Source organism: Bos indicus x Bos taurus, chromosome 21 (genome assembly GCF_003369695.1).
Source record: "Bos indicus x Bos taurus breed Angus x Brahman F1 hybrid chromosome 21, Bos_hybrid_MaternalHap_v2.0, whole genome shotgun sequence".
NCBI classification, from domain to species: Eukaryota; Metazoa; Chordata; class Mammalia; order Artiodactyla; family Bovidae; genus Bos; species Bos indicus x Bos taurus.
Window position 1 is genome coordinate 20917722 of NC_040096.1, and position 140513 is coordinate 21058234.

The 140513-nt window shown below is 49.5% G+C and overlaps 1 protein-coding gene and 1 long non-coding RNA gene across 4 annotated transcripts; one reads left to right on the forward strand and one right to left on the reverse strand.

Annotated features, from left to right (window-relative positions):
* The first annotated feature begins 2830 nt into the window (after window positions 1–2830).
* LOC113879545 lies at window positions 2831–71796 on the forward strand. 2 transcript variants are annotated; one of them, XR_003507376.1, is made up of 4 exons: window positions 2831–3449; window positions 64402–64586; window positions 69858–69940; window positions 71711–71796. It is a non-coding gene; the product is annotated as an uncharacterized LOC113879545 (long non-coding RNA). The 2 variants fall into 2 exon arrangements; XR_003507375.1 differs by lacking the exon at window positions 64402–64586 and having other exon boundaries at window positions 2839–3449; window positions 71711–71795.
* Window positions 65344–90444, reverse strand: RHCG (Rh family C glycoprotein). Of its 2 annotated transcripts, none has more exons than XM_027521126.1 (11): window positions 90149–90444; window positions 81629–81815; window positions 78088–78238; window positions 74608–74755; window positions 73664–73830; window positions 71987–72124; window positions 71694–71830; window positions 71258–71382; window positions 70976–71049; window positions 67096–67188; window positions 65344–65789 (listed from the first exon to the last, which is right to left on the reverse strand). In XM_027521126.1, the coding sequence occupies exons 1-10, from the start codon at window positions 90333–90335 to the stop codon at window positions 67120–67122; spliced, it is 1383 nt and encodes a 460-aa protein (XP_027376927.1). In that variant the 5' UTR covers window positions 90336–90444; the 3' UTR covers window positions 65344–65789; window positions 67096–67119. The 2 variants fall into 2 exon arrangements, with proteins under 2 accessions (XP_027376927.1, XP_027376928.1); XM_027521127.1 differs by lacking the exon at window positions 65344–65789 and adding an exon at window positions 66513–66924.
* Between the last annotated feature and the right edge of the window lie 50069 nt (window positions 90445–140513).

Below are 140513 nucleotides of genomic sequence, written 5' to 3' on the forward strand. Positions count from 1 at the left end.
GCCACTGGCCTGCCTTGTTTGCTTCACCCCAGAGAAAGCAAGGGGCCCAGCAAGTGTCTCTGAGGAGGGACACAAGGTCTCAGGAGTGGGAGGTGTGGGTCTGACTCCACACATGACAGGCCAGGACCTGGCCATGGTGACTGGAGGAGCCCTCCATTGGGCCCTCATGGGCCTGGGTGGGCCCTAGGTGGGATTGGGGGGGAAAGTGCCATAGATCTGGACCAGGGAGCCACCCAGAGCACCCTGGGAAACCCGCAGGATTGCAGAGTAGTCCCTGGGACCTGGGCGACACCTACAGTCAACCCAAATCAGCTGTGGAGCTTGCAGAGTGAGCAGGAAAGAAGACTGCAGTGACTCCTCATAACTTTATAGACTGTCAGTATTATTGTTACCCACCCATTCTATAGATGAGGACACTGAGGCCCAGAAAAATTAAGTTTTAGGTCCCAAGTCACACAGCTAGTTAGTGCCAGAACTAAGATTCAAACTCAACTCTCTTGGACTGTGAAGTCTTACTCCAGACTGCAAAGAAATCCTGTTTGGCATGGCCACTAGGAGGTCCCCAAAGCTGGAACACCCTCCTTTCCACCTCCCATTCATAGAGATATTAACCCCTCCTCTGCAACTTCACCTCCTCAAGTATTTGCTTGCCTGGGGTCCTCCCCCAATTTTACCTAATGCCATGTGGCTCCTGCAGTATCCCTGCCCCTGGACTGGGCAGTGGAGGGATGGGGAGGAGGATTATAGAGACTTTGGTTAGTATAGCCTCTCCTCCAGAGCTGTCCAGGGCCAGAAGGGTTGTCCAGATGGACTTCCTGGGGGTGGTGGCCTGGAGGTAAAGACACAACCCAGCTGGTTAAGACAAGCCTGAATGAGCACTGGAAAGTGGGGGCAAGGTACAGGGGAAGGCTCAGGGCTTCCACCTGGTGGGAAATGGGAAGTGGGAGTAGGTGGGGTCAGAGGGTCTAACTGCTGCAGCCCCCCAGTCCCCTGGCTGCGGGTCACCTACACTTCTGCAGACTCTGCTTCTCCCCTGACCTGATAGAAGCCTGATGGGCACTCCTGGGCCTGCCCCAGTGCTTCCCAGAGTCTGGCCTGATGAGGTCCTCAAGGAAAGCTGAAGCTGCAGAAGCAGCAGTCGGTGAGCAGAGATCTCACTCAGGGATCTGGAATCACTGGGTCTCTTGCAAGGCCAGGGGGATCCCCCTGGATGGTCCTGAGGGACTTGGCAAGTTCTGCAAGAAAAGCCTCTTCTCATCCTGTAAACCTCACCTCTCTCTACCCCATGGGCTTCCCTGGTGGCTCAGATGGTAAAGAGTCTGTCTGCAATGCGGGAGACTCGGGTTTGATCCCTAGGTTGGGAAGATCCCCTAGAGAAGGGAATGGCTTCCCACTCCAGTATTCTTGCCTGGAGAACTCCATGGACAGAGGAGCCTGGCGGGCTACAGTCCAATCGGACACAACTGAGTGACTAACACACACACACACACACACACACTTTTCCCAACTCACAATAAAGTTTCTCTGCAAAGCCTTCCTTGTGTCTGGTCAGTTCTGTGGGAAGGATGTGGGTGAGGAAAGTAAGATTTAGCCACTAGCAAAGACAATTCCTGCTGTGTCAGGTGTGGTGGGTCCCTGGTATGGATCCAAGAAGCCCTCCCAAGGTCTGGGGAAGTGTCTCCCTGACCTGGGCTAGGCTCATCTGGCTAAGAGGACGGAGGCCATTGGCTGCCGGGTCCCAGGCTTACCTCTAGCCTTGAGGGTGGCAATCTTAGGTGTGCTACTCTCAGAAACGGGGTTCTGTAGGTTCTGGATCTTGAGGCAGCTCCCAAACCTCCATCAGTGTCTTGTCATTTAATCCTCATAGTGACAAACACCCCCACTGCCATAAGACTTAATCCCATTTTACAGAGTAGCTAACAGAGGCTTCAGAGATGCTAAGAAACACGTGCACACTCACACAGCTGGGAAGCAATGGCACTGGGCTCCAGATCTCATTTCTGTGACCAGAATGGGATGCAAGGCTTCGTAAATCTCCTGAAAGACCCTGACAAGGTTCTCTATGAATGTGCAATATGACAGCATCCCTTTTCACAAGGCCCTGGGACCCCAGACAATTATCAAGACTTTCTTGCGCCAGGCACTAAGTGCTTGCTCATGTCCTAAATCATGGTTTAATCCTCAGACATCCCTATACAAAACGGGCACTGTATTAATTCCTGTTTAACCAACGGGGAGAGTGAGGCTGAGGTAGCTGGTGGGTGCAGGGATGGGTGCAGCCAGGATGTCGGCACAGGCACACCTGCCCAGATGCCAAGCATTCAAACCCCTGCCCACGCGGCCTCCCTAAGTGCCTGGCGCCCTACCAGCCTCCCCTGCCAGGCAACCCCAGTGAAACGTCTCTCATCCCCGCTCCACCGCGCCCAGGGGGCTGCGGTCAGGGCCGCCGGCGGCGCGGCGGGGTGGGCCTGGCCGTCCGGCAGGCGGCGCTGCCCCTGGGCGCCCAGGTCCCCCCCGCGTGCCGCGCTCCGCCGGGCAGCAGGCTCGGGGCCCCAGGGCCCCGGGAGGAGCCAGGACCCCGGGCGGGAGGGAGAAGACTGAGGGGCGCGAGGCACAAAGAGCTTTTTATTTAAATTTGTTTAGAGTTTCGCGAATTTGCATGAAAAATGTGTGAGAAAAGCCAGCTCCGGTGACCTCATCCGCACCTGCCATTAACGTTCAATTAGCGGCTGAATAGCGGCCGCCGACGCGACGTGCAGGGAATCCGGCAGGCCCCGCGCGGCTCCGGCTGCGGGCCGGGCTCCGGGTGGGGTGGGGTAGGGTAGGGTGGAGGGCGGGGGCGCAGGGTCCGCGCCTACTCCTGCGGGCGGGAGACCCACGGCTTGGTTCGCACCCCGATTCTCCGAGGGGGAGGGCAGGAACCCCACGACCCTCGAGCCCAAGGCCGCTTGGGGGCGCACCGGGCCCTGAGGGCACCTGGGGAGGCAGGGGCTCCCTCCCGGCGCCGAAGAGGCCGGGTTCGCTCCCTCCCCAGGAGGAGAGGTGGACGGACTAGCCCCCCGTCCTAGCTCAGATGGGTTCCCTCGCCACCTTCCGGACAAAGTGTCAAGTACAAGTTCAAGTTCAGGGCCAGGCCCCGGGGATGGGGGTTGGGGGGCGCCAAGCCTTCCCCGGCCGCCTTTGTCCTTCCAGAGAGAATAGCTCCCAAGTCCCCTCCGGGCGGGGCCCAGCAGACGCCCCCGCCCCGCCCCGCCGAGCCCCGCAGGAGCCGCCTCCTCCCGCCCGCGCGGCGCCTGTCCCCTGGTCCCGGCGCCCCAGCTCGGGGCCACCGAAGGGTCTGGGGGCTCGGGGCGCGGTGGGGGGAGGCGCGATCCGAGTCCGTGGGAGCCTCCCCAGCCCCGCAGTCCCAGCAGCAGACCGAGCTCGGTCGGACGGATGCTCGCGCTTAGGTAAGAAGCCCTGGTGGGGTTCGCCGCACCCCTTCTGCCCCGCCCCCCAGCCCCGCACTCTGCGACCCAGAGAAACAGGGCGGAGGGCGGTGTGTTGCAAGGAGAATGGGAGGCTGGGAGGGACCCCCGCCGGGTCTGGGGGCGGGGTGGGCGCTGCCTCTCCAGGGCTCTGAAGGGTCCCGGGCCTGGGGCGGGAGGCACAGAGGGCAAGGGTGCCCCGTGTCTATCCGGTGAAGTCGCCGGCCTTTCCCAGGGGCGTCTAGTTCATCCATCTCTGGTCGGCTTAGCCTCCTTGGTCTCCGCTTCTGCGCGCTAGTTCCGGATCTTGCTCTTTCTCGCCTTCTCTCAGATTCTGCAGGAGGGGCCGCAGTTAGAATCTAGTTCCCCAGGCCCTGAGGCTCCTTCTGGAGAACTGCAGGGGCGCGAGTGTGGCTCGGCTCTAGGGAGAATCAACTATGGACATTCCCTCCCCCCACATCTCCAGCACCTAAATTAAGGTCCTGGGCTAAAGGGTGGTGGGTGGGGTGGGAGTGGGCTGTGATTTAGTGGCGGTGCAGGGGCCCGTAAGATATCCTCCCTTTTTATGGCTTAGGACTTCTGGCTGTTCCCACTGTGGCCGGTTACTGGATTCTGTGCAGGGACAGGTGTTAGCTGGTACCAGTGGCCCAAACCTTGCCTCCCTCCCATTCCTGCCTTTCATTGTCAGATATTCACTCTGAGGTTGTTTATATACTGATGTTTTACACACAATCCTAACATCCATGTTATCTGGTTTCTAAATTCACAGCCAGTTAGAAGCAGCAAGATAAAAAGGGGGAGATGGGCTTTTCCCTCAATTCACACTGTTCCCTTCTGCGTTCCTTTCCTGCTTCTCTGTATAGTTCCCAGATTTCTTACTGCTGGAATTCTAGTCATGATGAAGTTTCTCCCTCTAAGAATACACTCCTTCCATTTTTCACTTGGCCAAACTTTAGCAAGTGTCTCCTCCTCCAGGAGATCTGCCTGGATTTCCTCCACATCTCTGCTTCTCTTAACATCTTCAGTTGCACTGCCAAGGGCTTGGTACATGATAAATGAAATGGTTTCTGGATGGATTCATAAAAAAAAAAAAAAAGAATCAAGTACATATAAATTTAGGAACCATTGAGGATTGAGGGGTTTTTGCTGCTGTTGTTTTAAATAAACACTGGTTCAAACTGAGAGATCTCCCAGGGACTGCTTCCCTCTGTTCTATTACTTACAAGATCTCATTCACAAACAGGCATTAACAGGAAAATGCTGGGTCCATGTACTCTGTTAAAAAGAAAGGAAAAAACCCCTGTGCAAATTTCTTTAAGATTTTAAAAAGAAATACCAGAAGGGAGGCCTTCAGTCTCTGTTAGTCTTTCCCTCTCCATTTAACCCAGTCCTCTGAAGACTTGGAGGGGCTGAGGTTTCCTGAGCTGCATAAGATCATGGGCCCTCCTGCAAGGCTTCAGCCGGGCCACCAAGAAGTTGACTAAAAATGGAGACTGTGACCTACCTAGTGCGTGTCTTTTTGCTCCCGATGATTCATCACTGACAAGCTGATGTCAGAGGAGCCTGGGAAGATGTTTACATCTTTTTAAAAAGGGAAAAGGAAGCGTTTTTTTTCCTTCAAAACCTTCTGCAAAGTCTGCTCTAGACCCTTCCTCTTCCTCGTGAGAACTTCTGGTCTGAGTCTAATCTGATTCTCTCTGGGTTATCGTGACATCTTGGATAAACTGCTTTTTTTTTTTTTTTTTTGTCCCAATAGCCAAGATGTCCAATTCATGGAGGGGTAGAATGAGGAACTTTACGGCAGCAGTTCGAAGAAGGCAATATAAATACTACTCTGATATAGGCTGAGAAAATAATTTATAATTTATATATATGAACTCAGCCCTTCCAACTAAAGGAGACAGGGTCTTGTTATTACCCCCCTTTTACAGAAGAGAAAACTGGGATGTGAAGGGGTTAAGTAAACTGTCTGCAGTGTCACAGCAGAAAGCGGTTCAGGTGGGCTTTGAATTTGGGCAAGCTGTTTTATTTTATTTCTTTGAAATAATTTTGTTGGAGTATAGTTGACTTACAATGTTCTGTTAGTTTCAAATTCACTGTGTTTGATTACCAGCATTTGAGCTTTGTTTCTGAGCTAGTCACTGCAAATGCCTCCCAAATCACCTTTCACATGGACACTCTTGCTTTCCTTATCAGAGAAAGAAGGTAGAGAAGGTGAGGGTGAACAGCTCAACCTTTGGAATCTTGTGTTCAAACCCTGGCTCTCTCCCTTACAAACTATGAGTTTTGCCAGCTCTCCATTACCTCATCTGTAAAATGGGCTTGTAAATCAATCTCAGGGTCTTGTAAGGATAAAATAAGATGTTGTGTTTGTTCCAGTGCCTGAGACATAGTAAATGTTTCCAAGAGGGAAAGCCATTATTGTTTTAACAGCAGTCTTCTTTAATGACAATGATGTTACTGTCACTTTGCATTATCAAAAAGGAACATTCCCTCCCCTCAGAAAATAAAACACTGATACTAGTTGGTCTCCACATGCTTCACGGAGAAGGCAATGGCACCCCACTCCAGTACTCTTGCCTGGAAAAATCCCATGGATGGAGGAGCCTGAAAGGCTGCAGTCCATGGGGTCGCTGAGGGTCGGACACGACTGAGCGACTTCCCTTTCACTTTTCACTTTCATGCATTGGAGAAGGAAATGGCAACCCACTCCAGTGTTCTTGCCTGGAGAATCCGAGGGATGGGGGAGCCTGGTGGGCTGCCATCTATGGGGTCGCACAGAGTCGGACACGACTGAAGTGACTTAGCAGTAGCACATGCTTCAACCAGGCATCTAAGGAGGTGTCTGGATTCTGGTAGGACAGCTGCTCCATTCTGTACAAGATAACCCAGACCCCCAGGAGGGCACACGGATCCCTAGTGTCTTTGAAGGTGATGAATTAAACACAGACCCTTAAACTCTTGTCCCTCCTGGAGTCTAACTCCTTACAGGGATGTTTGTGTGTTGGGGGGATGTTCAAAGAAGGACTTTGTAGATAATCAAGAGAATTAGAGGCTGAGCCAGAAGATGACTAAGAAGAGAAATCTGAGATGAAGAGTTCTCTTTTTTTTCTTTCTTATTTTAAAATCTGGCCATTGCCTCTTGATGAGGAAAATAAATGAACACTGGACCCTGCTACAGAAGTTGATCTGATCAGTGGGGACACTTCTTACTTTCACTAATTAAATAGTTATTTAGTGAGTGCTTGTTCTGTGGGCAGGCATCACTTTAGGTACTGGAGCTACAACAGCAAACAGAACAGAATAACCCCTGCTCTTGGGGAGCTGACAGTCGTGTATGTGTGTATTTAGAGAGGGCTTTCCCCGTGGCTCAGGGCTGCCCTGGTGGCTCAACTGGTAAAGAACCTGCCTGCTAATGCGGGAGTTGCAAGAGATTCAGATTAGATCCCTGGGTTTTGAAGATCCTCTGGAGAAGGAAATGGCAACCCACTCCCGTATTCTTGCCTGGAAAATCCCATGGACAGAGGAGCCTGACAGGTTACAGTCCATGGGGTCACAAAGAGTTGGACACGACCGAGTACACATACATCTATTCCTGGTGGCTCGGACAGTAAAGAATCTGCCTGCAATGTGGGAGACCCAGGTTTGATCCCTGTGTTGGGAAGATCCCCTGGAGAAGGGAATGGCCACCCACCCAGTATTCTTGGAGCTTCCCTGTTGTGTTGAAAGGGGAAGAAAATGTCAATTGTTTTGTGCAGTACACCCTGACTCACCTCTGAGCAGGATCCCTTGTAGTGGAGATAGATCAACTGGGCCTCCATTACTTGCTCACCCTTCAGAGCCAAGGGCATGTGTTTTCACACAGCTATTTCTGCCTATGGGTGGAATTGAGGAGAGAGAAGGGGAGAGAGAGATGACTCAACTTCCTTCCATCTCAGAAAATAAGTAAAGGATTGAGGCAGAGATTCCTTGGCAATGTACTCATCAAATGGGCAATGTACTCATCAGATGGGCAATACACAGGAGTCCTGCCCTCCTGCATCCCATTCCCAGACTCCCCAGACCCAGGCAGAGCTGTGATCCTGGCAGTGATGCAGGGACAGAAACGGTGATCATCAGTGGGGGAGACTAAGAGGGATGGGAAGGGGTGACACTGCATCCAGGGTCTGGGAAGATCATTTTAACAGCTTGCCCATGCCAGCATGCTTCTAGGGGCATTACATGTATATATGAAGATTAGCCCAGTTACCCTTAATTATTATCAATCTCTGTTTCAGAGATGAGGCAACTGAGGCCCAGAGAATAAAGTGGCCCAAGACCACAAAGCTAGTAAATGGCAGATCTGGGTCAGATTTGAACCCAGGCAACTTGGCTCCACTAACTCCACTATCACACTGTTTATCAAAGGACCAGGTTTCAGAAAGAAATGTTCACTCCCTTGGGAGGACACCAAGCATCCTCAGAAGTCTGCAGGAGTTCCCAGTGCAGCCCTCTCTCACACTTATTTGAGCCTCAGATTAGAGATGTTAAGGCTCTTCTTTGAAAACCCTCCTCCCTTGGCAGGTGAGGAAACTGAAGATGGGGAGGGTCTTTCCCCAAGGTCACTGTCAAAGCAGACATCAGACTGTAGTCTCAGCCCACTCACTACCTCACAGGTCCTGAATGTCAAGGTGTTGGGCTGAAGGGCTGCTTCCTTTACTGCAGACTCTTCAGGGTCAGAGAAACCTGACCCTCATCTCTTTCATCACAAACCCAGAGGGAAGATGTGAGATGATCAGGAAGAGGTGGGTTTCCTCGGGTTCTCCCATAACAGGCTCCATCTTGAGTGCTACCTTGTCCGACTCCATCCATGGTGAGCCTTGGTGCTGTGAGGAGGAAGCTGGTGTGTGAGGTAGACCCCAGGAAGAGCCAACACATACCAAGACCAGCAGGTCAAGGAGTTTGAGCTCTAGTCTGAAGCCTTCTGGTCAGAACTTGGCATTCAGCAGTGTGCACTCTACATCAGTCACTGGGAGAGTGATGGGCAGGATGCTAGGTTACTGAGATATTCCCAGCTTTTCCAGGAGCAATCATCAACTGATCAATGTATGAGTCATTTTTGATGAAACAGCTGTAGTAAAAAAAAAACCCATAGGAGACTCCTGCCCTAACTTATTCCAAAACTTGATAAAGCTCTTCCTGGTAAAAGGGTTCTGGCACTGGCGGGTCTAAGGTCGGACTTAGGGGGCACCCTACTGAGGGACTCTGCCCAGGGCTCCAGCTTAGCAGGCCTCATGGCCTAATTCACTAGACTGCCTAGTGGGGCTTTGCAAGAGCGAGATGCCCCATGCCCACATGAGCACAAACTGCATTTGCCCAAAAAGCTTCCTTAGAAAAACAAACTTTCAGCTGGGGGAAGCCAACCTTAGGAGGGCCAAAGATTACATCCGGGCTTATCTACTTCTCCAGGAAGTCTATTCATTCTATTTTTCTGATATGTTCTAAATCTGTAATGCTAAGAAAGTCAATCGTGGGCGTTAGCATTGCTGGCCCTCCTCCTGGTCACACCTGCATCTTTTGGGTGCGCGTTAAAGGTCTTGGAAATAGAAATATAAAAACTGCCTTGCGATGCGTCATCTGTAGTCTCCACCACCGCCTGCACTCGTTCCAATCTTTCACTCCTGCCTAAATTTGGGGCCCCACGCCAGGGCCAGCAGTGTTTTACGGTAACAACAGAGGAGGCTGAGCCGCACTACATCTGTCTCAGGTTCGCCTCCAGGGCCCTGCAGTATCCACTCCATGTCTTTCGGGCGCGTAGGGAGTGGCAAGGCTCTGTCCCGAGCTCCTCAACTGCCCCTTCCCTCTTACTCCAGGCTGCTGGGCAGAGGCTACTTGCATGGCCTTGGAATCATTTCGACACTCCAAGGAGGGGGCCGCATCTAAATGTCTCAGGCTCTCCGAGGCTAGCGGCCCGCAATCCCCTTAGAGCAGGTGACGCAGGCTGTAACCCTGGAGAACACTGCTCCCTGGAATCCAAACTCAGTTCCTAGCAGGAGACACAAGGGGAAGCTTTGCTTCTCTGTTGTTCAGTCGCTGAGTCGTGTCTGACTCTTTACAACCCCATGGACTGCAGCATACCAGGCTTCACTATCCTTCACCATCTCCTGGAGTTTGCTCAAACTCATGTCCATCGAGTCAGTGATGCTATCCAACCATCTTTATCCATTCCTTCTCTAGTGATGCCTTTAAGCTAACCGTGGCTGCCCGTCGGGCTGGCTCTGGGTCTCACTGGGCTGCAGACTGGCTGATGGTGGCACAATCGGGTCCATGGGTGCTGGACTGGCCCCCACCTGCCTCCCCGCCTCACCTCTGGGTTACCACTTTTGGTTTGCACTCACATCCCAGATGGCGGATTTTCTGGGGAATTGGGATTCTTATATCTGCAATTTATTCTAAGCCCAAGGTTCCAAGAAATATCTATAATGAACATTAATGTCTACAATCGCCTGGTCAATTTGCATCGAGTGGCAGAGCCGCCTCATTCTTATTTATGGTAGAAAATGAAAAAAACTGCCTTGTGATGGGTCAGGTCAGGTCCCTGCCTGTTATTTACGGTCAAAAGAATTTTTCTCCCCACCAGGAATCCAACTTGCTTGAAATAGATTTCTCCTCTCTGATTCTCCGAACTGGAGAGAAATCTGTTTTCAAAACAGTTATTTAAAAAAAAAAAAAAAAAACAGGCAACCAGACAGCCTGAGGATATCAGGCCAACAGGCCAACAGTGTCCCCTCCACTGTCTGAGTGCCCCAGACCCCTGGACATGGCCAATACGAAGCACCCTAGCTGCCTGGGATGGGGGTAAGGCCCCAGGGGGGTGAGAGACACAGGTTACTCTATGGGACTCCAAGGGAGATACTCGGCCGCTCACGTCCAAGCAGGCTGGGGACCCGACTCTCAGTCCCCCAAGGCCGGCGCACCAGCTGCGCCCTCCTCGCGCTCCGAGACGCCGATCGTGGGCAAAAGCTGGAGGTTCTTAGGGATTCCAGAGCCACTCCAAGGCCGAGATCCGGTCTGTCCCACGACCTTGGCGCCAGGAAGCTGTGGAAAGAGACAGACCCCAATTTTCTCCCCTTGGAGTTGAAACAAAACCTGAAAGCCCGAGGTTACCCGCACGGCCAGAGGTGGCGCCTCGGCGGCGGGGGCGGCTCGAGCCGCGTGCCTGCGCTGTTCCCAGGCCCGGGTTCTGTGGCTTTCCTAGTTGTTGAGTTACTTGGCTGGTTAGCTAATAGCCAGCTTACAGGCAGCGTTTACACAAATGCCCAGTCTGGTCTCACGCTGAGTCCCTGCGTCCGCCAGACCGAGAGCTGCCCGGCTGGGCTACGGGAGGAGGGACGAAGGGGAATTCTTGGTAATGAGAGGGGAGGTTTTCCCGGGACGCCCCTTGGTGAAGTGGCCTTGGCTTCGGACCGGGAACAAAGGGCTTAGGTGCCTGCGCGCCGCGCGCCCTCGGGGCCCGGCGCGGCCCTCATTCACGCCCCTCCCCATGCCTTTGCGGCCGCGGGCTTTGTGCGCTCCGGGCGCGCGCAGCGTTGCACCTGCCCGGCCTTAAGTACCTTGGCGAGGCGGCGAGGGCGGCTGTTCTAATCGCCATCTCCAAAGTACCTGCTCATGAATAAACACCAGCCCCATTTATCAGGTACTTAGCGCTCATTGTGAAGGGGAAATTGGCCCTTTTCTGAAAGTGTCTATCTTCAACCCATCTGCACAGTCGTGGCTGCAGAACTTCCCCCACCCTTTAGATACACACACACACACACACACACACACACACTCGCAACACGAGACTCCTCCAGGCTAAGATAAACTCGCTTTTCTTCCGGTAAGTGCGTGATTGAGCTGCGACAATAGATGGAGAGGAGGAGGCCGCTAGGTCAATAACCCACCTCTCTCCTATTGACAGGAGTCAGCCCGCAGAACGCCCGGTCTTCGGAAAGGCTAGTCCTGTGTTCTGGCTACCGGGTCCTGTGGACGCACTTGCACAAAACCCAGGAGTTCCCAAACGTGGGGCCATATATTGGAAACGCTGGCCCGAGGTGTCCGTGGTGCCTGTCAACCTTGGCTGGGGCCCCTGCACGTCTTATCTTCTGCTCCCCTCTCTCCAGGAGGGTCCCATACCCGTGTCTGACTGTTAAGGCGTGAGCACGCAGGACACAGGATGTAAGGATCTGCACGGTACAAGGAAAGGGGACCTTTTCTGGCCCCGCTGGGCCGAATGGTAGCTTCTGGCAGAAGCGACTGAGGTTTCTGCCTAGCAAAGGGAGAAAAAGGGAGGCTGGCTAGGCCCGTACAACCATGACAGCTCCACGGAGGGTATAGAAGCAGCGTAAATAGGCAAAAAAAAAAAAAAAAAAAAAATGTAGATGCCAGCAAAGTCACACCAGTGAGTTTATAAAGGCGTTTGGTCCTGGGGGCTCACTTGTTAGCCTCTCATCCATTCCTTCTAACATTTGTACACCCGCTTGCGTTCCCAGGACTCTGTTACCTGGGTGGAATTCACCAGGAAACACAATCGATTTTCTGGACCTGTGTGCGGCAACAGACAGCTCTGAAAATGAAAGTGTTTGCTAAGTGTGGAGATTTCACCAATCGAACGTTTAAAAATGGCTTTGTCTTCATTCGGCTCTCTGGATTTTATTGTTTTACAAATAGAAGCCCAGAGCCACTGCCGAGAGCCCCGTTCTGCCGCCTAGCCCTTGCATGGCTTCTGGTGGTTGATACACGGGGTTTAGGAACCCGGGATATTTAGAAAACCGCAGTTTATTGGGGTTTCGTAGCCCGTTCCCTTTACACTGAACGCAGGCAGCCACTGCAAATCCAGGCTCCAGTCTCTTGCCAACGACTGGGTAGAACACTTAGGGTCTTGCTATACTGCTGACAGGTGTGACCATCTCGGCTTGGGGCAGACCTGCGGTGGGGACTGGGTTCTCCTCTAAAGACAGCGGATAACGCCGGGTCTGAGCACGAGAACCAGAGGCTTCGGTGGTACGAGCTGCGGTAACTCTGGCTTGCGCTTCTCCCCAGAAACGCCAGTGGCCCTGAGTCCCTAGCCCCTCCCGGTGCCCGCGCCGGGCCCACGGAGATCCTACCCGAGCTCTGGCAGCGCCATCACGCCGAAGGACGTAAGCTCGGTCCCACTGGAATTCACCCAAATACAGCCGCTCATTTTTGGAATATTCTAGGAAAAAAAAAACAAGATCCCGCATCTCTTTGTGATAAAAGGAGGTAACTGATGGGGTGAGCCTTTGGCGTCAGGGCAGACAAGGGAACGATGAGGGCGACTTCGGGAGAAATGCTCTAAACTAGGGACGGCTCGAAAGTCCCTTGTCTCCAGTTTCTGGCTATACATTGGCCTCGGGTGGCTCCTGTGTTGGGAGAACCCAGGCATTTCTGCGCCGCCGCTTTTGGGCCGCCTCCAGCCCGCTGCGGCTCCTTTTGTGGCCGCGGAGTCTGGCGGGCGCCTTCTTCGCCCTGTGAACTGGGGCAACAGGCCGCGGGCCGAGGGGGCGCCTCCAGGAGGGCGGGGTGGAAGGGGTTCCCTCTTGCCCCACAGGGCATCCAACAAATACCTTCTCCGCCGGCAAGAGGCTACCCCACCTCACGGTCTAGAGGTTGAGTGTCGCCTCTTTAAGTTTTATTTTATGTGGAGAAAATTCTGGAATTCGAATTCGTTGCTCCCATAAATTTGCTTTGAATAAACTGTATGGAGTCGCTGTGTGCGCTTCCACAGGAACCTACGGATTTCCGGGCGGCTGACTGTGCCTGGAGAGTGAGGGGCAGGTGGGGGGCGGGAGGAACGCTTCCCCAAATACCGGGACTGATCACCGAGGCGCGGCTGAAGCCTGATTTGGGGGCAATAAGGGCTCAATCCTCTCCAGTCGGCTCCCCCATTTTCAGCCTTCTCAGCCACGCCCTTGGTTCCATACCTGCTGTCCCTCGGGGCTCCGATCCAGCCTCCCCAGGAGACCTAGGAGGAGCGGAGTTGAACCGGATCAGGGCCCCGCGGGTCCCGAGCTAGTTCCCTAACCCAAAGGTGCAGCCAGGCCCGAGGCCTGGACAGTCGTTTGGGAAAAGCTACAATCCCAGGCGGGGCCCTCCGCTGGAGACTTTGGCCGCAGCAAAGGTCGTGAGCCAGGTCCGCTCCACGCAGCGTGGTTTGTCCTCCGCCTCTCCAACTCCTCCCCGCATTTCATTTGGGCTCTTCTTGAAGAGTGGCCCCAGGGGAGTTTCTCTGTCCCCAAGATAAGAGTGCACGGGGCTTCCAGGCCCGAAAGTTCGGCCTAGATAAATCCCCAAAACAGAACTCTGCGGAACCAGATTTGAGGGAGCAGTGCAAATACTCTCGCGGGAAGGGAGTGCAGAGGCCAGGCGAAACTTGTTATTTGACCTCAAAACTAGGCTTAGTAGACCCTTGCGTGTTAATTCTACCTCGGAGGTACTGGTGGCCCCTGAAAATTTCACGCTGCAGTTACCATGGACCTCTTAGAGGAGATGGGGAGGGATCTGCCATTCCTGTTCCGTGTGCTTTTCTGAAACTTCTCGGTTCAGTGAATCAATCCCGCCTCTACCTTAAACCCGAGCCTCTTTGGATCCCCAGTGATGCCCGCCCACCGCGCCGCACGCCTGGGTGTCCAAGCCCGGAAGATCTCACTTGCACTTTCTGCCCCCACTGCTTTCGGGGTGGGGGTCGTGCCCCTATTGTCAGCAACTAGTCTTAGCGCTGCCCTCCAGGGAGGAGGGGCGACAGCGGCTTCGGCTGACCCCCGAGGGTAGGGGGGTGAGGGTTCTGAGGCTTCGGCGGTCCCCGTCTTTTCTGCATGGCGTGGCTGGAAGGAAGTTTATTTCCGTTCTGGGGCTTCTTCCTGGCTTCTTCGGCTGCCGAGAGCCATCCTTCGCCCATGGCTCAGATGGAAACTCTGAGGCCGATTGGTTCAGGTTCGCCAGCAGCTGGCGGCGGGCCCCTGGCCGCCCACCCTGGCCACTGGCCCCTGACAGTAAGCCCCCTCCGCTCATTCATTCCCGGGGGCTCACTGCGCGCCGCTGAAAGAAGTGTGTGTGTGTGTGTGTGTGTGTGACCCTATGGGCTGTAGCCCTCCAGGCTCCTCTGTCTACGGAATTCTCTAGGCAAGAATGAATATAGGTTATGTTCTTAGAGATCGCGAGAGGGAAGGGGGCGGCGAGGCCTTGTGGTTCCCACGCTCCCTCTGCGGAGTTTACTTTCGCAATCTCCGTTCCAGTCTGGCCGGCTCTTCCCTAGCTTTTCTCAGCAGAGCGCAGTATGGGGACCAGTGGATTTCGCGGCGCTGACTCTTCGAGTCAGGCCCGAGGGTCAAGTGTATTCGTCCGGCCTCCTCCGGGCGAGTCTGTTCGAGATCCGCCGGCAGAGGGCGTCCCGGGCAGAGGAAGCGCGGGGTTGGATATCTCTTCTGGGTTCCGCGCGCCACACTGCGGGGCTCTGTGGCGTCCTAAACCCGCCAAGTCGCACGAATGGAGCCACAGATAGGCGCGGCTGAAGGTGGGTGGGGTGAGCGGGACGGCAGCGCCACCTGCAGCGGGACGTGCGCGGATGCAGGCCACTGGACTCCCAGGCCCGCCCTCCAGTCTGTAACCCTGCAAAAAAGAGAAAATCGTGACTGTGTGCACTGTGGAGTGTACTGTGGAGAGCATACCTGAATACAGAGACAGGGACGGCGCGGGAGGAGTAACCCCTAACCCTTGACCCCTCCTAGCCAAAGGGTGATTTTTCACAGTCACCCCTTTCCACTTATACATGCCATGCACAGACAAAAATACCCCTCCATTCCTCCAAAGACACCCCTTCGCTCCTCCAAAGACACCTCTTCGCTCCTCCAAAGACACCTCTTCGCACACACTTCTGTAGATACAAACACTACACCACACAATCTGCAGGCACATGTACCCCTGGCTGGAATTTTCTAGAACATTTAGTCCAAGCTCCGCCTTTTAATAGTAGGAAACTGATGTCCAGGTGGGAAAGAGACCAGTCCGAGGGCCTGCAGCAGTCAGGTTGACGCCAGTGGCACTGTCCCTTGGCTGTGTTCTAAGCCTCAGTTTCCTCTGCTGTAAGCATTGAAATTGTACTGAGTCAGTGGTTTGAGGGGACGTGTCTAGAGGGATATGTTGGTGTCTGGGAAGCAGCCTGTGTGTCCATGACACACATGGAGACACACACGAAGGAGGAGTGTGTGTACATGCAATGGGTGCCTGGGAAGATATGGCAGGGCCTGTATGTGTTCACCCAGGAAGGGGTACAGGTGTCTGTTGATTGTGTGGAGTTGCATTTGTGTCTACAGAAGTGTGTGTGAAGGGGTGTGTTTGGAGGAGTGGAGGGGTATTTGTGTTTGTGCATGGCATGAATAAGTGGAAAGGGGTGACTGTGAATATTGGCACCCTCGAAAGGAGGGAGGGTGAATGTGTGTGCACACTCATGTACATGCACACTGCCCACTACACGCCCCCCACCCTCCGCCAATGCTTTGGAATCTGCTTTGAGGCCCTGAACCTGCCCTATAGGAAAAATGAGTGAGGGGTGAGAAGGCTGAGGGGTCCAGGCTCCAGGGTGTGGCCTTGCCCCAGTGCCCAGCACGCTCTAAGGGGCTGCAATTAAGCAACCCTTCTCCTGGGCTTGGGAGGAGGAGGAGGAGGAGGATTATGGCAAATTCATTTCTATTTTCCAGCCCACTAAGCCTGCAGCGCGACCCTGGTGTTAGCATGAGAATGGGCCGGGCTCTGTGAACCCCTCCCGACCTACTGACCCCTCCCCCCCCCCCAAGTGAATAGCAGGACCCAAGCCTCTCCAACCAGCTCCTGCAAAGCCACGACTCCTAATCAGGGTAATTTAATATATTTTAAGCCCCCGGCGGCTTTATTTTCCCTCCTTTTCGAGTTTGTTTTAGGCATTCACAGCTCTCACCCCGTCATTAGACAGCCTTATTTGACGGATGGAAGGAGCTGCTATGAGACCACAGCCCTTTGTGTCCCCCACATAAGCTGGGCTTCCCTGTAATTAGAATGGTATTCCCAGCCATTGAGGCCTTTCATGAGACGGAACAAAAACCCGCCCGGAGATGAATATCCCTCAACTCTCAGCCTCCTGGCCAGGAAAGGGCTACGAGTTAAAGGGACTCCTTGGGGGAAGACGGTCTGGAAGGAAGGACAGCCTATGTCCTGCCAGGGTGAGGAATTTAGGGGCCATGGGGAGTGGGCATCAGACAAAGCCTCTGTGAGGTTGCCCATAAACAGCAGTCACCCACACTTACTCTCCTACATGCTCAGCCCACCTGGGGGCCTGCCTGGGCTCAGCCTCTGTAGTCAGAACATCCACATATGTCCGTGAGGCTGGGGAATATGGAACACGCAGGGGTGTGCAGGAAAAACACACACACATACAGAATCATCCAGACCCTGACTGAAATATGGTTTTGCATCTAAATACACAAACACCCCTAGTCATTCATATATAGTCTTGGGATTACATTATAAACACATATACACACATTCATACATGCATACATACACGCTCAGCTACAGAATGACAATTGTCATAAAACCAGGTTAGAAATGCTTGTAAATATACACACATACCACATGCACTGTCACCCAGACATAGCACCAATTTGTCTTTGTCTTTACGCATTCACACTATCCACCCAGATGGGTTTGTTTGTGAACACACACACACACACTCTTATACACTCATGCTGCTGTTTAGTCACTAAGTCGTATCTGACTCTTTGTGACCCCATGGACTGTAGCCCACCAGTCTCCTCTGTCCATGGGATTTCCCAGGCAAGAATACTGGAGTGGGTTGCCATTCCCTTCTGCAAGGGATCTTCCCAACCTAGGGATCAAACCCCTGTCTCTTTGACAGGCAGATTCTTTACTGCTAAGCCACCAGGGAAGCCCCTTATACACTCATACATACGTGCGTATATACCCCTAGAGTTTTCCGGACCCCATTTTTTCTCTGGCTCTAGGGCATTAACCAGCTTGTGCACACTGTGGTGATGCCACACCCCTTCCCTCCCCAGAATATAGGCTTGTTCCTGGTCATGTTCTTGGATCCTGCCTAGCCTAGATGGAAATCCAAGAATGAATCTCTGTGTTCAGATACTGAGACTGTCATGCACACACATGTGTGGACATATGCACTTCCTTTAGCTCACACTGATGTGAAAATACAGGGAAACACTCTGGATCTGAAATACCATCATGGTGTCATTTTAGCATTGCCAGGCCAGCCTCTCCCAGACACTCGTGACCAGACATGCAGGAGAGTTTCAAGAGTAAGCCCCAACAAACTACCCCTTGTGTGTGAATTCAACTTCTGCATGGGCTGGATTCTCCTCTGGGGCTCAGGTGGGTTTCCCCATGGAAAAAGAAATCTCCCTTTTCCAGTTTTCCCCTTCCAACTGGGCTTCAATACAATCAGTAGCTTTTCAAAGGTCTCGGGAAAAGCCCAGTGGGTGATACTAGATCTAGGATGCTACAAAAGGAAGAACCCAACCTACCAACTGACTCACAGGGGAAGCACTCCCATGGAGAAGTAATGAGTGCCCCATTTCTGGGAGGATTCAAATAGGGACAAGATGATCACCAGTCAGGGATGCTTTGGGGGAATTTGTTTGTTAATAGTTCAGCCCCACCTGTACTTCTGTGTCAGATCCTGTGCTCAGAGCTCAGAGTACAGTGATGAGTAACATACAAACCTGTCTTCAAAAAAACTTAAGAAGGAGTCTTGGACTTCCCTGATGGTCCAGTGGTTAAGAATCTGCCTGCCAATGCAGGGGACACCAGGTAGATCCCTGGTCCAGGAAGATCCCACGTGCTGAGGGGCAGCTAAACCGGTGCACCATGGCTACTGAGCCTGCACTCTGGAGCCCAGGAGCACAGCTACTGAAGCCCATGAGTCCTAGAGCCCATGCTCTGAAACAAGAGAAGCCACTGCAATGAGAAGTCCTCACACCGAAACTGGAGAGTAGCCCCCACTCACCACAACTAGAGAAAGCCTGTGTGCAGCCAAAACAAACAAACAAACAAACAAACAAACAACAAACATCCAGCAGAGCCAAAAACAAACAAACAAAAAAAAACCTTAGAGTCTTAAAAGGGGAGTGTATGTGTTCATGCTCAGTTGGTCAATCTTGTCTGACCATGTGACCCCACGGACTGTAGCACACCAGGCTCTCTCTGTCCATGGACTTCTCCAGACAAGAATACTGGATGGGTTGGCGTTTCCTATTCCACTTAAAAGGGGCAACCACACACAATCTTTGGGCCTGGGGCAGGGTATAGGCATGACACTGGGGCTGAGTAGAAGGCAGTGAAATGAGTTTCTAGTTTCCACATTGGAATATCGATATCAGGGACTGGAATGGCCCATTTTATGTCATGTGCCTAAGGTACAGTTGTGGCACCTTTAAGTCCCTGTGTTGGGTAAATGATAGAGGCACTGGTATCCAAGGCCTCTCTCTAACAGTCTTGGACTTCCATCTGGGTTTGTGGCTTTCTCACTGTGACACTCTCCATGGTGGGTAGTCATTCTCTAACTCAACTCTGCACAGTATAATTTTACCGGGGCCCGTTGCCAGCCCCCAGGAACAAAGGAGAGGCTCAGGAAGAGTGTGACAGGTCCACTTTGAGGCAGTGGTAGGTCAGTTTCCTTCATGGTTCTTGGCTCATCTTAGAAGTGAGGAATGGGCTACTGAATTTTATTAAGCCTCATTCTCTTCCCTTCTGGAAAGGAAGTACAATTTTGAAGGGATAAATGGGGATCTTAAAACTGCTAGTAAACTACATGTTTCGAAAAAAAAATTTTTTTTTTAAACTTTACTTCTTTGAAATGTGGGGAAACCATCTTATTCTGGTGCCACAAGGAAACGCATACCCAGGAAGTGACCAAGAAAACCCTTACATCTCTCTCTAGATGAAACATTCATCTGTTTCTCTTTCTAAGAGAAATTCCCCAGGGAAATTAGAGACCAAGATGCTTTGAAGCCAATTCCAGTGTCTTTTTTTTTTTTTTTTTAAACCACAGTGTCCCATATGTAATGTTTGCTGATGGCCTGGGCACTGGGGACAGCCTAAATTCAAAGCCATTTACCAGCTATGTATGACCTTGGACACATGTCTTGGAGCCTGAATGTCTTCAACTGTAAAGTGGAGATAATAGTGCCATCCTGCTACCACTGTTGTGAGGGTTTAATGAGCTAACACATGTAGAAGAGCCCAACAATGTCTTGCATGCAGTAAGCACTCAATTAGTGTTAGCCAAGGTGGTTAACCTCAGCTAGTAAGCAATCTGCCTTCTCTGGTAGCTCAGCAGATAGAAAATCTGCCTGCAATGCAGGAGACCCCGGTTCAATTCCTGGATTGGGAAGATCCCCTGGAGAAGGAAACAGCTACCCACTCAGCCTGGTTAATCTTAGAGTGCTCCCAGGATTCTTGGGCTTTCCTGGTGGCTCAGCTGGTAAAGAGTCCGCCCGCAATGCGAGAGACATAGTTCGATCCCTGGGTTAGGAAAACCCACTGGAGAAAGAAACAGCTACCCACTCAAGGTGGTTAATCTTAGAGTGCTCAGAACATATTTGTTGGCTAGACGAATGCATTCTTTATTTTGTTTGCATTTAGGGTAAGTTGTAGGAACATAAGATCTTCCCGGAATCTTCTCGTGTGCAACTTTGGCGGGAGGCGGGGCTGGGGTCGGGGTTGGTAGACAATGATTGGAGGAACCCCTAGCTTAAAAAAAAAAAAAAAAAGCTTTCCAGTTTTCGCCGCCAGTGCGCGCTCAGGTCTTTACCTAGGGCGCCAGCAGGGGGAGCCCGAATCGCCGCAGCATGGCGGGTTCCTGCAAGAATTACGTTCGACGGAGCACCACTGTGGGCTGGGCACCTGCCAGGGCAGCAGCTGTCGGATAGCCGGGAAATTGGGGGCTCAGGTAGAGCCGTGTGGCGCCTTACTTGGAAATAACTCTGACGTGGAGGCCAGATTTCTTGAGTGCCAGGGTCCCAGGTTTGTGTCCTACACCGGCCTAAGCCAGGGAAGCCCAGTTGGTGGTGACTCGCGCTGGTGCTTCACCGCTGCGCCCTCAGCACCCAGCTCGGTCGGAGTAGGCACCCTGTACTTCTCGCTTAAAGTCTCGGGGAGACTTTGTGGCCTGGGAGGCGTGGGTGCCAGGGCCTCCTTCCGGGCATTTTGGAAGTGAAAACCGTATCCTTCCCCCAGCCCTTCACGCCACCCCTGGGCAGATCCGGGAAGAGGTTAAAACCTGAGCGCCTTTGGCACCTGGCGGTGCCAACGTGCAATCTGGCCTTGACCGTGACACTCTGTGTTCCACTTCCTGCCGCGCTGTTTTCTCCGCCGCTACCCTGCGGTGGCGGTCCGCAGCTGAGAGAAGAGCTAATTTGGGAGTCCTGGTATGTATATATGCATGTCTATTTGCGTAATAGTTGTTTTCAAAGGTATTTTAAAATATCAGAGCTGCTGACAATCCATCATCTCGGCTAATTAAAAACCAGTTTGAGTCTGGGCTTTGAAAATGCGGGAGTCAGACACTGAGAAACGAATGACCTAAGATGGTTATCTTCTCTCCCCACCGCAGGAGGGTTCTCCAACCCCAAGATCTCCTGCCCTGAGGGTTGAGAATGAGGTCTGGCACCGGAATCTGAAGTAGGGGTGGGAGCGGGGACCCGTCTCGGATGCCTCTACTCAGCTTCCTGCCCGCCCAAGGGACCTAAGGAACTAGTCAGAGCCAGCGACTCTAGCGCAGGTATGGGCGGCCTCGCCGGCCCTAGGGGCTCCTCGTACATGCCTTTTGCCCCGCCCCTCCACCGACTCGTCTGGAGCCTGGCTCCTGCTCTTTCAGGGATTCCAAGAGAACTTGAGTTGGAGTGGTGAAGCCACACGTTTCCATTTATAAACCCTTTGGAGCCAAAACATCAGCCCCTTGGGGCGGGGGAGGGGGGCGGAAATGTGGGTTCCTTTGGGGCGTCTGTAAATCCTGGACGCATTGCTGCATTTTTATCTCATCTAAGGAGTCTTCTTCTCCTCATTTAAAGATGAAGGAGCAGTCGTTCCCAAGTTCCTTTAGAAGTTTCTGAAATGGGGTTCTGGAGCCCCTGGAAGTGAAGAGAGGCACTTAAGGTAACTCTGGCTCAGGGTGAACATTTCCCTTCATCTTGAGTCTTGGTCAGAGGAGCCAGAGTGGGATCCTAGACAGAGTAGGTCACCTCCAGGGCCTCACTTTTCCCATCTGTACAATAAGTGTGAACATGTCTGCCTAGTCCTCAATGGAGGTCACAGAGATCTAGAGAGATACCAGGAAATTAACTAGTTGGGGTGAGGGAAGTCTCCCTTAACTCTGAGATCCTCCTCAGGCACTTTGCTTTCTGGAGGGCATCCACATTTTAATGAGTCATTGGGGCTGTGGTAAAAGGCTTACTTTATCTCATTGACTCCTGATAGCAGCCCCCTGGGAGGAACCACATTCATCCCATTTCACAGTTGGGCAAACGGAGACTGAAAGCAGTAAAATGAAAAGGGACTTGCCCAAGGTCACATAGTGAGTGAGCAGAAAGAGAAGGAGATGGAGTTTGAATGAGGTCTCAGTCTGGCCACCTTTTCACACCAAGATACCTACTCCCGGCTACCTCCGCACTTCCATATCCACCTCATTTTCTCCTGGGGGCAGGGTGGTTCTGAGGTTGAGACACTTAAGCCCTGGTCCTCTTGGAGACTGGCAGGCCTAAAGACTGAGCCCTCTCAAAGTGTGGGGAGGCTCCTAGAGGACTTCTGGGCTTCACTCCGGAGGGAAGGGAAGGAGAAAGGGGAAAGTGGGTGGCCAGATGACTGTGTGGATCTGGGCAGTGGCAAACAAGACTGAAGAGCCAGACTGATGCAGGGTTAGCAGTGTGGGGGCATTCCAGATGCCCAGGTTGGCTCTCGCTGTAGTTTGCCAGTAAACCCAAGGCTAGAGTCTGACTCTCTGCTCCCTTATCCCTCAGGGAAGCTCAGAGATAGCTCCTCTGTGGGGACCCAAAACCCAGAGTTCATTTCAGAGAGGGAAATCTTTCAGTCCCTCCTGTCTTCCCTGATTCAGCAAGACTGTGTCTTCGTGATTGCCTGAGTCAGCACAGCAAGGTCCCTTTGGTCTGCTGACCCCCAAGTCGTGCACACGAAAAGGAATTCTGCCAATCTCCAAATAAGAAAACCAAACCAGTTTAAACACATTGAGAGAAACTAGATTTGATTAGAGCCCAGCAAGGGGAAGGGCAGGAGTGGGATCCCTAACTCTTGCCATTTCATCCTGGAGAAACTGCTATTGGAGGGAGAAAATCTTCACTGTGCCTGAAACAATTCAGACTGATTGTCCAACTCTCAGAGCAGCAGTTAGTTATCTGGAGCTTTGTCAGCAGCTATGTGACACAGTGGTGTAGGAGACCAGGAACTTCCCGGGGAAACACCCCAGATTAGGTTTCCAACAGCTCCTTCCCTCAAGGGAAGATTCAGCTTCATTTTAAATTCTCAAGTGTCAGGGAAATGAACTCCAATCCTGTGCAGGCACTCCAGGCAGCCCCATCCACTGGTGCCCAGAGTCCTTGAGTAGTGGACTCGTTGGCCCTTGCAGCGGCCTTGTGGTATGGAGTGACAGTGTTATCACCTCCATTTTAGAGTGCAGCAAATGGAGGTTTCCAAAGGAATGATGTTCACCTAAGCCCAGTTCAGGGCCACTTCCCCTAGCTACCTGCCTCAACATAGGGCACTGGGAGAGGGCTGAACCCCGAGGCTCCCAGTTCTGAGATGGGGCAGGAGCTGTCCACCCAGTGGTGCTGAAACACAGACCGCCTCTGCTGGGTTCACCCACAGAGTGAGCTGGTTCAGCCACACCCTGGCCGGCCTTCCAGCCTCTGAGACCGGCTCCTCCCTGGGGAATTGAGGTGGGGGATTCTTCATGTAAGGAAGGTAATGCACCCCATTATCATCCTGCCACTAAATCTCAATAGCTACCTAACGGGTCTCACTGCTTCCAGTTTTGCCCCCTCAATTCATTCCCCACTCAGTACCTAGGGAAGTTTTTTTTAAGAGGCAGATCTCATTATATTTAAAAGCTTCCAATGGTCTCCCTTATAATTTAGAGTAAAACTTAAATGTTCTTGCTACAGCCAAGAGACCTCTCCTTTCTTTCAATATTCTAGCCCCTGCCTACTTCTCCCACCTTAAACACCGAGGAGGATAGTGGAGATAGGTGAGAATTGGCTTATTGCTCATTTATTTTGAAGACAAAACTGCTATGATTTGCTGAGGGACTGGAGGTGGGATGTGAAAGAAATGGTGGAATCAAGGATGATCACAGGGATTTTATCTGATCTCCTGAAAGGATAAGGCTTCTATTTCCTGAACTGAGATGACAGAAGGAGGAGCAGAACCTGGGGGATGAGGATATCAGCTTGAGATCAAACCAGTAAATCCTAAAAGAAATCAGCCCTCAATATTCATTGGAAGGACTGATGCTGAAACTCCAATACTCTGGCCACCTGATACAAAGAGCCACTCATTGGGTAAGATCCTAATGCTAGGAAAGATTGAAGGCAAGAGGGGAAGGGGGTGGCAGAGGATGAGATGGTTAGATAACATCACCGGCTCGATGAACATGAATTTGAGAAAACTCCTGGAGATACTGGAGGACAGAGGAGCCTGGTGTGCTGCAGTCCATAGGGTCGCAAAAAGCTGGACACGACTGAGTGACTGAACAACAACATATCAGCTTGGGAATTCCCTGGTGGTCCAGTGGTTAGGATTCCATGCTTTCACTGCCAAGGGCCTGGGTTCAGTCCCTGGTCAGTGAACTAAGATTCCACAACCCACAAGCGGTGCCACTGGGGAAAAAAAAAAAAAGATAGCTTGACTCTGGACATGCTAAGTCTGAGAGGCCTATCAGATAGTTGGGTGGGGGAAAGGTCCCATAGGAACTGGACTTATAGGCATGGCATTCAGGGGAGAGGTCCAGGCTGGAATTTTAAATCTGGAAGTTGTTACCTTATAGGTCTTATTTAAAACTACAAGGCAAGATGAGAATACTAGGGAGTGAGTGTAGAAAGGAAAAAAAAAATTGTTCTAGGAGCTGAACACTGGGATACTTTTTTGAGAGGAGGAAGATGAGAATCAGTAAAAGAAACCAAAAGGGAGAGTCATTGAGTAGGAGGAGAACAAGAAAGTGGTATCCTTGAGGTCTGGGGAATAATACCTTAAGAAGGAAAGAGAGATTGAAAGTGTCTATATACTGACAGGCCAAGTACAATGACTGAGAACTGACCCTTGGATATACCCCCAAAGAGATCCTTTTTGAGAAATGGGGGTCTAAGATGGTGAGCAGAGGGAAGACCAGGAGAGTAAGAGGAAATGGTAGCTGGCACTGACATGGCCGGACAGGCTAAGGAGGAGGGAAATGGAGCTGGTAGGGAGGCCAAAGGGAAGGAACCCCAAGAGGTGGTAAAACCCTGGGCTAAATATTTTCAGCCAGGTAAGTGTCCCATTGGCAGACCATGCCCTCACCTTCTATATGCCTCTAAAATTGGCTCAGAACCTGTCTAAACCTTAGTAAGACATTCAGGGCACACATGTTTGGGGGAGTTTTCATTTACCTCTTCTTTTTTATTTGAAGTCAAGATCCTAGCTGATGAAATGGTTTGACATCCAACCTTCTGGGATCAGAGCTTCACAGCCCTTTAACCTTATAAAGACCAGATTGGGGTGGGTACTGGGAGCATCAGGGCATGTTCTTTCTTCTCTCCAACCTGTGAATCTGAGTCTGAGTGGCCTTGGACCACATACCCTTTGGCAGGCCCCATGCCCAGTCCTGAGGCTCTCTGAGCCACCTTTCTTGTTCAGCCTCCCTTCAGGAGGCAGTAGACATCTCTTTTTGTCTTATTTTTCAAGTTGGGAAAGAAATAATGCCCCCAGATGTGGTCAGGCTTTGTTTGGTCTCTTATTTAGGCAGATGGTAGCAGGTTTTTCTCTCTGGAACCCTGGGCTCAGTAAGAATCCCCAGAACTTAGGATTTCAGTGATCCCTGAGCAGCCTTGATGAGCAGTCCTGAGAAGCAGAGGGGGCCTCTCTCACTCAGAGCTCATTTTTGTAATGATGGCTGTGACTGTCTAGTGAGGGCACATGATGTCCTAAGTCTCAAGTACCAAAGATGGAGACAAGGACCAACCTCATGCTTTTGGTACCCAGGTGCAGAAGTGGAGCAGATGAATTCAAGTGGGGTCCCTTGGGTGCTCCTCGGCCTCCATAGCCTCTCTTGAGTGGCTCTGTGTCCCCTCCTGAAGTCATAGGAGAACTGCAGAGCCAGACCAAGTGCAGGTCCCAGGCCGCATGGTGTGTGTGTGTGTGTGTGTGTGTGTGTCTTTCTGGGGCTGCCAACATTGCAACTGAGAGACTGAACCTCTGGGTACCCCCTGCCCATTCAGCCCCTTTATGAACCACACCTCCTGGCATGATGCCCCCAAGACTACCCCCTTGTCCCATAAAACACCCAAATGCAGACTAAACCTAGTAATACAATACAAGTGTGGTATGGGCACCGATGGTATGCCTTTGTGTGTGACCTTGGGCAAGTTACTGCCTGTCTTCAGGTCTCAATTTTTTCTATTTTTTTTTAAATTTAGCTGCACTGAGTCTTAGTTATTGCATGTGGGATCTAGTTCCCTGATCAGAGATCAAACCCTGTCCCCCAGTCTAGGGAGCACAAAGTCTTAGCCACTGGACCACCAGGGAAGTCCTGGGTCTCAGTTTTCTCATCTGTCAAATGAGAGCAGATGAACTAATTAGAACCCATAATTTTTCCCATCTCAGACTCAAGGGTACCCCAGCTTGCCACCTGCTGCACATGTAAGGCTGCTGTACCTCCAGGTCAGGCCCCACTTTAGCCCTGGACTGCAGACTTCCTTTTCCTTCTCCAGCCTGTGTCTGAAGGCACAGCCTTTCCTATCTGTCCTGCTCACCCCTTCCTCTCTGACCCTGGAAATCTCTAGAGAGGAGGTAATCGTCTAACTAAACGAAGATGAGAGAAAATGGCATTCCAAGCCTGGGCACAGGGGTAGAGTCACGGAAGCACGGCTGATTTAGAGAAGGCCAGTGGTCCAGAGTAGCCAGGATGAAGGGTCAGTGGGAAGTAAAGAAGATGCATCCAGCAGGACTTTACAACCCATGCTCATACATTTGGAGCTCATGTTAAAAACAGCAGAGAGAAACTGTCTTTAGGATTTAGACATGGTCAGAAATTTTAGTTTAAAAATATTACTCGGGGTGGTGTGAAGAACTTGAAGGTTTGTGGCAAAGCCTGGGTTTTCTCCATTTCCCCCTGCACGCCCAAAAGGAAGACTGCATTTTCAGCCTGCCTTGGGGTTAGGTATGAGCATGTGATTGAATTTTGGCCAATTGAGTGTAAGCAGAATTATCCTGTGCACGTTCCAGGGAGTGTTCCTGGTGGGAAGGAAAGTGCCTATTAACCTCTACAGCTTCCTTCTGGCTGGAATGTGCCTCAGTGGATGGGTCTCTGGACCTGCTCGGGTTAGGCTGATGGAAGCATGTTTAGGGGCAAGGCCAGGGCAAGATGGTGGCTCTCATCTTTGGTCCACAGCTATAATGTGCTTTTCCAGTGTGTTCTCCCATTGCTGCCTGAACCTTCCACCCACCCACCCTAAAACTGGTGACTGCGGCGCCATCTCCATGGCTTCCTTTTCCCCCATGTTCCCGACTGTTAGCCCTGTCCTGGAGGAGGTCTTTCTCAGGGCCATCACCACATTTGGACAGCTGAGACCACTTAATTCACTTAGTGAAGCAGTAACAGCTAATTTTCACTGAACACTTACTATGGGCAGGCACTGGGCTCGGGCTTTGCACAGATGATCACATTTATTATTTCTTGACCTTCATGGCATCTTGCTTCTGAAATCACACCAGGGTAAAGACAACAGGAAGGTTCTGATGGAGTTGGGAGTCATTACTGAACAGAACTGATGAGGCTATTCAGGCTGCAACCCCCTGACCCACTTGAATCCGCCTTCCTCTTCTAGATGAGGAATCAAGCTCAGAGATATGAACCCAGTGGCTCAAGATCACACCTCTGCAAAGCAGTAGACAGGAAACCTCAGATATTTATTGTGCTCAAGAGAAGCAGGTGACCCTGTGAACTTCATCTCCAGTGGGGGGATTCCAAGGGTGGCTCTAAGTCTGTGTTTACATCTCAGCTCTGCCATTTACTGGCTGAGTCTCTCTGTGCCTCTGTTTCCGCATCTGGAAAAAGCTGGGTAGTCATAGTGCAATCCTCATAGGATTACTCCGAAGAGATAATGCAGGGCTTCCTTGATGGTCCAGTGGTTAAGAATCTGCCTGCCAGTGCAGAGGACACAGGTTCAATCCCTGGTCTGGGAAGATCCCACATACCATGGAGCAACTGAGCCCGTGAGCCACAACTACTGAAGCCCACACACCCAGAGCTCATGCTCCACAATGAGAGAAGCCACCACAACGAGAAGCCCACTCACCGCAAGGAAGTCCCAGAACAGCCAAAAATAAATAAGTAAATCTTTCAGAAGAGAGATAATGCAATTATCTTAGCATTGTAGCTCTTATCATTTCTATGATTATTATTATTACTAGTATTGTCATGGATCTAAGCCCCTCCCCTGACCTTGCCAGGTAGAGTCAGGAAATTTTCTGCCCCATCACCTGTGCCGGAGGCCAAAGGACAGAGGAGGGGCTGCGTGACTGCCTGGGCTGGCAGGCAATTTACTGGAGGAGTTCATTTGGTGACTCTGACTCGGAGTTAATTAAAGATGGCCGCTAGGGGTCATTGCCATGGTGACAATTAGGCCTGGAAGGAGCCTCATTAAGGTGCAGTTTTAACAAGGCCTGTTGTTTTTAACACGAGATCTCGTGAAAGAGGAGTCTTCAGGCTGCTTCCCCTTTTGCCTTTCTGTGTTTTGGATCCATTTCCGGAGAATCTCTGAGGACCAACAAGACAGAATTCTTGGGTTCAGTCCCTCAAGAAAATCAACAGGTTTCTTTCCCCTGGTTCTGCTCTGCATCTGAAAGGAGGTCTGGATGGTTGAGGTTTAAGGATGGAGGGGAGGGTAGAGACCATGAGGCCTGAGCAGGAGGTGAAGAAGGAGGATTTTATTTAAAATGGAGCTGGAAGCCTTTCCAGGAACTTCGAAAAGTGAGGGAGGTTGGTGTGGATGGAAACAATGGTGGAGGAGCTCCAAGCCTGTTTCTCCAGAGTTGAGAAAGGGAGGGAAGGAAGAAAGAAGGAAGGAAGGAAGGAAGACTTCACTTTGAAAAAATTATATTATTGTTATTTAAAAATTTTTTCTTTATTTTTGTGGCTACACTGGGTCTCAGTTGCAGCACGTGAAGTCTTTTAGTTTCAGCATGAGGAGTCTTCAGTGGGGCATGTGAAAACAAACCCTTAGTTGTGGCATGTGGGGTCTTCCATCTTCCTTGTAGCACGTGGGATCTAGTTCCCTGACTAGGCATGGACCCCGAGCCCCCTTCTTTGCGGGCTTGGAGCCTTAGCCACTGGACCACCAGCGAAGTCCCAGACAGGCCTCACTTAATTCTGAGCACTTTAAAAATGTATGTATTTTTTCTTATTTCCGTAGTAATATATATGCTTGGGGCTTCCCAGGTGGTACTAGTGGTAAAGAACTCGCCTGCCAATTCAGGAGACATAAGAGACGTGGGTTCAATCCGTGGATGGAGAACATCCCGTGGAGGAGGGCATGGTGACCCATTCTAGTATTCTTGCTTAGAAAATCCCCGTGGACAGAGGAGCCAGGCAGGCTACAGTCCACATAGAGTCAGACGTGACTGAAGCGATTTAGCAGCATATATGCTTATTGAGAAACATTGGAACTTTCAGAAAAGCACAAAAAAAGAAAATATCCCCTGCAGTCCTGCCCCCAGACTTAATAACTGTTAATGCTTTTGGTAAGATGAGCTGAGCAGAGGCAACAGGGAGCTGAACTGAGGGAAGCAGGAGGGGGAGGTATATTTTTATATTTATCCCCTTTTCTACTGTTTGAATTTTTATCAGGAGAATGTCAAATAAAACTAAGCTAAAATAGCACAGTGCAACACTTTGCTGTACATTGAGATACAATGTACATTTTTCTCTACAAAAATAGGGGTCATATTGTACCTACGATTTTGAAATCTAAATTTATCACTTCGGATAACAAGGTATCTTGGATGTTTATCTAGGATGTTATGTTTTCTTCCTGATTTTTTTTAAGCACATTGTAAAATATACCATCTGTACAAAGGGTAGACAGAAAAGGTGAGTTTCCTACCTGGTTCCCCAGCCCTTGGTTCCCCACTCCAGTGGCGACTACTGACACCAGTTTCCTTTGTATCTGTTCAGAGACATTCTAGGGCTTCCCTGGTGGCTCAGATGGTAAAGAATCCACCTGTAATGCAGGAGACCTGGGTTCAATCCCTGGATGAGGAAGATCCCCTGGAGAAGGAAAAGACAACCTACTCCAGTGTTCTTGCCTGGAGGATTCCATGGACAGAGCAGCCTGGCAGGCTACAATCCATGGGGTCACAAAGAGTCGGACACCATTGAGCGACTAACAGCTTCGTGCAGGGCATCAATACCGTCAAGGGGAGGCCATAGAGGACTGGGAGGCCGAGGAGCCGAGGTTGGTCCCAGTGCTGCAGCTAACTGCATACCCTGGAAGTATGGAACGGAGGCAGGTCCCACATGGCTCCCATTGGGCATCCCTTCCCCCAACTTATCAAACCTATTAACATGCACTCACATTGAATATAATTTATTTTATGAGTAAATTGGCTGGTTGGCACTAGTTCCATTCTACAGACACCTAAACATTTGTTCATTTGGATGTTGTGCTGCTAAGTCACCTCAGTCATGTCCGACTCTGTGTGACCCCATAGACGGCAGCCCACCAGGCTGCCCCGTCCCTGGGATTCTCCAGGCAAGAACACTGGAGTGGGTTCCCATTTCCTTCTCCAGTGCATGAAAGTGAAAAGTGAAAGTGAAGTCGCTCAGTCGTGTCCGACTCTTAGCGGCCCCATGGACGGCAGCCTACCAGGTTCCTCCGTCCATGTGATTTTCCAGGCAAGAGTACTGGAGGGGGTGCCATTGCCTTCTCTGTGGGATGTTGTAGTTTTCTTTTAAAAAGCAATACTTTGGGGGTTATCCTGCTGGTCCAGTGGTTAAGACTTCACCTTCTAATGCAGGACGTATGAGTTCGATCCCTGGTCATGGGGCTGAGATTCAATAAGACTCGTGGTCAGAAAACCAAAACATAAAAAAAAAAAAAAAAAAAGCTGTATTATAACACGTTCGATAAAGACTTAAAAAAAAAAAAGCAGTATATTCTTTTCATGTCCCCCCCTTTTTTTTGTAGCTACATAAAAGCTGATAAACTCTGTGCCTGTTGCCAAGCTGGAGACCCCCAGTGTTGCACTCACTCCCAGCCCCAGCACCCCAGCCTGGCCCAGGCCTCCTCCATGTCTCATCAGGCCCAGTGCAGAGTCTTCTGCCATTCTCTCTGCCTTCAGTCTGTCTCTAACTTGTCCTACTCAACACAGCCAAAGTGATCTTTTAAAAAATCAATTAATTAATTTTGGTTGTGCTGGGTCTCCAGTTGTTTGAGCTTTTCTCCAGTTGTGGCGAGCAGGGGGCAACTCTCTAGTTGTGGTGCTGCTGCTGCTGCTGCTGCGTCGCTTCAGTCGTGTCTGACTCTGTGCGACCCCATAGACGCCAGCCCACCAGGCTCCTCCGTCCCTGGGATTCTCCAGGCAAGAATACTGGAGTGGGTTGCCATTTCCTTCTCCAATGCATGAAAGTGAAAAGTGAAAGTGAAGTTGCTCAGTTGTCTCCGACTCTTCTCGACCCCATGGACCGCAGCCCACCAGGCTCCTCCGTCCATGGGATTTTCCAGGCATTGAGGTTGTGGTGCTAAGGCTTCTCATTGGAGTGGCTTCTCTTATTGCCGGGCATGGACTCTAGGCAGCTACTGAAGCCCAGGAGCTTCAGTAGGAGCTTCAGTATTTGCAGTTCCTGGGCTCTAGAGCATTGGCTCAATAGTTGTGGTGCACAGGCTTAGTTGCTCCAAGGCATGTGGGATCTTCCCAGACCAGGGATTAAACCTGGGTCTCCTTCACTGGCAAGTGGATTCTTCACCGCTGAGCCACCAGGGAAGCCCCATGATCTGTTTTTAATTATAAAGACTTTACAATCTTCAATTTAATAATTTTTATTTTTCAGAAAAGTGATTCATTTACATGGCTCAAAATTCAATACTAATACACACAGAGAAGATTTCCATCCCACCCCTGTGCCCAGCCCCCAGTCTTACTCCCAGAAGAAACTAATGTCTATCATTGTTGTGTATCTTTTGGATAAACTCTGTGAATACTCAGGAGTGTATGTGTGCATATTCTTTATATTTGAAGCTGCTTCTTTTCTTAAAAAAAAAAAATACAAATAACAGCAGGATACTTTTCTAAGTGCACCTCCAACTGGACCTTTTTGTGACTTCCTAGAGTCCTACCTGATAAAGCCCAAACTCTTTAGGCTGGGATTAAAAGCACTGTGGTGTTGCAGAAGACTCTTGAGTTCCTTGGACTGCAAGGAGATCCAACCAGTCCATCCTAAAGGAAATCAGTCCTAAATATTCATTGGAAAGACTGATGCTGATGCTGAAACTCCAATACTTTGGCCACCTGATGTGAAGAACTGCCTCATTTGAAAAAACCCCGATGCTGGGAAAGATTGACTGTGGGAGGAGAAGGGGACAACAGAGGATGAGATGGTTGGATGGCACCACTGACTCGATGGACATGAGTTTAGGTAAACTCTGGGAGTTGGTGATGGACAGGGAGGCTTGGCGTGCTGCAGTCCATGGGGTTTCCAAAGACTCGGACACGACTGAGCGACTGAACTGAAGTGAACTGAACTGAAAACTATTCAGTGACCAATCCTCTGCTGACCGCGCCCCTATGCCCTCGATCACCTCCAGGCCGGTGCACACCTCTGCCTCCACTCGGGGCACCCTTCCCCTGCCCCTGGCTCTTCCTGCTATTCCCCAGGCTTCAGTTTCCCTGGTTACACTGGCAAGCTCTGACTGGTGATGTCGCTCCTGCCTATGTGAGCAGACAGCGCCCGCCACTGGCACTGTCACCGCTTCCTTGTGAGTCTCCCCCGCCAGGTTGTGCGATGCTCCGGGACAAGAGGCGGTACCTTACTCATCCGGAACCCCGAGATCCGGGCACGAGGCTGGCACAGAGAGGGTGCTCCCTCCGCAAGCGTAGCCCAGTGGGTTCGGAAGGGGCGGATAGGTGGGGATCGCTTTGCTACAGCGGCACCTCGTGGTAGACCTCGGAAGTGCAGCAGGAATGGGACCTTGGGGCTAGGGGCGGGGGTTTCCCTGGCTTCAGGCGTCCTCTCCAGTCCAAGTCAGAGGCGCTCTTTCGCCCATCCACTCCAGACCCCACCTTGCCCAAAGGCAGCGCTCAACCTGGGCCAAACCGAGGAGGGGGCAAGTGACCCACCTTTCCATTATGGGGTTTGCTGTCCGCTAAGGAGATCTGTGTACTGCATGATCTTTGGGCACTTAGCAGAGAGGGAAGGAGAGAGAGAGAGAGGAGAGAGGGACAATACGTGTATGGTGTAGTTGTCTGTTTCAGGGTGTAGCTAGCATATAGGCTGAGCCGATACTTAACACCACTCCTCCTCTATAAAACAAAATTAGGAGCAGTAACGACCATGAAATGAATAACAATGAATAAATGGCAAGCAGCCAAATTTTTCTTTTGACTGAATTTTGTATATAAATTCATGTCATTTCAAAAATAAAATTAAAAATGCAATAATCATTATAGTACAAAAAGGGAAAAGTGGATACATACTTCTTATATTTTTTAAAAGGGGGGAATATATACCTATATATTGGTCTACCTCAATAATGAATACAATTACCTTAGAATTAAATCAGAATAAAAGACTAACAATTTTAAAAGAAGAAACCTTAATTCTAAACAGACTGTTCAAATTCAGTGAAATATTTCCCATAAAATAAAAAATTCACACTTTCCTAATGAAACTATTATGGTCTCACAACTCACATTTTGATTCATTGTTTTACATGCTAATAAAAAGAAGAAATTCAAATCTGTTTCTACAACTTCGCCATCACAGAGCCTAGGGCTTGGAGACAGGAACTGCACCTGAAAACAGTTGATTCCAAAAAAAAAAAAAAACAGTTGATTCCAAACACCAGAACCGAGTTCGGGGTCAACTGTGTGGTGTGGGTCTGGGACTTGTTGGGATTAGCTTCCATATAGAACACAGAATTAGTTAATAAAAATGTGCTGACTTGAAGCTTGCTGCTGCTGCTGCTGCTTAGTCACTTCAGTCATGTCTAACTCTGTGCCACCCCATGGACTGCAGCCTGCCAGGCTCCTCTGTCCATGGGATTCTCCAGGCAAGAATACCGGAGGGGGTTGCCTTGCCCTCCTCCAAGGGATCTTCCCAATCCAGGAATTGAACCCGGGTCTTCTGCATTGCAGGCAGATGCTTTACTGCTGAGCCACCAGGGAAGCCCAACTTGAAGCCTACATATTTATTATAAGAGCCAACAGGTTAAGACACGAAAGGATGCATGTTACATGATTCCACTTATATGAGAAACTGAGAATGGGCAATTCATAGGAACAGGAAGTGGAAAGAGAATATCAGGGGCTGGGGGAGGGGGAATGGAAGTTGTTTAATGGGTGCAAGGTTTCTGATGGGGATGATGAAGAACTTCTGGAAATAGTGGTGATGGTTATACAACGTTGTGAGTGTACTTAATGCCATTGAAGTGTTTGCTTAAAAATGGTTAAAATAGTCACGATAAAAAACAACAAATGGTCATTGTATGTTTTGTATATTTTCAGTTCAGTCCTCAATCGTGTCCGACTCTTTGCGACCCCATGGACTGCAGCACACCAGGCCTCCCTGTCTATCACCAACTCCCAGAGCTGGCTCAAACTCATGTCCTTCGAGTCAGTGATACCATCCAACCATCTCATCCTCCGTCGTCCCCAGCGTTCTCCTCCAGACTTCAATTTTTCCCAGCATCAGGGTCTTTTCCAAGGAGTCAGTTCTTCACATCAGGTGGCCAAAGTATTGGAGTTTCAGCTTCAGCATCAGTCCTTCCAGTGAATGTTCAGGACTGATCTCCTTCAGAATGGACGGGTTGGATCTCCTTGCAGTCCAAGGGACTCTCAAGAGTCTTCTCCAGCACTACAGTTGTTTTTTTTTACACAGTTGTTTGTATATTTTACCACAACAAAAATCACCTGAAAAAAATCCAACAGGTTAGAATTAGCAAAATAAGTTGGGGAGGGGAAAGGAATATTTTATCACTGACATGGTTAAAGAATTGCCAGTGCAAGGTGGGAAAAAGCAGACCTGAAGGTGTGTTTTTACTATTGTTTTCAAGTTCTCTGCAGACAAGGTATTTGGCTGCCCCCAGGCTGGATCCCTTGGGACACCACTGGGGTGTTTATCTTTGTGGGTCCAAGGTGTGTTTGTCCCTCTTTTGTGTCTGAGTCCGTAAGTGTTTGTCTTTAGGTTTCCAGCATGTGTCTATTTATGTCTCTTTGTGTGTATGTCTGTGTGTCTGTCCACAATGAAATGATCAGGCACCCATCACAGTGCCTCTGATGAAGATCCAACAACTGTTACACACTGCGTGCTTGTTTGTGGGTTCTCACCTTTGTGTCTCCAGGGTTCTGTCGATGGTGAGGTCTTGGTATCTCTGCACCTGTGTGTCACATGTGTGGTAGCCACACGGTGGCTGCCTCCATCTCTGCTCCTTCTCCCTGGCCTGGGGGTGCGGGCGGGGGTGCCACAGTGGATACGCTCATAGAGAAGGCTGTTGGTGGATGCGCTCATAGAGAAGGCTGTTGGTGGCCCCTAGTTTTCCAGCTCAGGGTTCCCCCAGAGTTGCACTGATGGGGGAGGGCACCCCACAGCCTGGTTTTCCTAAAAAGCCACACCAAAAAGTCTCTGACATTTTGTCTGAGACTGTCTATACCTCAGAGAAGGCAATGGCACCCCACTCCAATACTCTTGCCTGTAAAATCCCATGGACAGAGGAGCTTGGTAGGCTGCAGTCCATGGGGTCACAAAGAGTCGGATACGACTAAGCGACTTCACTTTCACTTTTCACTTTCATGCATTGGAGAAGGAAATGTTCTTGCCTGGAGAATCCCAGGGACGGCGGAGTCTGGTGGGCTGCCGTCTATGGGGTCGCACAGAGTCGGACATGACTGAAGCGACTTAGCAGCAGCAGCAGCAGTCTATACCTAGTGACTGCCAATCCTTCCACAGTTCCCGCTAGCCCTGCACTTGCTCATCCATGGATCCAAGTTGGGCTGTCAGGAGTGGACGGCAAACCCTGGCAGTGACCGAGCCCTCTGCAGGTCACCTCGGTCCACCCCTTACATGGAGCTGGGGCATGAGTCCTTAGAGAAAATAGTCTGGGAGCCACAGGGGACAGCAGTCTTGGGTCTGGAGACCCACTCCATGCCCCTCCCCGGGGCCCATGGTCACTGCCACCTGCTAGGTCTGCGCTCCACTACTTTCACAGCTTCCCAGGTGGCACTTGTCGTAAACAGCCCACCTGCCAATGCAGGAGACATAAGAGACAGGTTCGATCCCTGGGTCTGGAAGATCCCCTGGAGAAGAAAATGGCAACTCACTCCAATATTCTTGCCTGGAAAATTCCATGAACAGAGGAGTCTGGCGGGCTACAGTCCATGGGGTGGCAAAGAGTCAGACGAGACTGAAACAACTTAAGAAGCACCTTCAAAGCAGGCACAGTAGCTCCAGTTGGAATCTCTCCCTCTAAACACAGCCCTGAGCACGCTTCAATGCAAGCCCCTTTCAAGGCCAACAGGATGAGCCTTGTGAAAGGCCTTCAGAGCCCTGATGAATAGGTAGGGGTGGGTGGGGGCTAGAGGCGGTGAGCCAGGGGGGCCTGGGGATCCCGTAGCTTTAGAGTCAGGAGGGAGCACAAAGGTGGGGGCTCACTTCCCTTTGCAGCTCTGAGGTTCCCAAGGTGGGGGGATGGGAAGCCCCGGCTTTCTGAACAGAGGTCAGCCCCTTGCCGCTGATGCTGTTTTGGGAGCCTTTGCTTTGGCCAACAGGGAAGAAAGGCTCCTTCTCTCTGGGAGGTGGCAGGCCTGGCACGGGGCTGCCTGGGAAACAGAGTCCAGTGTCTGGCTGCAATGGGCATTCAGAAGCTCAGGGCCTGGCAGCTCTGCCAGCTGCCGGGAAAGGGGGGCATTGTCCCATCCTCACAGGGGCTAACAGGGCCTTCCCTCCCCTACTCTTGGGGGCCCAGTGGCCTCCCTGCTCCCAGGGTACACCGGGACCTAGGGGTGCCCACCTTAGGCCACCAACACCTAGTTCTGAGGGAGAGAGACTTGGGGGAGTGGGCTGGAACTTCTGGTTGTCATTCAAGCGCTCGACTGGGAATCCACTGTTGTGGATTCAGAACCACCCTCAGAGCCACAAGATGGCCTGACTTGGGGCTGAGGGTATGTGTGGACCCCAAACAGCCGGGCCATAGGGCCTCTCCGATGCTCCTGGTGCCCCGTTCCCATCAGCATTGTCTGGCACCACTCTGAAATTCTGCCTGCGAACTCCCAAGCTAGCGAGAAGCCACTGAAATCCTTCGTGAATCCAGAGCTCTGTGAAGGGCAGTTCTATGTGCACTCTTGATTTGGGAAACCCATTTCCAGACGGGGGAGACACTGCACCATCCACAGGATGGCTTGTGTGGATCCTGGGCCCTCGGTGGAGACAGCTTTACTGGGAGCTCTGCCTTTGGGGAGTGAGCAAAGCTGATGCAGTGTCTTCCATCAACTAAAAAACAGGTGGCTCTGAACTTCCCTGGTGGTCCAAACGGTTACGAATTCACCCTGCAAGGCAGGGGACGTGAGTTTGATCCCTGGGTGGGGAACTAAGATTTTACCTGCCATGGAGCCGCTAAACCCTTGTGCTGTAACTACTGAACCTGTGCACCACAACTAGAGAGTCCGTGCACCTCAACAAAAGACAAAGAATCTAGAAAGATGGTACTGATGAACCTATCTGCAGGGCAGCAACAGAGACACAGACACAGAGAAAGACTCGTGGACACAACGAGGGGAGGGAGAGGATGGGATGAATGGAGACGGCAGCAGGGAAATGGGAAATGGCAACCCACTCCAGTGTTCTTGCCTAGATCCCAGGGACGGGGAGCCTGGTGGGCTGCCATCTATGGGGTCGCACAGAGTCAGACACGACTGAAGTGACTTAGCAGCAGCAGCATGGAAATGTACACACTACCATATGTAAAATAGATAGCCAATAGGAGTGTGCTGGATGACTCGGGGAGCTCAAACTGTTGCTCTGTGACAGCCTAGAGGGATGGGATGGGTGGGAGGTGGGAGGGAGGCTCAAGAGGGAGCAGACATGTGTATACCCACGGCTGATTCATGTTGTTGCATAACAGAAACCAATACAACATTGTAAAGCAATTATCCTCCAATTAAAAATAAAAATTTTTTAAAGGCCAGGTGAATACTGTAGAAGGAACCCTATCACTTTCACCCAGATATACAACATTTGTTTTAAGATCATTGGAAGCCTTAGTCTGAGCACTACTTTTGCTGTTTTTTGTATTTTTTTTTTTTACTGGTCCATGTCCTTTTATTACAATCCTGTTCTGTGTTCCAGAACGAATGGCTATTTAACACACAACCCAAAGCACTCTGAAAACTTATCTCAACTTCCCATTTCTTTCTCGGTATATTGAATCAAAAGGAAAAAAAAAACTTCCAAAAAATTGGATACAACTCTTTTAGAACTCAGAACCATTCCACATTCAAACAGGGCCTAAGAAATATTAGCTGCCATTTATAGAGCATATTCTATGTGTTGGGGCCTGATACCCATCATCTCATATAATGCACATTACAGCCTACAAGCAGTATTTCTGTTTAGAGATGGGTTATGAAGCCCACTGAGATCACAAAGCCAGAGCTACAGAGCCTCGGCATGCTGCGTCTTGAATCCGCGCACTTGCGCTGTGCTTCCCATAGTCCCAGAACCCCAGCATGATATTCCTCTATGAGAACTCAGTTGGCTAAGGACATGGCCCTTACAGATGTGACTGACTAGAGGGGAGGATGGCTCAGAAGAGGGGCTATCTCTAAGTCTCCTGTTTGCAAACCAGCATCCCCTCGGGGGGTCCATCCCTCATCAGTGGCCTAAAGGCCTTTCTGAAGCGCACTCTCAACCCTCATCAGTCACCAGTTCCAGTCAGTGTCCTAGATAAGATAAGAAGGCAGCATTTCAGCTCCCCCACTCACTCCTGGTGGGGACTCTTCTGGTACTTTCCAGGCTCCCTGGCCAGAGAGTGTGGGGGGTGTTCCTCCCAGCACAGCTGCCCAGGCTTTAAGGGGCTGGGGCCCAGCTGGCCCCCGGGGTGGGGTGGTGGGATGCGGGGAGGATGCCTGGGTGGGTGGCAAGTGAGAGCTGGCTTCCTGGGGCCTCCCTGGGTGCTGAGCAGCGTGGCCACTTCCGAAGGCCCCTTTGTTTGCCCCTTTATCCAGAAGAGTGGCTGCGATTGTATAGGGTACAAAGCCCCTGTGGGCCCTGACTTCCCACCCCTGCCTGTGGCCCAGCAGGAAGAGGGTTTCCCAGGCTCTCGTGAGTCAGCCGGAGACCCAGACCTTCTATTTCTGGGTCCAAGACCTGTTCATCCATCTAGCCTGCATCAGCTCCCCGCCGCCCCCTCCCCAAGTCCCCACCATTCACACCAGCCAGGGGCTCCCTGCTCCTCCAGGGCTCATATCTGGACACACAACATAACCAGTTCCTGTGCTAAACGCTGGGGGAGGTTCCAGGAAGATGCTTCTTTCTCCGTTCCCCTGCTGCAAAGCATTTTTGGAGTTTTGCTGAGATGCAGGCAGCCAAGGACGCACTGGGTGTGGGCCGCCCGGAGGGGCATCTGGAAAGTGGGGTGGGGTAGGGAAGTGGGCAGAGTGCCTGTTTGTGGGGCCCTGCACCCACCATGAACACACTCACGGCTGCCCTGGGCCAGAGGAGGAACAGAGTGAAGAAAGGAAAAGGACTCCAGGAGATCGTGACCTCAGCCTCCACCCGCTCCTTAGCCCTTTAAGCGCTGGTAGACTGAGCCTGGCCCCACAGTATGGTGTTCAGTGCTCCCATTGGTACCCTTTCCTGCAGACAACTAAGCCTGCAAGAAGGAAGTGACTTTCTCAAGGACTCACAGCTCAAAAGTGACATTTAAGGCCATGGGTCTCTCATCCTTAAACTGTTAGTCACCCAGTGATGTCCAATTCTTTGTGACCCCTTGGACCGTAGCCCGCCAGGCTCCTCTGTCCATGGGATTCTCCAGGCAAGAATACTGGAGTGGGTAGCCTATCACTTCTCCAGGGGATCTTCCTGACCCAGGGATAGAAACGGGGTCTCCTGCATTGCAGAAAGATTCTTTACCATCTGAGTTTAATCGCAATTCAGGAAAGCGAGCAGGAATGCCAAGCAGGGTAGGAAGCACATGGCCATGGCCAAAGAGCCTGATCTGGGACTGGCTGCTTCGGGCCCCTATCTGCCTAGACTGCCCAGTCTCAGCTATCTTCTGGGAGTGGCCACCTTTGCCTAGTGGGAAGGTTCTCCTTCTAGGAAAGAGTCAGAAAAGCTCTTTACCTTTGTTTGATTTGTTGTCTCTCGGTCTGCCCCCTGGCCTCCAAAGAAAGGATCACCCTGTGCACATGTGCACGTCCTGAGCACACTCTGGAGGAAATAATAGCTTGCCTATGGGCCAGTGGCTCTTAGTTCAGTTGCTCAGTCGTGTCTGACTCTTTGCGACCCCGTGGACTGCAGCACGCCAGGCTTCCCTGTCCATCACCAACTCCCGTAGCTTGCCCAAACTCATGTCCTTCAAGTCGGTGATGCCATCCAACCATCTCATCTCACCTGCTTTCCTCTAGGCCAGGGTAGGCAGTGACTCATGGTTTATTACTGGAATCCAGAAGGGCCTCCCCAGCCCCAGGGACCAGACTCTGGGCATCAGCCTCTAGGAAGAACCCACCCTGCCCCACCTCCCACAAGCTGGAAACCTTTCAGGTACACTGGGAACTAACTCATTCTTGGTCTCCTCTGAGGAGAAGGGAGCAGCCCAGCTGAAACTTCCTTCTCATTCCCCTGTCCCCCTCCCTCCTCCTTCCTCTGCCCTCCTTCTACTCTCCCGTCTTTCTTTCCCCCTGCTTCTCATGCCTTTCTTCCTCTCCCTTTTCTTTCCCCCTTCCCACCCCTCTTCCTCATCCCCTGTCTCCCACTCTTTTCCTCTTCTCCTCCTCTCCTCCACTCTCTCCTCCCACCTCCAAATCTCCCCAGGGACCCAGGACTTGAAGCTCATGACTGATGCAGTCTGCATAGCCTCCCCCTAATGAATCCAGAATGCCCACAAACTGTAAAGCTCATACCAGAAGGAGGCCCTGGGTTTCTTCTCCGAGCCTCTCATTTTATGGACGGCCCAGAGAAGGGAAGCAATTTACGCAAGGTCACAAAGCCCAGTGCACTAAAGTAGCATGTGGCTCCACTCGTCCATGGGAATAAAAAGAGTCATCCTGGGACTTCCTTGCTGGCACAGTGGGTAAGAAATCTGCCTGCCAATGCAAGGGACACGGGTTCGATCTCTAATCTGGGAAGATTCCACGTGCCTCAGAGCAACTAAGCCCATGAGCCACAACTACTGAGCCAGAGTGCTGCAACTCCTGAAGCCCGTGCACCTAGAACCTGTGCTCAAGAGAAGCTGCCGCACTGAGAAGCCTGCACACCATAACTGGAGAGTAGCCCCCTCTCTCCGTAACTAGAGAAAGCCCGAGTGCAGCAATAAAGACCTAGCACAACCAAAAATATAAATAATTTAAAAAGAAAAAGAATCATGATGCCATTTATTGAGCACCTATGAAATATTAGTTCTATTGCATGATAGCAACCCTTTAGAATAGAGATCACTATTTCCTTTTAATATTTTGCACCAGGGAACTGAGAAGAATTACTTGTCCAAGGTCACACAGCTAGGAAGTGGAAAAGCAGAGAGTCAAGTCAGGTCTGCTCAAGCTCTGACCATCCATGAGGTCTGCTAGGATCACCTGCTCCAGCTCTCTCCTGCTCTGGGCTCTTTGGTCACCGACACTCCCAGAGATTGTTGAGGCCAAGCAGGGGCCCCTGTGTTACGCCAGACCTCCCTCTGCCAGCCCAGTCCTGTGGCCCCATCACACACCTGGCCCCTCTCTGAGGTCCTGCCATCAGTTCAGCCCAAGGACTGTCCTGCCTGCCTGGGGGCCTGCAAATGAGGGCAGAGGAGCATCCCGGGAGAACGGGGGTGGGGGCCTGGAGCACCTCCCCTTCCATCTGTCTGCCCCAGGAGCCCCTGAGATGTCACATGAATTCAGCGTTGGCAGAAGCCCAGGGCTGAGGTGGGAGTGTAGCCACAGCTGTGGGGATGAGGCGGGGAAGGAGAGAGGCAGGTGGCCAGGGACACCCCCAGCTGCTGGCTGCCCCTTGGAGGAGAAGGGGGCCTGTCAGGTGTGGGAGGACCAAGAGCTACCCCCCGATGAGTGGAGGTGCCAGCCCCAAAGAGGCCCTGACCCCAGCTGAGCCAGCTGAGGCAGAAAGAGGGGTTTAGGGGCGAGGTAGTGCAGGTTCTTGCTCTTCACATGGTGTTTCCTGCATTCATAGGCCCCCTGGGTGTGGGGAATTAAGAGATCCAGGCAGCAGGGAGCCCTGTCGCTGGACTGCTGATGGGTGTAGAGGAGGAGGAAGAACAGTGGTCCATTTGACAGATGAGGAAACTGAGGCCTAGATAAGGGAAGGGAATTTTGTGGGTTCCGACATGAGACTACAGGCACTCAGGGCTCTTGGTTCTTGGGGGGAAAGTTTCAGGGAGAGCCACCAGGGGATCCCTTCCTTGTCCCAAATGGGGTCACCAGACCCAAGAGGGCTCAGAGTCTAGAGGAGGCTATCAGGAGACTGGGGGCAGGAGTTCCCTGGTGCTGCAGTGGTTAAGAATCTGCCTTGCAATGCAGGGGATGCGGGTTCAACCCTCGATCAGGAAACTAAGATCCCACATGCCTCAGAGGAATTAAGCCCTGCAACTCCTGAGCCCATGTGCCGCAACTAGAGAGTCTATGCCCCACAATGAAAGATTCCGCCTGACAAAACGGAGATCCCACATGTCACAACTAAGACTGGATGCAGCCAAATAAATTAATTAAAAAATTAAAAAAAGGAGACTGGGCGCAACTTTTCCCTAGGACAGGGTGTCAGGTTCAAACGCTCATGAGGTTCCCTGCAGCACTAGAGCTAACCCGGTGTCTCTGTTTGAATTAAAAAAGAGGACCCCTTCCCCTAACACACCCAGACTTTCTGCACCCCAGAGTTGGGTGCTCCTGCTAACCTGGCCCCTCGCCACCCCCCTCTCTTCCCTTCTAAACACCACCTCCCTCTCCTCCCCTCCCATTCTCTGAGCTCAGCTGTGCCCACATCCCTCTCGCCCCCAGAAGTCCAGACTCCCCTGCAGTGCTCACAGGGGCGGTTCCTCTCAGGAGCTGCCTCGCCCTCCCTCCATGTGCCCCTGTTCCAGCCACCCTGAGCTGCGGGGAGCCTCGGCATCGCTGCTTCTGGCCAGAACTCCATTCTTCCTTCTTGGCCTGGACTGCTCCTGGGCACTCACTGGGCTTAGAGGTCACTTCTTTTAGGAGGACTCCGAGACCCTGGTGGCTGGATTAGCTGCCCCTCCTGCCCAAGGGGCTCCAGGACCTTCTGAAACCAGAGCTGGCTCCTAGCCTTGTCAGATGTGTGAGTCTCATCCTGTGAGCCTCTGGGCTACATCTGTAAAATGGACATTGTGCTCCTGCCCTGGTTCCCCACATCCCGGTTTGAGGGGTTCAGACAAGATCCTTGAAGCACACGTGCTTTGAAAATGGGACAACGTCTTGCAAACAGAAAACAGAGTTTGGGATTAATAAAACCTACTGGCCCAGCATCTTCCCTGGTGGTCCAGTGGCTTAGACTCTGCACTCCCAATGCAGCGGACCTGAGTTTGGTCTCTGATCAGGAAACTAGATCCCACATGCTGTAACTAACAGTTTGCCTGCTTCGATGAAGATTAAATGTCATGAATACTGCAACTAAGACCTGGCACAGCCAAATAAATAAATTAAAAAACAAAACACTTCTCTCTGGCTCCTGCTGCCTCCTCGTCCAGGGTCTGGAGCTCCCCAGACTGCTGGAGACAGGTGTGTTTGGGCTATCTTGGAGTCATCAGCTCCTTCTCTTTGCTGGGTCCCCTACATCTTTTTGAGGGTGGGTTGACAGCCTCCTGGGAGACATAGGATAATGCTTTCTAGACCCTGAGAGGCCCCTTGGAGGTCTGTGCCCTACAGCAGGGAGGATTAGTTTCCCCACCGTGTAGATAACAACCTGTTTTAGGGCTTGTCTTGAAGACAAAGGCAGAAGTGGGTTTAAAATTCAGCCTGCACCCAATCCCTGACCTGTGTGCCCTGCAATGGCCACATCTGCCCAGAGGGGGCACCTTTTCCTAATTTTCGCACAAGACTTTTCTGGGCTGGCAGCTGGGATGGGGTGCAGGTCACATCAGGGGAGAGGCAGCCAGGCATCTGAAGCCCTCCAGGACTCCCTGGGCCTAGAGCCCTTTTCAAGGCGTGAGTATTCAGCAGGTCTCCAAGGGAGTGGGGGAAGGGTCTGCATGCCCAGTGTTCCACAAGGAGCCTGGGTCAGTGATGTGTGTGGAGGTGCCGCGGGTGGGCCCTGGGCTGTGATCCAGGATCCCCACGTGGTCCGAGCATCATCCACAGGGGTGGCTTCCTGAAGCCAGGCCCTCCTCTCCATCCTCCAACTCTCCTTTCTTGGAAAGAACGAAACAGATAATGAAGTTCTTTTTTCCATCTCATTTGCCATTTCCTGGTCTAAGTAAGGAGTGTCAGGAGAGTGACAAGCTAAAAGCTGCTGATTACTGTGGCTTTAAAGGCAGTGACCAGTGAAAGGAGCCAACATCAGGAATAATGTGGTCCAGCCAGTTTTGGGTGCCCAACCCTGCAATTAATCAGCTTTGGAGTGGGGAGGGGGGAGTGGCTGGAGAAGATGGGTGAGAGTCTGTGTGTTTATCCCCAAGAGGTGGGGAACCTGGCAATTAAAGGGACAGACACTGTCCCTCTCCCGGGTGGTGATGGGGCCTGAGGATGGAGGAGGCAGGGGCCAAGTTAGAGTCATCATGAAACCAGTTTGGGTATTTTGAATTCAAACCCATATTGCAAGTCTGTGGCTTGGGTCTCCCCCAGACTCCCCGCAGAAATCCTTGGGATTATCATTCTATCCGATTTAGCAGCCTGCCCTCTGAGGGTCTAAATGTTAGACAGCTGAGGCTGATGGACACACACACACACACTCAGAGGCATTTAATCAGTCTGGCAGGAGGGTCTGTTTGCAGAAGTGATTTCATTTATTTTATTCCCACTAGCAAGCAGGCTTGACAGGGAATAAGCCTGTCCTCTGGGTGGGCTGGTAAACTCTGTGACTTGTTTGCAAGATTATTTTAAACGTATGGTGTCATAGGAATAAGGTGAGCTTGGGGCCTAGATCCCGCTCACATTTATCCTTCTGGACTCACCTGAGTTATTAACTTTGATGGTGCTGGTGCTGTCAGGCACGTGATCACCTGGATTCAGGTTTCTGGGATTCCTGTAGGTCGTCCTGCACTGGTGGAGCCCCTTTTGTTTCTTTTTTAAAGAAAAGTTATTTTTTAATTTATTTTTCCTGTTGGCCACGCTGGGTCTTTGTTGCTGCACTCGGGCTTTCTCTAGTGGTGGCGAGCCAGGGCTGCTGCCTGGTTGAGGTGCGCGGGCTCATCGCAGTGGCTTCTCTCGTTGGGGAGCACAGGCTCTAGAGCACAGGCTGCAGCCATTGTGGCTCATGGGCCTGAGTTACCCTGCGGCATGTGGCGTCTTCCCGGACCAGGGATCGCACCCATGTCCCCTGCACTGGTAGGTGGATTCTTCACCCTGGACCGCCTGGGAAGTCTGCCCCTTCGTTTCTCAGGCTGTTTTGGGGGATTTAGGAGCTGCCAGTGATGGCTCATGAGGCGGCTTAAATCTGAACCTCAGGCTGGGCAGCAGGCCCTTGCCAGCTGTGGGATTGTGCCCAGGCTTCAAGGCGGCCAGGATGAGGAAATGTCCAGATCCCTTATCCCATAGGAACCTCTGGGGCCATGATGCAGTGTGTGGGGAGTCGGGATGGAGGCTTGATCTCTTGCTCTTTTAGCCCCCTGAGGATCACTAAATTAATCCACTAAAGAGGTTGGGTTGTTTTTATCTCACTCCCAACTACTCCCCCCAACCCCCCAAACCCTGGCCTCCGGTCTCCTTTGTACACCCTGGGGGCTGAGAGACCAGACAGAACTAAAACCCACAAAGGGGTCAGAGGGGAGGGCCTGGCAATTAACCTCACGTCCTGAGCAGGGTGGGGTCAGGGGTCATTGGAGAAGGGGGGCAGGGGCTGACCGCCAGCTGCCAGGCCCAGGAGGAGGCCTCCAGAGGCACCCACAGGTGGGATTCCAGCCAGACCAGAGCTGCAGAGAGAGAGAGGACTGGAAGTTCTCTCTCCCAAACCAACCCTTGTACCCTCCCCCAGGCCCCCAGGCAAGCGTCTTTCTCACTTGGCTCCCGCTGCACACAGGGCCCATCCTGTCCCTGGCCAGACTTCTTCCAGGGCTGGGACCCTGCCCCCCACCCCATCCAGGAGCGGCAGCTGATTCTCCTCCCCCGTCCCTCCCCCCGCTCTACTTTCGGAGGAGAATAACCTGTGATAATTTTTTTCTTCTTCTTTCTGGCAACTAATGGACTCCTTAAATAGCAAAAATTGCGGCCTGTAATTAAGATCTTGCTTTTTAAATGATTAATCATTGTAACCCCTTTGAGCAGCATCCTACTTTCCTCTCTTCTCACATTGAAATGCAGATCATTGGCGGAGGGAGGGAGGTGCTCCCAAGCCACCGAGGAGCAATTAAACCTTCCCAGCTGTCACTCGTCCCGTCTGCCTCCCGGCCTGTCCAGACGCCGCCACGGAGAGAGGGCAGGGCATTGCTCAGAGCACCCGAGCCCGCCAGTGGCCTGACTGGGGCCTCCCGGAGAGCGTGCCTTCAAGCCTGACCCTGGGGTGGCAGCCCAGCTGCTGGGGTGGCTCTTGGAAATGCCCAGGAAGGCAGATAATGCTTGCTGAGCACTTCCAAATGTGCCCAGCTCTTTAGTAACGAGATCTAATTCAGTGTTCGAGCTCGCCACCTGAGAGAGAGGGGAAGGTGGCCCATTTCTACAAAGTGCCAACATGTATCGGCCCAAAAAGGGTTTTCCAAGCCTTTTGTCCCTTTGACACCCACATGGACTGACCACATGATTTGAGGAGGGTATATCATTAGAGCTAGGAGGAGACTTGGAACTCTGGTGTCCATAGCTGTCAACTTAAAAACAAACAAACAAACAAAAAAACTGGAAGGGCTCTCCTGGTGGTCCAGTAGTTAAGAGTCTGCCTGCCAATGCAGGGGACACGGGTTCGATCCTTGCTCTGGGAAGATCCCACACGCCTCGGGGCAACAAACCTCCGTGTGCCACAACTACTGAGCCAGTGCTCCAGAGCCCAAGAGCCACGACCACTGCGCCCAGCGACTACTGAAGTCGCCCCGCCTAGAGGCTGCGCTCCGCAAAAAGAGAAGCCACCGCAGTGAGAACCCTGTACACGGCAACTAGAGAGCAGCCCCTGCTCGCTGCAACTTACGAAAGCCACACAGCAATGGAGACCCAGCACAGCCGAAATGAATAAATAAATAATCTTAAATTAAAAAAACCACAGGGAATTCCCTGATAATCCAGCCGTCTGGGCTCCGTGCTTCCACTGCCAAAGGCATGGGTTTGATCCCTGGTCCGGGAACTAAGATCCCACAGGCCACATAGCAAGGCCAAAAAAAGTAAAGTAAAAACAACAAAAAGTACCATACCTGGACTTCCCTGGTGGTGGTGCAGTGGATAGACGTCCACCTGCCGTTGCAGAAGTTCGATCTATCCCTGCTCCGGGAAGATTCCACACGCCATGGAGCAACTCAGCCGTGTGCCACAGCTACTGAGCCTGCTTGGTGCAAAGAAGACCCAGCCCAGCCGTACATAAATAAATAAATAAAATTTAAAGATAGCATACCTGTCATCTTACTCAAGAGGATGCTGGGGGCCAGAGGTTAAGGGCCGTGGCCAAGATCGCGCATCACACATATAAGCACTTAGGAGGCTGCCAGGCCTACAGTGGGTACTCGTGGATCTGTTGACTGAGTAAACATGGGCAGATGTCCTTCTTCCTTTAGGGCTCTGCTGCTGCCTTTTTCAGAAGCGATTTGTGTGTGTGTGTGTGTGTGTGTGTGTGTGTGTGTGGTGGCTGGGGGAAGAGGGTGCCCTCCTTTATAACACTTACAGAGGAAGAGGCAGGGGAGCAAAAGAGAGTAGACTTGCATGTGAGCTGGGCCGCCAGGTAAGGTCGTGCATTCTCCCTGCACGAGAGCACTGGCTGAGGCTGAGGGGCCTGTGCTCTGCTGGCCAAGCCACAAAGGGTACGTGTGACCATCCTTGCTAAAATCGCATCAGCCACAGACCGTGAGTAGGGGGTGACACCGCCCCCATGAAGAAGACGGTAGAGCAAAATGGCACATGCACAGAAGCTGCGGCCCAGCGGTCCCTCTCCTGGGACTTGGTCCTACAGATACACTCACACTTGTGAGAACTGACTTACGAGCAAGGTTATTTGTTGCAGTGACATTTGCAAAAGCAAAAGGTTGAAAGCAAGGCAAAGGAGTCTCGAGAGAGGATTGATTAATGTCATACTAGGAAGCGGTGTCAAATAAGGGAAGAAAATACGAGGGCAAGTTTGGATGGGCTGGTTTATGTATAAAGAAAATTCTGGGGAAGGATACATAAAAAATGAAAAACAGCTATTACCTTTCATTAAAAAAAATTATTTATTTGGCTGCACCGGGTCTCAGTTTCGGCACACAGGGTCTTCATTCGATCTTCACTACAGCATATGGAATCCAGTTCCCTGACCAGGGATGGAACCCAGGCCCCCTGCACTGGGGGCACAGTCTTAGCCACTGGAGCACCAGGGAAGCCCCACGTTACTACTTTAATGGGAGACTTGAGAACAGGGCAAATGAGAGACAGGAAATGAAGGAGACTTCTCACAACATTTTCAGTTTTGTACTAGGTTAAAGTATGGGGCTTTCCCAGTGGCTCAGCTGGAAAAGAATCCACCTGCAATGCAGGAGACGTGAGAGACGCGGGTTCTATCCCTGGGAGATCCCCTGGAGAAGGAAATGGCAAGTCGCGTGAAAACACCTCGTCTAGGGTGCACAAGAGGCACTCAGTAGGCAGGAGGGTTGTTCTTAGGGCCTTTTTTTTGCTCTGCACTCCTGTAAGAGTTTTCACTCAGTTTTCACTCAGGACTTGATACATGGTGGCCAAAGGGTCCGTTGTCTAGTCCCGCTGGGCAAGTTTCAGGACAGGTGTCCCAAGGAGCATAGGGGTCCTCAAGAAATGCCTTTGCTGTTCAAGACCTCCAGGGATGAGGTCTTCTGGGGTGAGGGCACCTCAGGGGCCAGCACCATCTGGGGGAAGAGGCAGACCAGCTCACTGTGCCCAGAGTCAACACTCTGCCCTGGGTCCTCATACCCCACCAGGGCTGTGTCCCCTCCCCTCAAGGGAGTTCTGAGTAGCACAGCCCCTTCTACCACTCTGTAAATCCAACACCAGAAATCTGAGCCCTGGGCTACCTACTGCATCAGGTAGGATTGTGTCTGCTGCAAGTAACTGACAATCTGATGGACAGGACCAGGACTTACGCAAATGCAGGCTTAGTCATCTCACACAGTAAGAGGGTGGTGGTCCTCGGGTGAGCCCAGAGGCTCAGTGACATCAGGGGTTCATGTCTGCTCACCTTGGCACTTGAACCTCGTGTGTATGCATGCGTGTGTGCTCAGTCATGCCTGACACTCAGCGATCCCATGGACTACAGCCTGCCAGGTTTCTCTGTCCATGGGATTTTCCAGTCAAGAAAATCTGTAAAGGATTGCCATTTCCTCCTCCAGGGGATCTTCCTGACCCAGGGATCAAACTGGAGTCTCCTATATCTCTTGCATTAGCAGGCGAATTCTTTACCACTGCAGACTCCTGGGTAGCTCTTAGGCGCTTTTAATGCTATCCCTTCAACAATGCTTCACACTAACCCATCAGGAGAAAGGATCAGTGAACACTAATCCCATCCTTAGCTGCCAGAGGCACTGAGCCACCTTGACAAGGCCCAGGAAGGGAGACTGGCTGATACAAGGAGACGGTGTGGTTCCCAAATTGCATGCCCCTTGCCATCCTCGAGGTCTGGCCTGGGGGAGAAAGCAAGGGAGATAAGTCATTCCTTTCTCTTCCCACCCCCACCCAGCCCGAATTCCCGCACACCTCCCAGAGCAGGGTCACGCCAGCCCAGCCCGTTCCCATCCTCCCTGGGTTTGATGAATGCCAGGGCTGCTTATAGAGTCACAATCGCCAAATTAGGTTGCCAGAGCACCCCTGGCCTGGAAACACCTCCCCAGCTGAAAGGAGGCACGTCTGGACCGAGCAGACATCTTTATTCAGCTGTAATTGACGTTTCACAGACGTCTGTAACTCCGTCTGGAGGGACACAAAGCGCCCCCACGCTCAGCCCTGCCAGCCTCTTTATGTCGCCCCCTTTCATCTGGCAGTCAAAAGTGTATGAGCCGCCCAGGCTGTTCTACCCGGTCCGGGGGCCCCCGGGACAAAGGCAGGCGCTGCACACAGGCCGCCTGGTGGGCCTTTACCTCCAGGAGCGCGTTATGCTAATCCAGCGCCAGCCCAGACCCCTCCGGCATATGGATGGGCGGCTGCCAGCCTGGCTGGGACATGGTCACTGGGGACCTGGCTGCTGGGGACCCAGAGAGTCCCTGCTCACCCAGAGGAAGGGTGGCCCCAGTGTGTCAGGTTCTAAGAGAGTGGGTCCCCTTGGGCCCAGATTGAGGAGGCTGAGACAAAGGGGGAAGGGATGCTGGTGCTCAGCAAGAGTTCTTAGTCTGGGATCCCCGCCCATCCCAGGGGGAGCCGCATGTGAACCTCTCACAGGGTAGGCAAAGCTACACACAGGTCCTTTTCTCTAGGGATAGGGTCCCTAGCTTTCATCATTTGCTCCAAAAGGTGACTGTTACTGTGGGGCTCATCCAATCACCCATTTTACAGATGGGAAAGCAGAGGCCCAGAGCTGGCATGCCTTACCCAGTGTCACCCAGTAAGTTGGTGGCAGCACACGGGCCCCTACTTCTGCCCAGAGGACCTCTCTGCTGTCAGAGGCCACACGCCCCTGAAATTACAGAGGCAGGCAGGCAACTGAGGAGGTGTCCAGGTGCAAGGAGAAGGGGCGGGCAGGACAGGGAGCACTGCTGCTCAGTCACAGCCCTGTGTTGCTAGGTCCTCAAGAGGAAACTTTATTTAAAACAGATATATGAAGTTTGCCAGTTCAAAAATGTAGATTCGGGGGCTTCCCTGGTGGCTCAAGGGTAAAGTCCATCTACAAATGCAGGGGACATGGGTTCGATCCCTGATCTGGGAAGATCCCCCATGCTGCGTGGCAACTAAGCCCACACACCACATCTATTGAGCCAGTGCTCTAGAACCCGGGAGCCTCAACTCCTGAGCCCACTACTGAGCCCATGTGCTGCAACTACTGAAGCCCGAGGACCCTAGGGCCTGTGTTGTGCAACAAAAGAGGCCACCACAATGAGAAGCCCATGCACCACAACCGGAGAGCAGCCCCTGCTTGCCTCAACTAGAGAAAACGCCCACACAGCAACAAAGACTCAGCACGGCCAAAAATACATAAATAAATAAAGGAAATTATTTCAAAAAGTAAATTCAGGACTGACATATATACACTATACATCCTATGTATGAAACAGATAACTAAGCAGAAAACCCACTGTATAGCACAGGAAACTCTACTCAGTGCTCCATGGTGACCTAAATGGGAAGGAAATCTAAAAAAGAGAGAGGAAAAAAAAACAAATATATATATATATGTGTGTGTGTGTGTGTGTGTGTGGCTGATTCACTTTGCTGTATAGTGGAAACTAATACATTATAAAGCAACTATACATCAATAAAAATTTTTTTTAATGTAGATTCATATTTTTGACAAATTTTCAAGCCACTGAGGGGCAAGGGGCAGTGGCATACATGGCCCTCAGGCTGCTGAGTTTGAGAGCTTTGCTTTTAACCTCACAGAGATCCCCGTCCTTAGTTCCCAAGACTGCAGGCGAGGCAGGCTTGAATGTGGCCACCAGCTCAGACTCTCCCTATGCCACGGTCCCTGCTGGCTCAGAAGCCAGAAGCAGCTATGATGTGGGCTGGTGTCCAGATCCCCGCTCTGCTGTCCTCGGCGTCCCAGTGCCTGTCTGCAGCCCTCTGAGTGGGTGGCTTCTGCTTTCGGTTGTCAGCCCCAGCTGAGACGTCTCATCTCCAGTGACTGCAGTTCCTCGCCTTCCCTGAGCCCCGCTGTTTCCCCCACTGGAGGCAGAAGTGACAGGTTAATGGCAGTCTGCGCTGGTCTCTGCAGGGCGCCCTGACCTTCCCTCTGGGCTTGGCATGATCCCACAACACAGATCAACCCCCAGAGGGGGCAAGAGGGAGGAGACTGCGAGGGACAGAGACAGAGAGAGAGAGATGCAGAGAGAGACAGACCACCAAGACAGAGAAAAGCAGGAAGGCGAGGAAAAGAGAGGAAGAGAGAAGAGAAAGAAAGAGAAGGGGAATCAGACAGATACACAGAGAGAAACAGCAAGGAAGTCAGAGATGGGGAGAGACAAGAGATGGTAGAGGAGACAGAAGGAGAGATGGGGAGAGATAAACACAGGGGCCAAGACTGACAGGTGGAGAGAGAGCCAGAGAGAGACCGCAGAGAAGAGGAGGTGACTAGGGCAGGAGAGGGCAGAAGGTTGGGGACACACTCCCAAGTGGCCCCAGGCCCCCTTCCCCAGACTTCCTCTGGCAGGGCCGTCTCTGCAGTTTCCAGAGGCTCTGAAGTGTGACAATTGGAGCCCTCTGAGAGGCTCCCTCTGGGCTCTAAGACCTGGGGGTCGTGTACGCCTGCATTTGAAGCGCAGGTGAAGCCTCACTGCCTCTGCTGTGGGCTGTGAATGACTCCAGGACTGATCTATTTCAAGAGATCGGAGAGGCAGAAGGGCAGCTCTCGATGGGCTCCACAGAGCCCCATCCTTCACCTGCTACAGGAGTTGACATTTATTTGGGAAGGATGAGACCAACATGTTGAAATTCTTTTTTAAAAAATAATCCTTTTAAAAATTGTTCTTCAGCTTTGAGATGACAAAGAAAAAAAAAAACCCTACTGTGACAATATGACAATATAGGAAAGGGTCAAGTGAAGAATCAATTCTCCTCCCCTGCAACGCACCCAGGCACATTCTAGGGGATAGGATTCAAATCCAGAGCCCTCTAAGCCAAATTCACAAGGAGTTCCCTAAGCCTTCCCTTCCCTTGGCCATGGGACTGGGGCTACTGGTTGGCATTCATGCCAGCTCTGCCTGCAGGACCCCTTGGTGGCATCTCTTAGGAACATACAGAAAAGCCAGGTTCTTGATGAAGCAGCTTCTCACCAGTACCCACATACGTAAGTGCACACGAGTGCACACACACAACCCATCTTCCAGGTGTGTCCAAAGAGATAGCTCGGTGACCTTCCATTATAATCATTGGTAACAGTCAACCAGAGAAGCTAAAACATGTATCTAGCACTGTGCCTGAGTGCTAAGTCATTTCAGTTGTGTCTGACTCTTTGAGACCCTATGGACTGTAGCCCACCAGGCTCCTCTGTCCATACGATTCTCCAGGCAAGAATACTGGAGTGGTTTGCCATGCCTTCCTCCAGGGGATCTTCCTGACCCAGGGATTGAACCCGCGTCTCTTATGTCTCCTGCATTGGCAGGCGGGTTCTTTATCACCAGCACCACCAGAGAAGCCCATCCGACACTAATGTGCTGCCTGTAACTATGATCTCTGGGACACTTGACCTGTGTGCCTTGGTGCTCAGTGACTCAAGTGGGGAAATTTCAGGCACAAGAGAAAGATAAACAGTGCTGGGCCAGTGCGGGAAGAGGTTTGAGGGGATAATGGGCAGATGGGCCAGACTCATCCCTTCTGTGTCTTTATGACTGATACCTTCTTCCAGCAAACATTTACAGTGATGTTTATCTCATGTGCATTTAATTATGTGCATAGATATTCAAAATGTTTTTAATTAAAAATACTGTACAGGGACTTCCCTGGTAGTTCAGTGGTTAACAATTCATCTTCCAATGCAGGAGACATGGGTTCAATCCCTGGTTCAGTTCAGTTCCGTTCAGTTCAGTCTCTCAGTCGTGTCCGACTCTTTGTGACCCCATGAATTGAAGCACGCCAGGCCTCCCTGTCCATCACCAACTCCCGGAGTTCACCCGGACTCATGTCCATTGAGTCAGTGATGCCATCCAGCCATCTCATCCTCTGTTGTCCCCTTCTCCTCCTGCCCCCAATCCCTCCCAGCATCAGAGTCTTTTCCAATGAGTCAACTCTTCGCATGAGGTGGCCAAAGTACTGGAGTTTCAGCTTTAGCATCATTCCTTCCAAAGAAATCCCACGGCTGATCTCCTTCAGAATGGACTGGTTGGATCTCCTTGCAGTCCAAGGGACTCTCAAGAGTCTTCTCCAACACCACAGTTCAAAAGCATCCATTCTTCAGTGCTCAGCCTTCTTCACAGTCCAACTCTCACATCCATACATGACCACAGGAGAAACCATAGCCTTGACTAGACGGACGTTTGTTGGCAAAGTAATGTCTCTGCTTTTGAATATGCTATCTAGGTTGGTCATAACTTTCCTTCAATCCCTGGTAGGGGAAGTTAAATCCCACACGCCAGGGGGCAACCAAGCCACATGTCACAACTACCGAGCCCTTGAGCTCCGGAGCCCTCTCACTGTAACGAAGATCCTGTGTGTCACAACTAAGACCTGACGCAACCAAATAAATACATAAAAGCAAATATTAAAAAAATACTGTACAAATACATTTGAATACGAACTGTTTCTTGTATCCTACATACTAATACATCCATTTATACAGGTATGTTACTGTTCAAATTTATATATACAAAACCATGTATACTGACTTGCCAGGCAAATTTTAAAGGCTCATTAGGAGTAATTTTGGCTATACTGGACATTGACCTTAAGTACTGACTCTGATCCCACAAAATATGAGTCCACTGTGCCTGTTCCCTCTTCTCTGCCAAGCCCTCCATTATGCCAGAGGGAGACAGAAGCAAAAGTCTCACCTTGCGGGATATTGTGTCCTATTGGGGGTAGCCGGGTGGGCACATGATGAGAATCTACTGTGATGGGTGTTAGATGGGAGGTGTGCCCATGGGCAAATGGCACCCAGGGAGGCTTTGTAGAGCAGATAACACTGGAGGAAAGTCTCACAGGTGGGGGTAGGAGAGGTCATGGGTGGTAAGTTTCAGCCTTGCTACAGATGTCTGGGAGAGAACCTAGGTTCAAATCCTGACCCTGCCACAGACTGGCTGTGGGACTCTGGGCCAGGTCTCTCATCTCAGTGGATCTAATGTCCTCAGCAGATGCTGTTGGTCACCCACCAGCAGCCATTGCTTTGTCCTTGGCATGGCTCTAATTTTGTCCCTGGCTCAGGGAAGGGGAACCCAGCCCCCGCCCCAGCCTCAGAGGGGAGGGTTCTGGAATGTTTAAGTCCTAGTTCTGATGTCAGTGATTGGTTTAGGCATTGAAATGAGTTGCAGCGTTGGTACAACTCCCTAACAAACCATCTCAATTAAAGCAATTATCCTTCAATGAAAAATTTTTTTAAAAGCAATTATCTTCCAATTAAAAAAAAAAACAAACACCTCAGCACATCAAACAACAGTCATTTCTTTGGCTCAACACATCTGTGATTGGGGCAGGAATCAGTGGGACGGCTTCTGTAGGTCCCACGTGGTATCAGCTGGGCAGTTTGAATGGAACTAGAGGATCAATCGCCTGGCTGCAAGTTGGGGCTGGCTGTGGGCTGGTCACTCAGCCTAGCCTGTGGGCCAAGGGCCTCCATTCCTCGTTGCTTGAACTTCTGCAGACATGGCTGCTGGTTTCCTAGAACAAATATCCCAAGAGACAGAAATAAGAAGCTGCCATTTCTTAAGGTCTCTGGGCCTGGAAGCTGGCACAGTGTCATTTTGTTCTGTTCTATTGGTCAAGCATCACTGGTTGAATGGACATGAACTTGGGCAAACTCCAGGAGAAGGTGAGGGACAGGGAAGCCTGCCATGCTGCAGTCCATAGTGTGGCAAAGAGTCGGACACAACTTGGCGACTGAACAACAACAAAAATTGGTCAAGCAGTCACCAAGGTCAAATTCAAGGGGAGCGTGCTGACTGCACTTTTTGATGAGAAGAGTCTGGAAGAACTAGGGTTGGGGAGCATGCTTTAAATGGGGAGAAGTCTATTGAGAAGGATTTCTCTTTTTTTTTTTCGGCTGTGCCGCACGGTTCTCCCCCAGGAAGTGGAAGCTCAGAGTCTTAACCACTGGACCACTGGCGAAGTCCACAGGGGATATTTCTAAAAAAGTTTCCTTTGCTCCCCCAAAAGACATGGGCTTGACTGAATCACAATTGAGAGGCTGAGACTTCCCCAGTGGTCCAGTGGTTAAGAATCTGCCTGCCAATGCACGGGACACGGGCTCGATCCCTGGTCTGGGAAGATCCCATGTGCCACAGAGCAGCTAGACCCACCACTAAGAGAAGTCACTGCTGTGAGAAACCTGCCCATAGAAATCTGTCTACTTTCTCAACTAGAAAGGAGACCCCACTCGCTGCAACTAGAGAAAGCCCACACACAACAGTGAAGACCCAGCACAGCCACACACACACGGACCCAATGAAAGAAATGGAGAGGCCAACATAAGAAATGAGACTATCCCAACAAGAATAGGATGATCATACGCTTGATCCTTTATGATTATATTCTTAGTTTCATAAAATTTAGGGAAAGAAGACCATTATAGTAATATTTCCTGCAGTTGTTATATTTGGGATCATAACAAAGCATGCCTAAATTACATATAAGTATGTGAATTACACTTAAAATCCTATAGAATTTCAATAGTTGACGGGAAAACTCAATACTGCCAAGATGTCGATCCTTCCTAAGTTAAAGTGTATATACAATGCAATACCATTGAGAGTGGAATTTAGAAACAGATTCTAAAGTTCATCTGGGGGACTTCTTGACGGTCCAGTGGCTAAGACTCCACACTCCCAATGCAGGGGGCCCTGAGTTGGATCCCTGGTCGGGCAACTGGATCCTATATGCCACAACTAAGAGTCTGCATGCTACGACTAACACCCAGAGCAGTCGAATAAATAAGTAAAAATAAATATTTAAAAAATTCATCTGGAAAAGCAAATGTGAAAAATTAACCAAGAAAATTGTGAGAGAGAAGAAATGTTCTCATAGGACACAAAAACACATGTAAAGGGACGTGTTGTAACACAAGTTTTAATAATAAGAAACTGGAAAACCTTGAATGTCCAACCACAGGGGAATAGTTAAACACGTTAGACAGTAGGTCTCAAACTTGGGCATGCATCAGGATCACCTGGAGATTGTCAGGCCTGCTCTCAGAGTCTCTGTAGACTGAGGGAAGGACGGCTCAAGAATTTTGCATTTTACAGCCATGAAAACGATAGTGAGGTGGCCAAACCTACAGTCTGTTATACAGAGTGAAGTAAGTCCGAAAGAGAAAAACAAATATTGTATATTAATGCATATATATATGGAACCTAGAAAAGTAGTACTGATGAAACGATTTACAGAGAAGTAATGGAGACACAGGGGGACTCCCAGGTGGCGATAGTGGTAAAGAACTCACGTGCCAAGGCAGGAGATGTAAGAGATGAGGGTTCAGTCTCTGGCTTGGGAAGATCCCCTGGCAGAGGGCATGGCAACCCAGTGCAGTATTCTTGGCTGGAGAATCCCATGGACACAGGAAGCTTATGGGCTGCAGTCCATGGGGTCCCAAAGAGTCGGACACGGCTGAAGTGACTCAGCATGCGAGCAGTGCAGACACAGGTATAGAGAACGGGCTGGTGGACACAATGTGGGAAGGAGCTGCTGTTGTTCAGTTGCTAGGTCGTGTCCGACTTTTCGAGACCCCATGGGCTGTAGTGCACCAGACTCCTCTGTCCAGGGATTTTCCCCAGCAAGGGTATTAGAGTGGGTTGCCATTTCCTCCTCCTGGGGATCTTCTTGATCCAGGGATCAAACCTCCATCTCCTGAGTTGGCAGGTGGATTCTTTACCACTGAGTCATCTGAGAAGCCAGTACCCGGAGTATAATACCCAAACTGCCCTTTGAGTTGTCTCCCACCTTCCCCTCTGGCCACAGGCCTGGCCATTCCTGAGCCAGATGTCTTGTCACCTCCCAGAAGGCAGTTTCTCCACCTCCAAACCCTTTGCTTGAATAAATCCTATTTGTCCTTCAGGACTCCGATTAGACATCATGGCCTCTGGAAAGTCGGGCTAAATACTCTCCTGTTTGTTTCACCAAATTCATGGGTTTCATGCGGGTGTTATCAGGAGGGATGGGAGTGAGGCTGGGATGTTGTTCTGTGGTCTCCTCTCCTCCCTTCCTCAAGGGTCACTTGGAGCTGGCTATGGCCCTTGACAGGCATCACTGATCTGCTCGAGGCAGCCCTCTCCACGTAATCCCCCCCACCTAGGATCCTCCCTTCCTTTGCCTCCTCAAGTGACCTAAGAGTGGTAACAGCCTGTGCTCCGTGCTAAGTCGATTCAGAAGTCACTTCAGTAGTGTTTGACTCTTTGCGACGCTATGGACGGTAGCTTGCCACACTCCTCTGTCCATGGGATTCTCCAGGCAAGAATACTGAAGTGGGCTGCCAAGCCCTCTTACAGAGGATCTTCCTGACCCAGGGATCAAACCCAGGTTTTCTGCACCTCCTGCACCAGCAGGTGGGTCTCTTACCACTAGCGCCAGCTGGTATATAGGCACTAAGAGTGGTAACAGCCGAGCTGGGACTCAAAGCTGGGTGGGCCTCTAGGGCCATCGTTTGAATGCCAGCTTTGCTAAACGTGTAGCTGTGTGACAGAGGCAAGTTACTCAGCCTCTCTGTGCTTCAGTTTCTTCATGAGGCAAAATGGAATCAATAACCGTACTCCCTTCATAGAATTATTGTGAAGAATAAATGAAGTAATGTATGTAAAGTGCTTAAAACTGTGCCTGACACAGAATAAGTGCTCTGCATTGCTGTTATTCGCCTTTAGTCCTCTCCTGGCCTGACCCATTGCCGTATCTGTGCCCTTGACAGGGCTGTGGAATCTCCCCCGCCCCTCCCCACACCCTTGTCTTCCAGCACCTGGCCTAGTAGAGTCAAACGACAACTGCCCATCAAATTGGATTTGCGCTAAGAAGGATTTCTGGCCATCATCTCATTCAGGGATAAACATGGATTCCAGCCTTTTCTCCCAGTTGGGGAGTGAGGGGTGCTCAGCTGTGACTGCAGACCCTCCCTCAAACCTCTCTTCCTGCCCTAACCTCCAGTGCCACCCTGCACCCCAGCCCCCTGCCAGCTTCCAGCAGGGCAGATCCTAATAGCCCTGAGTGGCACAGTGAGGAGGCACCTGGTGGTTGGGGTTGGGGGTAGGTGTGGGTAGCAGCCCTGTGAGTATCTGTTGCGGGGAGGGACGGCAACAAGCCAGGAGGGTCCACCAGGGAGCGGCCAGAGTGCACAGGGCCCCCTAATCTGAGAAAAGGAGGTGTTGGGTTGCCACATCCAAGGGAGACAAGAAAGGGCCTCACATGCTAAAGGGGGACCTGAGGAAGGCAGGGGAGCCCAGAGGGCAGGGGAATGCCCTGGACAGGGAAGTCACCTGTATCTGGTCTGTTGACAACCATTCTTCCTAACGTCCACCATGGCTCCCAAGCACCGTGTCCAATGCCTGACCATCTTTGTGGCCATAGCTCTGTGCTGACTGTAGAGGGTGACTCCAGCTCACGCCAGTATGCCTATGCTGAGGACTCCCTGACCCTGACCTTCCTGGGTCCTCTTAGGTCTCTGCACCCTCCATGCCTTGTACAAAGCCAGGCGTTTCTGTCATTTCTTGTTTGCTGCTTAAAGGAAGCAATGAACTCCTATGGGTGGGTGGCTGGGGGTGGGGGCAAAGGGACAGAGGGATCAGATAGACCTGGGTTCAAAGTTTTGTTCCTCAGGACTTCCCTGGTGGTCCAGTGGTTAAGAATCCACCTGCCAATGCAGGGGACAAGGGTTTGATTCCTGGCCCGGGAAGATCCCACATGCCTCAGAGCAACAAAGCCCGAGCACCACAGCTACTGAGCCCGCACACCTAGAGCATGAGCTCTGCGACGAGAGAAGCCACCACAATGAGAAACCCTCGCACCTCAACTAGAGAAAGCCTGAGCGCAGCACGGAAGAACCAGTACGGCCATAAATAAACAAATATTTCTGCTCCTTACCCACTGGCTGTGTGGCCTTGGGCAAGTCACTTAGCCTCTCTGAGACTCAGTTTCTTTGTGAAATGGGAAGCCCAGTGCCAACCTCCCTGGATTGCTCTCAGGCTCAACGGGTTGCTGTGTACAAAGCAGTGGCGCAGTAGCTGGCCCTGCATAAAGGCTAAGTCAACCGATTAGAAGTTACTCCAAGTCTGCACATTCCTCAGTCTCACCCTTTCAGGATCCCATCTCTCTAGCATCTCCCAGGTCCCCTTTCGCAGTGGCCTTCAATCTTTCTGGCATCAAGGATCAGTTTCATGGTGGACAATTTACCCATGGACCAGGGGTGGGGGCATGATTTCAGGATGATTCAAGTGCGTATCACTTACTGTGCACTTTGTATCATTATTACATCAGCTCCACCTCAGATCATCAGGCATGAGATCCCAGAGGTTGGAGATCGCGGCCATCCAGTTCACAAACTGCTCCAGCCTCAGCCTGGTCCTCAAAGGACCAGGCATAAAGACAGCAAGCTGCCTACCTTCACCTTGAAGGAACCCGGAGGCCACCTCTTCTGTCCCCTGTGGGGTCCTCCCCTCCTTCCCCATCCTTCATCTTGACAGGCCCCAAAGGATATCCCAGAGCATAACCCAAGCTGGAAGTTTCTGGAATTCATGGGACAAAGCCCCACACTAGCTAGGGGAGAGTTCCCAAGGCCTGGGTGCCTACACCCCCGGCCCGCCTGCTCCCTCGAACGAGGTCCAGCACCTCCTATTTTCCCAGCCAGGAGGCCTGCCGGTTCCCACATTACCACATGAATGGGCCACAAGCCCCCCTGTCCACTCGAGCAAACAATTTGGCTAGCAAATTGACATAATTACGAGAGACAGAGAGGGAAGAAAGCCGTCCCCACCCGCACGGCCCCCCCGCAGGCGGCTCCTGCCGAGCTCCTCCTGGGCTTTGTGGGCTGGGGCGCTCAGGGCTGATTAGAAACCTCGTGGCCTTTTCAAGAGCCCTAAGTGATTGGCCCCCTTAATCTGATTACAATTTGCGGAGCCCCTCCAGCCACCTCTGAAGGGCTGTTCTCAAGCACCCTGCTCGATGGTGCGCGCACACACGAGGACACACACACACACACACGCGCACACACACACACACACTTAGCACCCACTCAGGCCTGCTGGTGGGGGCGCTGCCTCTTCTCTCTCTCCAGGCTCACCTCTTCAGTCAGGGACCTCTGAGTACCTCTGGGTCGGCCTGGTCTCTGCCTTCAGGGACTGTTCCCCTTACGAGAGCCCCTAAATCTCAGACACAGAAGGGGGCTGGTGCTGCCCCTAACACACTGGGTCACCTATCTTTTTTTTTTTTTTAATTTCTTGATACGATTTTAAAGGTTACTCTCCATTTACAGTTATTACAAAACACTGACTCTATTCCCTGCGTAGTGCAATACTTGTGCCTGTCTTATATCCAATAGTTTGCACCTCCTCTCCCCACCACCCCACCGGTAACCACTAGTTTGTTCTCTATGTCCTGGGTTGCCTATCTTTCGAGTGGCCCATTCAGGCACCCTGCCCAGGCCAGGGGCACAGGTGTACATGCACACCCCATGGGCATGCCTCCCCTCACCCAATCCTCCTCAGAGCGGCCACCCCGAGCATCCTGGACCAGCCTGCCCCCGCCCCGCCCCCCACTACTACCAAGGGCAGCCCTCTCTCCAGAGCAGCTGTATTTCCAGGGCTTCTCGGCCTGCAGCTCCCAGGGGATTAGGCCCAGCAGGCAGCCTGGACACGGCTCATGCACAGGCTGGTCTAGCCGCTCCCCCCTGGGAACTCAGCTCGAAGGGCTACCCTCAATGGCCTCAGCCCTCCACTTTGTAGCTGTTAATCCCCGGGCTCAGCCACAATGGCCCCTTTTCCCAGAGTTGCTCCTGCTTCTCACAGGCCCCGGCCTGGCCTCCCACCCCAGTCGGAGCCCTCCTGGGTCACAGCTCCGGATAAGGGTGAGGTGGGGGACAAAGCTGGGCCAAGGCAGAAGGGGACAGAAGAGGGGGCTTGGCCTTGTTAACGAACCACCCCACTCCAAGAGATGCAAAGTGGGCAAGTATGCAGGAGCAGGGAACATGCCTAGAGGCCTCCAGAGTGACCCCAGGTTGCTGCACACCCATCTTTCAGGCCATTCATCCTGGAGGCCTGAAGAAGAGGTTCTCAGGGCTTTTCTGGTGGCTCAGAGGGTAAAGAATCTGTCTGCAATGCAGAAGACCCGGATTTGATCCCTGGGTTTGGAAGATCACCTAGAGGAGGAAATGGCAACCCACTCCAGTATTCTTACCTGGAGAATCCCATGGACAGAGGAGCCTGGTGGGCTACAGTCCACAGGGTCGCAAACAGTTGGCCATGACTGAGTGACTTACACACACACGTAGGAACCCCACTCTTGTCTCACAGTGTCCTGAAGACCCTCATCTCCTGGCTGGACCAGGAGCCAGAGAGCAAGAAATGTGAGGTCCAGGCTCAAACATTGACATCAGAGGGACCTGGGCTCCAGTCTCACCCTAGCACCACTTTTAACAAAACTGTGACCTTGGACCGGTTACTTATCCTCTCGGAACCTTCGTTGCCCATCTGCCTCCTCCCCGCCCCCCCACAAGTTGCTGGGAGGTTACATACCAGGACCTGTAATGATAGCACAGTGCCCAGCACGCAGTCAGGGCTTCATACATGGCTGCTGGCCTCACTTGTGAGTTGAGAACAGGAGGGGACTTGCAGTAGAGCCACGAAGCAACAGAAGGGGGACAGTCTCCGGGTGCCCCTACAACCGGGATGGAAACTCTGGGCTCTGCAGGGCCCTGAGAAAACCTTCAGAGGTGGGCCTTCCAGGATAAGCCTCTCAACATTTTTAAGCCCTCACCCCCAATCACTTTGGAGTAGGAAATGGCAACCCACTCCAGAATTGTTGCCTGGAAAAGTCTATGGACAGAGGAGCCTGGCAGGCTACAGTCTATGGGGTAGCAAAGAGTCGACACAACTGAGCAGCTGAGCACAAACAAGGGCCCACCTTAATCCATGTTGATCTCCTCTCAAAATCCACAATCACCCTGGAGAAGGAAATGACAACCCACTCCAGTACTCTTGCCTGAAAAATCCCGTGGAAGAAGCCTGGTAGGCTACAGTCCATGGGGTCGCAAAAGAGTCCGACACGACTGAGCGACGTCACTTTCCCAATCACTTGACCTGAGCTAGTTTGGGCAACAGCTCAGGTCCAGATCCTGGGTCTCTCCGGTCCAGATCCGGGTCTCTCCCTACTGGGATCTGGGCTTGGGTTCCCAGGGCAGCCTCGACCATACAGAACCGACTGCAGGACCCTCGCCCCCTGGAACTCCGGTCGTGTCATCAGGGGAAGGAGCCCAGCCCAGAACCCCAAAAATCTGGTCCTCGGCTGGGCCTCATACTGGGCGAGACTGCCCGTGGGACCTCGAGGACTCCTGATCTCCTCACCCGCACCCACCCTCCCGCGCCGCCGCCCCTCCCGTGCCCTCGCGGGGCGTGCCGGGCTGGGCCCGGCCGGCTCCGCAGGGGGAGAGAGGCTGGGGCGCAGATCAGCTGAAATCAAAGCCGCCGCTCCCCGCCCCGCCACGCCGCGCCCCTGCTGAGCCGCCGCGCACCTCCTCCTTTGTCACAATGTTTTCAATCGGTGAAGCAAACTGTCCAATTAGAGCCGGGGCCTCCGGCTTCCATCTTTGCCGACGTTTAATTAACATGCTCCTCTTGGCAGCTGCTGACAAGTTCCAGAAACAGGTTGTAAAGGCTTTTTGTCTTTACCCAGCATGGAAAATGAGGGGTGTTACATCGCGGGAACATGAATAGGTTGCATTTCAGCTCCTCCTCCCCTCCGCCTCCTCCCCCTCCTCCGGCAAGGGGAGCGGAGGCCCGAGTGTGTGAGTGTGTCTGTACATGTGAACTGTGAGGGGGGCGGGGAGGGTGGACTGAGAGGCAGGAGAGACCTTCTCCACCCCCTCCCCTCACCCCTTCTTCTTGGAGTCTCTGCTCCACAAAGGATCTGGAATCTGCTTCTTATTCTCCAGCTGGCACACCGTCGCCTCACCTCCTTGTTACCCATGCCAAACCTGGCCAAGTTGATTCTCATCTCTGGTCTCTGCTCAAGCTATTGGCCAGCCTTCTGGTGAACTCCTATTCAACCTCCAAAGCCCTGCACAGGTGGTCCACTTTGGTAAGCCCCCGGAGCTCTGAAGACCTGCTGGAGTTCAAGGTAGATTCTGGATGTCAGGTGGATCCACTTCCCAGCTACACTGTGAGCCCCCAGGGGGCTAGAGTTGTGTGTTACTCTGACCCGGGTGGTGGCAGGCCTTAATGACTGATGGGAAGATCTGAATGGCTGCAAGTTTCTCTCAGTGTGGAGGGAAAGCAGGGCTAGAGTGGCAGGGAGGAAAGTGGGAAGGGTTGGGGGAGGGGGAGTTGACCACAAAAGCCCTATCTCCCTACCCCCTCACCCTGCCTGAGTGCCCTTGAAAGGGTGCCCGGTCACATGGAGGGCACATGGGCATGGTTTCATGCAATGGGTGTTTCTGGGGGGTGGTTGGATGTGAATGAAGTAAGGAGGGGTCTTGGGGAAAGAGCTCAGTCTAAAAGCTGAGCTCTGCTAGGGGGCACTCCAGGCTGAGCCGACTCCAGCACCCCAAATTCTTCCTCTTGAGCCTAGGATGGTTTTCCCTGCAGTGTGAGTGGCAGCTGGGTGTAGGGGGTCAGGACTGAGTCTGGAGGTTTCTTGGGTCTTATGCTTCCCTGGTGGCTCAGTGGTAAAGAATCCACCTGCAATGCAGGAGACCCAGGTTCGATCCCTGGGTCAGGAAGGTCAACTGGAGAAGGGAATGACAACTCACTCCAGTATTCATGCCTGGAGAATCCCATGGACAGAGGCTATAGTCCATGGGGTCGCAAAGAACCGGATATAACCAAGCGACTCACACCCCCTCAAACTGGCCCTGTTGGAGAATTCACACCCATTCTACAAAGAACACCAGGCATATTTATTCACGGAGGCCACCATCTGCATGGCACAGAGAGGTCTAGGGGATTCAGGGGGTATGGAAGACACTGGCTTACAGGCAGGCAGGGGGTGGAAGAGCTCAGCAGACACTGGCTGGCAGCTATGATGTCTCTGAGGAGGACTCGGGTCCACTCCAGCCCCCAGCCCCACTCCTGCCTGTTTTTCTCAGGATGTGACCACCAAGACCCCCAGTGGCAGGCCTCCTGCAGCTGGAACCTGGCTTGGATGCCCACTTTGCCTACAGCTCCTCCTCCATTCTCAGGCAGGCCCCCTGGGATGAAGGCGGAGGGGGAGATGGAGGCGCCCTGGACCAGGCCAGCAGGAGGGGCGCCACTCGCCTTGCTCTTGTGCTTCCAGCTTGGTCAGCACTGGCTCCTTGGGGAGCACCAGAACAATCTGTGGAGCCTGCAGGGAGAGAGGCAAGAGCAGCGGGCCACTGTCAAGTCCTGCCCAAAGCCCCTCAGGCACCTTTTCCTTTTCTGGACGAGATGGGCAGCATCAGAAGCAGCTGGTCACAGTCTCGCTTTTCCCTTTCCTTAATCCCTAGCAACCCCTCCTGCCACATCACTCAGCCTTTTGTCCCAGAAACAGTTCTTTGCAAACTCTGGTCTCCAAGGAGGTCAAATAGCTATGGTAAGAGCAATGATAGTGACCTGGAAAGACCCCAGTTCCTCCACATGTGCTGTGTTGGCTTTGAAGCGCCTGAACCTCTCTGAGCCTTAATTTCCTCATCTATTAAAAAAGCCTCCCAGGTGGCACAGTAGTAAAGAATCCACCTACCAATGCAGGAGATTCAAGAGACACAGATTCTCTCCCTGGGTTGGAAAGATCCCCTGGAGGAGGAAATGGCAACCCACTCCAGTATTCTTGCCTGGAGAATCTCATGGACAGAGGAGTCTTGTGGACTACAGTTCAGGGGGTTGCAGGGTCAGACACGACTGAGCATAAACGCACACACGCATTAAAAAGAGGGAAGTTGGGATTCCACTGGAAGCCCAGTGGTTAAGACTTCACCTCCAAATACAGGGGGTGCAAGTTCAATTCCTGGTGGGGGAGCTAAGATCCCACATGCCTTGTGGCCAAAATAAAACAAAACAAAACATAAAACCGAAGCAATATTTATTGTAATAAATTCAATAAAGACTTTTAGAAAACTGGTCCACATCAAAGAAAAAAAAAATCTTTAGAAAAGAAAAGTGGGAAATCATTGCACTTGTAGAGATCTCTAAGGTGTCAGGTGCAAACGGTATGAAAAAGGGCTTGGTGCATCTCACAGAGGGAGCAAGGAAATGTTAGTAGATGAAAAAGAAAAAGGAAGGAGAATGAGAAGGAAGGAAAAAAGGTTCTTGCCTGAGTTGATCAACTGAATAGAGCCAGCTCTGTCATTTCCACTTTAATAAATGAGGAAATTGAGGCTCAGTCTCTGGGGTGAAGAGATCCTCAAAGTCACACAGGCAGTAAGCAGCAAAGCCATGGGTGTGCCCAGGTCACTTTCCGTATATTCTTTCCAGTCCAGAATGCCTTCCACAGATTCCTGTGTCTGTCCAGTAGGCACACGGTCTGACACCAGGTGCCTCTCCCACCAACCCCAGCATGACGCTAGCAGGCGAAGCTCACATCCTCAGTTCTTGATGCTTTCCTTCTTCCCCTTTGCTAGTGGCATCTGATTCCCAGAGCTGGGCCCCCACGGACAAGCCAAACCCATGCTCACCTGCTTCTCTCTTGCCCCGGGAGTTTAAGGTTCTGGGGGCTTGATGCTGGAGTCCTCAGAACGGAGGGCAGTGCTTTTCGGCTCCTTGGGTATCTGCAGAGAGAGGCGGCGGCTCTGAGGGCCCTGCCCAGGTCGGGCAGGTGTCGCTGGTGGAACTGGAACAGCCTGGGCAAGGCCAGGAGCAGCGAACAGTGTGTGGTGGGCGCCACCTTGTGATCACCGTGCAGTTTGCATGCCATGAAGCAGGGCAATCCTTCACACACGTGTCCTGCTCCTAGTTCAGTTAGCCACTGTCCAGGGTGCTTGGGCACAGCAAGGCCAAGCAGGACACAGCCCTTGCCCCACTAGAGCAAAGGAAAGGGGTCCAAGTGAAGTGCACAGTGACGGTAAGAGTTGTACATGCACGCAAGAGGCTGATATCCCAGCCTGGGGGGATTCCAATTGTGCCAAACGCACTTCTGAAAGAGGACTAGTAATGCACCAGGTAAGAGGCAGCTTGGCAAGCTCCCCGAACTCCACGATGGCCCAAGAGTGAGGTTGGGGTGGGGAGTGGGGATGTAGGGGCAGCCGCAAGTGGATTGGTAGATGGAGTATGGATGGGAGAGATCAGCCCAGCCTTGGCCTCAAGGCTTAGCTTTGATCCTAAAGATGCCCTCACCTGTGCTCCTGGGGGACATCTGCCTCACTTCTGTCCTCTGGGAAGTCACCTCGTCTCCCAGGTAAACTGCCAGAGGCCAGGGGCCATGAGAATGGCCTGATGGTGGCTTACTCCCAATGGCATGGGATTGTGTGGCTTGAAACTGAGCACTGCTGATAATACAGCACAGAGAAGGTGTGAACTGAGAATAATTTATGAAGATCAAAGTCCCATGGACAGAGGAGCCTGGCGGGCCACACGGGGTCACAAAAGAGTCGGACACAGCTTAGCAACTGAAACAACAACAATGTAAAAAAAACAACAAAACAGAACCAAGAGGGAATTCCCCAGGGGGCCAGGGGTTAGAACTTGGCACGTCCACTGCTGTGGGTGCTGGGTTCAATCCCTAATGAGAAAACTAGAATCCCACAGAAAAGGAAGAAGAAGAAGAAGAAAAAAAGTGAAACCAAGAGTGAACTTCTGTGTATGGGAATGGATACTTCTGTTTTTTTAGTTTATTTCATTAACCTTAAATCTGTGTGGTTTCTAATTGTGGTGTCTGAAATAATTTAAGTTCCCACTTCATATATAGGATGAAAATAATTATGCTGCTAAAAAATAAAGTTTATTCATAATGTAATAACACAAAACAGTTCTTATGATAGAGAAAGAAAAAGAGCAGGATATGAAATCAAGTATAATATCATAGCTATTTAAGAAAAGTCCATGTAGATTTAAAAAGGAGAGGCTGGAAGGAAATATACCCAAAATATTAATAGTGCTTGAATGAGGGTGATGGAATTTCTATTTATCTCTATTTCCAGATTTTCTTTAATGAGCTTCTATTCATGTTATAATTTAAAAAATAATTTAAAGAGCAAATTTAAAAGGCTTATTAGTCATGTACATAATATTGGTTTTTAGTGGATATTAGTTAAGATTATCCTGAAAAGTTCTGGTATGATTTTTAAAATACAGAGCCAGCTAATCATTAAAGATGCAAATCAAAACCGCAATGAGCCATCACCTCACACCTGTCAGAATGGCTGTCATCAAAAAATCTACAGAGACCTGGGTTCTATCCCTGGGTTGGGAAGATCCCTTAGAGGAGGGCATGGCAACCTACTCCAGTATTGTTGCCTGGAGAATCCCCACGGACAGAGGAGCTTGGTGGGCTATGGTCCGTGGGGTCGCAAAGAGTCAGACCCAACTGAGCAGTTAAGCACACAACGAATGTTGGTGAGGATGTGAGAAAAGCGAACCCATGTGCAGTGTTGGTGGGAATGTAAATTGATGCAGCCACTATGGAAAACAGTATAGAGGTTCCTTAAAAAACTAAAAATAGAACTGCTATATGATCCATCAATTCCACTAGTGGATATATATCCAATGAAAATGGAAATACTAATCTGAAAAGATATATGCATGCCGATGTACACAGGAACATTATTTACAAGAGCCAAGATATGGAAGCAACCTAAGCACCCAACAACAGATAAATGGAAAAGGAAGATGTGGTGTATATATAGATATGCAGTGGACTATTACTCAGCTATAAAAAAGAATGAAATTCTGCCATTTGCAACAAAATAGATGAACATAGAGGGTGCTTAGTGAAATAAACCAAAGACAAAACACTGTATGTTATCACTTATATATGGAATCTAAAAAATATTTATTTTTTAGAATGAATGAATATAACAGAAAAGAGACAGACTCACTGATATGGAGAATAAACTAGAGGTTACCAGCAGGGAGAAGGAAGGAGGGAGGGTCAAAATGGGGCAGGGGATTAAGAGGTACAAGCCAGCAACTATGAATGAAATCAATAAGCTACAAGGATATATTGTACAGCACAGGGAAATATAGCTGTTATTTTATAGTAACTTTAAATATAGTGTAATCTATTAAGATGTTGAATCACTATGCTGTACACCTGGAGTTAATTTAATATTGCAAATGAACCATACTTTAATCATAAAACAAATAGCCAAAAGAAGGAACATGTTGGGCAGACCTTTGTCCCAGGGGCCACAGACACAGGCTAGGTCACTGCCCTTGTCATGAGGGGGAAGGCTGGGAGACAAGAAGGACCCTGTGTTTCATTCCCCATCTCCTAACACAGGCAAATACCTGTCATGATGATTCGTGGGGAGGAAGGCCCCCCTGAAGTCACAGAAAGCCCGGATTATGGCATATTTTTAAAAGGTGAGTTCTGTGACATTCTACTACTTTCAGCTTCTAGAACAATGTTTCTCAAGTTAGATTTTGTACCAACGCTGTTCTAGAGGCTTAGGGGAGTGTCAGTACAAGATCACCTGGGAGCTAGTTTCCATGCAGAGTCCAGGCCCTACTGAATTTGAATTTCTGGGCTAACGTCTGGGAAACTGAGTTTTTACCAGGTCACCAGGTGGTATTTATGGCCACAGAAGCTGAAGACTGCACTGCGATTCTTAACCCAGGCCATATATTAGATTCACCTGGCAAATTTTAAATACAATGCTAATTTCCAGGCCCCACACAAGACCAGTGAACTTCAAGTCTGAGGCCTGGGAAGTTTCTAAAGACCCCCACGTGATTCCAGCATGCATTTAGGGCCCAACCACTGGTCTTAGTTGGTTGGTTCACAGATGAGTTTTTCATCAGAATCATGTGGAGGGCTTGTAGACAGAGGGCTGGGCCCTGCCCCTTGAGCTTTGAAATTAGGAGGTCTGAGTGGCACTTGAAGGTCTGGGTAAGCAGAAAAGAAGTCATTTTTGACCTCTGGCCAATTTATATTTCTCACAAGTTCCTAGATGCTGCTGCTGCTGCTGTTCTAGGGAGCACTATACTTTGGAAAGTACTGCTCTAGAATGAGGGCTTCCAAGGTGGTTCAGCGGTAGAAGAACCCACCTGCCAGTGCAGGAGATGCAAGAGACGTGGGTTTGATCCCTGGGTTGGGAAGATTTCCCTGGAGAAGGAAATGGCTACCCACCCCAGTATTCTTGCCTGGGAAATCCCATGGACAGAGGAGCTTGGCAGGCTACAGCCCGTAGGGTCGCAAGGAGTTGGACATGACTGAGCGTGCTTCATTCTACACATGCTGTAGAATGAAGCCTTTAACCCCCCAGGGGACAGCCTCCTGGATAAAGGAGCAGAGGACACGAGCTCTGTCCCCCAACCCTCAGCTTCCGGCTTCCCAGGCCCCAGCCCAGCTGATGGGGTCCATGGAGAGGAGCCCCGGGACAAGTCGGTAGAACTCACCTCCCAGTAGACTGCATCCTCAAAGCAGTTCTCATCAGGTGCTTGTCCCCAGAATGGTAATCTCAGAATGACCCCTAAAGGAAGTTGGAGGTCCCAGAGGTCAAGAATGACTTCTTCTCTGCCTACCCAGACTTTCCCCTCAACTGGAAAAATCCTCCCGGTCTCAGAGCCATCAGTGCAGAGACAAAGGGTTCCTGGGGGCTCCAGGTGACCTCTGGCACACACTCTTGGGTCCCCCAACCACAGGGCCCCAGCTTCTCTGGCATGGTCACCCCCACTCACCTACGATGACGCCGCCCACCAGGGCCATGGCCAGTGACACAAAGAGCCCGGCAGCCTGGAACCTGCCCTGCATGTTTGGGCTCCAGTTTAATTTGGATCTTTCAATGCCAAAGGCATAGGCAAGCCTGGGGTAGAGACAGGAAGCAGGTCAGGATCCCCTGGAGAGGCCAAGTGACTACCCGCTGTCACCCCACACGCATGAGTGGACACAAAGGCTCAATAACCTCTGGGCCTCAGCCTTTCCATCTGCAGAATGGGGGCACTAGAAAGATCAGATGGTCTCTAAGATTCTTATGGAAGGACAGAGGTTGAGGAGAGAGGCCCATGAAATAGTGGTCCGGGGTGGGTGAGAAAGGGGACAGAGTTAGTCTTGGACCCTAGAGAAACAGTAGGAAGGAGGAATGGAGAAGGAAGGAGGGACCGCCTCCATTCTTACCCTTCCTCCCCATACAGATCAATGTTGGCGATGCTTGCCGTCACTGCGCCCGCAATACCGCCTATGATGCCAGGAATGCCGTGCAGGTTGTGAACACCACACGTGTCCTGGATGTGCAACCGGGACTCCAGGAATGGCTGGAAACAGGGCGATGAGTGTTGCTCAGGCAGGGGGCTGTGGCAGGCTGTGGGGAGTCTGGGGATTCTGGAAGCCCCAAATACACAGAGACCCAGCCCCCACCCTCTCCCTAGAAACCACCCGCACCCCCCAGTCCCTGGCCCTGGAGCTCTCACCGTCAGGTACACAAAACCCAGGGTGGAGACGATGCCGCAGACAAAGCCGATGATGAGGGAGCCGAAAGGAAGAACCATCAGCTCGGCAACGGTGCCCAGGCCCACTCCTCCGGCGAGCGTCGCATTCTGGATGTGCACCTGGGCAGGGCAGGCAGAGCAGGCAGGAACTCAGTCCTCTCCCAGAGTAGCGTCCTGGAGGAGCTGACCTAGGGCCCAAGTTGATCTGTGCGTGGTGGGCCGCCTGGGAGCCAGAGATGGCTCCCATGCATCTCAGCCAGCCAGGAGACTACAGAGGACTCCAGCCTGAGCCCGGGCTTGGGACAGCCACCCCTGTGCTGTCTGTATACCTGCCACTCTCACCAGCACTCGGGGCATTTTCTATGTGCACATGTGCTTGTGTCCATGGGTTCCTTCAGCCCACCTGCATGTCCTCTTTGGATTTGGGTGCCCAGACACAAAAGTGTGCCCAGGTTCGTGTGTCTGATGGCCTCTGTACACATGTGTGCTGGCGGCAGAATCTGCGAGCCTACAGGCGCACCGGCTGACTCTCTGAGGACTTACCTGTGCCATGGACCACGGTGCTGGCTTGCAAGGACTATGTTTCATCTCCACAACAAGCCCAGGAGGCGATTACGGTTACCTTTTCATGTTTTCAGGTGAAGAAAGTAAGGCACGGGAGAGGTTCATGGACTTGTCGAAGACCACACGGCCAGCCAAGGGCAGAAAGGTGTCTTGATCCAGGTCCGTGTGGAGCCAGAGCCCCTGACCTTCATCCTCTTCCATGTCCCTCCCTGCATATGCCCACACAAGTGTGTCTGATTCTCTCCCCCCGGTGCCTGTTCCCCATCTCTCTGTACAGTGACTGACCAGTGCATCCCGGGGCTCAAGGCTGTGTCCCGGAGTAACACACACTCCTGGCAGCATCTTGGCACATAGGTGCCTGGGTCTAGAAGCTAGTGTCAGAGTATTAGATGGTGGGATTTCGTGGATGGTTCAGTGGTTAAGAATCCACCTTCCAATGCAGGGGACGCAGGTTTGATCCTTGGTTGGGGAACTAAGATCCCACATGCCTCCGAGTAACTAAGCCTGAGCACTGCAATGAAGACCCAGTGCAATAAAAAATAAATAAAAAAGAATATCAGAGAGAGAGGTGGTCCTCTTTCTATAGAAAAATCTACCAACACCCATTACTCCCCCCGGAATGACAGGAACATGTGTCCCAGTGGCATGATATGAAGGACACTGGGCAACACCACAGCCCCACAGACGTCCCAAGTGTTTTGAAGGGGTTCTCTTTTGAGCGCGTGGAGGGGGCAGGTAGGGGCAGAGCTAGGAAGGCTGAGGGCCAGAAGCTGGTTTTTTGGGGGGTTGCTCAGTCCAGAACTAATGTCAGCATTGTGGGGAGAGGAGGATGAGAAGGAGCCAGTTCATCCAGGGCAGCCAGCATGATAGAACCTCCACGAATCTGGTTCTGGGCTCTGCCTAAAGCCAACTGTGTCATCTGGACAAATCATTTCTCTCGGGGCCTCAGTTTCTTCATCTGCAAGATGGGTGCAATAATCCTTATGCTGCCTGCTTCACTGAGTTGTTGGCAGGGCGTGGTGATCAGTGCCCACTGGGCACAGGCAGTTGTGGCCACAGCTTCCCCCAAGGTTCCCCCGCCCCCACCCCACTCACCATGTCCAGCTTGCCCTTTCTATGTAGGGCGCTGGACAGCGCCACTGAGGTGAGCACGCAGGCTGCTAAGGAGCAGTAGGTGTTGATGGCCGCTCGGTGCTGAGCATCTCCGTGATTGGATATAGCCGAGTTGAAGCTGGGCCAGTACATCCACAGGAAGAGGGTGCCTGGCCAGACCAGACAGGGTCAGTGGAACCAGAAGAAGGGGCGTTAGATGGGCCTGACGGAGCTTGGACAGACATCCTGTCCTTTAGCTCCAGAGATATCAAGTGACTCACACAGCCCAGCCATTTCCCTCCCCTGGAACTTTATTCGTGCTGGGGGCTCATCTTGAAAGGCCCTCCCTGCCTTACTCACTACCTAATGCCCTCTTAATCTTTCACTCCGCCCCAGGAAGTCTACCTTGACCCCACAACTTGGTGAAATGCCTCCCACCCTGCTGCCCAGGCACCTTGAGGGAGAATCTTTTTCTCCACTGTAGGGAGATAATCAAGTTGCATGGCCATCTGTTCTACTACCCTGTCAGGAGCTCCGTGAAGGCAGGGCTGAGTTTTAAAGGACCAGAGAAGGTAGCTGATATGTGTTCTCTGGAATGAATGGACACAGGAAATAGGCACGTACACCTTGCTGAGATCAGGGCTGGACGCACTTCCTGGTTATCACTGTGTCTGCCCTGGGGCATTCGAGGGAACACACAGGATGAGTGACCGACTTCTCCCAGCCCCGTGGGGAAAAGGGACAAGTAACTGGGATCCTTGAAATATCTATAGGCAACCTCTCCCTGCCCGTTCTCCGAAGGGAACTGGCAGCCACCCACCAGACCATGTGGGGATGAGGTATGATCACCGCAGCCTGAAATGCTCATGGTGACCCTCACCCACCACGGTAGCACGGCAGCCCTCGGTCATCATGGGGGCCCCCTCAATCGCTATGGAAGCTCTCACCGATCATGGCAAAGAGGTCCGAGTGGTACGTAGAACTCTGCCTCTCCTTGCTGAGGTGTAGGTTAGGGCGGTAGAGGATCCAGGCCACTGTGAGCCCAAAGTAGGCGCCGAATGCATGGATGGTCATGGAGCCCCCTGAATCCTTCACCTGGTGGATGTGTACAAGGGTACTGTCAGGGTCTGACCCTCCTCTCCCTCCCTCCTCTGACACTCTCCCACCCCCACCTCCCCACACACAGACAGAGGTGCAGCTGTCTCCAAGGAGGTACAGGCTACAGAAGGAAGCCCAGGGCCCTGGCAGACCCATCAACTGGGAAGGGGAGGAAGTGGGGATCCCCTCCTCAACTATACTTCAGTGAAAATTAAAGTGGGGAACTTCCCTGGTGGTTAAGAATCCACCTGCCAGTACAGGAGAAATGGGTTCAATCCCTGGTCCGGGAAGATCCCATATGCCACGGGGAAACTAAGCCCATGCACCACAGCTACTGAGCCTGTGCTGCACAAGAGAAGCCGCCACAATGAAAGGCTCATACATTGCAACGAAGAGACGCCCCACTAGCTGCAACTAAAGAAAAGCCTATACAGCAGTGACAGCCCAGTACAGGCAAAATAAATTAAAAAAAAAAATCACAGACCTGCTTCTTCCCTCTAGATGGGAAACCCAACCAGAGAGGTAAGCGTGTCATCCAATGTCACAGGGCTAGTTGTTGAATTGTTGACATACCTCTTTCCTGACTCCCAGCCTGGTGGGTGCCTCTATTAGCTGTGTGACCTTGGGGGAGCCCCTTACCCTCTCTGAGTCTCAGTTTTCTCATCTGTAACATGGGAGTAATAACTGTGCCTAGCTCAGAGAGAAGGATTGAATGAGATAACCCACGTGAAGCATTCAGAGCAGGGCCCAGGCAAGGGCAAGTGCTCCTTGATTGTCAGCGGTGATTACTGTGTTTCAACTTGGCTGCAGGAGAGGCCCAAACACTGTCATGCATTTGAGGGAATTTCTGCAGCAGATCAGAGAGGGGTTTTGAAGGTCAAAGAAGCCTTCTCTGCCTCTAAACTCACACCCAAGGTACTACTTCTCAGTCAGTTTCAGATCTCATCTATTGACTCCCCTGTGTACCTCCTCATTTAGGCTAGCTTCTTTCTCTCTACCCACCCCAACCAGTCTCCAAGGCTGGTTTATTCACCTTTTTTATAACTCGCTTATGATCCACTTTCTTCTCTTTGTCCTAGGCCAGACCCGGTCCCATTACTTCTCACCAGGGTGACTAACACAGCCTCTTGACTCTCTGCCTCCAACTGTTCTCTTCACCACAGCCAAAGTGACACTTCCATAGCATGTATTTGACCATGCCCCTCTCCTGCCTGGAACTTTCCATAGCTCCCTATTGCCCTCATGATAAAGTTGAGACTCTTCAACACAGTCTATGAAAGTCTTGATGATCCATGCTCCTTCCTGCCCCCCCAGCACCCCACCCCCATTCCCTCTGCCTCAAATACCTTTGCTCATTCCTTTGCCTGATTATCTACTTGACTTCTGGCTTTAACAACTGTTCCTCCAGGAAGCCTCCCTGGCCTGCCATGTGCTGGCTCAGGTCCTCCTCCCCACCCCCCAGGGCACCTAGCCCTGGAACTCCATCCTTGTCTCACTGTCTGGTCATTGTTTGCTTCCTGGCCCCCTCACCAGATTGTGAGTTCCTTGGGATTGAAACAAAGTCCTGCTCACTCCTGTATCCCACTGCCTGGAGCACTGCCTGACATGTAAATCCAAAATTTATTTCCTTGACAAATACTTCTCGATAATTTATTAGGCATTGGGCCAAGTGCCAGGAATAGAGATAGTCTCCAGACAGATAAGGTTTCACTCTTATTTTCCCTTAAGGATAAATGCTCTGAAGAAAATAAGTCAAGGATAGTGACTAGAAGGAGGTAAGGGAGAGGGCAGCACTGGTAGGAGAACCTGGGCGGGCCTCTCTGAAGAGGTGAGACTGCAGCTGAGACCTCAGTAATGAAAAGGACCAGGGAGATGAGCGCTCCAGGCAAAGGGAGCAGTAAGTGCAAAGGCCGTGAGGTGGAACCAAGCTTGGGTATTTGAAAAGCAGACCACAGGATATGGTCAAATCACAGAAAGATGGGGAGAGAGTAGATGATAAGCTTAGAGGAAAGGCTGAGGCCAGAACATGTAGGGCCTTAAAACAAGTTTAGATTTGATTTGAAGTGAAATTAAAAAAAAAAAAATCAGAGTTTTAATCAGAGGAATGGTCTTATATGCATTATTAACAGGTCCCCACAGCTGCTGGTGGAGATTAGCTAGCTTGAGGTGGTGGATCAGGCAAGGATGAAGACAGGGAGGGACTTCCCTGGTGGTCCAGTGGTTAAGACTCTGTGCTTCCACTGCAGGGGGCACAGGTTCAATCCCTGGTAAGGGGACTAAGGTCCCACATGCCACCTGGCATGGCCGAAAAAAAAAAGGACGATGACAGGGAGATGAGTCAGGAAGAAGGAATATGATAGTGTGGTAGAGGAAAACAATGACAAAATGAGTGACTGAATATAGGGTCGTCTGAAAGCAAAACCCCTGGGGGTGGGACTTCCCCGACAGTCCCAAGATTAACATTAACACTGTGCTTCCACTGCAAGGGCGTGGGTTCAATCCCTCGTTGGGGAACTAAGATCCTGCATTTGGCACAGCACAGAAAAAAATTAGAATGGAAATCATGTGCTCAAAATAGTGAAACAAAAAAGACTGAATCCCAGATGATACTGAGGAACCACTGTGCAAGTATGATCACCCTGCTTCTGAGAAATTCTATGTTAAAAAAATAAACAACTCATGGGGGTTTCTAGCCAGACTCCAAACATAGAGAAGTTGGAGAATGAGAAAGGGATGGGGTTCCTGAATAATCCCTACTCCTGCAAATATGCCAAAGAGGTGTCTAAACAAGAGTCAGAGGCCTAGGATGCTCTTTACCTTGGCCAGTGAATTAGTCAACCTCAGGGGGCATCATTCCTGCCATAGAAGTCCATGTGAATGGCACCTCCAGAGTTGTGCAGTGTGCAACCCATGCAACTGTACATGTCTGCTTTGGCCACTCCCCTGGGAACCTTCCTTACAGATGTGCCCCCTCAGTATACCAGGTCATTTTCTTGGCAGAGCAATCTGGGAATGTGTGTGTGCAAGATGATGTGCAGGAACATCCCATTCTTTCTTTCTGCTGGGCCAAAAGAGAAAGGAGGAAGAAAACCAACATGTGAGGAACCTCTACTCTGTCTAGTTGCTGGATTGATGTACCGGGTGGATGCTCAATATATGTCATTTCTCCTGCTTTACAGCTGGGGAAACTGAGAGTCAGAAGATTAAGTGACTGGTCAAACTTGAATTGAATCCAGCTGGCTTGTCTCCCCAGTCCTTTCTTTCTCTGTCACCTTCCTGTCCCCCCAAGTGTCCCTTCCACCACCATCCCTGTTCTGAGCTCTGCTCACCTCTAACAGGTTGAGGAGAATGTATTCATTGATTGAGAAGAGGGTCACTTGGAAGAGAGTCATGATGAGGAGCTGGACAGGGCTGACTTTGCCCAGAACTGCCCCAAAGGCCACACAGACAGAGCCCACGCAGAAGTCCGCATTGATGAGGCTGTGGGGAGACAGGTCAGGGGAGGGGCTGAGGCCACAGCAAGAAGTGGCACTCAAGCTCTGGGGTTAAATCTGAACTTTGGTCACCTGTGGGTTTGGGCTTGTGGTCTAACTTTGCTGAGCCTCAGTTTCACCATCTGTGGTAATGGGCATGTAGCATCTTAGAGCTACTCTAAGAATGCAAAGAAATAGCCTGTGAAGTATCCAGCACAGCAGTGGCACATACCAGATGCCACCACACCCTTCCTTTGAGGGCCCATCTCAGGCCCCACCCTCTTCCTTGCAGGCAGCTTGTACTCAAGGCACCCAAGTGATCTGGCTGCTGTTGTTGAATATCGTCCGGTCCGTATTTGGGACCCTGTCCTGCCCTTCATTTTCTACCTGCCCTTCCAAAACCTCTTCTCACCCACCACCTCTTCAGGAAGCCTTCCCCAATACCTCTAACCAGATGTGGTCTCTGCCTCCAAATCCTTATCTCTACACACACTTCTCCTGCTGGCTACCAGGGCCTTGCTTGGGTTTGAGTCATCATGACCTCCTCTTCACCTTACCTGGGAGAGAGGATTTATGTCCAGGGAAGAAGGAAGGCCCTTCCTTCAGGCAGTAGAGAGCTAGGGGCTGGGTGGAGAGAGGGGACAGGAAGGCCAGCAGAGAGAATACAGGCCAAGGAGCTTGCAGGCCCTCCTTAAGTCTGGACCCTGAAAACCCAGCCAGCCAGCAGAGGCATGCCATGTGGTCAGAGGGGATCCGGATTCCATCCATGTGCCTGCTGTGCCTAACCCAGGTCTCCTTGGGCCCTGCCAGCAGCAAAGCTGTCCTGGAGTCCAAGGCAGACTCTCAGTGTGGCCTCCAAGTCATGAGCGTTGTCAACCAGGGTCCTCATAAAGACAGCAGGGGCTACTACTTCCTTAAGGCAGTCACAGCCACAGGAGCCCCCTCCCCCATACTCAAGTGTGTGTGTGTGTGTGTGTGTGTGTGTGTGTGAATCAGGAAGTGAGAAGTAAGAAGCCAGCTGATGGTAGGGACAGTGTGTGGAGTTGGGGCAGGGCTCTGTCCCCTCAAGGTTCCTCCCCAGACAAAGGATGTCCACTGGAATGTCTCTTCACTATAAGCCTTGTTCATTGCCGCATCCCCAGGGCCTGGCTGAATGCATGATGACAGGTGCTAAGTGCCAGGCACTTCAATGCTTGTTCAGTGCAGCACAGGCCTTCCTGTATCACACCTGGACCCATGGAACAGGTACCATTATTAGCCATTATTCTCCATGGGAAATGGAGACTTAGAGAGGCCAAGTTATTTGCCCAAATTTCCATAACTCAGCCAGAAGACCACCTGGCAGAGATCACCCCCTAGGAAGGAGTGAGAGGGAGCACACAGAAGCCCATACCTGGGCCATCAGCCCCTGGGAGATGGATATCTGGATGTCACATCTCAGGCAAGGCCTGAGAATGGAAGCTGAGGAGCACACAGGTCCTCCTTGAGTCTGGGGAACAGCCCTGGAGGGACAGGTGGGATCTGGGACTCTTCAGCAGGGGCAGGACAGAAGCCAGGAGAAGGATCCTCAGGTGAGGTCTAGGGGGCTACATGTTCATCTCAGCCCTGGGCACCAGAAATCGGCTCCAGCTAAGTTGCTGAAAATCATTTCTCCCAAAACCAAGTTGTCAAAACTCAAGTTGTCAAGTGACTAACCTGTTAAATAACTGGTTTAAAAAATTTAACCCACAAAAGTTTACAATAATTTCCTTTGAACATTTAAAAAAGCTCTATAGTTCTGTTTTGCATTTAGCCATAGCTATTTTGCTGTGGTGGCCAATTAAATATATCACAGGCACTTTTATACTTTGGGTCTATGGCTTTGGGAATGAGAATTTCCTGTGTATCTTATACAGTAGAATGATATGCATGTATGTCATGGATTTTATATACAAAAAGACCAATTTCTTGGTTCCAAAACATTTTCTACCTAGTCGACTATTTTTCCTGTTTCTCTTAATTCATGGATTCATTAATTGGCTCGAATGAATTAACATTTTGCAAATATTTGACATATGTTTAAAATTTCAGGCCCCTGGCCTATGATATCTGATTGGTGTCCTGTATGTGACAGCAGGGATTTGCACTTTAAATGTAGTTTTGGGGAGGGAGGTTCAAGAGGGAAGGGGCATAAGTATACCTATGGCTGATTCATGCGATGCGCAGTAGATGCCAACACAATATTGTAAAGCAGTTATTTTCCAATTAAAAATAGATGTTTAAAAAAACGTGGTTTCATACCAATTTGCCTCTAAACCCTTTCTGTGGATTTGGTTTTCCAAGCAGGCTAATGAATGCTTGTTTTTACACACCAATGACAACTTTCTCAAAATGTACTTTTCTTTAGCCAAACGTCATATGTCTACAGAAATTGAAGACAATCTAACTGGACTTAAAGAAAGAGCCTTCAATAAACCAAACCTTGACTAAAAAGGGAAGGGAGGGGGGAAATCTCCCAAAGGCTGTTGATTTTGTACCATGCAATGGAAACTGTTGACAGTTTCTTAAGTTTCCCTGGCTGGAGAGTTTGATAAATGAGTCATTCAGTGAGATGACTGCTTGGCAAGCTGGGTTTTGGCAAGTTGGCAAATTTACTGTATAACCTGGTGGTGGTGTTGAGGGAAGAAACATACTAAGGCTCCTAAGAGGTCTCTTCAGACAGAGGGAGGGGCTGAGTTCCCTGATAGAAGGGAGTGTAGTACTTGTCAGACCAAAAGATTATCACAGACGAAAGTGATGAGGATGGAGGTGAGAAGAGATAGGGATCAGGGGCCCCCTCGGAGGCTGATGCAGGGAGGGGCTTCAGCCCTAGGACTCCACACATGCCTCACAGCTCTTTGCTCTGTTCCGTGGGTGGGGACACAGGCAACTGGATTCCCCATTCAATATCCCCTCTACAATGAACCTAAGTAGGCTGCTTCAGGCAGTCCCACACTCCTTCCGCTCGCCTGCCACCCACTCCCTCCCCTCCATGGGTCCTATGGCCCGATTTCTCTCAGGGCAAATTTTGATCTTTGCCCTGAGATGTCAGAGCGGAGTCAGGACTTGGACTCTGGGGAAAAGCCTTGCATCCCTACAGCCTGTGTCTTAGGAGGAAGGAAACCCTCCAACAGCACTTAGTTACCATGAGAACTCCCACCCTGGAGACTCACTGATTAGGAAGTGAGTGTGTGTGTGTGTGTGTGTGTGTGTGTGTGTGTGTTGTGGGTGGGGGGTGTATGTTGCCGGGCCCCTGGGGACCCTGGCTGGAAGACGAAGACCCAGTTCACAGCCCAAAGCCTCTGGGCCACGCCCCTGGACCCGCCTCCCGCGCAGGCCCCGCCCACTGCTCTACGCCCCCGGCCCGAGCCGCGCTCACTTCTCTAGGTCCACCAGAATGTAGCGTCCGTCAAAAGATTGAAGCCAGCCCTGCATGAGCAGCGCCCACTGGATGCCGAAGGCCGCCAGCAGAAAGTTGAAGCCCACAGAGCTGTAGCCGTAGCGCTGCAGGAAGGTCATGAGGAACCCGAAGCCCACGAAGATCATCACGTGTACGTCCTGGAAGCCTGTGGGGAGAACACAGTCCAGAGTCCCGGTGGCCTAGCGAAGCCCCTCGCTGCAGCTCTGCGTCTGGGCCAGCGCGGTCCGCAGCTGAGCCTGTGTCTGCTCCGCCACTGGCCGGGCCTGGGCCACCCTCCAACCCCCATCCCGCCACCCCTACATCTGGATCCTGAGGCTCCTGCAGTAATTATGACTCTGCTGCGAGTAGAAGAGCCACTACTACCCCATCACATCATAAGATACAAACTGCTATGTATACAACAGATAAACAACAAGGTTCTACTGCATAGCATATTCAGTTATATATGTATAAATGAATCACTGCTATACAGCACAAACTAACATAACATTGTATATCAACTGTACTTCAATTAGAAGAAAAAAAGCCTCTGGGGTGGACTTGGCTGGGGGGATGGAGGTAAGAGCCCCCCCCCACTTTAGACCACTTAGACCACTGGGTTTTAAGGCCAAGGAATGCCTGAGCGTCCCTTTTGAGAGATGACAGCCCCCTTTCACTGCCCTTGCCAAGGGCCTTACCTGCGCAATTCCATTCTTCTGCTGTGGAGAAGTTAGTCTCATTTGACCTAGGAGTCCCTTGACTGGCCAAAATAATTAGGTACCATAACAAATGAAAATCATAAAAAACAGAAACAGTTTTTTTTTTTTTTTTTAAGAGAGAGAGAGCAGAGAGGGTTCTTGCTTACAACAGGATGCTGACAGCCCAACAGTTAAATGTGGAATGAGCACTGAAGCTGGAAAATCACAATTTTCACAATGAAGATTTCATCACTGGATGTTAAAATCCAGGGACAAATTTTGACGAAGAGCAAGGTATTTGCGTTGTCTTAAAGGAGTCTTATGAGTTGTAAAGGAGGGTGAAAAAACATCCGGTAACCATACAGTGGAGAAATTGGGCAACATCTTGGTGGTGTGATCAAAATAAACGTCACCAGTGGGGGACACGCGGACATTGTGCACCTTCAGGAAGATATTCTGAAAAGGACACAACACCTATGTGGTGCTCTGGCTGAGAAGGCACAATCCCAATCTAATCACGAGGAAACACCAAACAAAGAAACATGCTATTAGAAAGGGGTTGAAGCTGGACTCTTGAAAAATATCAGTGTCTTAAAAGATAAAGAAAGGCTGCCCTTGTGAACATCTATTATAGGACAGACACGTGCTAGGTGCCTTACCTACACAGGAATGTTCTAGGTTAAAGAGGCTAAAGAGACAGGTCAAATAAATCCAATACTTGACCCTAGACTGGGTCCTGGATTTGGCTGGGGTAGGGAGTGGGTGCGGGTGCAGGGGAATGCCACAAAGGTTCTTATTGGGTCCACTGACAAAATTGTATAGGGACAGTATATGAAAGTAGCATACAGTGTAAATGTGTGAAGTTGATTACTGTGGTGATGGAAGAGAATACCTCTATTCTTAGGAAACAGTGGAGTAATTAAGGCAGCCAGACCGCAATATGTATAACGGACTCTTAGTTCAGGGGAAAAGGAACGGTATGTACGTGTTGCTTTTATGTGGGAAAAGAGAGAGATGCTTAATGGGAGTTAAAAAGAGTATATAGTGTTCTTTGTACTATTTTTGTTTTAGCAACTCTTTGTAAATTCGGAATGATTTCCCCAATTAAACATTTTTGAATAAGAGAGAACTGCAGGGCTCACCAGGCCTGGCCTGGCCCCTCCCGCCAGTCTCCTTCTTCCTTTCCTCGGTCCTCCCTTCCCTCTGGTGCCCCAGCCGGACTGGCCTCCCTGAGCTCAGTCTCACTCTGGATCTTTTCCTGTGGTGGGCCCTCCACGTGGGACGCTATTCCTGCAGAATGGCCAGCAACTTCTGTTCTTCTTGTTTAGTCGCTCAGTCGTGCCCAACTCTTTTCTTCTGTCCATGGGATTCTCCAGGCAAGAATACTGGAGTGGGTTACCATTTCCTTCTCCATTTCTTCTTGTGGATCTCAGCAAAAAGTCACCTCATCACAGAGGCCTTCCAGACCCCTGAGTTTCAACTTGGTTCACTCCCTCATGACACCTTCTTCTTTCTTTTCTAGTTCTTACAACAATTTGTAGTTAGGTAGTTAAGTTTGTTTGTCTAGCCCACTAGACCGTAAAGCTCCAAGGAGTCAAATGGTGGTGGTTTATTTGCTAAGTCATGTCTGACTCTTTGCGATCCCATGGACTGTAGCCCACCAGGTTCCCCTGTCCATGGGATTTCCCAGGCAAGTATACTGGAGTGGGTTGCCATTTCCTTCTCCAGGGGATCTTCCCAACCCAGGGACTGAACTTGCATCTCCTGCACTGTAGGCGGATTCTTTACTGCTGAGCCACCAGGGAAGCCCCAGGAGTCCAGGCCAAGCCTATTTTGTTCACGCTGGTATTCTCTACTGCCTAGGGCATTCCCCAGGTGGATGCTCCATAAATATCCCTGAAGGGATGAATGGATAATTACTCTTGTAGTCTCAGGAGTAGCCAGATATGCCAGCTGAGCAGCAGCCAAGGGCCCCAGGTGGCACTTCACCATCAGGGGAGACTGCAGACCCTCTCCTGTCTGATGTCTCCTACCCACTGGGTAGATAGGCCCACAGTGTGGGCGGGCAGAGATGCTCAGGCTGTCCTGCCCCTCCCCCGTTGCCCTCATCTGTCTCCCCTGCAGGCTTCCCTAAGGCTGGGTAAGGGTTGAGGCACAGAAGTTGATGCAAGAGAGCTGTAGGTCTCACCCCAGCACGGTGCTCTGAGCTGCTTTTTGCACAGAGTTAAACAAACAGCAGCTCAGCTTGGGTTTCCCAGTGTGTGAGACTGTTATAGTGACTCTTGGGAAGAAACTGATGGGTGACAGACTGGAGAGAGAGGGAGGAGACACCTTCAGACCACAGTTTCGAAAGCAAATGCCGGGAAGGAGGAAGAGGTTGCTGGGGAGGGAGGGAGGTGCTGGGTCTAGGGCTGGTCGTGGGAGTTTGAGATGACCCCATGACCCCGGGTGTGGGTGGTGGCGGTAAGTGTCAGGCGGGGTAGTGTGGCGCAATGGAGCCTGGCCATTCGGGATGGAGCTGGGGTCTGAGGTCCAGCAGACCTGCACACAGAGCTGGGAGTTGGAACGATGAGTGGGAGACAGGAGCCGAGGACTGGCCGGCCGGAATTAAGCAGATTAGACAAGGACAGTGTTGGCAAGGAGGTGAGGGGAACCCCTGGGAAAAGGCAGCATCACAGACTTCCATATGTGAGCTGTTTGGAGGTGGGGGAAGCAGGCGGGCAGGGGCTCAAGAGACTGGAGGCGGCCTTCCTGGGGGCTGCCTTCAGTTCTCCCTGTGGCCTGGGACGAAAGAGCAGAGAGCGCACGGCTTCTCAGGGCTTCTCCCTGCCAGTCCCCACCTCGCTAGTTCTCCGTCCTTCTCTGTGACTCCCCGGCTGTCCTGACCTCTGTCTCTAACCCTTCTGTGGATATCTGTTTCTTATCCCCCCAGCCTCAGGTGCACAGACTCCAGCTTTGCTCTCTTTCCACACCTTCCTTATTCACTCTCTTACTCCTTTCTCTCTGTCTCCTAAACTGGTCCTTACTGGAATACGAATGTTGTTCAGTCACTAAGTCGTGTCCGATTCTTTGCAACCCTATGGACTGCAGCACACCAGGCTTCCCTGTCCTTCACTGTCTCCAAGAGTTTGCTCACACTCACGTCCATAGAGTCGGTGATGTTATCTAACCATCTCATCCTCTGTCGCCCCCTTCTCCTCCTGCCCTCAATCATTCCCAGCATCAGGGTCTTTTCCAATGACCTGACTCTAAGCATTAGGAGGCCAAAGTATTGGAACTTCAGCTTCAGCATCAGTCCTTCCAATGAATATTCACAGTTGATTTCCTTTAGGATTGACTGCCAAATGAGTTTGATGCTACTGAAAGTGCTTTTAATAATAATGATCCAGAACTTCCCTGATGGTCCAAGGGCTAAGACTCTTTGCTCTCAGTGCAGGGGTACTGGATTCCACCCCTGATCAGGGAACCAGATCCCACATGCCACAGCTAGGACCCAGGGCAGCCAAATAAATGAATAATAAATATATATTTTTTAATGGTCTGAAGGTTCAGATTGTATGACCTTGAGCAAGGACATAACCTCTTTGACCTCAAGTTTCTTTTTCTGTAAAATGAGGAATAGTAACAGAACTCAGAGGTGTGTGGTACACATTTAATGTCATCCAATCAAAGCCCTGGGCCTAAGCCTGATTCCTCAGCAACTGCTTACTGCTGTTGCTCAGTCGCTCAGTTGTGTCCGGCTCTTTGCGACCCCATGGACTGCAGCACACCTGGCTTCCCTGTCCTTCACCATCTCCTGAAGCTTGCTCAAACTCATGTCCATAGAGTTGGTGACGCCACCCAACCATCTCATCCTGTTGTCCCCTTCTCCTCCTCAGCAATTGCTTAATTATATTAATTACTACTTCTCTTTTTCTCTTTCAAGACTGACCAGGTGCTTTGCATTGGGTTGGCGACTTGCTGGGGGTCGGTGGAAGTTAATAAGACAACGCCTCTCTTCCCCTACTTTCCCCAGCCTGTAGTGAGTGACTGAGCAGCCAGGCAGATTCCCTCCACCACGGGAGGTCCCTGAGGGGCAAGCCTGGCTCCTGGAGGCCAGTTCTAAGAGCCGCCACCAGGGGGCGCCAGTACACAGCTGTTCTGCGACCCCTTCCTGGTTCACTTTTCTCTTTTGGGATGGTCTAAAGAAGGCCAAGTTTTGAAAATTTCTGAAATCTGAGGATCAAGTTTCCCATGCTGGTGGGTAACAGCAGCTCTCTCTCCAACGCTTCCTCAGCCCTGCAGCAGCCTGGGGACTGGCCCTTCCCATGCTCTATAGGCCAGCCCAGCCTAAACTGTTGCCTTTCAAGTCCACTGGCCAGTCCCTCAATTTTCCATGACTCTGTGTCCACTTCTCCCACAACTCGGAGCCAGACACAGAACCATCCCATCACTGCAAAACCTCCTGGAGAGGTGGTTGAGGAGTGGCAATGCCACAGAGATTGGGGGAAGCGGTTTTTGTGCAGTGTGAGGGCTTGGCCTCACCCCTGCCTGTGCCACTGACCAGCTGGGAAAATCTCTAAGCTCCACCTCTGGCAACATAAAATAGAAGCAAATACACTCCTCGTCTGACAGAGTATGGAGAAAGTGTTTGTGAGTGGGAAGGTTTCTCTGGTGGCTCAGTGGTAAAAAATCTGCCTGCCAACGAGAGAGACACAAGTTTGATCCCTGGGTTGGGAAGATCCTCTGGAGAAGGGAATGGCAACCCACTCCAGTAGTCTTGCCTGGAGAATCCCATGGACAGAAGAGCCTGGCAGGCTACAGTCCATGGGGTCGCAATAGAGCTGGACATGACTTAGTGACTGAACAACAAGTGGGGAGAACACAAAGGAAATTAAATGCTATAGTAGTTCAAACTCACGTTCAAAGAGATATTCCTTGGCCACATTACTGAAGTGACGTGAAGTGTAAGTCGCTCAGTCGTGTCTGACTCTTTGCCACCCCATGGACTTGTCCATGGAATTCTCCAGGCCAGAATACTGGAGTGGGTAGCCTTTCCCTTCTCCAGGGGATTTTCCCAACCCAGGGATCAAACCCAGGTCTCCTGCATTGCAGGTGGATTCTTTACCAACTGAGCTATCAGGGGAGACACATCACTAAATGGATGCTAAGCCTGCACTTAAACACCTTCAGCAACAGCATCAGTCCCTTCTGAGGAAGCTTGATACCAACATTTACTGTCCTCTGGCTTCATGTCATGAGACATGCCCTCCTGGCTACCCATTATCTTCAATCTTCCAAGAGTTCCTATGCATTAAATAACATTCCCATTTCATAGATGAGCATACTGAGACTCAGTGTGATTAGGGAGGTGGCTTAATCTATTTTGGGTTTCGCTGGTGGCTCAGATGGTAAAGAAGCTGCCTGCAATGCAGGAGACCTGGATTCAATCCCTGGGTTGAGAAGATCCCCTGGAAAAGGAAATGGCAACCCACTCCAGTATTCTCGCCTGGAGAATCCCATGGACAGAGGAGCCTGGCAGTTTATAGTCCATGGGGTCACAAAGAGTCAGACACAACTGAGCTACTAACACTTTCGCTTTACTCCATTTAAAGTGATGGGCCCATATCTGTTTAATTCCAAAGTCAACTGCCAGGTTACACTGCCCTCTGCTTGAGGAATGCACAAATCTGAGGTTCAGGTTACCAGGAGCACAGGGTGAACCTTGCTGCTGAACCAGACCTTCAGGTGTTTGAAACTGTGGCATCCTCAGCCTTAGGTCATTTCCTTTCTCCCTCTGTTTTCCCGGGAAGCTTCAAGAGCCCAGGATCTGATGGCTTCTCCTCAGGCCAACCTCGCCAGACACTGCCCGGAGCATCAGCCCAGGAAGAAGTTCGTGTTCAGCAGCTTGGGCTTTCAGGGCACTGCCAGGACGGGTCCCCAGCTGGTTCTGTGCCTGCTATTTGCCAAGGGGCCCATGCCCCGGGAGCCATCTTCAGGCACCCCTGAGCCCCAGCTTGAGCCAGCTGGAGCTAGACTTCTCTGAAAACTGAGATGCCCAGAGGACTCCTCTAATCCTCTGGGCAGAAATGAAGCCTGCACAGGTGTCGACAGCATGGACCCAAGAACCCAGAAAGAACCAAAAGGGATGGCCCTCACTCCATACCCCTGGGAACTGCCTTGAGGCCTGGGAACCCAAGTTTGGGGCCACACCTATGTTCCAACTCCTAGTCACAGCCACCAGTAGGGAAGGGGAAGAGAGGAAAGGTGAAATGAAAGGGAGGAGAGCAGTCCAGGAGGGTGGGTTCAGGTCCCTGGAGCTCACTAGGTTTCTGGATGAGTGACTTTTGCAAGACATGTCCCCTCTCTGGCCTCAGTTTCCTGGTCTGTAAAATGGGAGTCATAACATTGCCAATAGTCATGTACAGATGTGAGAGTTGGACCATAAAGAAGGCTGAGTGCCAAAGAATTGATGCTTTCAAACTGTGGTGCTGGAGAAGACTCTTGAGAGTCCCTTGGACAGCAAGGAGATCAAACTAATCAATCCTAAATAAAGGAAATCAACCCTGAATATTCACTGGAAGGACTAATGCTGGAGCTGAAGCTCCAATACTTTGGTCCCTTGATGCTAAGAGCCAAGGCATTGGAAAAGACCCTGATGCTGAGAAAGATGAAGGGCAGGAGAAGAAGGGGGTGACAGAGGATGAGATGGTTGGATGGCATCATGAACTCAGTGGACATGAGTGTGAGCAGACTCTGGGAGATAGTGAAGGACAGGGAAGCCTGGCATGCTACAGTTCATGGGGTTGCAAAGAGTCAGACATGACCGAGTGACTGAACAACAACAAACAAGTCATGGAGGGAAGATCAGTTTGCATAGGTGACTGTTGGAGATGAACTTTAGGGTCCCTTCTAAAACTAACAGTCCATGACTTTGTGAGTACCAACAATTAGAAAGAGACTGTCATTGGCTGTTGGCAGATGGTGTGGAAAGCTAGAAAGCACAAGGGCATGAAGAGAGTCCTGGGCTGGGGCCCCAGAGGTTGGGCCAACCCAAGTAACCTTGCACCAGTTCTTCTAACTGCTGAGTCCTAGGGCGTCTGCACTTAGTACTCATCCAGTAATTGCTGCATTATGAAGTGAGGACTCCATGCCCAGCACAGTGCCAGAACTTTATGTGCAATGTCTCATGCCAGCCTCACCCCACTCCTGTAGGGTAGGTCTCATTATTATCCCCATTGGACAGATGAGGAAATCGAGTCTGTGTATTGTTGACATTTGCCTACAGGTCACCCACCTGGTTGAGGGCAGAGCCGTGATACAGGTGAGGTGTGGTGACTCTACGGCCATGCTGTTAATCACGGCACCACGGATGCCAGGGAATTCAGGGGCATTTCTCTCCCTCTCCAAGCCAAAACATGGTTGTGCTGTGGTCCTGCACGCCAGCAGGGCGGGTAGGCCAATGAGCCACCCCTGCAGCCCTTGAAGTTGGAACTACCCTCTTAAGGCGGAGAGTTTGGGCACAGCTGGATAAGAGAGCCAAGGTCACCCACTGGCTGGGGTCTCCTGAAGACATCAAGAAGGGCTCTCTGAAGAGAGGTTGGAGGTCTCCGAGGAATTTGGGCACACCTGGCCATTTCCCGAGCTTAACCTCCAGACACTGGGAAGTCTCCATAGTGGGAAGCCTAAGAGGGACGGGGCAGGGGGCTGGGGGCTGCATCTCCTCAGGCAGCTCCCGCCCGAGGCCAGGCAGGACCCTCCGCCCGGGGCGGGGGGAGGGGGGTGGTTGTGGGGGGGTGACCTGCAAGGTGGCGGAACTTACTCGGGTAGCGATAGTAGAATTCGTTTTCCAAGTCAGTGGACAAGTTCTTGATCACCTTCTCCTGCACCCAGTGGGGATCGGCATCCATGTCGTAGCGCACGAACACACCGAAGAGGGCTATCAGGGCCACCTCCAGGAGCAGGCAGGCGACCGGCAGCCGCCAGCGGAGATTGGTGTTCCAGATCATGCTGCAGGGGGCGCCTGGCCGGGGCGGGCAGCGGGCAGTTCGGAGGTTTGAAGGCAGGACAGCCTTATAAGACCCGGGGCAGGGGCAGGGGCGGGGCGGGGCGGCCGAGTCGGGTGTTGTGGAACAGTTGATCCGGGTGCCGCCCGCGCGCTCGCCCAACCGGAGAGGGGACCCGCGGCCCCGGGGTCGCCCAGTAGCCAAGGGCCCCCGCATCGGGGTGGGGGGCGGGAGGGACGGTAGCGGGCGCAGGAACCGAGAGGGCAGAAGGCAGGGAGGGATTAAGGCACCCAGCCTCTGTGGATCCCACAGATGCGAGGCAGCAACTGCTTTCCCCGTTTTGTACTGGTGAGCAGAGAAAGGAAAAGAAGATCCTTTGCCTCCCACCGAGATAAAAACGAAGGCATTCCGGGACATAACTCTTCACCATCACCATCATCATCTTCATCTTCTTTTCTTCTGCTTCGTCCTCATCCCTTTCTTTTCCTGATTACAAAATTCACACAGGTACCTGGAAAACCAGGAACGTCCAAGAAACTGTCACAGACCAGGGAAGCCTGAAAAGACAGGGACAGATCAAGGCGATATGGTACCCAGGGATTGTACCCTGGCACAGAATGAGAATGTTAATGGGAAAACTGGTGAAATCCAAATAAAGTCTGAAGTTTAGTTACTAGTGCTGATTTCTTAGTGACAAGTGTCACTAAGGGTTATGACAAGTGTACCCTGGTTATGCAAGTTAGGAGGGATGGGGGTGGGAAGAGGGGCACTTTCTATACTACCTTTGCAACTTTTCTGTAAATTAACATTATTTCCAAAGAAAAGGGCATTAAGAATTTACATATATATGTATGAAAGTGAAAGTCGCTCAGTCATGTCCGACTCTGCGAGTCACATGGACTATACAGTCCGTGGAATTCTCCAGGCCAGAATACTGGAGTGGGTAGCCTTTCCCTTCTCCAGGGGATCTTTCTGGTCCAGTAATAAAAGATCATAGGGACAGTTTAAAAGGTTTTCACAAGTTCATTGAGCTGTGATCAGAAATTATCTATAGGTTAACATAAGTGATCTCGACATGATATAAGATAAAATGTAACTATGTAATTTGTTATATCTCTGCTTAGTCTGTATTTTGCAAAAATGAGCTTGATTTTCTAATTTTTCTTTCAAAACAGGTAATACACAAAAGAAAATGCAGAAAAGCATGAAGAAGACACTAGAAAACATTTGTAATCCTACCATCTAGAGGCAACTTTAGTACGAGAGAGGGAAAGAGATGTATACTATAATACTGATTTATATTTGCTTTACTCATTTAATATTTTGTAAACATCTTCCCATATTATTCTTTTTCTGTAACACTATTTTTAATGGCAGGATATATCATATGTTTTATCTAGTAAATCCCTAGTGTTAGACAATGAAGTTATTTATTTGTTTGGTATTATAAATAACATTTTCATGTACACCCAGGTCTGTGAGTCTTTGTACAGGTTTCAGTGAATTCCTAGAGGCTGAATTGTTTTGATAGATATCGCTCCTCTGTTCATGGGATTCTCCAGGCAAGAATACTGGAGTGGGTTGCCATGCCTTCCTCCAGGGCATCTTCCTGACCCAGGGATTCAACCAGTGTCTCCTATGTCTCCTGCATTGGCAGCCGAGTTCTTTACCACTAGCGCCACCTGGGAGGCCCTGAGATATCACTAGATTTTCCCAAATAAAACACATGCCTCAGGAGCCAGGTGTGACAGCGGGAAGCACACACCCTCACCAATGCTGGATTTTAAAAAGTCATCGTCAAGTTGAATCTCAGATTTGTAAAAGCCATGAATGCTGTGTGGAACACCTGAGGTTGAGTGCCTGCCCAGCGTGCTGGGGACTGGAGTGTGGCTTCGCTGTGCCAGCCCGGGGCACCAGGGTGTCCTCTCTACGCGAGGCAGCCTGCTGCAAGTCACAGCCAGACACCGCGGGAACAGTGTCAGCAAGCGGGGCCTTTGATTACTGCTTGCTCTGGCCAAACCCTTTAGTCAGCTTCTACTCGCAGTGGAACCCTTGCAAGGTGGATATTGGAGTCCCATCCTACAGATGAAGAAACGGAGTTCTCAGAGAAGCCAGGGAGCAGGATTCAGAGTCAAATTCTGGGCTGTCTGATTCCACTGGACCAGGCTGCTTGTTGGCTCCGGGCAGAGCCAGAAGGAAGGTTTGCTTTCAGGGACGCGTGCTCGCTGTTACAGGGAAAGACTTCCCCTCATTCACACAGCAAGGGGAGTGAATGGAGGGGAACTTTGGGAATGAAGTGGGGGGAAGGGCACACAGGTTTCTGGCGCCATCCATTCCCAAGGATGGCTCCCAGGGGCCATGAGTGTCTTAAAGAGAGGAGTGATGTCTTATTAGTTATTTTGGGGCCTGGCTGAGTTCCTTGAGGGATCTTAGTTCCTCGACCAGTGATCGAACCCATGCCCCCTGCAGTGGAAACACAGAGTTCTAAGCACTGGACTGCCAGGGGAGTCCCAGGATGTCTTATTGATGACTCACGCCCCTGCCCAGAGCACAGTACGGGCACAGAACCAGCACTCAAGGAATTTTGGAAGGATGAAGGAAGGTGTGAGTAATACTCTTTGAGCACCTACTGTGTGCCAGGCACTGTTCTGGGTGCCAGAATATAACAGTGAGCAGAAGAGGTAAATCCCTGCCCTCGTGGAACTTGCATTTGGGGTCTGGGGGGTTGTTGACAAAAGCAAACACAATATGGGAATAGAATCTAAAAAAGAGTGGGCATATGTATATGTATAACTGATACACTTTGCTGTACAGCAGATCATTACACAGTACTGAGTAGAGTTCCCTGTGCAAGGTAATTCACTAAAGTATGATGTCAGCAGGCAATTTCTGACCTGTTCAGATTATTTAACTTATCTGCTGTTCCTGTTTAGTCACTAAGTCATCTCCAACTCTTTTGCAACTGTAGCCTGCCAGGCTCCTCTGTCCATGCATTTTCCCAGGCAAGAACACTGGAGTGGTTTGCCATCTCCCTCTGCAGGGGATCTTCCCAACCCAGGGATCAAATCCATGTCTCCTTGTCTGAAAGATTTCAATTAAAGATCTAAGGAAGTGCTGAAAGTTTTGATCCTGTATAATATTTAACGAATCACTGAAGCTTTATGTCTTAGATACATTGAATGCTGAGCTTCTTCCTAGTACTCTTGGCTACCACCATTGTCACATCATGGTAAACTGGCCCCTCATTATTGAGTAACAAAATTTTAATTTAAAAAAAGCAAGAACACAATAGATAAGTAAACTGTATGATGTGTTAGAAGGTAATAAGTGCCACAGAGAAAAATAAAATGGGAAGTGGAAGAGAGAAGGCTGGGAGTGTAATGTGCACAGAGTGGCCAGGGAAGGGAGGAACGAAAGGAACGAAAGGAAGGGAGGAAGAAGATTCTTCTGCTGCCTCTAGTCCCAGGTCAGCCCTGACCTTGGGGAACACGGCCTCCTCGGCAGCATTTTGATGCTGCTGCACTTTTCTGAATGTCCCAGGGCAGCTGTCCCCTATACTGGCTGCCCTTGGTCTTAGCGGTGGACTGAGTTCTGGTTTTCCTTTGAGAGGCCAGCAGTTTCATTTCTGGTGCCTCTGGATGGGGGTGAAGGTGGGTGATAGCCAGTGCTCTAAAAGCCTAGAGTAAATATCTCCTCCTGGAATATCTTCTCTCGGACTAACATAAAGCCAGGGCAACAGGCTGCCCCAGCTCTGGCGAGGGCAGACTCTCTGCAGAGCGCCCGTCCTCCAGGGTGATGGCAGGAGGATGGGAATTCCCTCCCTGAGCCTTTCATCCACTTTCTCCTCTCCTCCATCGACAATTCATTCACTCACTCACTCATTCTTTCTTCCTAGAGCTGGCCTCATGTTATCTGCTTATTTATCTGTGATCCGTCTCTCTGCACTAGAATGTCAGTCCCCGAGGGTGAGCGCCCCTAGAAGAGATTCTAGCTCAGAGCAGTTGCTCGTTTAATGATGTTAATGATTTTTTCGAGTGAATGAATGGATGAATAGATAAAGTCTTTCATTTTATTTAGCTAATCAAAACATGTGCTGAGTAATGGAAGCTGGAGTCTTGCCTACAAAAACTGGGGGACAAAAAGGCCTCCATATCCAGCAGCCCCACAGGGTCGTGCTGGGCATTAATTACCCCTTTGCTTTTCTTTCTTTTCTAAACTATCACGTTTCTTTCTTTTTAAAAAAGATTTGTATATGCATTTATTTTTGGCTGCTCTGGGTCTTTGCTGCTGCAAGCGGGCTTTCTCTAGTTGCGGTGTGCAGACTTCTCACTGCAGTGGCTTCTCTTGTTGCAGAGCTCGGGCTCTGGGGGGCATGGGCTCAGTAGTGGTGGCTCATGAGCTTACTTGCCCTGCAGCCTGTGGGATCTTTCCAGACCAGGGATCCACTGCATTGGCAGAAAGATTCTTAACCACTAGACAACCAGGGAACTTTCTCCCCGCGCCCCCCTCTTTTCTTTGATACCCCTCAATCTTGAGGAACATAGGATTCTTTCCCTTTTTCTTCAAGCTGCTGCTCAGGGCATCTCTCTTTTTCACACTTTCGGCAGCACCTGGCCTCCTGCTTTGAAGGGTGGAAAGGGACTTCCAGGTGAGAGGGAGACCTGGTGGAACACAACCTATTGAACATACTGTTTAATTTTACCTCCTGTGTTAGACATGTTTCTCTTTTTACTTTTAGCAGCTAAGTGTGTGTGCGTGGTCAGTCACTTCAGTCGTGTCTGACTCTGTGACCCCATGGACTGTAGCCTGCCAGGTTCCTCTGTCCATGGGGGTTCTCCAGGCAAGAATACTGGAATGGGTTGCCATTTCCTCCTCCAGGGGAACTTCCCCACCTAGGGATCAAACAGGGGATCCCCACCCATGTCTCCTGCAGCTCCTGCATTGCAGGCAGATTCTTTACTGCTAAGCCATTGTGGAAGCTCAGGAGCTAAGCGTGGTCTCCTATATATCCTTTCATAAGGGCTCATTCCTAGTCCACTTATGGGGCCACTGGTATATGCAGAGCAATTTGTAAGACCTTTTTCCATTTTAGGCTTCCCTGACAGTAATTTTAGATGAGTTTTCCAGCATAGCTTGGTGAGAGTTTTCTTAACACTATCCTTAAGAAGGGTTTTTGTCACTTGGGATGCTTTTTCCATTTTGACTGGAAAGTCTTCTATTCAACCTTGATCCTTTCAAATCTTTAGCCAAAATCTTTAACCAAAATGTTGAAGAGGGTGAGGGAATTTTTAAGTCCTTGTGGTCTGACGTATCTCAGAAAATTCAAGTTTGCAACAATACAGGATTGAATGCATCTGAAATGGCATCTACAATGGTCACCTAGTTTTACAAAACACAAAACAAAAACCCATGCACTGAGCACCTATTGCATACATGACTCAGGATTAGGCCCAAATAGCTGCACAAAGCTGCCCCCGCCCCCCGCCCACCGCCAGTTAGTACTATATAAAAGGAAAGTGAAAGTGAAATTCGCCCAGTTGTGTCCAACTTTTTGCAACTCCACGGACTGTCTGGAATGGGTAGCCTTTCACTTCTCTAGGGGATCTTCTCAACCCAGGAATTGAACCCAGGTCTCCTGCATTATAGGCAGATTCTCTCCCAGCTGAGCCACAGGGAAGCCGAAGAATACTAGAGTGTAGCCTATCGCTTCTCCAGGGGATCTTCTCGACTCAGGAATCAAACTGGGGTCTCCTGCATTGCAGGTGGACTCTTTACCAACTGAGCTATCAGGGAAGCCCAGAAGTGAAAGTTGCTCAGTCATGTACGACTCTGGGAGTTCATGAACTATACAGTCCATGGAATTCTCTAGGCCAGAATACTGGAGTGGGTAGCCTTTCCCTTCTCCAGGGGATCTTCCCAACCCAGGGATCGAACCCAGGTCTCCTGCATTGCAGGCAGATTCTTTACCAGCTGAGACAAGTGAAGCCCAAGAATACTGGAGCGTGTAGAGGAGACACAAGCACTTTGCCTGTTTTGGTTAAAGCAGAATTAAGTACTTTCCCATATAGTTGAGGGGGCTTCCTTTGTGGCTCAGCTGGTAAAGAATCCATCTGCAATGCAGGAGTCCTGGGTTCAACCCCTGGGTTGGGAAGATCCTCTGGAGGATGGCATGGCAACCCACTCCAGTATTCTTGCCTGGAGAATCCCATGGACAGAGGACCCTGGCAGGCTACAGTTCATGGGGTCTCAAAGAGTTGGACACAACTGTTTGGCTAAGCACATATAGTTGAGCAGAGCTTGCTGAGCACCAAGGTGGTCAAGGTGGGCTTCACCGAAGAGGTGACCTAATCTAGGATTTGTAAAGCAGTAAAGGGGTGGACCTTTTCCCCTTCACCCTCTGGCTTCCCTTATCTTGCCCATGTCCCACCCAATCCCCCAGGTGATTCCAGGCCACCTCCCCATCTTGGCCCAGTATTTCCTCTTGCCTCCAGCAGGTGGGGATTCTGGGCTTCTCTGAGACCAGGGTTCAAAAACCAGCTGCTCAGGTCTATCAGGCTAGGCAGGGGTTTGCCACAGGAACCAGCCATTTCTTCCTAAAACAAGGGTGCCTTGACAAGTGGATGGCTGGCACGGGATGGTTCCCTCCCAGCCAAGGAGAGGCAGGATGAGACAGGCACAAGGGCAGGCGGAGGGGGGTGGATTGTGGCTTGGGGGCAAAAGCAGGGAAGATCCCTGCTTCACTCATGGTGGCATGCTGAGGAGGCTGCGGAGGGACACTCACTGCCATTGCCCTGCCCTCTTGCCATCCCTCTTGGCATATCACCATCAGGACCCTTGGCATCTTTGCTTTTTTGTTTGTTTGTTTTTAAAAAATATTTATTCGACTGGGCAGGGTCTTGGTTGCAGCAGGCAGGATCTTTTGGTTGTGGCATGCCGAGATCTATTATTATTATTTTTTTTTTAGTTGCAGTGTGTGAGATCCAGTTCCTCCCTGACCAGGGATGGAACCCGGGCCCCCCGCACTGGGAGCTCAGAGTAGCCACTGGACCACCAGGGAAGGCCCTCCTCGGTATCTTTGGCCTCAGTCCAAGAGCAGCCTGTGGCTGCGGCAAAGGCACTAGGCCAGGACTCCGAAGTTCCGGGGCCTACTCCCAGTTCCACAAATTTGGCCAGAACACACAACTTTTCTGGTTTTATTTCCTCCATCTGCAAACAGGTACCTTCACGTCTTCCCTGCTTGCCACTGGATCTTCTGTGAAGCTCAAAAGAGAACTCGCAGCATGCTGCTTAGAACCTTGGCTAGGGGTTCAAAGGAGCCAGGGTTCGAGTCCCAGCACTGCTACTTCCTAGCTGGGTGACCTCAGGCAAGCTGCTTAACCTCTCTGTGACTCCATTTTCCCATCTGTACACCGGGGTGACGGTTGTACCCACCTCTCAGGATGGGTGTGAGGAGCAGAGCACTCTAAGGCATATGAAACTTTAACAAATAACATGGTTGGTGCTTGAGGAGACTGGCTCTTATTTGCCCCTGGAAATGAAGCGGGAAAGTGCTGGGAGCGAGCTCCCCCCGTGGCAAAGGTCAAGAGGAAGGAGGCTTGGCATACGCAAAGGCCAAAGGCGGATCGAGCCTCAGGAGTTCCCCTGGAAATTTTCGAGCATCTACCCCCCAAACCAGAGTCTGCCTACTTTCTGCTTTATGCTTTCACCTACACCTCTGACTTTATGGGGGGCTGTCCCCCACTACCTCTCTCTGAAAAAAGAGTTAGCTTACAGCTCCAGTTAATAATTCCTGGGTGTGACAGTGTTTCAACCTACAAACTCCTTTGGAAGTCCTCTAGCCTGCCTGAATAGGTTTTTCTGGCCACATGTGATTGCTCAGATCCTCCCAACTGTGAGAGGCATGAGATGTTCTAAACTGTCTAAATACAGATTCCTTTGAGCAGTTAAAAGATTGATTAGAAATTGTATTGGTGAAGGGATTTTCACTTGTTGGGCCAATGTTTGCTGCTTAGTTTCCATATCCCTTACCTGCTGTGTCCCTGGCAGTGTATTGATTAATATAATTGGTGTAAGTAGTAACTTTAATGTTTGTAACCTTGGACCCTTGAGTTAATTCTTTTTCTTGTTATAGCCCACCACACCTTTGCTCTGTAGGAATGCAACTTTATCTAATGCTTTTGGAGGGTGGCGCTTGACTTATCACCTTTAGAGAAAAGTAAGTTTTCTGAAGAAAGGGTCTTAAAATGTTAACAGGCCTCCGGGCCAGAAGATGATGCAAATCACCTAAACTTTTGCATATGATAAGTTTGCAGGAAGAAAGCCTGGCTTACTGCATGACTCTACCCCTTCCCCCATTATCCTCTATGCATAACTTAAGGTATAAAAACTACTTTGGAAAATAAAGTGCGGACCTTGTTCACCGAAACTTGGTCTCCCTGTGTCGTTCTTTCTCTTACCTTCTGGCTGAATTATTCAGCCTCTTTTCTCCACTGAATTTCCTCACTGAGCTATCCTTATTCTATTACTCTTTATATCCTTAATTAACGTTTAATTAAGCAGTTGTTTCCTGATCCTCACCGACGCTGTCCCCGCTTCAAATTCCCTGGATCCACCGGGGCTGGACCCCGGCAGGAAAGTCCTTTGGAAATCGAAAAGTATCATAAACACTGGGGTTGCCTCTGTGATGATGGATAATGACTTTCTCCTCTGGTGCTCTCTGAAAAATCTATAAAGGGGGAGCAGCCAAGAGAGCGAGCCCCTGTGCTCTCCCCCAGAACCCCGGAACTGAGGGTGGGGTTTGGGACCCTGGGAAGCAGTTCTGGCCACACTCCATTCCCTTTAGTCCCTAAAAGTCACAGAAGGTGCCACCTCCCCATGGGGAGGTCTCCAATGTGGCTGGCCTGGGGGGCAAGCAGAGAGGTTGCAGGTTCCCGCAAAATTCTCTCCTCTATGAAAACCTGTAGGGTCAAAAGTAAGGTCACAGATAGTGGGACATGGGACATCTTGTGCTGCCTGGTGGGATGTTCTAAGCGCGTCAAACTTTTCTTCTGTGCTATTAATGTGCTGTGCTTAGTTGCTCAGTCGTGTCCAACTCTTTGCAACCCCATGGACTGTAGCCCACCAGGCTCCTCTGTCCATCAGCTTCTCCAGTCAAAAATACTGGAGCCCCCTGTGCTATTAATATTCCTACCCAAAATGCACACCCTGAATTTAGGCAAACCACTCCAGTGTTCTTGCTTGGAGAATCCCAGGGACGGGGGAGCCTGGTGGGCTGCCGTCTCTGGGGTCACACAGTTGGACACGACTGAAGCGACTTAGCAGCAGCAGCAGCAGCAACTAGCGTGCACTCGTGCTCAGTTGCTAAGCTGTGTCCAACTCTTTCTGACACCATGGACGGTAGCCAGATAATCTCGAATTGAGGGACATTTGTGCAAAACAACTAGTCTGGATTCTTTTTTATTTTTTTTAATATAAGTATCAGGCTTCCCTGGTGGCTCAGTGGTAAAGAATCTGACTGCCAATGCAGGAGACATGAGTTCGATTCCTGATCCAGGAAGATCCTGAGGAGCAACTAAGCCTAAGTGTGTGTGTGCTAAGTTGCTTCAGCGGTATCCAACTCTTTTCGACCCTATGAACTGTGGCCCACCAGGTTCTTCTGTCAATGGGATTCTCCAGGCAAGACTCCTGAAGTGGGTTGCCATACCCTCCTCCAGGAGATCTTCTCAACCCAGGGACTGAACCAGAGTCTCATGTCTCCTGCATTGGCAGACAGATTCATTTACCCCTAGTGCCATCTGGGAAGCCCAACTAAGCCCATGCACCACAACAATTGAGCCAGCTCTCTAGAGCCCAGAAGCCACAAATACGGAGCCCTCGAGCCCTAGAGCCTGTGCTCCACAACAAGAGAAGCCCTCATACCACGACTAGAGAGTAGCCCCTACTCACCGCAACTAGAGAAAAGCCCGAGCAGTGGTCAAGACCCAGCGTAGCCAAAAATAAATAAATACATTTTTAAAATCTTTTTTTTTTAATGTAAGTGTCCCAGATGACCAAAAAAACAAAAAAGGAGAACTAGGTTAAAAAGACATGCTGTGCAACCCCATAGACGTCAGCCCACCAGGCTCCGCCGTCCCTGGGATTCTCCAGGCAAGAATACTGGAGTGGGTTGCCATTTCCTTCTCCAATGCATGCATGCATGCTAAGTCGCGTCAGTCGTGTCCGACTCTATGCGACCCTACGGACAGCAGCCCACCAGGCTCCTCTGTCCACAGGATTCTCTAGGCAAGAATACTGGCATGGGTTGACAATTACATAATTACATACAGTGCTTAGATAGGTCCTTGATCAGCTCCCGGATCGAAACAAAACAAAAAATATATATATATAAAAAAATCACAATTGGGACAACTGGGGAAGTCTAAACAAGAACCACAGTTAGATAAGGGATTCATCAGCATCATGTGTTTTGAATATGATCACCGTGTTGCGGTTTTAAAGGAGAATGTCCTTGTTCTGAAAGGATGCCTAGGGAAACATTTTGAGATCAAGTGTCACGATGTCAAGTTTCAAATGGTTCTGAAAAAAGTGTGTGCATGTACACAGACAGGGACTTTTCTGGTGACCCAGGGGTAAAGAATCTGCCTGCCAACGCAGAAGACGTGGTTCAATCCTTAGGTCCAGAAGATCCCCTGGAGCAGGAAATGGCAACCTACTCCAGTATTCTTGCCTGGAAAATCCCATGGACAGAGGAGCCTGGAGGGCTACAGTCCGTGGGGTCACAAAGAGTCTGACATGACTGAGCGACCTAGCACGCACGCCTGTGTACAGATAGAGATGAACCAAAAGAGGTGGATCCAGGTGAAGGGTATATGTATGCTCATTGCACCAGTCTTGCAACTTTATTGTAGGCTTGAAATTTGCAGCCAAAAAGCTTGAGGAAAATCCCTCGTGGAGCCCTGTCACTGGGAGCCTTTGATATCTGAGAGGAACAGTCAGCCTCCACAAGGCCTCGGGCAGAAGGCCCAGAGTCAGAGGCTCAAGGAGAGTCCCACCCACACACTCTGCCCGATTACAGTTCAAACTCTGCATGACCCACGGGGCTCCCTGCGTTCCTTACAGCACAGGGAGCAGCAGGTACCAGGGACTCGGCACTTGGCACCCACCCCACGCCAGGGCCCTGCTCAGCCCCTGCCCTCTCAGTGTGCACAGTCATTTCTCTCTGCAGCTCACGCCATGGCAGAGTGTGTTCTGGGTGCTGTCCTCAGTCGTGTCCGAGTCTTTGCGACCCTGTGGACTGTAGCCCACCAGGCTCCTCTATCCATGGGATTCTCCAGGCAAGAATCCTGAAGTGGGTTGCCATTTCCTTCTCCAGGAGATTTTCCCAACCCAGGGATTGAACCCTGGGTCTCAATCTGACGCATCTCTTGTATCACCTGCAGGCGAATTATTTACCACTGAGCCATGTTCTGGGTATAGGAGTCCCCAAACCCACAGACAGCAGAGGTCTTGGGGAAGAGAGAAGCAGAGATTAGCAACAGCAAGCTCTGTGAACCAGGCTCTTCTGGGAGCCAAGTACAGAGTTGGGTCTTCTCTGGGCATTGCTGTGTCTTCTCACAGTGGCTGGCAGGGGGAGGGAGTTTTGTTTTGTTTTTAATTTTTTTTCTAACAAGGTGGAAACTCCGGCTCAGAGAGGTCAAATCACTTGCCTAAAGTCACACAAGCGCTTCCCTGGTAGTTCAGGTCTTAAAGAATCCACCTGCAATGCAGGAGACCCTGGTTTAATTCCTAGGTCGGGAAGACCCCCTGGAGAAGGGATAGGCTACCTACTCCAGTATTCTTGGGCTTCCCTGGTGGTTCACATGGTAAAGAATATGTGTGCAATGTGGGAGACCTGGGTTCAATCCCTGGGTTGGGAAGATCGGCTGGAGGAGGGCATGGCAACCCATTCCAATATTATTGCCTGGAGAATCCCCACAGACAGAGGAGCCTGGTGGGCTACAGACCATGGGGTCACAAAGAGTCGGACACAACTGATTGACTAAGCACACAGCAAAGTCACACAGCTAGAGGATGGCAGATCCGGAAATGCAGGTGACACGATCTCAGCCTTGAAGACGTTTGACAGCCAGACTTAATTTTTTGCTTGTCAGGCATGATGTGGAGGGAGGAAGGTGTGGGCAGGGATCCTCAGCCTTGGGCCTGGTGGAATTAGGGGCCAAAGAATCCCTGTTGTGTGGCTTCCTGTTCATTGCAGGATATGGGGCAGCAGTCCTGGCCGACATAAATATTTCAAAAGCCAAACCAAAACAGTGGTCGTTGTAAAGGGAGAGGCCTGTGCAGAGTCCCCCGGGGGCATTTTGGAGGTAGGGAAGGTCCACATGTGGGGGAGTCTCAGAGCACTGGGTCTTGAGGAATAAGTGGAAGATCGTAGGGAAGGACAAAGGGGGAAGGGAATTCCCAGAAGAGGGACCAGTGTGTGCAAAAGACCAGAGGTCATCCATAGGATGTGGAGAGAAAATGTTGGAACTTGTACTTATATTCACTTTTTAAAAGGTTTTTGTTTCTATTTCTTCATGGCTGCATCGGGGTCTTAGTTGAAGCACACAGGCTTAGTTGCCTTGAGGCATGTAGGATCTTAGTTCCCCAGCCAGGGATAGGACCTCATCCCCTGCATTGGAAGGCGGATTCTTAACCACTGGACCCCCAGGGAAGTCTCTTATATTCATTGTTAGTCTCATGTTTTTGTATTTCCTATTTTATAGACATGCTAACATAGTAATACATATAATTTGGAGGGATGTTTTTTGCTGAGCTGCTCAGCTTGCAGGATCTCAGTCCCTCAACCGGGGACTGAACCTGGGCCATAGCAGTGAAAGCCCAGAATCTTAACTACTAAGCCTCCAGGAAACTCCCCTGGTTTATTTTTTTAATATATGTATTTTGAGGCACACACCCACACATTTTCTACTGACAAATGATCATAACTGTTGCCAAGGGGCTTCCTGGGTGGCACAGTGGATAAGAATCTACCTGCCAATGAGGAAGATCCCACATGCCACAGAGCAACTAAGCCCATGCGCCTGTGCTCTAGAGCCCGGGAGCTGCAAATACTGAGCCCAATTCCTGCAATTACCGAAGTTCTTGCGCCTAGAACCGGTGCTGCACAATGAGAAGCCTCTGCAGCGAGAAGCTGGTGTACCACAACGAATAGTAGCCCCAGGTCGCCACAAGTCGAGAAAACCGCCACAAGTCGAGAAAACCACCACAAGTCGAGAAAACCACAAGTAGAGAAAAACTGCAATAAGTAGAGAAAAACCACAAGTAGAGAAAAACTGCAATAAGTAGAGAAAAACCACAATGAAAAGTAGCCCCAGGTGGCCACAAGTAGAGAAAACTGCCACAAGTAGAGAAAACCACCACAAGTAGAGAAAACCACAAGTAGAGAAAAACTGCAACCTGCAGTTGAAGACCCAGTACAGTAAAAAAATAATAAATAGCAAACTGTTGCCAAGGTTGGCTTGAGACATGTTGTGTTTGAAGGGCCTGTGAATGTCCAAGAGATAATGTCTGGCTTGGAGCTAGATATGGGTGTTAGTCAGGGAGACAGCCTGGGAGTGAGGAAGGGAGAGGGGCTTAGATTGTGCGAGTCCAGAGAGACAAGGCACAAAGGAGCAAGTGGTTTTTAGCCCGGCTATACCTAGGGAGTTTTTCAAAAGTACTCACTCCCAGTTTCTTCGACATAATCAGCCTGGAGTGAAGCCCAGCATCACTGTCTTTTAATCTCTCCAAGTGATTCCAGTTGCAACCAGACTTGAGAACCACTGCCCTAGATCACTGTTCTTCAAATTTTCATGCTGTGTATCCCCTCAAGGAATTTTGGAAAACTACATATTGTCATATTTTGAAGTTGACATCTAAATTTTTTATCATAATTTTAACAGCAGCAAAAAATATAATTTCCTGCATGTTGTATATATTTTCTCGAGAACCTCAGAGTTGCAGATTTGGTTTATTTAATTTATGGGAAATGTCTGCCATATAAGCTAATCGGCAAAGCCAGAATTCATTGTCAAACAGCCAGCCCAATTAGACTTACTCTCTGTCAAAAGAAAAATCTGGATTCATTTTTCAGTTCAGATAAATGTATTAATACATAGCCTCATGACAACCATCTCACTTTCATATTCTAAGCTAAATAGACAATGCACAGAGCCTTGTCACCTAGAATATGTCCCTTAGATGGAATAAGATGCTGTCCCTTCAATATTTATAGCTGATGCTCTCTGTGCTTTGTGGAGGGGGTCTCTCCTTCAGAAGTGTGCTCTCTCTAATTGCTCCTTTGTTTGGGTCTACAGTGCTTTGCACTTGTCTAGATGACAAACCATGTTCCCACGGGAATTGAGTGAAAGGTAAGCCTTACTTGGAAAGATTAGTGAAGTGGGAAAGAACAACTGGCTTGACGTTTCATTGCAGAGGCAAACAGATCCAGTTTAGAAAAAAAAGACGTACAGAAGTTGAGGATCTGGAAACTGATGCCTTTAAAGTTGTTCGTGGGGCTTCCCTGGTGGTCCAGTAGTTAAGACTCCACCTTGCTATTGAGGGGACCCTGGTTCAGTCCCTGGCTGGGGAAGATCCCACATGCTGCAGATAACTAAGCCTGTTGCTCCACAACTACTGAGGCCTGCAAACCCTAGAGCCTGTGCTCTGCAATAAGAGAAGCCACCAAAATGAGAAACTCGTGCACCACAGCTAGAGAGTAACCCGCACGCAACAGAGAAGACCCAGCGCAGCCAAAAATAAACAAACTTTTAAAAAATCAATAATAAAGTTGATTGTGATAGATCCATACATATATGGTAACTTCATTTACTATAAAGACATCTAAGCAATTCTGGGGAAAACCCATTTTTTTTCTATGCATACTCATAGAGAAAAATGAACTCTAACCCCTTCCTCACACCATATAAATTAATTCAAGATGGATCATAGGCCTAAATGTGACAACTAAACTAATAAAGCCCTGGAAGAAAACATGGGAGATCTTCATGACCAGGCAAAGATCTTTTAGTGAGTGTTAGTCTCTGAGTCAAGTCCAACTCTTTGCGATCCCATGGACTATAGCCTGCCAAGAATTTGTCCATGGAATTCTCCAGGCAAGAATACTGGAGTGGGTTGCCATTTCCTTCTCCAGGGCATCTCCCTGACCCAGGGATCGAACCCAGGTCTCCTGCCTTGCAGGCAGATTCTTTAGCATTTGAACCACCAGGGAAGCAGCATGTGCCAAGTACCCACAGGTGCTATGACTGTTCCATGACCAACCATCAAAGACCAAAAAGTGGGCAGTGGTTCAATTCCTGGAAATCTCCATCCCTTCCCCCAAATAGTTAGAATAATCTTCCCACTTATTACCTTATGAAATTATCCAGCCGATAAAAGCTAACCATACCACATTTCAAGGCTGTGCTCACCCTCTGCAACGGCCCATACTCTGTCTGTGGGATGTATATCTCTCTAAATAAGTCCACTTCTGACTTATCACTTTGTCTCTCATTGAATCCTTTCTGTACTGTGACATCAAGAACCTGAGCTTCATTAAGTCCTGAGACCAGGCGTGTGATCTCAGTTGGAAGATCATGGGATGTGGCCAGGTTCAAGGCCTGGCCATATGAGTTCAAGTCCCAGTCTGAAGCGAACGGTTTCAGTATGACTCTTTTCCCTGAATATAAAGGAAAGAAAGCTCACAATTACCAATACAAATAAAGGAAATAATACAAAAATGGGCTGAAATCCCAGAGATAACTATTTTCAACATCTTGCTGCATGTCATTCTAGAATTTACATAAATATATTTAAATATTTGTATATTAGAATATGTAATATATTTTAAAAGCAAACAAAAATGGAATCATACTGCACACAGCGGTTTGTAACCTCCTTTTTTCCTTAGGTAATGCCTTATGGACACTTTAACTGTATTGAAAGTGAAAGTTAGACTTGATGAAAGTGAAAGTTGCTCAGTTGTGGCCGTCTCTGTGCAACCCCATAGACTATATAGTCCATGGAATTCTCCAGGCCAGAATACTGGAGTGGATAGCTGTTCCCTTCCCCAGGGGATCTTCCCAGATCTTGGGCCTGGGATTGAACCCAGGTCTCCCGCATTGCAGGTGGATTCTTTACCAACTGAGCCACCAGGGAAGCCCTTTCCTGTATTAGTAAATAAAATTTCACATCATCATAGTTTTTTTAATTTAACGTTTTTGAACATTTAGAGATTTCCCCCTCTTTTTTTTTTTTTTTTTTTTTACTGTTAAAAACAAGTTTGGGGAAAACTTAGCCCTTGCAACATCCTTTGAAAAATACATACACATAGACTATGAAAGACAGTTGATTTTGAACCACAAGTTTTAGAAATAACTTTGTAAATTCACAGCAATATCATTCATTAAGTGCAATGTTGTGGGGAAAACAAAGAATTGGGCAATATCTGACACTGAGATGATTGATAGTAAGCCATGGAAAGGGAAATGTTTTGTCCTGAAAGGAGCACTGAAGATTTTTTTTCCCCCAAACTAGACCTCTCCAAATATAGTTGTCTTGAACAAGCTGTTGCAGCAGCTGGAATCAAGGAGTTCCTAGGCTCTGACTCCCTGCTACCCTCTCCCTGGGAAAGAGATGCTTCTTGCAAACAGACCAGGATGCTGGCATCCCCTGCCTCCTGTTGCAGCTCCTCCACGATAACCTGCCCCTCCCTTTAAGCTTTAAGCTTGAGCTTTAAGCCAACTTTTTCACTCCCCTCTTTCACTTTCATCAAGAGGGTCTTTAGTTCTTCACTTTCTGCCATAAAGGTGGTGTTATTTGCATATCTGAGGTTATTGATATTTCTCCTGGCAGCCTTGATTTTCAGCTTGAACACCACAGCACAGTACACACACCTTCAGGCGCAAGGTGTCGGGGCTGTTCTTGAACCAGTCAAGTTTTAGAGTTGTTTCCAATAGGCTTGAAGACAGCTTAAAGGTCATCTTGTCTGACTGACCCCGCCCAGTGAGGACTGATTCTGCTCTCTGATCCCTCTCCACCTTTTCAGAGGACACTTTAGGTGGCAAGAAGCCCTTTACCTCTCAGTTCAGTTAAGTCGCTCAGTCATGTCTGACTCTTTGCGACCCCATGAACCACAGCATGCCAGGCCTCCCTGTCCATCACCAACTCCTGGAGTTTACCCAAACTCATGTCCATTGAGTCAGTGATGCCATCCAACCATCTCATCCTCTGTCATCCCCTTCTCCTCCTGCCCTCAATCTTTCCCAGCATCAGGGTCTTTTCAAATGAGGCAGCTCTTCACATCGGCTGACCAAAGTATTGGACTTTCAGCTTCAACATCAGTCCTTCCAATGAACACCCAGGACTGATCTCTTTTAGGATGGACTGGTTGGATCTCCTTGCAGTCCAAGGGACTTGCAAGGGTCTTCTCCAACACCTCAGTTCATAAGCATCAATTCTTTGGTGCTCAGCTTTTCTCACAGTCCAACTCTCACATCTATACACGACTATTGGAAAAACCATAGCCTTGACTAGACAGACCTTTGTTGACAAAGTAATATCTCTGCTTTTTAATATGCTGTCTAGGTTGGTCATAACTTTCCTTCCAAGGAGTAAGCGTCTTTTAGTTTCATGGCTGCAATCACCATCTGCAGTGAATTTGGAGCCTCCAAAATTAAAGTCAGCCACTGTTTCCACTGTTTCCCCATCTGTTTGCCATGAAGTGATGGGACTGGATGCAATGATCTGAGTTTTCTGAATGTTGAGCTTTAAGCCAACTTTTTCACTCCCCTCTTTCACTTTCATCAAGAGGGTCTTTAGTTCTTCACTTTCTGCCATAAAGGTGGTGTTATTTGCATATCTGAGGTTATTGATATTTCTCCTGGCAGCCTTGATTTCAGCTTGTGCTTCTTCCAGCCCAGCGTTTCTCATGATGTACTCTGCATAGAAGTTAAATAAGCAGGGTGACAATATACAGCCTTGACGTACTTCTTTTTCTATTTGGAACCAGTCTGTTGTTCCATGTCAGTTCTAACTGCTGCTTCCTGACCTGCATATAGGTTTCTCAAGAGGCAGGTCAGGTGGTCTGCTATGCCTATCTCTTTCAAAATTTTCCACAGTTTATTGTGATCTAGTCAAAGGCTTTGGCATAGTCAATAAAACAGAAATAGATGTTTTTCTGGAACTTTCTTGCTTTTTCGATGATCCAGCGGATGTTGGCAATTTGATCTCTGGTTCCTCTGCCTTTTCTAAAACCAGCTTTGAACATCTGGAAGTTCATGGTTCACGTATTGCTGAAGCCTGGCTTGGAGAAGTTTGAGCATTACTTTACTAGCGTGTGAGATGACTGCAATTGTGCGGTAGTTTGAGCATTCTTTGGCATTGCCTTTCTTTGTGAGTGGAATGAAAACTGACCTTTTCCAGTCCTGTGGCCACTGCTGAGTTTTCCAAATTTGCTGGCATATTGAGTGCAGCACTTTCACAGCATCATCTTTCAGGATTTGAAATAGCTCAACTGGAATTCCATCACCTCCACTAGCTTTGTTCATAGTGATGCTTCCTAAGGCCCACTTGACTTCACATTCCAGGATGTCTGGCTCTAGGTGAGTGATCACAGCATTGTGATTATCTGAGTCGTGAAGATCTTTTTTGTACAGTTCTTCTGTGTATTCTTGCCACCTCTTCTTAATATCTTCTGCTTCTGTTAGGTGCGTACCATTTCTGTCCTTTATCGAGCCCATCTTTGCATGAAATGTCCCTTTGGTATCTCTAATTTTCTTGAAGAGATCTCTAGTCTTTCCCATTCTATTGTTTTCCTCTATTTCTTTGCATTGATCGCTGAGGAAGGCTTTACCAGTTGCTCATTAGATCCTACTGTTCAGTTATTTATTCGATCAAATGGTCCATATTGAGTGCTATGTACAGAGCACTTACTATGCACTAAGAAATAAATCAGTGAATAAAACACACAAAAGTCTCTGCTCCTATGAAGCTGTCATTCTAATGGCATGGAGTGGGGAGGACAGACATTACAAAATTATCGCATGCTAGAAGGTAATAAATGCTACAGCAAAAAAAAGTAGGGGGAAGAGTGCTGAAATGGATCAGGATGGCAAGGAAGGAAATTCTACGTAACATGGATGAATCTTGAAGATTCACTGAGTGAAATAAACCAGACACAAAAGAACAAACACTGCATGATTTCACTTGTATGAGGCACCTGGAATAGGCAAATTCATCAGTTCAGTTCAGTCGCTCAGTCGTGTCTGACTCTTTGCAACCCCATGAATCGCAGCACACCAGGCCTCCCTGTTCATCACCAACTCCCGGAGTTCACCCAGACTCATGTCCATCGAGTCAGTGATGCCATCCAGCCATCTCCAGGCAAATTCATAGAGACAGAAAATAGAATCTTGGCTGCCAAAGGCTTGGAGAAAGGAGGACTGAGAAGTTATTGTTTTAATGGGCACAGATGATTAGTTTGGGAAGATGAAAACCATTCTAGAGATGGATGGTGGTGATGGTTGCACAAGAATGTGAATGTGCTTAATACCACTGAACTGGAGTGCAAGGAGATCCAACCAGTCCGTTCTGAAGGAGATCAGCCCTGGGATTTCTTTGGAAGGACTGATGCTAAAGCTGAAACTCCAGTACTTTGGCCACCTCATGCGAAGAGTTGACTCATTGGAAAAGACTCTGATGCTGGGAGGGATTGGGGGCAGGAGGAGAAGGGGACGACAGAGGATGAGATGGCTTGATGGCATCACTGACTCGATGGATGTGAGTCTCAGTGAACTCCGGGAGTTGGTGATGGACAGGGAGGCCTGGCGTGCTGCAATTCCTGGGGTCGCAAAGAGTTGGACACGACTGAGCGACTGATCTTAAAATTGGTTACAATGGTCAATTTTATGTTATGTATATTTTACCACAATTAAGAAAATAAATTTTAAAAACTTAAAAGGAAATTAAAAACCTATGGGAGCACATACAAGGCGCTATTAAGATGAGTTGGAGAAGGAAATGGCAACCCGCTCCAGTATTTTTGCCTGGAAAATCGTATGGACAGAGGAGTCTGGCAGGCTATAGCCCATGGCGTCACAAAGAGTCCGACATGACTGAGTGCATAAACCTCCACTATCATTAAGATGACTATCTGGAGTGGAGGTGGGGAATAAGCTGGAAAGTAGGCAGATAGGTAACAGGGGTGGGAGCAAGACTTTCACTGCGTTCCTTTTAATACTTTTTCAATTAATGTATTGCCTATTCAAAACATTAAAAATAGAAAAAATATTTTTTAAGTTCTTTCTGATATTGGGCCAAAATATATCCCCCAGCTGTGTTGAACAAATCAAATTCTCCTCTAAGCGACAGCCCCTCAAGTCCTTAAGACAATATTCTGCTCCCTCTGAGCGTCTTCTTCAGCCTTCTGTTCCTCCTTCTCAGTACTGGGGGCACCGATCACTGCAGAGGGGTGTCTGAGTCTGTGGGCTCTCTGCTGGACACTTTGGGGATCTCCAGCACCTTCTTCCCCCTGTCCTATAGCACCCTACGTCTCTTCGGGAGAATCTCCCTGCTGCGTTGGAGGCTGGAGCCCCACTGTGTAGTCTTTGTGGAGAATATCCCAACTTGCCACTAGGAAAGCAAAAGGTACCAATGAGTCCTCTCTGTCTACACTGGCCCCACTCAGGAGGAAAGCATGTGACTCAGCCTGTCAACTTGACCTCCCTGGGCTTTGCTCTTTAGAGTGCTGCAAGGAAGTTGAATGCCAAGGGATTGTGTTTATCTGAGCAGTGGTGGGCTAGACTCCTTAGATTGTACAATTCTTATGTTCTTCCTTTATGTGAGTACCTGTTGCCCAGGCCTCCAGACCTCCTTGGTTCTGGCTTATTTGACAATCCTGGCCTTTTAGCTTCCATCAATTCTATAAATCCTAAAGGAGTCCAATTTTTTGCTTAAGCTAACCAGAGCCAGCTCCTGTACTTTGTGACTTAGAACAGCCCTGATTTCCATATGAACTGGGCAGATTGTATTTTCCCAAGATGGCCTCGTCAATTTCTCCCAACACACACTGATCAATAGTGTGTGTGTGTGTGTGTGTGTATGTTAGTTGCTTAGTCATGTCTGACTCTTTGCCACCACATGGACTGTGGCCCGCCAGGCTCCTGTGTCCATGGGATTTCCCAGGAAAGAATACTGGAGTGGGTGATGATCCCTTTTCTGGGGGATCATCCCAACCCAGGGACTGAACCCAGGTCTCCTGCTTTGCAGGCAGCTTCTCTACTGAGTCACTACAGTACTGACATCTTATACCCTGTAACAGGCGGAGACTCAGTTGCAGGAGATTTAGTTGTTTGTCCGAAACATCATATGATAAGGAAGTACAGGCTAAAGAAGTGTCCCACTGGGGTGGGGTGTATGGGAGGAGAAAGTGGCTGACAGGCAGCAAGGCCCTGCTGGCATAGAGCCCTGAGCAGAGGCACAGCCTAGGGCCCTGGGAGCTGTGGGCGCAGGGAGCAGGACCTGGAGGAAGAGTTGGCAGAATATGGGGTCCCCAGAGGCCATGGACGTGGCCATATGATCATCAACCTACTGATGGGGCAGAACCCCCAGGGACCCATGTCTCATGTTCATTGACTCCCCAAGCTAGAAGAGGCCTGTCTCATCTAACTCCTTCAATTCAGAGATGAGGCAATGGCAGCCAGAGAGGACTTGCCCAAGGTCCCCCTGCTTGTCAGCAGTAGGGCAGGACAAGAGCCCATATTTCTCAGTCCTGGACCAGTGCTCTTTCAGAGTCACCTTCCCTTGGTTCTGGGAATCAAGCCTGGGCTCTAAGGTAACCCTAGTTATCATCCAAACCAGAGTGAGAGGGGGCATTATTAATCATTACACCAGGACGGCAGGTGTAAACAGGACTGCCCGGGGCAAGTGGGACATATGATCACCCTAGCATGACAGCTGAATGCCACCCACTTGCCCTCCAGGAAAGCGTCTTTGTAGGCTTATGGCTGAAGGGACCTGAAAGCTCGTCATCACCCTCAACACCCAGGCAGGGGCCAGAAGACAAAGCAGGCTTGAGGGTCTGGCCTTCCCACAGATTATCAGGGTGCCCTAGAACTGGCTGCTCCACAACAGGCCTCCTTGCCGCCTGGAGCTGTGTGTGCATAAACAGGCCCATTTGTACTGTTCCCACCTACCAGAGATCGAGTGCCCTGCCGAGGCCAGCAGAGCTCCGGTTTTGGGTGCTTCCCTCTGGGTGATGCCCACTGGACCAAAGCCCTTCTCACCGCAGAGTCGTGATCATGGGGCCCTTCAGTGGGGCCCAGGGCAGTGGAGGAAAGGTCTCTCCTGGGCTAGTAGCTAGGTCACAGTAGAAATTTTAAAACTGAGGAGCACATCTGAATGTCTTGGGCTAGCTGTGCTGTTTCCTTCCCTCTTTCTTGCACTTCAGAAATGGCAACCCACTCCAGTGCTCTTGCCTTGAGAATCCCAGGGACGGAGGAGCCTGCTGGGCTGCCATCTATGGGGTCGCCCAGAGTCGGACACGACTGAAGCGACTGAGCAGCAGCAGCAGCAGCTGTGCCATTTCCGTCCCTCTTTCTTACACTTCTAGCTTCTCTCTGATAGTCACAAGCTTCTCAAAGATTATAGTGCACACGAATGCCTGGCTAAAATGCAGATTCAGCAGGCCTAGAACAGCCCAGGTTGCTGCTTTTCTAACACATCCCAGGTGATGCCGATGTTGCTCATCCAGGAACCACTTTGAGTAGCAAGATCCTAGATGTCCTCCTTTCAGTCCTTTCCCTGCATTCACATGGCTACTCCTTTAGTGCATGGATGCCAAGTCACTTCAATTGTGTCCAATTCTTTGTGACCCCATGGACTTTAGCCCACCAGGCTCCTCTGTCGATGGGATTCTCCAGGCAAGAATATTGGAGTCGGTTGCCATGCCCTCCTCCAGGGACTCCTTCCTTAGGCATCAGTGCAAATGACCCTCCTCAGAAAGGCCTGCCCTAGCTCCCACCTAAACGTGGTCCTTCCCATGATCCTCTCACAGCATCCTGATCACTTCCTTTAGAGCAGTAATCCAAACTTGTCATTGGTTTATGCATTTGCTACTGATTGCGGGAGATTATTACAGTCTGTCCCCAACTGATCACGTCTCTCCATACCCACATTCTTGGGAAGCCTCTCATTGTAATGATCCTGGGCCGGCCCGGCCATGTGATCTGCTTGGGCCAATGGCACATTAGCATGATGACACAGTCACAGGCTTGAAAACCACATGCGCTGGACTTCCCTGGTGGCTCAGTGGTTTAAGAATCTGCCTGCCAGTGCAGGGGATACAAATTCAAACCCTCGTCCAGGAAGATTCCACTTGTCAAGGTGCAACTAAGTTGGTGTCCCACAACTACTGAGTCCGTACTCCAGAGCCCACACGCCACAACTACTGAAGCTCATACTCCACAACAAGAGAAGCCACTGTAAGAAGAAGCCTGTGCACCAACGCTAGAGAGTAGCCCCTGCTCATGCTGCAGCTAGAGAAAGCCCACAGGCAACAGTGAAGTCCCATTGTAGCCAAAACTAAATAAATACGAAGTTAAAAAAAAAAAGACAAGCACATGTGCATTGGGCTTGCCTTCTTCAAACGCCGCTGTCAAGTAAAGAAGCCCAGTCTAGCCTGCTGAAGTGCCTGGCCCAGTGAATGACAACGGCCAGACCTGGTAGGAAGGTCACCCTAGATCACCTAGCTCTAGGTGCCCCACAAGCTGGCTGAAGACATGGGGAGTGAGTCCAGAAGAATCAGTCAACTGAGCCCAGCCCAAACTGCTGACCCACACCATGCTGAGCAACTAAAATGGTTGTTTTCAAGTCACTGAGTTTCGGGGTGGTTTGTTACACGGCATTAAATATACTTATTTAATTTCTCCATTAGGGATGGGACTAGGTCTGTTTTGTTTGGTACTTCCTACCCATTGCTTTGATCCATGAATGAATGAACTAACCAGGATCTGATTCTAAAGCCCATGAGTTTCTGCTCCATCACTTTGTTCCCAGACAAGGTGCTCATCCAGGATCGGGTGGAGTCCAGAATAGAACGTGTAATCTAGCTTAGGTCAGTCAGTGCTTTCTAGCTCACAGTGATTGGTTAAGGGGAGTGTATATGGCCTGCTGCTGCTTCTGCTAAGTCGCTTCAGTCATGTCCGACCGTGTGACCCCATAGACGGCAGCCCACCAGGCTCCCCCGTCCCTGGGATTCTCCAGGCAAGAACAAGCCTTGAAATCCTTGCTTCCTGCACTGGCTTGCTCTGATTAGTCAGATTTTGAAAATTGTCCCTAGCTATACTTTCTCTATTGTCTGGGGAAAGAGAAGGTGTTTTCCCCAGCATCCTCAGCAAATGTCCCGAGTCTCAGTCTGATTACACTCGCTTAGGCCATATACACCCACTCCAGTACTCTTGCCTGGAAAATCCCATGGATGGAGAAGCCTGGTAGGCTGCAGTCCGTGGGGTCGTGAAGAGTCGGACACGACTGAGCGACTTCCCTTTCACTTTTCACTTTCATGCATTGGAGAAGGAATTGGCAACCCACTCCAGTGTTCCTGCCTGGAGAATCCCAGGGACGGGGGAGCCTGGTGGGCTGCCGTCTATGGGGTCACACAGAGTCGGACACGACTGAATCGACTTAGCAGCAGCAGCAGTAGCAGCAGCAGCAGAGAAATGTTCTAAAATTCTAACTATTTGTATCAATGCAACCATGTGTAGTGCTGTCAGTTCTGAGAACTGTTGAATCTGTCTGAGTATGAAGCCAACACCCAGGAACTGGTCCTCAAAATGTAAAGAAACCAGGCCCTTTTCAGAGCTCTTAAGTCCTAGGTAAAGCCTCGAGTGTGTAGTCGCTCAATCATGTCTGGGTTGCCATTTCCTCCTCCATAGGAGTTTCCCAACCCAGGGATCAAATTGAATCTCATGTGTGTCCTGGGTTGGCAGCTGGATTCTTCACCGCTGAGCCATCCGGGGAAGCCCCAGGTAAAGCCTTGTCTGATCCTAAAACTACCGCTGATCTTTTTTGGTCACAGGAACCCAGAAATGTCATTTTGTTTTAGCCAGTAGGATTAAAGTTTCGGTTGCTTGCAAGTGTTAGGATCCTAACTGACAGGTCCTTTTTCTGGTAATACAGCTCTCTTTGAAGGTCAAGCAGATAATCCAATCCAGATACTTTAAAACTAACCCCAGCTTAAACCAGATCAAACAGGGGATGAACCCCAGGGCTCATACTCCACACCCTGCAGACTCGCCTTTATTCTGCTGTTTCGCCAAACAGAAATGCTCTTGAAACTTGGCCCTGAGTCCACTGTAAAGCTGTTATTGAAGGGGTGGCTCCCTACTTTACACAAGGTCATTCTGGTCTTTTAACTCTGCCTCTGCTAAGTAGTGGATTCATTTTTTCCCACACGAACCCTGTGAAGTATGTAAATAACTAGTTATCCTTTTTCCTCTTGCCTGCCAGGAAACCCAATACTTGCAGCAAAAATAGAGAACTCCATCATGTTTGTTTGTTTGTTTTTAATAGTAGCCTTGTTCCTGGTTTAATTTTATGTTCTTATCCTTGTTTTCCCTGTCACATTCTCACTTACTTTTTATTTATACAATCCTGCTGCATTTCATGTATCCCTATATGGAAATAGGAATTATAAATCTAAAAAAAAACAACATTGCTTTGATTTAGGTTTGGTTAAAATGAAAAGATACTCCAGGGAAGAGTACTGTTGTATCAGTTACTTTGAATTTTAGTAAAGGAAAGGGAAGGGGGATGGAAGAATATTTAAATTCCAGGGGTCTCTATAGCATAAGGAATCAAGACACCAGATAGGTGGGAGAAAGATCCTATTTACATTTTAACCTCTGTCTCATTTACATTCTGCCAAGAAGAAGCAAGAAGTCTCCTGAGCAGACTAATACAGAGTTCCTCCTGAGATGGTTATTTACTGTTAAGTACAGAGTCTCCACAGAGCTTCCCCGGTGGCTCAGCAAAGAATCCACCTGTCAAGACAGGAGATGTGAGTCCTACCCCTGGGTCGGGAAGATCCCCTGGAGGAGGGCATGGCAACCCATTCCAGTATTCTTGCCTGGGAAATCCCATGGACAGAGGAGCCTGGCGGGCTACAGTCCATGGGATCCCAAAGAGTTGGACATGGCTGAGAACCCTCACACACTTTAGAGTTTATGGAAAATGAGATCCAAAGGAGTCGAAATTGCCTTGAGAAGTGGATGTCTAGGTGTGGAAATGGGTAAAAGGATTTTGGCTGACACTGGCAACATTGGTTGCCTTGCCCTCCTCCAGGGAATCTTCCCAACCCAGGGATAGAACCTGTATCTTTTATGCCTTCTGCATCAGCAGGCAGATTCTTTACCAGCTGGGTAAAGAGCCACCAGGGAAGCCCCTAAAAGCTATTCTCAAAACACCAGTGGCACCTGGAAGCCTGTTAGAAATGTGATATTTTAGGCCCTGTGGTATGCAGGATAATGGCCCCTCAAAGATGTCCTCATCCAATCCCCAGAATCTGTGAAGAAGTCGCTTTACATGACAAAGGGGATTCTGCTGATTGACACAGGGGGATGATTCTGGATTAGCTGGCCCAATATAATCACACCATCACACAGATTCCTTCTGTTTTTAAAACATGTTTTGATGTGGGCCATTTTAAAAGTATTTATTGAATTTATATTGCTTCTGTTTTATGTTTTAGTTTTTTGGCCCCGAGGCATGCATGTGGGTCTTAGCTCTTTGACCAGGTACTGAACCCACACTCTCTGCATTAGAAGGTGAAGTATTAACCACTGGACCACCAGGAAAGTCCTTACACATAGTTTCTTTATAAGTGAAAGAGAGAAGCAGGCAAGTCAGGGTCAGAGAAGGAGATACGATGATGGAAGGTTGGTGTGATGCAGTTCCCGGCTTTGAAGATGGAAGAAGGAGCCTGTCTTCTCCTTTGAAGAAGGAACCTGAAGCCAAGGAATGTAGATGGACTCTAGAAGCTGGGACAGGCAAGGGAGCGGCATCTCCCAGCCCTGTCAACACCGATTTCAGCTCCATGAGATTCGTTTCTAACTTCTGACCTCAAGGGTCTAAGATAATAGATTTGTCTTTTTAAAATCATTGTTTGTGGTGATTTACTAAAGCAGAAGTAGGGAACAACCACAGGCCACATCCCAGACCTACCGAGTCCAAAACTCTGAGGGTGGGCCCTGCACCTCTGTTACCCACTTCTCCTCCCGCCTTCAATCTTTCCCAGCATCAGGGTCTTTTCCAACGAGCTGGCTCTTCGTAGCAGGTGGCCAGAGTATTGGAGCTTCAGCTTTAGCATCAGTCCTTCCAATGAACACCCAGGACTGATCTCCTTTAGGATGGACTAGTTGGATCTCCTTGCAGTCCAAGGGACTCTCAAGAGTTCTCCAACACCACAGTTCAAAAGCATCAATTCTTCAACACTCAGCCTTCTTTATGGTCCAACTCTCACATCTGTACATGACTACTGGATAAACCATAGTTTTGACTATATGGACCACTGTCACCAATGTCTCTGCTTTTTAATAAGTTGTTTAGGTTTGTCATAGCTTTCTTTCCAAGTAACAATTGTCTTTTAATTTCATGGCTGCAGTCACCACCTGCAGTGATTCTGGAGCCCAAGAACATAAAATCAGCCACTGTTTTCTCTTTTTCCCCATCTATTTGCCATGAAGTGATAGGACCAGATGCCATGATCTTAGCTTTTCAAATGTTGAGTTTCAAGGCAGCTTTTTCACTCTTTCATCCTCAGTAAGAGACTCTGAGTGCCCTGAGGGCTCAGGAATTCCCATTTGGAGGGCTGGAATCACTGATTATTGTGACATCCTTGTTTACAGATATGGCAGGAAATGCTCCATTTCTCACAACAAATAAAGCACAGAGCCTTCTGGTTCGAAGCCACTGTCCTTCACTCCCCCCTACCCCCCCACCCCCAGCCGCTTTCACTCTGACTCTGTTCCTTGCGGTGGAAAGTATCCACAGAAGATTCCAGGAAAGGATCTGGCTCTTTAAAACCATCCCCCACTTCCAGGCAGAAGGGGGCCTGTTCAGTGAGCTAGCACCAAATCCCATGTAGGTGACCTTGAGGGAGGGGAGGGTGCTGACCAGAGAGATTCTGATGACCAGAGATAAGGGAAACCTGCGGGGGAAGGGGGGGCAGCCAGCTGAGACCTACGGGTAGGAGAGCAGTGTAGGGAGGGGGAGATGGTGGGGAGGGGATGAAGAGACACAGTTCAGGGACTGAGATAAATAGCCCCATCCCCACCCCAGAGCTGCTGGGGAGGGGAGGAAGAGATACAGTTCAAGGACCTGAGATAAATAGCCCCATCCCCACTACAGGCTCATTGGGAAAGACCCTGATGCTGGAAAGATTGAAGGCAGGAGGAAAAGAGGACAACAGAGGATGAGATGGTTGGATGGCATCATCGACTCAATGGACATGAGTTTGAGCAAACTCCAGGAGATGGTGAAGGACAGGGAAGCCTGGCGTGCTGCAGTCCATGGGGTCACAGAAAGTCAGACACAACTAAGCGAAGGAACAAGAACCACTGCAGGAGCCCTGGGCTGACAGAGGCCTAGTCTATGCCTCTCTTCACCCACCCGCTAAGACCTGCAGACCCTTCCCTCACTAAAGGGTGAGTTGAGGGAGGAGGCCTGGGCGGGGAAGGGACTAGGCCTGGCTGCCAAGTGTGCAAGGTTGGGAAGAGGACAGCAGTTTGGTGTCCTGAAAAGCACAGGCAGCATTTGGAATTACCTAGTGAAAGTAAAGCCTTGGAAATCCCATGGATGGAGGAGCCTGGTGGGCTGCAGTCCATGGGGTCTCGAAGAGTCGGACATGACTGAGCGACTTCACTTTGACTTTTCACTTTCCTGCATTGGAGAAGGAAATGGCAACCCACTCCAGTGTTCCTGCCTGGAGAATCCCAGGGACAGAAGAGCCAGGTGGGTTTCCGTCTATGGGGTCGCACAGTCGGACACGACTGACGCGACTTAGCAGCAGCAGTGAAAGTAAAAGGAAGAAAGTGTTAGTTGCTTAGACTTGTCCTACTCTTTGAGACCCTGTGGACTGTAGCCCACCAGTCTCCTCTGTCCATGGGATTCTCCAGGCAAGAATACTGGAGTGGGTTGCCATGCCCTTCTCCAGGGAATCTTCCCAACTGAACCCAGGGATCGAACCCAGGTCTCCTGCATTGCAGGCAGATTCATTACCATCTGAGCTACCAGGGAAGCCCTGGGAATCATGCAGACGCAGATTCAAATCCTAAATCTGCCACCTCATTCAGCTTGGAGTGTGACCTGGAGCAAGTCTGATCCAGGTTCCCTCGTAAAATAGCAATAACAAAGCCTGGTCTTTGACAGGATTCTGAGAAAATACACATGCTGTCAAGTGATTCTGCTGCTGCAAAGACCACACTTTGAGTGGCATCATCTGGGAAACTTCACACCGAGCCCCTGAGCTATGCCAGGCATTGTGCTAGCTACTTTCTATACATTTACTAATGGAATAATTTCAACAATCCTCTGAAATGGAACTTACTGCTTTTACTTTGGAGAAGGCAATGGCACCCCACTCCAGTACTCTTGCCTGGAAAATCCCATGGACGGAGGAGCCTGGAAGGCTGCAGTCCATGGGGTCGCTGAGGGTCAGACACGACTGAGCGACTTCACTTTCACTTTTCTCTTTCATGCATTGGAGAAGGAAATGGCAACCCACTCCAGTGTTCTTGCCTGGAGAATCCCAGGGACAGGGAGCCTGGTGGGCTGCCATCTCTGGGACTGCACAGAGTCGGACATGACTGAAGCAACTTAGCAGCAGGAGCAGCAGCTTTTACTTTCCAGAATAGGGGGCTGAGGGTCAGAAAGATGAAAGAAAAAAAATTGGGGGAGCCACCTTGCAGCTTGCAGAATCTTTAGTTCCCTGACCAGGCCACCCCAGTGGGAGTACCATGTCCTAACCACTGGACCACCAGCAAATCCTCAGAAAGATGAAATATTTTACAAAGTTAGTAAGTAGCAGCACTGGGCTTTGAACTTGGGTCTGTCTGAATTTATAGCTCATACTGGGCCTCCCAGTCAGCAAGACTGCTGTGGACTGGACTGTGTCCCCCGCCAAATTCATATGCTGAAGCCTTAACTTCCCATGTGGCTATATGTGGAGTAAGGAAGTAATTAAATAAGGTCATAAGGGTAGTACCCTGATCCAGAAGGATTAGTGTCCCCATGAAAGGAAACATCAGAGAGCTCATTTTCTTTCACTGCCATGTAAGAGCACAGTGAGAAAGGGCCATTTGCAAACCAGGAATTGAATCAGCTGGCACCTTGATTTTGGACTTCCCAGCCTCCAGAACCATGAGAAATAAATGTCTGCTGTTTAAGCCACCAAGTCTGTGGTATTTTGTTATGGCAGCCCAATTAGACTAAGACAGGGGCTCAGCTGCTGCAGAGCAGCCAAGGATGCTGATTAAAATGAACAGCTCTCCTTCTATGGAATGTTGCTCTGCTCAAAAAGAGCAGGACTGAGGGAGAATCAAAATGATGATCATAATGATGATAATTCACACCCAAGCCGAAGCCACCTGTACCATTCACAGGTGAACACACACACACACACAAAACAAGCTCAGAACAATAAAACCACCCAGAACCTCACAAACTAAATCCAAACATTTTCCTTGAGAAGACAGGAAGTGGCCCAGCAATCAGGTATTTATTACCCACTACTTTGCTGCACATACTGAGCTGGCTGAGTCTGCAGTCTTTCAGGGTGGACAGGTGAAATGCGTAAACTAAGCCCTGGCTCTTAAACTTTAGCAGAGCCCCCTGTGCCTGCAGGTCATTGGACAATGTGAGTGTGGTAGATTAGATATCTGCATGATTCTCCCAGTGAGAAAGTGAAAAAACTGAATGCTGGATAAAATATCAAACAAAACATCTTTTTTCTTTTTTTGGTGGTGCCACATGGAACGCAGGATCTTAGTTCCCCAACTAGGGGTTGAAACTGTGCCTCGTACGGTGGAAGGACAGAGTCTTAATTTACCACTGGACCACCAGGGAAGTCCTCAAAATATCTTTTAAAATGTATCACTGAAGTGACACAAAAATGAGTAATCTACACATATCAAAACTGGGGGTAAAGGAGTCCTGAGGCCAGCTGGTACTCTGAGGCTTTCTGCTGGACACTGGAGGCTTTGAGCTTGCACTTTGACAGTTGCTTCAGGTGAGAGATTGAAGACAAATCTTAGGGTCCACCCAGTGATGTGGGAAAAAATGCATGTATATATATGTACGTAAATTTTACTGACATAAATTGGTGTATGGCTCCAATTTACAAATAATAATAAAACACACAACACACCTTATTATAAATTCTATATAGAAAATTGAAACACTTGCTGATTTTTGCCAAAATGTTTCATCCATAGCCAACCTATGAGTAATTCACTGTAGCTCTAATATGAATGTTGGCTAACACTTATTTATGTTAAGGAGGAAGATAAAATGAAACAAGACATATGTTGGCACTTTCTTTATTAGTCAATAATGTAATCAATCTCTTTATTCAATCAGATAATAATTTTAAATACTGGAAGAGTACTTCTTCAATTTTTCTGAGCTAATCTCAACGTAATGGGTACAGACACAACATACTTTTAAGTTTAATTTAAATTATTAATATTTCATCACTGTCTTAAGGCTAGACAATTAATAAAACATTACACCAAGTCTTCTTTTGTAGCATTTGTTGATTTTCAGGTGTAAATACTTTCACCATGGCTGATTTCAAGCTACCGATGTGATTTCACTGAACATGAAGTTGGGAAGAGGTACACAATACTATTATTAATATATAGGATTTTCAATAGCGAATGGTTTAAACCAGGGGTTAGCAAACTTTTTCTTCAAAGTGCAAGATAATAAATATTTTAGGCTTTGTGGGCTACATAGGTCTCTGTCAAACAACATTATTTGGTTCTGTCCACAACACACTAAAATATTTTAAATTACATTTTAAAAAACATTCTTAAATTCTAAATTCTTAAATTCTAAAAAATTTTAAAAAACATTCTTAACTTGAGGACTATATAAAAACAGGCTATGCACCAGATTTGGCATACAGGCTATAGTTTGCCAACCTCAATTTCAAATAAAAGATTAGATATAGCATAAGAGAGAATTAGTGAACTAGAGAACTAGTGAATTAGCAACAATTGAAACCCAAAGTGGGTGGAATGATATCTTTAATTTGCTAACAGAAAATAACTGTTGACCTATAATAATTCTATACCTTGTGAAACTAGCTTTCAAGAAGAAAGATGAAATAAAACCATTTCAAACAAAAGCAGAATGTGCTGCCAAAATTTTTTCACTAAAGAAAACCTAAAGAATGTACTTCTGATACCCTGGATAGAAGAACCAAGTGAAAAAAAGAAGAAGAAATGGTGAGAAAAGATGTCAGTCAACATGTGTATAAAACTAAGCACATATTGTCTGGATAAAAATATTAAAAACTGTGACATTTGTTGTGTGTGTAAAAGGAAACAGGCTAAAATACTGGGTGGGAATATCAAATAAATTAGGAGACTGTGATTGGGATGAAAGAATTCTAAGACCCTTACGTATTTGGGAAGAATGCACAGATTCTGATTGGACTTTAGACTTCACTATGTTAGGTATGCTACTGGAGATCAGTGGAGAAATAACTCCAGAAAGAATGGAGGGATGGAGCCAAAGCAAAAACAATACCCAGTTGTGGATGTGACTGGTTTTTAGAAGCAAGGTCCCATGCTGTAAAGAGCAATATTGCATAGGAACCTGGAATGCAGGTCCATGAATCAAGGCAAATTGGAAGTGGTCAAACAGGAGATGGCAAGAGTGAACGTCGACATTCTAGGAATCAGTGAACTAAAATGGACTGGAATGGGTGAATTTAACTCAGATGACCATTATATCTACTACTGCGGGCAGGAATCCCTCAGAAGAAATGGAGTAGCCATCACGGTCAACAAAAGAGTCTGAAATGCAGTACTTGGATGCAATCTCAAAAACGACAGAATGATCTCTGTTTGTTTCCAAGGCAAACCATTCAATATTACAGTAATCCAAGCCTATGCCCCAACCACTAACGCTGAAGAAGCTGAAGTTGAATGGTTCTATGAAGACCTACAAGACCTTTTAGAACTAACACCCAAAAAAGATGTCCTTTTCATTATAGGGGACTGGAATGCAAAAGTAGGAAGTCAAGAAACACCTGGAGTAACAGGCAAATTTGGCCTTGGAGTACAGAATGAAGCAGGGCAAAGGCTAATAGAGTTTTGCCAAGAGAACGCACTGGTCATAGCAAACACCCTCTTCCAACAACACAAGAGAAGATTTTACACATGGACATTACCAGATGGTCAACACCGAAATCAGATTGATTATATTATTTGCAGCCAAAGATGGAGAAGCTCTATACAGTCAACAAAAACAAGACTGGGAGCTGCCTGTGGCTCAGATCATGAACTCCTTATTGCCAAATTCAGACTTAAGTTGAAGAAAGTAGGGAAAACCACTAGACCATTCAGGTATGACCTAAATCAAATCCCTTATGATTATACAGTGGAAGTGAGAAATAGATTTAAGGGACTAGAACTGATAGATAGAGTGCCTGATGAACTATGGAATGAGGTTCGTGACATTGTACAGGAGACAGGGATCAAGACCATCCCCATGGAAAAGAAATGCAAAAAAGCAAAATGGCTGTCTGGGGAGGCCTTAAAATAGCTGTGAAAAGAAGAGAAGCGAAAAGCCAAGGAGAAAAGGAAAGATATAAGCATCTGAGTGCAGAGTTCCAAAGAATAGCAAGGAGAGATAAGAAAGCCTTCCTTAGCGATCAATGCAAAGAAATAGAGGAAAACAACAGAATGGGAAAGATGAGAGATCTCCTCAAGAAAATTAGAGATACCAAGGGAACATTTCATGCAAAGATGGGCTCGATAAGGGACAGAAATGGTATGGACTTAACAGATGCAGAAGATATTAAGAAGAGGTGGCAAGAATACACAGAAGAACTGTACAAAAAAGATCTTCATGACCCAGATAATCATGATGGTGTGATCACTGACCTAGAGCCAGACATCCTGGAATGTGAAGTCAAGTGGATCTTAGAAAACATCACTATGAACAAAGCTAGTGGAGGTGATGGAATTCCAGTTGAGCTACTTCAAATCCTAAAAGATGATGCTGTGAAAATGCTGTACTCAATATGCCAGCAAATTTGGAAAACTCAGCAGTGGCCACAGGACTGGAAAAGGTCAGTTTTTATTCCACTCCCAAAGAAAAGCAATGCCAAAGAATGCTCAAACTACTGCACAATTGCACTCATCTCACACGCTAGTAAAGTAATGCTCAAAATTCTGCAAGCCAGGCTTCAGCAATACATGAACCATGAACTTCCAGATGTTCAAGCTGGTTTTAGAAAAGGCAGAGGAACCAGAGATCAAATGGCCAACATCCGCTGGATCATAGAAAAAGCAAGAAAGTTCCAGAGAAACATCTATTTCTGCTTTATTGACTATGCCAAAGCCTTTGACTGTATGGATCACAATAAACTCTGGAAAATTCTGAAAGAGATAGGTATACCAGACCACCTGACCTGCCTCTTGAGAAACCTACATGCAGGTCAGGAAGCAACAGTTAGAACTGACATGGAACAACAGACTGGTTCTAAATAGGAAAAGGAGTATGTCAAGGCTGTATATTGTCATCCTGCTTATTTAACTTATATGCAGAGTACATCATGAGAAATGCGGGGCTGGAGGAAGCACAAGCTGGAATCAAGGTTGCCGGGAGAAATATCAATAACCTCAGATATGCAGATGACACCACCCTTATGGCAGAAAGTGAAGAAGAACTAAAAGGCCTCTTGATGAAAGTGAAAGAGGAGAGTGAAAAAGTTGGCTTGAAGCTCAACATTCAAAAAACGGAGATCATGGCATCTGGTCCCATCACTTCATGGCAAATAGATAGGGAAACAGTGGAAACAATGTCAGACTTTATTTTGGGGGGCTCCAAAATCACTGTAGATGGTGATTGCAGCCATGAAATTAAAAGACGCTTACTCCTTGAAAGGAAAGTTATGACCAACCTAGACAGCATATTCAAAAGCAGAGACATTACTTTGCCAACAAAGGTCCATCTAGTCAAGGCTATGGTTTTTCTGGTGGTCATGTATAGATGGAAGAGTTAGACTGTGAAGAAAGCTGAGCACCGAAGAATTGATGCTTTTGAACTGTGGTGTTGGAGAAGACTCTTGAGAGTCCCTTGGACTGCAAGGAGATCCAACCAGTCCATGCTAAAGGAGATCAGTCCTGGGTGTTCATTGGAAGGACTGATGCTGGTGCTGAAACTCCAATACTTTGGCCACCTCATGTGAAGAGTTGACTCATTGAAAAAGACTCTGATGCTGGGAGAGATTGGGGGCAGAAAGAGAAAGGGATGACAGAGGATGAGATGCCTGGATGGCATCACCGACTTGATGATCGTGAGTTTGAGTGAACTCCGGGAGTTGGTGATGGACAGGGAGGCCTGGCATGCTGCGATTCATGGGGTCGCAAAGAGTCGGACACAACTGAGCGACTGAACTGAACTGATGTTAGGTACGCGTTGTTTTTCAGATGGGTGGTGAGTATATAGATATTCATTCTATTATTTTTCTTTAAAATAGTTCTATTTTTAAATAAACTTTGTATGTATTAAATATTTTACAATTATAATTACAATGATAATTTTTTTCAAGAAAGAAGGAAAAGGTAGTTGTAAAGTCAGTTTAAAAATAGACTCTGCAAAGGACCCCGAGCATGGGAGTGAGCCATGCTGGGTGCCCCACTTCAGCATCTAGGTCTGAAACTGGAGGAGAATTTAAATGCAGCCTCGTTTGCTGTCCTGTCCACTCTGGTTCTCCATAGATGGGGACAGTGTCTTCTCTACTCTCTGACCCCATAGTTCCTTATCCTATGGTACAGGTGGGGCCATTGCATACCCAGCCCCGTTCCTTACTGGTTTGTCTTCCTCTCACACTTTTCACTTGTCTTTTATGATTCCCAACAGCAGGCCAACATTCTGCAAGTGTTTGTTCAAGTTCAATTCTGTCTGGTGACCTCTGTCTCCCTTAGTGTTTTTTTTTTCTAACCTTTAAATATTTATTTATTTGGAGCCTCCAGGCCTTAGTTGCTGCATGGGGGATCCTCATTGAGGCATGCAGGATCTAGTTCCCTGACCAGGAATCAAACCTGGGTCCCCTGTGTTGGGAGCTCAGAGTCTTAGCCACTGGAACACCAAGGAAGTCCCTGCCTTCTCTGTCTTTCGTGGTTTCCCAGTCTTTTGTGGGAATAGGAAAGAGTTACACAGCTCTGAGTCTCTCCACCTGTCCTGTACTCATTACGCTGAATGTAACTCTGGGGTGTGGATATGGAGAATAAGGAAGACAATACAAATAACTACAGTGAGCATTTATTTAATCTGTAAAAGCACTCTGCATGCATTATCTCATTCAATCCTCACAGCAACTCCATGAGCTGAGTAGTAGTAGTATTCCTAATTTACAGATAAGGACATGAAGGCTCAAAGAGGTTAAACGAGGCTGCACAGTTGTTCAGAAGAGAGCCACACAGTCCTACCAAGATGCCAGGCTCCTTTGGCTCCTTAGGTGTTCTTGTCCGGGGAACTGACCACCCAGGGGAGCCAGTGAAAAACCTTGAGGATCATGAGAAGTGACCCCTCGTGTGTTCACAGAAGGCCTAGAGAGATGGCCTCATCCTCCAGACATTCTCAGAGTAAAAAGCCCTCTCAGAAATTAGGGCACACTTCTACAAACTCACTGCTCACTCTGCTTCTTCCACTTGTGAGTAAATAGTAGAGAGTCTGTGACGGAGATGATGTGCCTTCGGGCAAGTCACTTAACCTCTCTGTGCCCCATTTAAATGGAGAGTATAATGACATTTACCTCATGGAGTTGCGAAAGTGAAATGTTAATATGTATGTGGTTCTCAGGACGGTGCTTGGCACTTAGTAAGCACAACTGTTGGCTGTTATTACGTTACTAATATCTGCAGTCCAACCATCCAGTCACTCCGCCCGAGTTTCGGTGTTGCTGCCTGCCTCATTGTCTCCTCAAGTGCCTGCGGAGTTAAGTTCCTGTTTCAAAGGCCAGAGGGAGGCAGGAAGGTGGGCAGACCCAGGAGGTTACTTAAGAGATTGGGTTGGGCCAGCTGAAAAGGCAGTAAGTCATCAGGTGGTGGAAATCTTCCCCTTTAGCTCACCATGTGCAGTGAGGGCACCCCTGGGTGATGGCTGGGGCCCAGGATGCGCATGGGTCCCATTCCCACAATGGTACCAGGAGGGCTGAATCAGAGAGCATTGTTTAAATACGGCTGCTACCAATCATTTGGTGAACTGATCTGGATAATTCTATGTACTGTCTCTCAATATTCTGAATTTATGACTGTGGTTTTCTTTTTCTTCTCTCTCTCACCCCCCACCCCTAAATCCACTGAACTTGGCCTCTGGGAATCATGGGGATTATAGGGAATCATAGTGTGCTGAGACCAAGGTGATACTATTCACTGAGCTCTGGGAGCATCTGAAAGAAGTATTCATGATAGGAGATCCTTCCATGTCAAACAGGGCCAAGGGAAAAGCTACTAGGCTGGCTTGAAGAAATTTAGCCTCATCTGATTAGTGAGACTAACTCTTCCAAGCCAAGAAATAGGAAGTTAGTTGCCAAGGTAGACGGGACAATGCTTTTTTTGGAGACTTCAGCAACGGACAGCGACCCTCCGCACTCCCAATGCCCCACCAATGCAGCGCCTCTCCTGCTAATTCTTCCACAGCACCCTGGGACTTCACATCTCATCAGGGGTGGCGTGGGGGTTGAGGGTCAGGGATGTCTCCCAAAATGACTCAGGGTTTGGGGAAGTGGAAGACTTGGATGAAAAAGGCTCTGACTGCATCTCATGCATGCATGCTAAGTTACTTCAGTCATGTCAGACTCTGTGACCCCATGGACTGTAGTCTTCCAGGGTCCTCAGTCCATGGGATTCTCCAGGCAAGAATACTGGAGTGGGTTGCCATGCCCTCTTCCAGGGGATCTTCCTGACCCAGGGATCAAACCCAAATCTCTTATGTCTCCTGCATTGTTAGGCAGGTTCTTTACCACGAAAGCCACCAGGGAAGTCCCTGACTGCATACCAGGCAATATTATCTCCTTCCCTCTGCAGACACAGGGAGAAGAATCCACAGAATCCACTCTGGCCAGCTTAAGCAGAAAAGGCTTAAGATACCTCTAAGAATCTCTTCTCTGATAGCTAGCTTGTAAAGAATCTGACTGCAATGCAGGAGGCTCCAGTTCAATTCCTGGGTCAGGAAGATCCACTGGAGAAGGGATAGGCTACCCACTCCAGTATTTTTGGGCTTCCCTGGTGGCTCAGCTGGTAAAGAATCTGCCTGCAATGCGGGAGGCCTGGGTTCATTCCCTGGGTTAGGGATATGGTCCCACTCCAGTATTCTGGCCTGAAGAATTCCATGGACTGTATAGTCCATGGAGTCACAAAGAGTCAGACATGACTGAGTGCCTTTCACTTTCAACAATCTCTGTGAAGGCATGAGGCTATGTTTGGCAGCTGTGAGAAGGCAGAGCTGCTGTAAGAAGATACCATTGCTACCTTGACTGAGTGTGGGCCAGGTGCGATCCCTGGCAGGACTGATGCTGGGCTCACACTCTGCCGCTGCCACCTCTGAAAGCAGAACACTTCCAGACCACCCACGCCAAACTGGGTGGGTCTCAATTCCCAAACAGGTAGGCTCTGAGGTTGCATCTGATTGGCGGACACCAGGTGTGGCCCTGTGTGGACCACATATGTGGGCCCTAACTGCAAAGGAAGCTGGGAAAGTGCAACTGGGGTTTCTACTTCAGTGGAGGCGCAGGGTGAAAGGGGGGCAGACTTTCTACAAAAGAAGAGTGTTTGGGGATGCAGGAAGAATGACAAATGTTCACATATAGTCAGGAACTTTAAAATTCATAAAACTAAGAATCCTTCAGAGGTAACCATACTGCTTTGAGAGAGATCTTTGAGCTCTGATCTGCTACGTGGGTGTGAACCCACCCTGCTGCTACTGCTGCTAAGTCGCTTCAGTCGTGTCCAACTCTGCGACCCCAGAGACGGCAGCCCACCAGACTTTCCCGCCCCTGGGATTCTCCAGGCAAGAACACTGGAGTGGGTTGCCATTTCCTTCTCCAATGCACGAAAGTGAAAAGTCAAAGTGAAGTCGTTCAGTTGCGCCCGACTCTTAGCAACCCCATGGACTGCTGCTTACCACGCCCTCAAATTCTTGCCTGCCCTAGGAGTCCACAACATATGGTTGGATGCCCCTCCTCACCTGGGGCCTTCTTCCCTGTGTATCTCAGGAGCAATGGTTTAATCCTTGTTGCTTTTATGGTTGGTTGGGCCTTTTAAGGCAAACTCAAATGCCTTCAAGGGCCAGGCAGGTAAATAAACAGGTGAAGTGAGCGGTGGGAAGGGCAGGGAGCCGGCAGGAGAGGACCTGAAAGAACTGCCACTTCCTTGTTTACTCGAATTTCTTTCATTCCCCAAGATGACTTTAGATGCGTTGTTCAAGCCAGAATCCAATAGAAGACTAAGAATTGAATTTGGCTGTTCTGGGTCTTAAGTATCTTTAATCTAGAAGAAACACTGGGCTGTTTGTTTTGCTGTTTTCGTGCGTTTCTACTGGCAATGATTTGAAGAAGCCACGCCAGTGTCTTGTTGCCTGTCTAGATATACGTGCTGTTTTCTTGTGATGCCTGTCACTTTGTTTCCTTAATCCTTGCATCTTCTGAAAACGGAAAGTTAGAGCTAAAGGCTTGATTAAATTTGGCAAGACTATATCCAGGTGATGCTGACTCTGCCTAATTCATCACCTCAGAAAGCAGGGGACAGTGTCCTACTAGTAGTGATGAAATGGAATAAGACCTTCTGGTCCTTGCCACCACCCCCACCCCCCCCCACCCCAACCATGACCTCTGTCTGCCTTTTGTCTGTGAAAAACTTTAGTCAAAGAATAAGTTTAATCAGAGACATGAGACATGTGGAAACAAAGGAAAATAGTCAAAGGAGACTAAATAATAGTAATGTAGTCATTAAGCATAGTCAAGCCCTTTTGTTCTTTCTTGAGGGCTATAGATAATATTCTGAGCCATATCCTGTAAGCGGTCTTATAAATACTAAAACACCAGGTGGAAAAAGTTAACTACATGATGACCAGACTGTACCCACGACTTGAGCTGGCACAATTCTGAAACTTGGCTTCAAAGAAATGGAAACAAACTGACCCTAGAACTGAAGGTCAACTGTACCTAAAATAATCAAGATGATGTTGGTCAGATCACTGATGACCAATCTGAAGATGACTGTCACGGCTGACCATGCTGTTTTTATATGCAGCCCCCTCCTTCTGTTTATAAAAGCTCTTGCCCCACTGGTTGCCACTGTGTGTGGGGGAATTGGCCTTTGGACAGATGTCTGCCTTCCCAAGTTGGTGGCATCTGAGATAAAGCAAACTTTCTTTTCCACCAACCTGGGCTGTTTATTGGCTTTCAAGTGGCAAGCAGCCAGCCACACACACTCTTTCAGTAACAGTGATGCTAGATGAAGGTTTAGAAGACCCCTGCCACTGTAACTATATTTTCTTCCTTAGAAAAATCATTTCCCCAAGAAAGCTTTTACCTAATGATTTTAGCATTCACTGACTCTCCTTTCCTGAATTAATTATTTCAGTAGGGATTGCAAGAGGCTGTTTTTCTAATGCTATAATTTCTTTGACATTTATTAGCTGGCATTCCTGGTAGCTCAGCTGGTAAAGAATCTGCCTGCAATGCAGGAGACCCTGGTTCAATTCCTGGGTTGGGACGATCCCCTGGAGAATGGATAGGCTAGCCACTTCAGTATTCTTGGGCTTTCCCAGTGGCTCAGTGAGTAAGGAATCCACCTGAAATGTGGGAGACCTGGGCTTGATCCCTGGGTTGGGAAGATCCCCTGAAGGAGGGCATGGCAACCTACTCCAGTATGCTTGCCTGGAGAATCCCCATGGACAGAGGAGCCTGGTGGGTTGCAGTCCACGGGGTCACAAAGAGTCCAACATGATTGAGCAACTAAGCACACAGCACATTCTTCTATAAATAAGAATTTTCTTAATCAACTTGAACTATTTGGTGATCCTGAAACGGAAACTACTGGTTCCTACTGGACTGCATCATCAGGAACCACATCACAGGCTTCCAAGAGGTTATCTTTGAGTGATTATTTCAATTTATTCAATTTGTTTATCTAAATCTTCTATGATAAGCAAATATCACTTTTTAATAAGAAATAATATTTAAGGAAAGAAATCAGGATAAATTCACAAGGACACTCAAAGAGTAGCCATACTAGGTAAGAAAGTAAGAACTGGACTGACCCAGGACCATGCCTTTAAAGTCAGAAATACTTAGACAGGAGGATACCAGGCCTGTGGGTACTTGCAAAGATGTTACACATCTATTCATCATCCCTGATTCTCGAAGGATTCGCTGTCATCCTCATCAATCACAATGACCGCACTAATCACAGGGTGGGGATGGGCAGGATGGGGTGACCAGGAAGGATGCCATAGGCACTTAGCTGAAAGAGTCAAGTCATCTTTGTCTTTGAGAGCCTTTAGATTATCTGGCCCTACCCAAGAAGAGGCCCTTTCTCAGCTATTCCTACCCTACTCTAACCCCTGCCAGTTCTGGCAAGAACTACCTAGGCTGGTGCCATTGTTCCTAGGTCAACTGAGCAGTCACCCAATCTAGTAGTAAAGCCAGCAGGCCAGGGAGCAGGATGGTGCCCCAGTGACCTGTGGTTTTCAGCATGTAAGTCTTGTACATCGTTTGTTAAATTTATCCTTGAGTATTTTCTGTTTGTTGTTGCTGTAAATTGGATTGTTTTTTCAATTATCTACTGCTAAAAAATATGGAGAGGCTTCCCTGCTGGCTCAGCGGTAAAGAATCTGCCTGCCAATGCAGGAGAAGCAGGTTTGATCCCTGGGTCAGGAAGATCCCCTGGTGTAGGAAATGGCAACTCACTCCATTATTCTTGCCTGAAAAATCCCATGGACAGAGGAGCCTGGCAGGTTACAGCCCGTGGGGTTGCAAAGAGTTGGACGCAACTGAGTGATGAAAACAAGAAAAAATATGGACTGCTTCCAAATTTGCACGTCATCCTTCTACAAGGATGAGGTTAATCTTCTGTATTATTATAGTTTTGGTATTGAGTAAGTGAGTGAGTGAAGTTGCTTAGTCATGTCCAACTATTTGTGACCCCATGGACTGTAATCTACCAGGCTCTTCTACCCATGAAATTTTCCAGGCAAGAGTACTGGAGTGCATTGCCATTTCCTTCTCCAGGGGATCTTCTCCACCCAGGGATTGAACCTGGGTCTCCTGCATTGCAAGCAGATGCTTTACCATCTGAGCCACCGGGGAAGCCCATGTTTTGGTATTAGGTTAGCCAAAAAGTCATTTCTGTAACATCTTATGGAAAAATCTGAATGACTATTTGGCCAACCCAACACATGGGCTGTCAAAGTGATGTTTTATGTGTTTTAAGTAAAAACATAATAAGATCCACTCTTGTGAATTTTTAAGTAAAACTCCAGGCAGGTAAGTCCCTTCTTTCCTGAGGCCTCTTGTGCTCCTGCTGCTGCTGCTGCTGCTAAGTCGCTTCAGTCATGTCCGACTCTGTGCGACCCCATAGACCGCAGCCCACCAGGCTCCCCCATCCCTGGAATTCTCCAGGCAAGAGTACTGGAGTGGGTTGCCATTGCCTTCTCCGTCCTGTGCTCCTAGGACACTGCAATAGACAGCTACCTGGGGCATACAGGATCTCAGCTGAGAGAGTATACCTTCTGCTGCTTCATTATCTGGCTCTTTCAGCTTAAACGCAGCCTGTGTTCCCCACTGCAAACTTCACACTCACACCAGCTGAGATTGTGTAAAATGGTTCAGCAGTCCTCAAGCAGGCTATAGAAATGCCAGGGCCTGTCTCATTGGCTCAGCTCTCACATTCACCCCCAAATATTACTGGAAAGGAGAGAGACAATCCCATCTCAAGGATCTAAGGACAGCCAGAATGAGTGAGAAGGGAGGCACCTCCGTCAGGTTTTTAAGAATCCATTTCTAGGGACTTCCCTGGCAGTCCACTGGTTAAGAATCTGCCTGCCAATGTAGGGGACATGGGTTTGATAATTGACCTGGGAAGATCACACATGCCGTGGGGCAACTAAGCCCGTGCGTCACAACTACTGAAGCCCATGTGCCCTAGAACCCGTGCTCCCCAACAAGAGAAGCCACTGCAATGAGAAGCCTGAGCACAACTGGAGAGCAGCCTCTGATCTTGGCAAATAGAGGAAGCCTGTGCGCAGCAACAAAGACCCAGCACAGTCAAAACTAACTAACTAAATAAACAAAAATTAAGGGAAAAAAGAATCCCTTTCTAAACTCATGGGCAGGTCACTTTGAGGCTTGTGGGAAAGACAATGCCTTCCCTGGAACCTGCAGGTGCTTCTGGAAACCTCTCTTCAACCTCAGATGAGACTGGTGCTTTCTGATCTGATGAGCTTTCTAAACAGTTTCACCTCCTGTTGTTGTTGCTTAACTGTAATAAGGGCTTCCCTGGTGGCTCAGATGGTAAAGAATCTGCCTGCAATGCAGGAGACCTGGGTTGGATCCCTGGGTCAGGAAGATCCCCTGCAGAAAGGAATGGCTACCCACTCCAGTATTCTTGCCTGGAGTAAAACACATACAACATAAAATCTACTATGTTAACCATTTAAAAGGATAGTTCAGTAGTATTAAGTACATTCACTTGGTTGTACAAGCATCACCACCATCCATCCCCAGAATGATTTCATTATCCCAAATCAGTTTCCTCTTATTGAAATATTTTTATCTGATCTTAGGTTTTACCTATTTGAATATTTACTTATTTAAGAATGAATTAGGGACTTCCCTGGAATCTTCCAGTGGTTAAGACTCCGCACTTCCAATGCAGGGGGAACAGGTTCGATCCCTGGTTGGGGAACTAAGATCCCATATTAAAAAAAAAAAAAAAGAATGAATTAAAAGCAGGCTCCCCAGCCCTTCACTTGTAAACGACCTGGCAGCCCCGAGATGAAGGTGTGACAGAAATCTCTCCCCTTGTGGCTGCTATTAGCTGGTTCAGGCCTCGCTGGCTTAGCCCAGCTTGGGGCTGTGAAACTGCCTCTTGATTAGCTCCAGCCCTCTCCTCTGCTCTGGCCATGGCTCCATCAGGGAGGCAGTCCTGCCCAGCCCGTAAATTGTCTGGGGTTTGCGTTACTTCTACCTTTCCACCCCAGACCTCATGGCTTCCCTGAGCCTCTACAAAGCTCTCCAAGAGTTGTTGTTGTTTAGTCACTAAGTCGTGTCTGACTCTTTTGAGATCCCACAGTCTGTAGCCCGCCAGGCTCCTCTGTCCATGGGATTTCCCAGGCAAGAATACTGGAGTGGGTTGCAATTTCCTGCTCCAGGGGATCTTCCCAACCCAAGGATTGAACCCACGTCTCCTGCATTGGCAGGTGGGTTCTTTACCACTGAACTACCTGGGAAGCCTGCCTCCAAGAGCAGGGAGGGGAACGTGTCCTCCTTCCTCAGAAGCCAGGCTATCCAGCCTTGGGCGACTCTGAGGCTGATGGCTGGTCATCAGGGTGAGGCCTGCCAGGGTCTGTGAGCAGTGTAACTGGCTTCCAAGAAGGAGTTCGACCTTAGGAGTTTCCGCTTTGCTCAGTGGCTCGAGGCCCTTAATTCGCTTCAGTCCCATCTCTTGACAGGTTTCCTTGAGGTGCCTGGGCTGCCTCCCCCAGGGACCTTCCTTTTGTCCTTGGGTTCTCACGAAAGTGAATGACCCAGTGTTCCAGGCCATTTCCACAGGACTTGAGGTGAAGGGTTTCTGGGCTCTGTGTGGTCCTGATAAGGCAGGCCTGGACAGGCTTCACTGGCTTCAGTCACAGCTTGGCTCACTTTGCCAGAAAAGGGAGGGCCGGTCCCACAGGGCACTGGGGTTATACCGACCCTTAGACAGGGTTTGCCCAGGGACCATGGCTGGGTAGGAATGGGGGTGGGGGTAGAGCAAAGTGGTATGACCTCTATGACCCAGGCCTCAGGTTGGCCGGGGTCATAGAGGATGAGACAGAGGTGGGGGCAAGCCCCACCCAGCCTTGTTGTTGTTCAGTCTGTAAGTTGTGACTTATAGACGCTGCGACTCCATGGATTGCAGCACACCAGGCTCCTCTGTCCTGCACCATCTCCTAGAGTTTGCTCAAACTCATGTTCATTGAGTCGATGATGCCATCCAACCATCTCATCTGTTGCCCCCTTCTCCTCCGGCCATCTATCTTTCCCAGCATCAGGGCCTTTCTTTCCCACCCAGTCTTATCCCTCCACTTCTGCACCCCACACCACCCTCCTCCATGTCTCTGAACTGCATCATTGCCCCTCCAGTAAGTGGAGGGACCAGTCAATCAGCTGTGTGCTGTCCAGCAACTTATTTAAGCTTTCTAAGCTGTATTAAAAAAAAAGCAGGGGGTGGGGGGGCAGATTCTAGAAAACACTTACCCAGAGGATTTTTGGAAGGTTAAATAGGAATGCTCCTCGTATAATACCAGACACTCAGAGAGTGTGCAATACACATCACTTTCCTCTCTGCTTTCTTCTCTGTAACAGTTTTGTGCCCATTGCTTTGCTCTATCAGGGAAGCTAGGCAAGCTGGCAGTTCCCAGCAGGAGTGGGGAAGCCACTGTTTTCTCTTTGTGCCCAGAAATACTGCTACCAATGGATGGCTTCCCCCACCAGGTAACACTGGAGTATTGAGACCCTGGGAAGAATGGATGGATGGACAAATGCTGCTGTGGAGGAGAAACAATGTCCCCAAAGACCTGCCCTTTACCCAGACCCACCAAGGACACCTATTCTTCATGTCACTGCCAGTAAAAATTTCCAACCTGCAACCTCAATCCAGTTCAGTTAGAATCTGTGGGGGTGTGGCCAGCTTTGGGTATTGTTTAAAAGTCCCCAGGTGCTTCTAATGTGTAACCAGGGTTAAGAACTACTGGTCTACTCCAACCTCCCCATTGCAGAGATAAAAACACACAGAGGGGAGAAAAAAGTAATCTCAGAAAAGTTAAAAGTAATAAAATATTTAAAGGGACAGGCAGAATTTAGTATAAAGTAGGACCCTAAAAATCCAGCGCATTTGTGCTCAGTCGTGTCTGACTCTTTGCGACCCCATGAACATCAGGCTCCTCTGTCCACAGAATCTTCCAGGCAAGAATACTGGAGTGGGTTGCCATTTTCTCCTCCAGGGAATCTTCCTTACCCAGGGACTGAACCCTTGTCTCTTGCAGCGGGTTGTTTTTTTTTTTTTTTTCCACCACTAGCGCCACTTGGGAAGCCCACCCCAAAGAGGGAACCAATTATTATTTCATTATTTCTATTATTGCTCTAGATGGAGCTGGCATCAGCGACAAATGACTTGCAAAATCACACAGGCCCTCATGCTTAGAAGGGGCCTGTGTTGGTTTAATGCTGTTGTTGCTGTTTAGAATTTTTTTAAGTTTTTTTTAAATAAAGGGGTCCCACATTTTTGCACTTTGCACTGACCCTGGCCCAAGATCATACAGCTCTTAAAAGCAGAGTGGATTATCACCCCATTAAAGAAAGAGGAGGAACACACTTGAAGCAAAGAGGCTTGTTGGTGTGGGGCTGGTCTGGGTCCACTCCCCAGGGAGGTTCCTTCTCTTGTTCATTCCATCACAGGGAGGACGCTGGTCTTGCCTCTCTTGGAGGAAGTAGGGTAAGAGTTTCAGAACTTCCTCTTACTAGCTGTGACAGGCCCTCTGAGCCTCAGTTTCTTCATCTATAAAAGGGAGGGAATAATGCCTGTGAAATATTGTGAGGCGTATCCCTCTAGATGCATGACTGTCCCTCTCAGTTCAGTTGCTCAGTCGTGTACAACTCTTTGTGACCCCATGGACTACAGCACGCCAGGCTTCCCTGTCCATCACCAATTCCCGGAGCTTACTCAAACTCATGTTCTTCAAGTCAGTGATGCCATCCAACCATCTCATCCTCTGTCATCCCCTTCTCCTGCCTTCAATCATTCCCAGCATCGGGGGCTTTTCCAATGAGTCAGTTCTTTGAATCAGGTGGCCAAAGTACTGGAGTTTCAGTTTCAACATCAGTCTTTCCAATGAATATTTAGGACTGATTTCCTTTAGGATAGACTAGTTGGATCTCCTTGTAGTCCAAGGGACTCTCAAGACTCTTCTCTAACACCACAGTTTAAAAGCATCAATTCTTCAGTGCTCAGCTTTCTTTACAGTCCAACTCTCACATCCATACATGACTACTGGAAAAACTATAGCCTTGACTAGACGGACCTTTGTCAGCAAAGTAAGGTCTCTGCTTTTTAATATGCTGTCTAGGTTGGGCATAGCTTTTATTCCAAGAGCAAGTGTCTTTTAATTTCATGGCTGTGGTCACCATCTGCAGTGATTTTGGAGCCCGAGAAAATAAAGTCTGTCTCTGTTTCCATTGTTTCCCCACTTGCCATGAAGTGATGGGACCAGATGCCATGATCTTAGCTTTTTGAATGTTGAGTTTTAAGCCAGCTTTTTCACTCTCCTTTTTCACTTTCATCAAGAGGCTCTTTAGTTCCTCTTCACTTTCTGTCAACTCTAGATGCTGGAAATCTATAACTCCCCACCATGTGCTCCAAGTGCAGCCTTGGCAGGTCCTTTTCTTTCCCCCTGAGAGGCCCAAACACATTAAGGTCCCAGACTTCAGCTTTTCTCACACAAACTAAAACAGAAGCAATCGTGGGGAAAGTTTTCATTCTGGAGCAGGGGTGTAGGCGGCAGAGTCCTTAAGGAAGTGTTGCTGCTACTGCCCTCTGGTGGTAATATATCTGTATCTGCACAAATTCGTAACATCCTTTGCTGAGGCTGCTGATGCTGCTAAGTCGCTTCAGTAGTGTCCGACTCTGTGCGACTCCATAGACAGCAGGCCACCAGGCTCCCCCATCCCTGGGATTCTCCAGGCAAGAATACTGGAGTGGGATGCCATTTCCTTCTCCAATGCATGAAAGTGAAAAGTGAAAGGGAAGTTGCTCAGTCGTATCCGACTCTTAGCGACCTCATGGACTGCAGCCTACCAGGCTTCTCCGTCTATGGGACTTTCCAGGTAATAGTACTGGAGTGGGTTTGGGGAAATACAAAGATGCTTGATAACATACTGCTGCTGCTGCTAAGTCGCTTCAGTAGTGTCCGACTCTGTGCGACTCCATAGACGGCAGCCCACCAGGCTCCTCCGTCCCTGGGATTCTCCAGGCAAGAACACTGGAGTGGGTTGCCATTTCCTTCTCCAATGCATGAAAAGTGAAAGTGAAGTTGCTCAGTCGTGCCTGACTCTTAGCGACCCCATGGACTGCAGCCCACCAGGCTCCTCCATCCACGATTCCATTAAAAAAAAAAAAAAAATTGATGTTGATGTTTGGTAGAAACAAACACAATACTATAAAGCAATAATCCATTAAAAATAAATAAAAAATAAAAGGGAATAGCACAGTAAAAAAATAACTGATTGCTACTCTTCTAGACACTAGGGATGCAAAGACAAATAAAACACAGTTCTTGCCCTCACTGTAGATGTGAAACAAACTCTGAAAGAGATAGCTTAAATACAGTACAACAGGGCTTCCCTGGTGGCTCAGCAGTAAAGAATCTGCCTGCAATGTGGGAGGCCTGGAGTCAGTCCCTGGGTCGGGATGATCCCCTGAAGAAGGGAACGGCAAGCCACTCCAGTTTTCTTGCCTGGAGAATTCCACGGATAGAGGACCCCAGCTGGCTACAGTCCATGGGGTCAAAAGGAGTCAGACACAACTGACAGACTAACACTTTCACTTTTCAAATACAGTGCAATGTGATGTTTTAATAAAAACAATGATTCCTGACTTCTGGTTCCAGACAAAATGGAGTAGGCATATTTATTTCTAGTCTTCTGACTAGTAAAAGCTAAAGTTCCCCTGGACATTCTATATAAACAAACATAAGAATATCCTGAGAGTTTGCAAGAAGAGGCAGACTGGCCAGACCTCTTGAGACCCAAGAAATGACATAGCAGTGTGTACTCTGGGTTTCCTTTATGCCTTTCATATCGAACTAGGTACTGGAGAAGTGGCAATCTAATAAAGGATGCAGGCAAAAAAACCCAACAAAACCTGCTCTCTCTAGTCAAAAGAACAGGAAAGGGGCAGGCTAGTAAGAGAGAAAAGTTTTAGGCAATAATAAATCACTTCAGTCTGGCCAGAATTTAAAGAAAAAAAAACACAACTCGATGGCTTAGCCCCGTAGGGAGTCTACAATTCCAGACTTGGACATCATGAGGTGGCCCCCTCCCTGGTCAGAGTGGCATCAGAGAAGGCCAAGTGGGGAGCTGGAATTTTTTTTTTAAGGGTATGAGAGGATGTTTCTTTATTTACTCAGGGCTGCGCTGGGTCTCTGCTGCTGCACGCAGGCTTTCTCTCGCTGCAGCAAGTGGGGGCTACTCTGTATTTGTGGTGCTCAGGCTTCCCACTGTGGTGCACTCTCTAAATATGTGGGCTTCTCTTGCTGCCACATTGTCTTACTATAGAGAGAGGTTGTCTCCTTTCAGTCTAGGTAGATATTCAATGCATGTATTAAATTCTTCCTGCTTTAAATACCTAGCATGGTTTCTGAGTCCTGCACTGAACCCTCAGCCCTTCTTTTTCCAGGCTTCCCAGGTAACCTTCATCACCTGGATTTAACCCCTTACCGCTCCGTATTTCCCCTAAGACCCCATCTCCCACCCTTCCTTGAGCCCCTGTAGTGTTTGCTGGAATGGCAGTGCACCGTGAACAAACTTATCTATGTCCTCAGATCTTCACCTTCCTGCTCTTTTGGAAACCCGGCTAACGCCTGCTGATACTACTT

Excerpts from the sequence above, each read along its gene's own strand:
- RHCG (XM_027521126.1), bottom strand. The coding sequence starts at position 90,335 with ATGATCTGGAACACCAATCTCCGCTGGCGGCTGCCGGTCGCCTGCCTG. Across the intron at positions 74,756-78,087 it reads TTCTCCTCAACCTGTTAGAG|GTGAAGGATTCAGGGGGCTC; the intron begins GTGAGCAGAGCT and ends CACATCCACCAG. Across the intron at positions 73,831-74,607 it reads GGACCTCTTTGCCATGATCG|GCACCCTCTTCCTGTGGATG; the intron begins GTGAGAGCTTCC and ends TGGTCTGGCCAG.